This window comes from Microchirus variegatus (genome assembly GCF_963457635.1).
Source record: "Microchirus variegatus genome assembly, chromosome: 15".
NCBI lineage: Eukaryota > Metazoa > Chordata > Actinopteri > Pleuronectiformes > Soleidae > Microchirus > Microchirus variegatus.
In genome coordinates this window covers 13,015,035-13,159,213 of record NC_139816.1, presented here as the reverse complement: position 1 = coordinate 13,159,213, position 144,179 = coordinate 13,015,035, and the positions used below count along the sequence as shown (strand labels likewise).

Genomic DNA, 144,179 nt, shown 5'->3' with positions numbered 1-144,179 from the left:
AAAGGAGATTTGACATGCTGTCTCTTTTTCTCTCTTTTTTTTAACCAGGTAAAATGTAGTCAGTAAAAAATGACTAAGAGCAGAGTTTACTCAAACTCCATGAAGCATAAGAGTCAACTGTTTTAGCTTAAAGGTGCCATATGTAAGAATGTGGCCAAAAACAGTTACTACATTCAAATTCAAAATACCGAGGTCTTTTAAGTTTTCGTTTTCTGACATAACTGGCAACCCGTGGTTGCTCGGCAGCTGAGACTCTACTGAATGCAATAATTGGTAGACGGCGGTAGGTGGCGCCACATGCCAAAACATGATTTCAAAACATAAACATGATTTGCAATCTGCAAAATATATTTTTTTTAATGCAAATATTTTGTCTGTACTGTTGTTGTTGGTGAGTTCAGTTTGTTACATGAACATTATTCCTGAGTCTCTTTGACATATTAGGAGGATTTCATGGCCAGTTGCTTTAGATTTATTACATAATGCACCTTTAAGCCATCCACTAAAAAGGTTCATTGACTGACATGTTTTGCACCTAATAAAATGACTAAATAGCAGCAAAACCTGTTTAGGAAAAACATCAAATATGTTGTATCCGTTTTTCAAGAATCCTCTCACTTCATTAATTTAGGTGTGACACTGAATTAGGGCGATAGATCTTTCGTAGCATCATGCACACATTCTGTTGAATTTGAATGATCTGCAATACAGTTTTAACGCAAATAAACATAGACAATGTTTATATAGCTCAAACTTCGGATTTGCAAGCACTTGTGACCAACTGTTCACATTATATATTGCAAGTGATCAGATCAGATCTGCGTGTGTCCATATTGACACCGTCATGCCTCAAACAAATCCCCTGCTGTGTTTTTCATATGTGAACATCAAACTTCATTGAGCTAATAGAGCAATATATTTGGTGTTGTAAAGGCACCCTTGATGTATGCCATCATCAGCCTGAAAAAGAGCACTGATCCTGACTTTCTCCCAGGCCAAGGGGAAAACATGATCGCAAGAAGAGTGGAGAATCTCCGCTTACTAATTCCCAATAAACCACTCGAAACACACTAAACAAACAACTTTAAAGGCTTATTAAAAACAAGTACAACATGTCTGCTGGCTGTGAGTGACTCAAGAGAAACCCGCTGCAGCTGCGACGATCAGGCCTCTTATACCGGAACCTCCTGTGCAGCACCAATCAGCTCCCAGCATCCACCTCACACACGTCATTCAATCAAGCATGCACACCTGCAACCCAGCTCACACTCACATGCAGACACACACACACACACACACACGCAGGGAAACGGAAGACACGACCCTGGGGCCGTAAAACACATGTTTATTTTGTCTTTATATAGCCACGATTTGTAACCCTGTTAACTGCTAAACTCACAAACCAATAGTTGTAGTAGAATCAAACCTGGCAGCTCAGGTTTGCATCAACTGTGAAAACAGATGGAAACAAAGTAGCCTGACTTGATGTGAAAGCCAAATCAAAACTCTAAAAAAATCAATAATTAATGTTTGTTTCATTTGTTTCACAAGTGTAAAAACAAACAGGGAGTCACAGTGGAAGCCACCTGAGATTTAATTTGGGCAGACATTGCTCCACAGAACCAGAAATGTGTTACTTTGACGTTTGTTTTGTATAAAAATGCTAATTAGTGAGCTACGGGTAGACATACACAGATATATATATATATATACATATTTTGCCTTTAGGCAGAGCTGAATGCAAGCTGTTTTTTTCCTGATTTGCAGTATCAGCCCGCCTTACCACCTGCTGGCTCGAGCTTCACGTTTTGCATAATGGGATGAGAGAGGTATTGAATTTATGAGCTGATTTTCACAATTTTCCTCAACACGTTGAACTATTCCTTTAAACAAAAACAAAACTGTACATACATAAATGCACATATTCAGTCATGGAATATGGGACTTTTTATCGCTCAAAGTTTTGCCTTAACTTTACCGAGATTACTCATTTTTAGTTCAGGAGCCACAGACAGTGCAATTTGAACTCAAGTTGGCCCGGACCAGTCAAATAATACTATAATAACCTATAAACAACAATATTTTCAAATGTTTCCCTTTGTTTTACATTTAATGAATCATCTTTTTGCAAAACAAAGATGAAAAATAAGTGCAATTTCAACAATATTATGCCTGCGTTTGCCATTTACACACATGCTTTACGACTTACAGATCACAGTGGATCTACAAAGGCACACAACATTTAGTTACAGTCATCTGGAATTGAAAAGTATAGTATTTTAGATTAGATTCAAAAATTCATCCTGTGTGCCAAATCAGATGCTCCGGTGGGCCAGTTCTGGCCTGTGGGCCTTATGTTTGACACCCCTGCTTTAAATAATACATGTTTGTCTTATATATCTATATATTCTAATAAAAGGAACACAAACCATTTTTGACACAGTTTAATTTTTTTTTTTTAAACCGTCTCACTTTACTAGCGCAGTGCTGCTGTGTGTGCAGCACGGGAACATCGCCAAGGCTACAGGAGATTTTAACACCGCTCCACTGAGAAAAACAGTCAGCTTCGTCGGCAATGCCAGAACTAATCTGACAATGGTTTGAATGTAACAGACAGATTTGTTTTTATTTTATTTTATTTCAAAAAAAAAAAAAAACTATGCACGGCAGCTTTAACCACCTGCTCGCTCCATATGCTCAGAGTGACATCGGAGTTTGCATCATTCAACAAGAAAAAACATCCGTCAAAAAAAAAAAAAAAAAAGATTCCAAGTCGTCCTTGGAGCAGAATTCCTGTGGTGGCTTTTTCCTGTGAACTTTCTCTCTGTCTCTCACAGCTGTTGTTCTGAATTAAAACTGTGGAGAGGGTGTGATGTTACTGCCACTTACAAATGGCCCTGTGGGGCTCCCACCCTGTGAGGAGCATGCCACAGACAGCCTCTGGGTGCCCGGGTACTTGCATGAAATACATTAACTTTTACAATAGAGCCTAATAAGGGAGAGCAGCGGCAGCTTGCACCCTGCCGTTGTCTTTCATGTGGCCAATTACTGACAGATTCCCCGAAGATCATATTCACCTTTTACCATCTTTAATTACTTCTTTATCGTGACTCCTTTTTTTCTGGATGTCAACACCAACGCCTGGTTCTCTCGCCAGCATGCTGTGCGATGACTGCATTAAGGACCTGACGTACCACAAAGATTCATACGCAGTTATACGATCCGTCTGCAGACTTAAACTCCAGGGGGGGGGTTTGTGGGTTTGTTGGTTTTCCACATTCAGCGCTGTGATTGTGGCCAAAAGAGCAGCAGACAACTGCGGCGATGGAAATAACAAAGAAACAAACAAACAAAGTATGAGTGTGAACACGGGGGCAGAAGAAGCAAATGTCAAGTGAAGTGTGTTGAAGCTTGCTTTAATTGTTCGGTGTGTGTGGTTTTTTTTGTAAATTGATCTTGGAGCTAGTTATACTCTCTCTGTTATTCAGATGGCATTCTGACACACAGGGCCAACAAAATATTTACAAAAAGGATGATGTACGACGCTTCATTTCCCCTTAATTGTTTACAGCACATCTTCTGACACCTCAGCAGACTGTGTCTATTAGTAAGTATCCTGACAGCTGGTTTGGACTTCAGGAAACGGGGTGTTGGGGGGGAGGGCAAAAACATGCGATAGGTCTGACATGTTTTTAATTCTACATTAGCGTCTTCTTGGTGGAGCCAAACAGGCTTACCATTAGACATTCATTATATTGATTGCACGGTAGTGTCGGGTCTCGTAGGAAAATGAGGTTTCTCTGCTTTTTTTTTTCTCTCTCTCTCTCTCTCCTGTCAGCTAATTATTGAAAACAAGGTTTGCGCCTGATTAAGGGAGCGGATCGTTGTTGCCGCAAACACATTGACATGCACAAAACACCTGAGGTAAGTCGAGGTGGCGGTGGATATGTTTGGGACAAGGTCTTTTCCCCCTTAAGCCCATTAAAGAAACAGATGCTGGATTTTATAAGGCCTGCTATAACAAGATGGATTAAATAGCACCATATGTCCAGATTACCTTTCTTCCACTTTTAGGATTTCAGTGCAAATGTTTATCGAACATTAAGACTGCGTTTACATTTCCACTCCTCACCCACTGTCTGCGAAATAATCTCAGACGCTTTGTTGATAGGGATTCCTCTGACCTGTCCAAATGTAAATGTCATTCCTCTCCATCAACGCAGAGATAAACAACTGACCTTTTCCTATCTGTAATCAGCTGTGTTGAGTGTCAAAGGGAAAAAAAAAACAAAAACAAAAGAGAAGGAAAACATAATGAGGAGTCATTATTTAGAAGGGCGTCTTAAAAGTAAAGGAAATTAAACATTACTTGACATCAGGGTTCAATATTGTTTCAGGTTCATATCCAGCAAACAATAAGAGACTGTATAAACAAGAATACGAGCTCTCTACAGACTCGTCTGTGCAGGCTGATGATTGATGCCCTCGGTTGTTTGTAACAGCCTCACATTGTCCGTACAAAGGGATTTGATGTTAGTTCACCGCGGAACTCGTCTTCCCCTTTGACCCGACGCCATAAGCGGCCTCTCGTCCCACGAGGAAAGGAGTAATTGCTCATTTTGTAGGGTACAGCACCTTGTGACCAAGATGCCACTTAATTATTTACAAGGCCTCCTGGTGAGCATTTGCAATGAATTGCACGAGAATATTAAAATACGAGAGTCCCCCTCTCCCTCTCTCTCTCTCTCTCTGTCTTGCCCTCTGAGATGCAATGAAACGGATTTTATTTTTCCAGACAAAAAAAAAAAAAACTCAGTGAGGTGGATTTGATTAGAATGCATACTTTCATCGCAGGAGTGGCAGTGGGATTGTTGCTGTGATGTAGTGAAGCCACGCGCCCGTATCCACAGGTAGAATGCCAGAATGCACAACGCAGTAATTGATCTGCATTGCTGTCTATTCTCGGCTTCACTGCAATATTTCTGGATCATGCTCTGTTGTACAAACCCTTGATCAATATGCTGAATCATTACATGTAACTCTCCAGCTGAGTCATAAATCAAATTGGGATAAAAAAAAAAAGGGGGTGATTTTTTTTTTTTTAGTTTCCGTTTACTTTCCCTGCACCATATTTAAGCGTTTCACTCCTGGACTCACTTTCATAATTTCTTCCTGCTTGTAATTCAAAGAAAAACATTCTCTGACAATGTCAGGCTTTTCAATTGCTTCAATATTGTTGCAGACGTCCCCACCCTCACTCAAAAAAAAAAGAAGAGGAAATCAATAAAGCTGATAATAAATGGCAAAGGTGTGCTTTGTCTTTCTTTGCCTTTCTGTGCACGGGTGAGGCTTCCTGGCACAGCCGGCACACTCTTTAGATGGCTTTGTGGAGAATATGAATTATGCATTTTTTCATTTACATTCTCCCTCATCCTACAGTGTGTTAGGGGCATTAGGAGACGGTGGGATGTTCAAACACAGAGGTTAGAAAAGCGATGATTCAGGAACGATGCTGTAGTTTCTACCTGGGCTATTTTCTTCTCCTGGAACATACTGGCTTGTTGGAACTCTGTTCAGGCAACTAACAAGCACGTGATGAAGAGACAAAGGAGGTTTGGCGTATGAGAGACAATCCTCACAGCGTTTATCAAAGTGGTCTAATCAGGTCAGTAACTCATCTCTGACGTCACCTTATCTCACATTTATTGTCTCCGCCGCAGACTGATGACACCTCATGAGCCTTTGCTTCACAGATAATATTTACCCGGGTGCGTTGTTAAATGCATCATTTCATGTGATGGTATTAAACCGCAGACGGCTCCATCACAAACTAAGCTGCTCGCCCTAATATCTGGGGATATAGGATTCAAAAAAAAAAAAAAAAGTCTACAGTGTGAGGTGAATGTCTGTGTTGATGAATACAATGGAACAGATAAGGAAACATGAGGCTAAGCCAGATGTAGTATTCCTGGACGTGTTGACGGAGACTCTGCTCAGTTTTTCCTGGCTGCTGAGCTAAGCTGTCTGAGCAAAGCATTGTGGGAACTGTCATCTCCGCTGAGCAGCAGATGAAATCAGATGGTCATTGCACACAGAGAGTGGGGGGGACTCAGAGGTGGACCAGAGTTACACTAAAAAAAAAGTTTTTGTTTCCATGAGCTAATTCTTTCGGGTTTTTTTGTGCAGTCGTGGCAGAATGTTTCTGAACTAAATTATGTAGCGATTGGCTGCGTCTTTGATGTGATAAATTTGAAGCCCTACTGAAATGTACACAGCCTCAAGTGTCTGTGAGGAACCGTCAACGATGTTGTGCCATACGATTTTAGCTCTAGCCGCCCCCCCCCCCCACACACACACACACACACACACACACAACTATGAGACCATAGCTGTCAGGCGTTTCTGCATAAAAGTGCTTCATTGAGAGTCCAAGAGCTTCCTGAGCAGGGCCGATTATACCGCTGTGGCTCGAAAAATGATGACTATTTAGTAGTGGAGAAGGATGCTGACTGGATGTTACCTCAGGAAAAAGGACAGTGAAATGAAGGCTGTGAAACTGTGGGTGTGCGCACTCACTGAGAAGAGGGGATCTGATTTATTATCATGGAAGTCTAAATTAAGAACATTTATCTCGGATGATGTTTCCTCCATGAAACATGAAATGCAGGTTGCATGTGTGCCCATTCTTTTCTCAGGTGTAGCATTGTGCTCGTTCATTATTGAATTTCCCTCCACTGATTGCTCTCTCTCTCTCTCTTTTGAGTTTTGGGAAAGATGTCAAAAGATGGAGGTCTGTTGTTGTTGTTGTTTTTCAGTTTTTCTTTCATTCACTCTGGAAAAAAAAATGCATAAGGTTTTTTGTGGTGTTTGTGGATCAATAATGTTGCTCTATTGGTGAGTTCCTTGGTATGGGTGACACAGCTTCGCAGTTATTTGGAATTGAATTACAGGGGGGTGGGGGGGGGTAGGGAGGCAGAGGATGATGAAGAGTATCAATCATTCTGTCTCTTGTGTGAAGTTATTTGTGGGTCGACAGAATCGGCAATAATGAAAGTTCACTTGCTCACCACCGAGGGTTGGTGGGTAAATTTACTTTCCCCATGACACCAGGCCTGGAACAAAGGGAGTGCAGCCACAGCAGGAAAAAACAGTGTCAATACAACCTAAGTGTTTGACCTCACAGTCGTTGTTATGACATGAGCCCCGCGGGCTTCGCCGAATGCTATGTCCGTTCAGTTTTATCACCCCCATTAACAACATCATCGCTGCTGTTATAAGTTCTCCCTCATACTTAAGTGATGCCTGACGCCGCACCTTCTCCTTCTTTCACGACTTGTCCGTGATTGCTTTCATGATCCAAACACAAAAACAAAATGACTCTCCTCTCTTTTCGTCTTCGCCCCTTACATGAAATTCTTCTTTATTCTGCGGGAGAATGATCGCCTCCATCACACCGGAGGAGATTTGATAACATTACTGTGGAACTGCCCTCGCTCCTGTCTGAGTATTAGAGACTGTGGTTGCGATGGAAAATAGTTTAAGTGAGATTGATTGAACCCGGCTGGTGTGGATTTCTCGTGTGTCAGAGGCATTTATGCAGAGATTGGCTCATAACCTGTCAATCAGATGGATGGATAGGTGGACAAGGCCGTGTAGCACAGGGTGGAACTGAAATTGTGGGGGGACGTCAACTCGGATGACAGAGGATGATGGGATGTCACTGCAGAACTGGCCAACCAGAGTGTGTGGTGAAGGTGCAGGGTCCTCCTGTTTAACCAATTATGTGTCACTAAACACGAAAGGGCTGACTGAGCGACCTTGCAAAATCCGCAATTGAAATTAAAAAGCAGCCAACTCATGAAAACACATTCACACACATTAAGAACACTAAATGTTCTTGTACACAAGGCAGCTGTTCAGCGTGAAACAGATGTTACAACAAATGTTTTGGAGAGCAAGTCCAATGCAGAAGTGGCTAAAACCTGTATTCTCTTGAATTGATTTTGGGGGCGTTGCCTTCAAAAAGAAGTCAATTTGTGTGTAAGTCTGAGAAAATGACTCAGAGTGCCATGCTTGAACCAGGAATCCGCATCGGTCTAACATCCCACACATGCGTATACTCGATCGAACATTCAGTTTCAGTCGTGGTGATTTCTCACCAGGACTTCGTCCTCTCCCTTTTATGTCCTCCTATTTTTTGAGTTGTACATAGTTTGGGTACTGGCAGACCCCTTCATACAACCTCAAGCACGTTTCCATGGTTACCATCCTCTTCTCTCTTTTGACCAAAACAAGAAAGCGCCACCAACTGGACTGGAAAATGTGCTCCAGGGAGAATGTCAGGCACACCTCTATATGGCTAATATTGTTACATCTATTTTAAAAAAGCAACAACATAGCATTGGACAAAATGCTTAACACCCCTGTGTATCGCTGACGACACATTGGCTAAAGTGCACTTTGCATTACCGTAGTTATCGTAGTTAGGCGACGGTTTGGGCTATCTGAAAAATTCCAGCGGTTTCTGAAAGCTGTGAATGTGCATGTTAAAACATGTGGTTATGATATATATAAAGCCTGGAGAATCATCGCCAAAGAGAAGAGAGTTGGAAGTACACCTGTACGTAGTTGACATTTTTTGGCCCGTTTTTGCACATTAAGAGACAAAGACTCAGAAAATATTATTGTAAATATGTTTCTTACTGTTCCAGTTTCAAATTTAACATGCAAAATATGTTGTTCATTCACTTAAATAAACCTTTCAGTTTTTTTCCCATTTTAAATTGTTAATACAGTTTTATAAGATGCAATTAATTGTAAATAACTGCCACATATTGGAAGTTATTCTGAACATTCTTACAGGACATTTTCTGGTCCTTTTCTAAATTAAGCAAAAAACAAGTCCAGACAGACATTTTGAGGGTTAGATATTGAAATGTTTTTTGAGATCAACTTTTGTTTATCTTATTCATTATTTGTCTTTCAACTATAATACTTGAAAATGCCACATGCAAAGCCTTTCCGGCAAAAACAAGTGCAATCGATAGTGTAATAATGTATGCAGCAAGTTGCTTTCAAGTCTAGGATAAGAAGGGTGTTTTACCTGAGCTTTGCAGATCAGTGAAGATGTCTCTGGGCTCAGTGATGAGTTCAGTTGGAAGAATTTATTGAAGACAGGTCAGTTCTGCGGAGAATAGAGGCAAAATCAGACATGAGCAAAACCAGGTGCCTCAGATGGCTCAGACGAGCCGCTCGTCAGGACTGGTGCTTAAAATCAACCTTGTGCTATAATCTTTAAGATATTGCTGTGCTCTCTCTGAAATAATCTGGTATTTGTTCTGTCGTTATCCAAAGCCTGATGGTGGCGAGTTCTGATTGGAGCTTTACATTCCCTCTGCTTCTGTGGAGGCAAGCGTGAATAGATGATAGTTGCTGCATCCAATCAACCCTTTTGAATGTATCTAAACTAAGCGTTGACTAATGTGACTCAGTTTAAAAAATAAACATGGTAGCCAATTCGAAAGACACATTCAAGGATTCCGGGGCCAACACGGCACAAACTACCAGTACAGTTTTGCTTCCCTGGACAGCCGATATTAGCAAACTCCAAAATCAGATATTTTCTTCACAGTGGCTGGAGTTCCAACATTCCTTTGACTTATCTGTTAAGGCTTCTCAGTATCAAGAGGGTGCTGTTTCTGCCTCTCTCTCTCTCTCTGCCTCGGTCTGTGCTGCTCTGGCGTCATCTGTCAGCGACACCAACAGCTGGCCTCCCTGATCCTCTGCTCTCTCTCTCTGCTTCAATCGCACCCTTGTAGGTTCCTCTGATTGGTTGCTGCTGATTGCTTAAAGTTTTGCAGCTTGCAACGTGTGCAGATGGTGGCTTCCCTTCTTCGTGATGGAACTCAAGTTCCATGTCCACATCAGAGAACCCGTAGAAAACCCAAGGAGAGAATATGCAAACTCCATGCAGGAAGGCCCTTTTTCCAAACCGGGTCTCAAACCGTGTTCTTCTTGCTGCAAAGGCAAGAGAGCAGTTCGAACAGGTACTTATTTGCAACAAGGACTGTGTTTCCATCATGGTACGGTTCAGTTTGGAATGGTAAAATCCATATGTTTACACCGGTGATATTTCATATAATATATTCTTATACTAGTTGGGACTTCATGTTAAATTCCATTGCACTTACATGCATTACATTCATTTCCGTCCATATAATACAATTGATTTTCTGAACTATAGGCAGGCTGCGTTGAATCATCTTAAAAAATGCTTTGTCACAAAAGCCAGGTGTTTTTTCTTCTTCCTTGTTCCATTAAAAGTGGGCATCTTGGATGCATAGTTCTCACTGGACAGCTATATTAATACCCATAAGCCATTAAAATGGATTATTATATCAGAAAGACAATATATAATACTTCTTCACATTCAGTGTATTTACATACCAGACAAGAAAGGTGATGTGCAGGACAGCGTTTTGACAAAGAGCAGAGGAATCTAATTTCAAAGGTTGGGTTGACTCAAAATTTAAGTAGACAGACTTGGATTAAGTCACACAGATCTCTGCGGAGTTTAATATAAAGTTTTTTTTTATGTCTGAGAATATGATATTTCTGAAATTCCATCAATGAGAAATATTTTGGATGAGGATTGTGACAAAGGTACATACAGATCAATACATTACAGCAAAAATAAATATGTCAGTGTCAACATCAGATGTGCACACATGCCTTAAGTTATGTTCCATTAGTCTGTCTTTCAAGAAACAGTGTCCTCATAACTGTCTACAATCCGCAGGCGCTATTGTGAAACTACTGTACTTTCTACAAAAGAAAATGGTCCCTATGCAACCAAAATTCCATTCACCCCCTTGTAATTAGATGGCAACAGATGGTGAGACAGGAATATCTCAAGTGTGACACATAAAACCAAGAGTATCAGCATGAACAAACACCACGAGGGATAAGTGAGAGAATGTTTCTTTGCATTTTGGGTGCACTGACCATTTGATGTCTGCTGCACCGAAAAACAAAATTAATCCTGAAACTCAAAACACACTAATATTGCAGTAGGGGTTTCTGTGATCTGGGAAATACGGGGGGAAAAAACAACCTATGTAAATACAGCAATGGGTGATTTATCAGGTCTGACTAGTCTAGTAAACTCTTAATAGGGTTTTTCTTATGAAAGATAATGAGATACACACTTGACTTATCAAAAGAGACAAATGTAGCCAGGCTTCCATTCCCCCTAGATGGAAATAAAAGCATTTCAAAGACGGCAAGTGCAGCAAAAAAATTCCAGTAGCGACCGATGTTGTGTGAATTTGTACCTGCGCCAATTTATCCACATATTAGAGGTGTTGATTTGCACCGCACACACGCATTATCCCCACATATATTATTTCTGGTAATTGCACAGCCATACTTCATTATTCCCGCAGAACGAGGAACATCAGAAACAACTGGCAAGATAACACTCTTTACATAAGAGGTTACAGTAATGACACGATGGGTCCTCTGAACTAAATCATTTGCATATTGATAGAACACCTCTAGTGAAGACTCGACGGAAACGGCTCCTTTATAAGTGGCTTTATTTGAATATCAAGGCAATATTGGGAAGGAGGCAGCACAAATTAGAATGATTGATTCTCCAAAGCCCTTTGTTTTCCGTCCATGTTTTTCCCACCATTACTCCGGTATTGAAAACAGAATATCAGAAGTGAAATGATGCTTTTACACGCCTTTGCTGATGTGTCAGTTTGAATACCGATACGTCGTGTAAGGGACTTTGAAGAAGAGCATATTCCACTCACAGTAAGTATGTGACTATTTGTGTCTTTCCATTAAATTAAAAACTGATTTCTTTTGGGGTTTTTTTATCTTAATAAACTTACTTTTATCATTTCCAGGAGCCGATCCAAGTGGCCTGTTTTTGGAAACTCTGTTGCATGAAGGCTTATTGCTGCACTGGGAATAAGTGTGAGCTGATAAATGAGGCGTCTCACTGTCCAGGCCTTGGTGTTATCCTGCTGCTGCCATGTAGAGCTGACTGCTGTGTAGGTGGTGAAGGCAGGTGACAAAAAAGAGCATAAGGCAAAAAGGAAAAAAGGGAGTTTCACAGAGGAGAGAGAGAGAGCGACAGAGTGACAGATACAGAGACCTACAGAGGGCGAATAAGACGAGAAAAAAACGAGGGTTAGGGTGGAAGAGTATGTGTGCTTGGTCTGTCAGGCCTGTCATGTGTAATAGAGGCTCTCTCTCTTTTTTTCCCCATTCTTCTTCTTCTTCTTCATCGTCTTTTTTTAACACCACTGAATACAGTGAGGATGATATTGTGTCTGTGATGGAGCCACACCCCTGCCAGAGAGAGCACAGCTGGGTTTAAAGATAATTAGGTGAACTTTGCTCCTCACACAGTTGAGGGAAAATCTACATGAAGGCACGGGCGATGTGAAGAGGTGAATTCACGGCGCCTCATGTTGACATAAGCACGGAAGCTACAAACCCATAATAACAAATTAACACCTCAATTTATTCATCAATAGATAAAGAAATAAGCAGTCGCTCTGTGCTGCGGCGTGAAATACAGTATTTTTTTTTTTTTTGCCTTTTTCTTTCTTTGTTTTGTTTGTTTTTTTATGGCGCAGCTGTCAAATAGATTATAATTCATGGGCAGGAAGATGCCTACTCCTTATCAGAGCAGCATATTAAGAGGAATGAAATTTGCAGGATTCTTGCGACTGAGCCTCTGGGTTCCATTTTCAATTATATTTGTGTCTGACTGGGATTGCCTGTCATTTGAATGCATCTGCTGCGTGCAAATATTGTGTTGTTTTAAATATATTATCTCCCAGTAATTAAAGTGTATAATTTTATTTTGAAAATGATGTGTTTTCTTTGGGGAAAATGTGACTTTGAAGTCACACTTTCTACAATGTAGCAAACTTGCTACAATGTCACCTTGGAATCTGTGTTTTACTAAAACCCTAATAGTTGTACAAGTTGATGCATATGATATTCTGTTTTTGGCAAAAAATAAATAAATAAATCATCCCATTTGCATTAGAGATACTGGAAGCAGTTTTGTTGTTGGCATTCAAACTGTTGGAGATTTCAATATTTAAACACCATATTGGATATATTGATGAACCAGACATTGTGATAACATTGTGGCTCTAAGGAATCACAAGACAGTTTGTGGAGAGTTTGTGATTTATCACATCGAACAACTTCTTTGTCATATCAAATGTAAAAAGTGTTTTTTGGGGGAATAATACTGGACATTTTCAACCCCATGTTTTATTCCCTTTTTCACCATTTATGTTTCAAATGATTGTCAACCACTGCAACCCTGCTTAAATGCTTGTCAACAGCAAATTAGCAAATGCATCCTATTATATTAATAGTGCGCCACTGTTTTTGTCCCAGACTATGTGTGAGATATTAGATGTGTCAAGGGAAAATACAAAGAAGCAAAGAAAAAAAAACGTTGGAAGTCATGAGATAATTATGGGTAAAAAGTTGTAAAAGATCAGACAAAGAGAAAGTGGTGAATATGTAAACTGAGAGAAAAGAAATAATGAAGTTATACCGTGACACTGCTCATATTACAAACGAATCATCAGAGAATCCAATAATCAAATACAGGTAATTGAGTGCAGTGTAAACTAGTCAGATCTCCTCAAGAGCTTCTGTGTTTGAAGAGACCCACTGACCTCTTTTCTCTCTCTATGTGTGTGTGTGTGTGTGTGTGTTTGTGTGGGACATGTGTATTTGAAGTGTGATGCTGGGGGGGTTGTCAGAGCTTTGAGAGGAGAGAGTGAGTGGAGCGATTCAGGGGCACGCCTGACGCAAGTGTAGGGGGCTGATGTGGAGTGTGTGTGGTTGGGTGGGGGCTCAGCCTGCAGATGGGCGCAGCAGGGGAATGAGTAAGTGTGTGTGTGTGTGTGTGGGTGTGTGTGTGTGTGTGTGTGTGTGCGTGTGCGTGTGTGTAAGCCCCAATACGTATGGGGCTCAGTCACCGCTGATGCACTATCAGTGCTCAATGTGCAAAATGAGCTAGAGTGTGTGATATGTGCTATCAGGCTAATATCCTGTGAAACTGTGGGGATGTTTCCTTGGTGTCTATAGCGTCTTTAAATAAGGTACATGTGACATTTTTTTTAAGTCAGGGTAAAGTTAATGTCATTCATATTATGACCATACAATGACTTCATCCTTTATTCTATTAGGCCGCAGTCCAGGTGTGAGCCTGGATAAACCCTGACCCTCAGTCAGTCAGTGGCAATAAACATACTACAATAACCGTCTGTCCTCCAGCCACAGAACAACTCTTTTTCCTGCTGCAGCTGGAGATTTTGTTCATTTCATTCAAAGATTCTTATTCGGCCTAATCAATAATTCAGTAAACAACATATATAATGTCAACATAGATTTAAAAAAAATGCAGTGATTCAGCATTAATTTATTGTGTAATGTGTATTGTCTTTCTTTTCTTTTTGTCCATAAAGAAGTGTTTGAAAACTATACAACAATTGGTTTCACTCAGGAGAAAAGCTCTATGTTCACTTATCTGACATTTATCATATTTATTGCTGTCGACTGACATCGTGATAATGTGGCAAAGTAAAAAAAGCATTTGTTGTGGTTGTAAGTGCACAAAACTGGATTGTTAGTAAATCTAATAATACAGATGTTTTTATTCACTCTGTTGTTCAGACATCCTTGATCAGGCAAATATCCAGAGTGGATGTTGGGTAACGTAAATGACATCTGTCTGTATCCTTCATTTGGACACACAAATAAAGTGCTCAGGGCGAGGTACTCGTCATTTCTCTACGAGCAGATAGAAGGAGACAGCAAAGACAAGCCTGGCACGATGTCTCTGCGACGGACAACGGCAGCAGCCAGGGCAGGAGACGAGATCTTCAGGTCATGGAAGCATAAACGCGTTTACATCGACTCATCGTTATTGCTTTAGTTAAATGCTGTGAATGCCGTTTTTCACCAGAAGGAAGCGGACGCCCCCCGACCTTTTGCGTGGATCCAGTCGGCCCCACCTCCTTCACTTGATCAAACTCGATCTTGTATGTCATTAGTTTGAATATATCACGGGAGAAGTATATGTTTACGTGTCGATTTTTTTGCGTCCTCCACAGACGACAGACGCCACAGTCACACAGAGGCAAAACGGTGGAGCCAGAGAAGTGAGGGAGAAGATAATTGAAAGCCAAACACTCCAGGGGCCTTCTGGGAACGCCTTCTTAAAAAAAAAAAAAAAAAAAAAAGAAACATGGAACGTGCCAAGTGCTCTGTATTTATGGGGTAAAATCAGATTCACCAAATGACATGGAGCCCCCTCCAATGGTGTTGGAGCCTCCTTGTGCTGCATGGCGCGTGGTGATGAATGCATGAAGAACAGCTTGGCGGTTCCCACAGGAACAGACCTGCCGACGAGCTGCAGCTGTGCTGAGAATTGTCATTTTTAAATATTCACATATTTAATCAGCTAAAAGGGCTCTCACCACACACACACACACACAGAGAGAGAGAGCATGCGGAGGATGTGCTGTAGGGTTTGCTCGCGAGAAAAAAAATTTAGATGTGATTAGGTTTATGATCATGAGATTTATGAGATTATGTTAACGATTAGAGTTTTGTTGATGTTTGTCCGGTCGGTTTTTCGATTATTTCAGTCGCCTGGTGCAGTATATTTGGCTGTGAATGCTCACATTACTGTTTTTATTCCGCGTCAGGTGATTTGCTCTCCATTACTCTCTGATTCCTCGGCAGTTAACACCGAGTGACCCTGCTATTTTCATGAATCATAAAAAAGACTCTGAACTAACCAAAACGTTGTTGTTGTTTTTTTTTCCTGCCCCGAGTTATCCATCTGAGTGTGTGATGTTTTATTCTCCTGCTGCTTTGTACACGATGTTGCCCTTGAATTGATCTTTTGAAACCAATATTTGCAAATGTGGCTGACATAAATGAAGGGGGGAGAGTTTCTGCAGCACATTTTTTATTTTTTTTTGCCTTGAGCACAACAAAAAAAATCTAATCAGATGTGACAGTATGAACTGGCAATGGAGATATAATACTTGACCTCTTTCTTATTGTTTTAAAGGCGGGCACTAAATGGAAGTGATTGCTTGACTAAATGTATCATAACAGGAATAAATCCTGTGTGGCACCCATGAGAATAAATATGCATGCTAACAATGCGGAACTGCCAAATGTTTCTGATTCGGCGGTGAGATTTCGAGGCAGCGTCAATTAGCCGTGTGCGTTGCTTTGACCTGTCACTGGGATGTGTGTGCACCTCTCATCACCGAGCGCACCGTGGAGTGCGAGAGGCATCGCTTTTAATCATGTGTTGTCGTTGTTGTTCTTTTGTTGTGTGTGTGTTTTTTTTTTTCCCCCTCTCTCCTTTCTTATTTTACTGGAGTGAAGAAAATGTCCCGGCGCCATGCAGATTCCCCAGACAGCCATGTTGTTTACTGCCGATTAACAAAGGGAAGTCAAGACTGTGACATGAGTAATATGAATGAGACGCTATACCACAGTACCACCTCAGGAACACAGGGAGAATTTCAAAGCAGCGAGTCTGAACGGGAGAAGCGGGAGAACGCAGCAAAGAGCGGAAACAAAATGTTTAATATATGTCAGATCATTAATATTGATTGATAGGTCCCTGAAATGACAAACTGAGGTTTTTCAGGTCAAAGCTGTGGCGACTGCGTCAAATTTTATCTCACAACACTCAAACTAATACAGCATTGAAGGATTTCCAAAGCTCTTTTTTTTTTTTTTTAAACTTCAGCTCATTGTTTAGTTAGAACTGAGTCACCTCACCTGACAATAGTTAAAATCTTTCCACCATTTTATGTTCACACCATTTTCTCCTGACACAACCTTTCATTAGAATTTTTTTTTTTTTTAAAGGCTGATGATGTCAGGCAGAATCCGCCATCATGACTCTTCTCCTTGTAAGGATTGATTTTAGATTCACATGCTCCTGGAGAGACCTGTGTGCCAATGAAAGTGTGTCACGGTTTCACATCTCACATTGAAATACATTGAAATGCTTGGAAATTCTAAATTTCAACCCCAGCCTATTTTAACCCTTAGAACACAGAGCATTCGGGCTACTTTTTTCCATTACAATGGAACTATAATATAAACACACCTGAGCAAAAAGTACCCAAAATGTTGAATTTTTTTGCTACTTTATATCTCCACTAAATGTGATATGAAATGAATCATAACACAATCATACATTTAATAAAGCAATAATTACAACCAAATGTCTTATTACTATTATAAAAATATTGCTAGCAAATATATTTAGTCTAATATACTGTCTATATTCCATCACCTCTCTGGCAGCGGTACCTCAGCATAGTGGTGGGCGGGCCGCATGTAATCGTTTGGAGGGCCACATGTGGCCCCCCAGGCTGCCAGTTTGACACCCCTGCTGCAAGGGCCGAGGTTCTACCTGGAACCATTTGCTCCTTTCCCGAAGAAAGGATTTTTCAAGGGTTCTTGATAACACTAATGGTTCCAGTGAGAAGAATTTTGATGCAGAGAACCCTTTAAAACCCCTTTCCTGAATAAAGGGTTTTATAAGGGTTCTTAGTGGAACCCTCCAAAAGGGTTCCAGGTAGAACCTTTATTAAAAAAGGTTCTACCAGGAGCCAAAAAGGGTGCTCCTATGAGGACAAGCCGAAGAACCTTATATGGTTCTACTTAGCACTTTTATTTCTAAGAGTGTAACCATGTGACCCCTACCCCGCTGCTGATTGGTTGAGAGAAGTCAGGTTATTTTCAAACCTCACTGGGCCGCATAGCAATGCCATTTTGGATATCCGCATTATTTACCATTTACAGTCACTAAAGTGTTAATGCTATAATCTAATCTAATCGAAATTATTCTGTTAAAATAGTATACAAAAACAAAACCATGAAAGAAATTGCAGGAGAATCTTGTCCCAATGACATGGTGTCAAGTCAAGTGAAAGACAAACAACACACCTCTGCAGCTTATAGCTTCTTAATATTGGCTCCCCACTAAGGTGTAATCAGGAAAATGCCACACAAACAAACAACACAGCTTGCCTGGACAACTCCGTTCCTTGACCTAAAGCACACGACTGACTCTGCAAACTCTTAATCAGAAGTGACATGGCGACACGCAGGAGCAGGGTGACACATATGCAGCATTACTGTGGGGAAACATCACTTCTACATCTTTCTAATATCATAAACCACAGATTCTTTAAACAGGACAGGGGAGTCTGCCAACGGATCAAACAGGCACAAGTGGTGCACCAGCTGGTACCGTGGAGAATACCTTGGACGCCTGCAGCACAGCGGCTGACGTAGATCTGCACAGGTCATGGGATTAGCAGGTTCGTCACAAAGATGAGAAACAGGAAGGAAGTGTTTGAAATAATAAACAACAACAGCAAACTGAATATCCAGCTTCACTGTTTTCTTTTCATGGTATGAAAAGCACTGGCTATACTTACATGTGTGTGTATGTATCTTTAAAGTTCTTTTATTTTAAGAAAATACCCTGTCCTAATTGTACCTTCACATAAAACAATAAATATGAAGGCCCTCACGACACAATAAGCTTACATTTAACAACAATGTGACATGCTACATCTTCCACTATAATTAGGTTACTGTGTCCTGTCTCCAAGGAGCCCACTGTCAGTTGGATGGATCTTGCTTATTATTTCCCTCTTGTGCTCGGCTCTCACTAGATGTCGATCACTACACCTGAACAAATAATAGCACAGATCTGTGCAGGTCTGTCAGGGAACTTAACACTGGCACAAAAGGCACAGCCAATTTGCCAGGATTTTGTTTCAGCTGCAGTTTAAACATAATGTTCTGTGAGAAACAAGTTGAAATTATACATTCATACCATGTTGACTATACGACAGGTCTTATAATATATGACATACCAATACAAAACATACTGTTTTATTATTATTATTATTTTATGATCACTTAATATTTGAGTCAATTCTATTGTGAGTGTACAGCATGTATAATCATAGTGTTAAAAGGTTCTCTAAGCTGAGACATTGGCCATTCAGGGTCATCATATCCCACTTTTTTAAGCCTTATCGGGAAAAATTGCAACGGTTTCTGAAAGCTGAGAAGTTGCATGTCAAAGCCAACGTGTGTTATTACAGTGATTTCACTCACTTTCACGCCGTTTCAGGAAGCTGGAGAATCTTCGTCTTGGTCACCAGGTACATAGTTTCCATATTGTCGGCCTGTTTTTGCACATGGAGAGACAAAAAAGATCGAGGGACTCAAAAAATGATGTTTTATACTGTTCAAATTTCAAATGTAACATGCAAAACCTGTTGTTCGTGTACAACTGCAGTGTTTAAATTGGTAAAACAGTATTTTAACATGAAGTAAATTGTAAATAAGTGCCAGATATTGGAAGTTAAAAATAGCCCAAAAAAAAAATCCAGATGGACATTTTGAGGTTTACGTATTAAAGGGTTAACAATGGCCACCCTTGTACTCAACATGTGTTTTGTGGGGTCTTTCAGGTTCTCCCTCTCTGGGACTTACCACAGCAGATGATCACCAAATTTGATTTTCACACCGAAATGCCCTTCCTGAGGGTAAACCTGCACAAGGAAGATCACTTTAGAGCAAGGTTTCTCATAGATTTCCTGTTCCAACATACCTGATTCAAATGGTGAGCTCATCAGCTGGTAATGACCCATTCATTTGAATCAGGCTTGTTGGAGCAGGGACACATCTAAAACATGGAGGCCACTGGGTCACCAGGACCGGGATTGAGGAACCCTGCTTTAGAATGTCCAATTAACAATGAGCAATGGGGATATTGGCAGGGACATAAATTAGCAACCTTTCGGACCCACTTCACTAAAGGGTACATTATGTAATAAATCTAAAGCAACTGGCCATAAAATCCTCCTAATATGTCACAGAGACTCAGGAATAATGTTCATATAACAAACTGAACTCACCAACAACAACAGTACAGCCAAAGTATTTGCATTAAAAAAAATCTTTTGCAGACTGCAAATCATGTTTATGTTTTGAAATCATGTTTTGGCATGTGGCTACCAATCATTGCAGTCAGTAGATTCTCAGCTGTGGAGCAACCACGGGTTGCCAGTTACGTCTGAGCTACAATGGCAGAGAAAACAAAACCTAAAAGACCTTGGTATTTTGAATTTGAGTGTACTAACCGTTTTTGGCCACATTCTCACATATGGCGCTGTTCGGCTGAACCGTAACTGCATTACACCGTAATGTCTGATCATCTAATAGAACAAAGCATTAGTTGTTGGCTCATATGTATTTTTAATGTGTTGGATCATTGGCATTGCTTTACATTTAGCTGGGCATACAGACTGTGTGAGTACATTGCAATGTAAAGCCGCCACCGCCACGGATGTCTATGCAAACACTGTACTGTCTCATTGTCAAGCCATGACGTGAGTGCTCACAAGGTACAGTATGTGTTAAAACATCTGAGCATCCGGCAGCCATTCACTGTCCATTGAAATTGGGTAAAAAAAAATGGCTAAAATCATAAAGTATGTCCAGGTTTAGCTGCCAACGTAAGAGTAAACTTTTCACACACAACTGAAATCACTATCAACTTTTTTTGTCAGATTGTTATTCACAGTGATTCTGATAATATCGCACAATCTTCAAAAAGAGGCCACATAACTGTAACCTCATAACTGTAACCTCAGTGCAATCCCTGCAAATAACAAACATACATTAGTTATGTGCATTTCCTTTAAACCACTTCTAACTGTTTTTTTTTTTTTACAGCAGGTGCCATCCCAAACAGAGAGATTGTCCTTAGGGTGGAAAACCCAGTTCATGTACCTGTGTGGCCCAAGTCCTGCTGAAGTGTCCCTGAGCAAGACTTTGAATCTCTGCCTGCTCTGTGGACGCTGCCGTGTTTGCTGACCCTGCATTCCTGCAGCGAGGAAGTCGACAACCTAAAAGGCAAGTTCCCTCTGGGAGATACAGTGGAGACCGAGGATGGCTGTAACACTGTCAGTTGGACCACTCAGAGATGAACGGTGGTGATGTGATCAATATTTTACACACCACGCTTTCTTCTGTAGCTCAGAGGCAAAGTTCCACATGTCTGTGTACCACACAAAGAGAAGAAAAGTAGAGTAAGAGGAAAAGAGAATGCATTTTACAAAGGAAATCAAACATTTCCAGTGGTCTAATTTGTGTTAACCGGGTAAATGATTCATCTTATATCAATAAATAACCATGCTGATTTCACGCTCTCGTTGTATTAACAGTGTGCGGAATTTCATTAAAGTCAGAGTGTGGACATTCATTTAGCAGAATTTCCTAATGCTGCATCACTTCTTTTTTTCGAAGCAGAATTACCAATTTAGTGTGAACTGAAACAGTTGTGGGTTTGTCTTGTTTTCACACATCGTCGTGTAATCCATCTATCGCACAAATAAACTGATTAGAACTGCTTTAAAAGACACATTCTGCAGACACATACCAGAGCAGAATTTACTGAGATTGTAGAAATATGCGCTTAATTGTTCCACACCATAGCACAACTTTGTGTTTTGGTTTTTTCTTTTTCTTAATACCTATACTCTGTAACACCCACAACTCATCTAGTCGAGAAAAAGGAAGGAGGGTTGGAGAGAGTGGCGATGGATGAAGAGAGCTCTAAGGACTCGGGGGCTGGACAAGACTTTGGATGGATGCAGTGTCTGTGGAGCTGGCCTTCACTGCTCCTCACTGTCCATCATGGCTTATAAGACTCTGAAGGAGGGAGGAGGAGGAGGAGAGGCGGGGAGAAGAGAATAAAAATGTCTGATGGACAGAGAAACAAATCACTTCTCTGGCCATTTTTCTCCCCTCTATTTCCTGCCTGTTTTTGCCCACATCTGTCTCATTTTGGCCATTAACATTTTAACCCATTTAGGAATGATAGGAAGAAGTTTGTCCATCAAACGAGTGAACACTATAAGGTATGGTCGGTTTACGTTGATGAATGCACTTGCACAGGAATCTTATCCAATCACGAGTAGGCTTTTTGTAATGTGACATGTTTATTGTTTTGTCATTTAAATACACGGTATACAATTTCTAACACTAGCAGTCGTTCAATTAAAACAAGAAAATACCTAAAAGTCTTTGGGTAGGAGAACGTCTTGGACTCACAAGATGTTGAAACAAAGTCCAAACTAAAGACCGAGTTTGAGGACATTGGGAAGCAGCACTGGATTATGGGAATTGTTGTCTTCACTACCACTGCCAATGAAAATCCATCAATGTGTCTCAAGGGGCAAAAGGTAAACAAATGTATATTAAAGAAATGTTCTGGCTAATGTAACAAAATACCTAAATAGTCTTGTTGTTGTTATTAGGCATTTTGTATTAAAAATATTGCATTATATTATATCTTTTAATGCTTAATTTTTAGATTGTGGAGTTCTTCGTGTACTTCTTGGGAGAGAAATAAAATTTTTAATTTTAAATCTAATGTTTCTGTTTTCCACTTACTTCACCCTTTGCCACATAAGCCCAGTTGTGTCAATGGGAGGGTGCGAGTTTTGAAGTGCCCAGATAAATACCGTAATGGCTGCAAAGTGAACAAAGAGAAGGCTCTGTTCTTGCAGAAATGACAGACAATAGCGGCCTCCGCTGCTTTGAAAGCTCAGTTTGAATAACGAGGTGGGAAAACGGTCGACACTCCATGTGTGCGCGGCGCTAAAGTCACGAAGAAAAGGACACTTCAATGTCTGACAAGGTGGTACTATTTAAAACCACACATGAATGTGACACATTACATATAAATACAGTCCTGCATGAGTCACATGCTTTATTAAAAGCATGCAAATGCATGGGGAGCATCTACCGGTGCTGAATAGAATCATAAAAAACTCAAGGTTGAACCAAGAAAATTAGATAGCTCGGTGATGTCGGTAGGTATTTTTTTCTTCTTTTATCTTTTATTTATTTATATGTTGTTTTAAATACCACCCACGTCTGCTCCACATTCCTCTTGTCTTCTTACTTTTTGAGATCCTGACACTGCGGCACCCAAGCTGAAAGTCTTTTACCTTATGAGATTCATGGATGAAAAATCCTTTTTTTTCCCCCGCATATTTATTCCTCCTAATGTGGATTTATAGGCTTTTCAGCCCTGACAGACAAAATGAACTGTTCATATTTGGTTGTAAAATGATTTCTTGACTTCTGAAATAAACAAAACAACACCTGCAGTGGCAAGACTTTTGCTGCCACAGGCCGTGATCTGTTGTTTAAATCCATTCTGTCATATGGCTGATTCGTTATAAGACAGCTTTGCCAGTCTTGTCATTATGGGGGTAATGATCAAAACAACATCAGAGGATTGTAAAACAATCCATGAACATATTTTGATTTAAGATCGCGTGCAATCGCACAGTAATTAACATGCAAAGGTTGAAACTGTTGAGAGAGAGTTGTGACAAATGATCGGCGATCATGTCGGATCGTTAAATATATTACAGTCAGTCTGGGATGATTCATGTAAAAGACAGAAACCAGGGATTATGATTAAACCTGTGTGATTCAGTGTGAGGCGCACAGAGCGACCTGTGACTCAGATTGCAAAATCCACAGAAGCAGCTGCGGACAGACGCTTCCGAAAGTAAGAAACAATATGGTCAGAAATACAGTGCATGCATACAGAAAAAAAAAACACAGGAAATGACTGTGAATCCAATCAACGGAAATAGAAAACAGAAGAGATGAAGATGCTGAAAAGATAACCACGTTTTAATTCAAATATAATGTCTTACTGAATGACTTCATGAATCAGGGGTAACTTATTTTTAGATCAGGGCCAGAACAAAAAAATTGTTGCTGAACAAGGACATCTATGGGTCATATAAGTTAATGCAAGGGTTATGACAGACAGATGTTTTTGTTGTTTTTCTGCAATTTCTTCACAGTTACTTACTAATTGTACCTGTCACAATAAAAGCTCAATGGAAAATATCTGCATTTTCAATTACATGCATGTAATGCATGTGTCCTTGCATCCTTATAAGGTTGACAGCTTGTAATGATTCACATGCTCCAGTACAATCGTGTGCAGAGTAGAGGGAGAAAGGATATTGAATGTTCACCTTACTTAACCCTGTAACGCCAAACGTATCATATGTGATACATTCGTTTTTGAGCCCCCCCACATGAGCAGTGTGACAACTTTTTTCCTTGACAAACCCCGATGTATAAAATTATGGGAAACCCGACAGAGATGCAAGCACTGCGTAGGCCACTTTGCCCATGTGTACTGTGAGAAATGCAGTGTGAATCTTTGTCCGAACAACTGTTTTCAAGCCTATACCTAAAAATAACTGAAATGTTATGTCTTCCAGACTTCCAACCCTGCCAGTTCCATTGCTGCATTGTTTTTGTTGGATTTGTTGGATTGGTTTGTGTATTTTTTGTTCAAGAAAAAAAAGGATATTTGAGCATTGTGACCCAATGTATCATATATGATACAAATGAAAACCCCTATCTGGCAATTGATATTGTACAGAAGGACCAATAAAGGCTCTAGTTTCAAAGAATTTGAATTTTCTGTCAATGATTTAATGGTTTGGGCTTCACAGGGTTAAGCTTACTGTTTCTAAAAGAGATTTGGAAGGATTTTTTAATACTAAAATTGAATAAAAAGCTAAAGCCAATACAAACTGAGGGACTTACCCAAATGTTTTCACATCTTTCATGGAGTTGAGTTGAATAAACAGCAGCACAAATGTGATGACGCATCCAGGAATGCATGTCCAAAAAAATCTCTCATGACTGTAATTCTTCCTGGAAACAGCCAGGCCGATCTAACAGAAGACGCAGATCTCTATAGGCTCAGGTTGAGGGGAAGTCGTGTTCCACTCGGCACAGGTGCTGCAGCCACTGGGTGCAACACACCTGTAGCTCATCAGTTAAATCAGCAACTCAGTCAGTTTGGAGTTGGCAGCTGCGTGTTGGGACAGAAGAGACTCAGAGGAGGCAAAACTCAAACTGTTGAACAGGTACTGGAAGTCCATTATTCGCCCAAATGGGACTACCCTTTTTTTGGAAGTTTGACATTTTCCCCCAAAGCACCTTATTAAACACATTTTTAGAACTTGACCTGTCTCAGAGCCACTTATTTTATTTGTGAGTCTCACCCCTGTTACCCATTGGGGTTGCCACATGCAGCAGGCGTTTATGTGTTTCTCTTTTCTTTTTTCTTTTTTGCAGCTTAGAAATAACAACGCACAGGACAAAGACCACTTCACATCTCTCATGGGCTCTCACTCGAACAAAAAACACAGCTTGCCCCTTTCAACAATCATTTTCCTCATCATGCTCAATCAGTACACCCCCCTTTGTGGTTCTGAGTTAGATTCAAGAGGCTGTGTTGACCTTTGAGACCTGATTTATTTTATGAGCATGTGCAATTTCTTCAACTCTTTACTGCCGGTGAAACATGGAAGTATTTAGCTGAATTAAAGATGTTACACAAATGTTAATGTGTAAGCATTGTCAAATGATGTCACACAATGCTGATTAAGCAGTGCAGAAGTATGTGCTCTCATGTCACCTGCTACAACGTTGCACGAGTAAAGCAAGAAGACACAAACTGCGCCACGAAAAGTTGCACAAGTAATTCAGCAATTTCGATAGATAAATACTAGTGCTGTGCAGAAGGTTAACGTGGGTTAACGCATGACACGTTTCCATGACGACTGACCGGAAATAGACGCGAATGACGTCATGTATACGTGTTACTGTACTTACAGTTAGCTCTGTTAGCTGCATTAACGCCTTTTAGCGCCGTTAGCGTGCCTACAGTCGAGCTGTAGCGGTCTGTTTATTAAAGCGGAACTAGACCGGAAGTTCCTATTATCGCTGTTTTTTTTGGTGTGTATCTGCGTCATTACCTTGTTTATGAAGCCTGACGGTTCGAAACAAACAGTTCAGCCATTGCTGAGAACGTTGTGTTTTATTGTAATCTCGGGGCTCAACGAGATCACTGAAAATCCCGTACTAGTTACGTAAGCAGCGGTTCTCCTGAACAACAGATCGTCCTGCTCCGGGCGGTAGTGCGGGCACATCCGGTTGCGTACATTGAACCGCAGAAGAAGAATAACGTCCGTTGTGGAGGTGTTTCACGAGCAACAGTGTCTTCTGACTCTGGGTCTGACTCCGGTTTAAAGTCATAAAGGGACTGCGGCGGGGAGTCGTGAAGAAGCTATTTTTAAACACTGTTAAAACAATGTTTTGATAATGAGTAGCAATGCATCCACCGCTCCAGAGAGGGAGCTGCGCTTCTGAGAGCTGACGTGATAGATTACGTCACTTCCAGATACCTGGCCAATCACAACACAGGTGGGAAGGCTCTACGCTGGCTGGCCAATCACAACACACTCTGTCTTCTCGGGCGAGATTTATGGCTGAAATAGCGCGACTGACAAGCGCTTCGAAAAGGACAGATTTCAATCGGCTCGTTTACATCAACTAGGAGGATTTTGACCATAAAAACTACTTAATATATGTAAGTAGACCTCCATAACTCACATATATGTGCAACAGAACCACTCTATGTGACCTTTAAACGAAAAGAGTAGCGCTACAAATAACCAGCGTACCTGTGTACTGCGTATGTGTGCCTCTGTTTTTAAAGTTTAGCGTTACTTTACAGACTCATTTTAACAATCCGGAGTCACGTAAACATGACTTTTTCCGGTCGGCCTTCATGGAAACGCACCATGTGCCGTTAAACGCCGTTGACGCGTTAACGTTTGTGAGCACTAATAAATACTCCTGTCTGTCCCTGTGATGTCACCCTCCTTCAGTCAGGTCTGGTAGTTTTGCTTGACAGGGCCTGTTTTCAGATGAAGGACGCAGCATGTAAATAATATTATTTCTGAAAAAGAAAAGAGCAACGCCAACAAAAAAAATAACAAAACATTATGCACTGCAGCAATAAGCGCTGAATTACAACTGTCAAAAATTAAAAATTAAATTAACACCCGTTTCCCCCTTCTTGCACCATTACGTACATGAACTCCAATGAAAGTCTCTGTGAGTTTGTCAGAGGCCAATTATGTTTCCTATCAGACCTCACTCGACGCATTTTCTCTTCATTTGCACCCTGATGTTAAACAAACTACCAAGTCTTTAGAGCACTTGGCAGTTTGTGAGATGAATAAATAAAGGAACACGTTCTTTTACCCAAGCACATCCCTGCAGATCTGTCTAATGACAACTGTGGCTATTTAACTGTCCTCCTCAAACAGAATTATTTCAGTTCTGCTTGAGCCCGCTCCCAGTCGTCATTACTATTGCATGGCCTGTGGCCACTTTTATTCATCAAGACTGCGTTACATTATTTACAAACTGGAAACAATTAGGGAGCACTGTATTACAGGACTGGGAGTCACCCATTAAAAACCTTATCCTAAATTATGAATGAACATTTCATTTGTTATGTCATGTTCCAGTATGCACCTTCACATGGTGGAGGTGTATTCAAGCCGCTCGCCCTTTCCTTGGACTGCTTTTTTTTTTGAAAAAGGGGAAAAGGACAGATTCAGGACAGCGACTCTATATTTGACTTGCTCCGGGTAGACGTTGAGCAAAGAAGTGCTTACAAAACCTGATGGGATTGAAGGATTTCAAGCAGAGCCTTACATGGCTGCTGGGAGTTCTAAGAAGAGAGGATGAGCTGAGAGACAGACGGAGTCAATAAATGGCTGACTGAAGACATATGGGTGTACGATTAGTTGATACAACCAGCGAGGACGTCCTGTTAACCTAACTCCAATCACCAGATTGAACAATTCCTCCAACCTAAACGACCACATGTTGTTTTCCGTGTCTCAACCCTGTCTGATACAACCTGGAAATATCAAAGGAAAACCCCACTGATGCCTATGAAGGCTAATAAATGAACTGACATGAGATGGATTTAAAATGAAATCAGTCGGTTGCAGACTCTGAGCTCCACTGTGTCCATGCTGTGTATCTACAAGTGGTGCACACAGGCCAATATTACTCGCAAATCCTTCAGTTTGGATCTAATATTAAAAGACTTCCCTCCAGGCCCTCTTTCAAGACGGCTACGCATCTGTGCTGCCACAGATTTACATCATGTTAGAGACGAGTCCACTCCTCTGATCTTCTCCATCAGAGCCGAGAGGTTGTATATATATATACAAGATAAACACTAAGCTGTATTTTAAAGTGTTGGTACGCCTAAATATTGTGGTAAAACCGCCGTATTTCTGATGCGATTCCTGCAAAGGTCATGAGGACATAATATCACAAGTAATACCATTATTTAAAAAAGTAATATCAAGGTCATGTCTTGGATAACTTTAGGCGACCATTAGTGTTATAATTTCATATGAAAATGTGTGGAAATAAAAATGGATAATTACCATATGATAACGTTGAAACACTGTACACTCTTTTACTATTGTTATTTCCAATTTATTGCTTTGTAAGTGCATCAAAATGAGACGGTATTATCATAACATTACAAAACATAATAATAATAATAATACAATACTATGACTTAATTGTTATTTAACTGTAATGTATGGTGTTATCAACCTGTAAAAATAAGCTGTAGGAATTATTTACTTTCGTATAAAGTTTTGAGGATTGTTTTAGGAGACTTAGAATGAACACATGGTTTCCTTTAGTAACAAGGCAGCTGTGGGAACAGGAAGGTGGGTGTAAGCCAGCGAACAGAGGCAGTGGATACAGGCTCGTGACACACGAAGCAACCTGTGGCACACATAAGAGCAAGCGCGTTACTAATACAGAGGAGGAAATGTCACAATTAAGGTTGTTTTGATCTCCATTGTGCTGCTCGCCGTGAATGCGTGTCATAAAGGCATTTGATTCAGTCCATTGTTGCGGTGCATGCCAATGCAGGCAATGTAATCAAGGTTTTAAGTTGAACAGATGTCAAAGCCGAGGTGTGTGCATTTGTGTGTGTGTGTGTGTGTGTGTGTGTGTGTGTGCATGAATAGAAAAACAAGTGTTTACATATCCGCAGTTTAACTGCACTAATTAGTGCTCGTTTTTAAAGGGACAGTGCTATGAAAAACAGCAGACTGTGGTGTGAAACGTCTCATATGTGTGTTTGAGTTTCGCAGTTTTCATTTATTTATATATTTATATATACTTATGTTGCACTGGTAGGATGTTCTTCTCTTTTCTCGTAAAACAGCATAACATAAATGTTTGAATGATATAGGTGAGTTGTATCCGGCTCCAAAACCACACTGTTGATTTTAGTTCTTCCCAAATGCTGTTCAGCTTTTAAATTAGTAATACCCTTTCTCTTTTTTTTTTTTTTTTTTAATGTGTGTGTTTTGTGATGAATACCAGCCAATGATGTAAAGCAGCGCAATTAGCATAGTGATTAGCTCGAATGCAGCTGCCTCAGCGCCGTGACAAGGGAGATGAAACCTATGAGTCTCACTGTCACGTAGGGGGAAAATGATGGATCCCCATTTTAATGGAGAAAATATCATATTTGGGTTGATAAATTGTCTGGTAAATGTTATCAAATGAAGAACGGAGAGCAGCATGCGCCTTTGGAGACGTAGAATGTTCTTTTTTTTTTTTTTTACCACTGCAATGGCTTGAGACTCGGTTTTAAAAAAGCAGAAATAGATTTCTGTGTGACAGGCAGAGGCAATGTCCTGGAGGTGTGGCGTGAAGAGCGTGATTGAGCTCATAACTGCGTCACGGGTTGGAAAAGTCCTGAGCTTCTGTGGCCAACAAATTAGGGTTGGGAGAGGAAATATGTGCAGAGAATATTAGCAGGATGGAGCTGTGCAGAAAAGGGTGAGGTCATGCTGAGTAATGCACACTCAGAGGGGGGGGGGGCTATTAATTGCCATGCAAGAGCTCAGCTGAGGGAGCACTTGTGGGACAATGGCAGTTCAAAGAGTTTCAAGTGTGAGTGCATTTCAATCAAAGTACAAAATGACAGCAGCCTGTCCCCTGACCAAAAACAGATTGGAGTCAGGTATGTCATTCAGTGCAGATTGTTTATTTTCTGCTTATTTTTCTGGCAGTGCACTCGTTTCTTTGTCTTTTGCAAGACGCACTCAAACCGCAGTTGCACCGAATGATGTATTAAGCGTTTTCTTTTTGGATACAGTGAGGGGGGCCGCTGAGAAGTGTGGGCAGCAGAGTAGAGGCCCTGCTGTGACGGTGCGTCGTCCATACACTCTACCGACTGTGCTTTTGTCGTCCTATAGGGGAAACCCAGTTCCTCGTAAAAACGACAAACCGCCACCTGTTCTCATTTCGTCTCGCCCGTCCTCGCTGCGCCTCTTGGACCACCAGTGAAGGGCAGACACTGAGGTACTCCGTGAGGAACGCAGGCAAGCTCCCTGTTCAAGACATTCCCCATCCACTTCCTGATGGCTGCCACCTGTTCGCCTTTCCCTTCTCCCCAGCATCACGCCACATCCACAGCCACACCTCGCTCCCTCGTGAGGCACAGGCAGATTGTTGAGGGATGAGGGAGGACTGTCACTGTCACGGGGGGGGCAAAAGAGCAAAGGAGGTGCACAGTTCCTGTTACCCAATGGCACCTAAGCTCCAGATGTCACTCTTTTTAATGACATAATTATAACAGTCCTACGACTCCCCTTGGCCTTCAATCTTTGCTGGAAGCAGTGCACACAGCACACACTCACACATACATCCCTGCATATTGTAATCATATTCACAGCCTATGTTTGCCTCTACTATGTGTATATATTCTCAGTAGCTTGAGTGCCTCTTGCTGTCAAGTGCTATCTCAAACAACAACATGGTTTAAATAAAAATGCAGTATTAATCACGTAAAATGTGCAGCACAAAGGACACATTTCAAAAGGAACAATTTTCTTGACTTATTATCCATCAAAGATCAAACTGACCAGAATCTTCTTTGCTGACATCCTGGAGCGAGAGCCATCTGCCACTTTTCCGGTCATTAACCACGCTCGCATGTCAAGAATCTATGACGAGAATCACTTTGTTTGCTTCATTCCACTGTTGCTTTGGATTTAAAAGGCAAACTGATACAGAGACACACTTAACAACAACGTGGGTTCCGCAAAGTGACGCGTACCACCAAGCTCGACATCAACAAACGCGCTCTCCGCCACATGCACGGGGGAAACAGTGAAAAATGATCACAATGAAGTGCACTGAGCTGCTGTATCTGTGGAGACCTGGTAATGATGAAGGCAGTCTCTATTCTAAGTGAGCTAACTGAGGTTCAGAGGCATCTAAATGTATGATTGATGGAAAAGGAGAGGGTCTCTGCGGTGTGTGGCACTGCTGGCATGAGATCACAAGCATTAATAGAGCTGATCCTTTCACTCTGGACTACAAGACATCTGTTGTCAGCAGGTAACCCCGGCTTTATCATCACTAGCTAGACCCACTGATGTTTTCCAGGCGTGACGATTTAAAGCGATATATACGTTTGCTGCCTAATTCGAGCTGTCGACATCATCCCTGTTTGTAGGTGAAAAATGGGCGCGCCACGCGGCGCACCAGATGGCAGAAATAGATCATCTCTCTGTGACAGAGGACATGTGAGGGATGGATCCTCCAGAGTACAAACTTTCAGGAGAAATTTGCTCCAAAATTACTCTTTTTTTTTTGTCGACATGCATTGGACCATAAGACTTGGGGCATGTTTGTCATGTGTAACGGTTCATGAAATTCAATTTGCATGGTGCAATCTAAAATTAATTACAGTCCCACCATCAAAAATGTTTCCTTTTATCACGAGGACTGGGGAGCCAAATGCCATTTACAACAAAGCAGCTCAACTCTATCATTTTATGGCTTTGCAGAGCATGTTGAAGCTCATTGTTTAGCTCATGTTTTTTTTTTAGTTTTGCTGCCCTCTCATTTCTCTCATAGCTCTAACTCCAACTTGTTTGTTTTGGTTGAGACAAGTGGAGTTAAATTAGCCGGGGGGCAGCAATTATAACTGTTAGTTAACAAGCAAAAGGAACAGCTAGGCCAGATTAAATTAAACCTTACAAATGAATACAATATATCTTATTTCTTTAAGCAATACAAAACAGCAAAATGTCAATGTCGTGGATTTACAAGTGGCTCTGGACTGCTTCTCAAATTTGTACAGTACATTCCCAATATCCATAACTTTTTTTTTTGCTCCCGCATGTTCTATAGTTCAAAGAAATGAAACATGACCAGTTATGCCAAAATCGTGGTTTTGCCAAGCGACAGCTACCCTTTAAAACCACACTAAAAATAAATCATTAGGTTGGCAACATGCTGGCTCAAACTGCCAAGATGCAGTGTGTCAAGTCAAGTTGTCCTCTCCCAGCAAAGCAACACCTCTCCAGTTCAATTTCGAATATAGTTTGCGAACTTAAATAAAAAGTAAAACAAAAAAAAGGAAGAAATAACAGTGGAAGGCAGAGATGAGCCTTTTTATGATGGAGGCATCTCTGTACGACATGCGACCACCAATGTGTGCTATGAATAAATCATCCTGAATCGGGCAGAAAGAGTAAACAGTTGTGTATCTTCAGCTCAGATGCCTAGAGAGGCCTGTCAGACACAGCAGTTAACAAAGTCTACCTCCTCATCATCATGCACACCATGTTCCTGCAGATCCAAGTCCAAACCTGACACCATTACCCCCGCAACCCACATCATCCCCTCCTCCTCCTCCTCCTCGTCTATAACACAAGACCGCATTTGGTCTTCCCCCCACAGTCAACTTAAAGTGAAGTTAAAGCAAGGTTGGTAGCACCGATGCTTATCTTTCCCCAGAGTCTCTGCTTCACTCGGTGTTTAAAGACCTCACAGACTGTCTCTGTAAATTAGGCAACCAGCGCACTGGGATTAGCTGCCAATTTGTCCTCACTGTGAAAAGAATCTTTTTAAGACCTCCATCATTTGATCCATTCACACAACTGCATGCATGATCAGGCCATTGTTAAGTGTATAACTAAGCAGTGGAGTGAACTAAACTGTTGAGTCTCACGGTGAAGTGTACAAATGCTTGAAACAGGAAAAAAATGAATAGAATATAGTTTTTTTTTTATTTATAATTTATAATTGGCAGATACAAAAAACTCTTGAACTGTATCCAAAATGTGCAATAAATCACTGTTGATTTTTTTTTTTTCCAAAAGAAAAATACAAAAAGACCATCTACTTTGGAAGGTTGACAACCAATGTAAACTGGAGTGAACTGGTAATTCTACAGAGGGTTTTCTAATCACTACTAATGCTCTTTTAACTGACTACAGTTGTTATCAAAATCTGCTTTGCTCTCCCAAGACGTTAACCAGAGTCATTATGTGTACATACATCTACACCGGCGACATTCTGTTTTCCCCAATTGTTAAACACGAGAAAGGCAATCATATCCATCAGCAGCACAAATGTGTCTAACACATTAAAAAATGAAAGAACGTTTTTTAAATTGTACCAAGATGTTCATGTGTGTGAGAGAGAGTTAAAAACAAAAACGGAGAGAGAGGGAGGCATTTCCAAACAACGCTGTAAACAATCACCTTCATGCAAAAAGGGAAAAAAAAACATCACTGGAGCTTGTTAAGTGCTAAACAGCGGTTATTAACAAGCATCAACCTCTGGAATCAAACATTGAAGGCAATAATGCTTTATAATAAACTACACAAGTATTTTTTGAAAAAGAAAAACACGGCAGCAACGCCAAAACAAACTGGTTCCTGCTCGTCAAACTCGGATGTCAAATTGCAAAACAAAATGGAAAGACAATTCAAAACAACACTGAATTGAAAAAAAAACCAAACTTAACATTTTTACTTTCACATTTCAAATGAAAACACATACACGCTCACCCAAAAATAAGTTGTCAAATTAAATTTACATCCACATTCTTGCCATGATCCCATTTGTTGACAGCCTGTGAGAGTTAGAGGCTTAGATGTGATGCTGGTGCCTTACCCTTAATATCCCACATACACGACAAAAACAATCTTGATTTAATCTAAATATTTATATGGACACATAAGGACAAAATGTGTGACTGGTTTTTTTTTTCTTTTCATTTTTATGCCATCTGAAGGACAAGCAGGAGAGGATCCAAGCATGTCACGGGGGATTTTCAAGTGCAAAAGATGTGTCAATGTAGTTTTTCTGATTCTCATGCTTTCTGGAACTGGTTTGCAGGCAGATAAAATGGATACCTCAAACAAGCGCACACATTCCTTTTGTAAAGCCCCATCCCCCAGATGGCAAATGTCAATAATTAAAAAAAAAAACAAAAAAAAAAACACACACACAGGATTCAAAAAGAAAAATACATTTCTTGTACAAAGAACGTCCAGCCAATGTTTGTGACAGAAAAAACATCCTTTACACAGCCAAACACACATCCTAGATCCTTCATTCCTATACAATTCAAAGCTTTAAAATGCTAAGTCTTAATACATGCAACACCGTTCAGAGTTCCTATCGAATTTCTGCTGTGCTAGACTCATGGTAACTTCCTCAGACACCGACACTTCTAGCTAACTAAAACTAGAACTACACACTAACATCCTACCATAGTTGTCCGAGAGACCATTTTCCAAATACTATTAAGGACACTGATGTCAAAAAAAAAAAAGAAGATGCTCATTCATTTTGTGAAAAACAATTCCCTGTCATAGTATCCATATAAAGCACTTGCGTAGCATACTGTGCTCTTCCCTTTACTCTGGCACTAAACAGTCTGGTAGTGAGACAATCTGTGGGTTAATGCAGCTCAGTGGGGACGGCGGGGAGACGTGAATAAGCAATGGCATTAAAAAAAACTATGCTTTTTTTGGAAATGTCCTTGAAACCCATATGACACTAATGATGCCAAGCAGCTGTGACAGAACTTTCGTCATGTGCTGAAAGCCTGGCACTGCTCCAAGTCGGTGAGGAAGGACTTAACCCTGGCATTCCCAAATCCATGAACCTCAACTCACACCATTTTAATTTCCTTTGATCAGTTTTCAGCTCATGAAGGGAGCAAAGAAAACAGGCATTTCCTGCATACAGATTGATTTTCAGTTGTGGGGGTAACTGAAGGCAATTTCCTTTACATCATAACTGCCCTTGTTAAATTAAATAAATGCAATTGTGCATTTAACTTTTCCTCAAATGTTGCTTTGTTTACGTGACCAAAATCTTACACTGATTTAGTGTGACATCTTCACTCATTGAGAGTTACTCTACAGTGCCTTTAATCGACAGCCTTAAAGCCTTTACAACATGCAGATACAAGCATTACAGACAGTGACAAAGTTGTTGGGCCTGAGCTGCAGTGCACTTTTTGAAACATTCCTAATGCAGAAAACATTTTTTTTACTTTTAGTGTTAACATATTTTTGAAAAGATTTATACATCAACTTGATGCCGTTTTTTTTTTTACAAACAGCATTATATGAAAATCCAGCATCATTAGTACCTTTAGGCTTGCACATTATATAATGGCTACATGCAGCCATAGAGTTTAAAGCTACTTGTCTGACCAACTGTTAAAAGCCTCTGACACACCGACAAGTTTTTGGTCATCTTTTGCAGTCAAATGTTGAGGTGAAATGACTCTGAAATGGATTTTACACTTATATATTAACATAGGACTGTGGTTAGTTTTTCAACTTCTGTTATATCAACAGACAGCCATGTCTAATAATATCTATATACGTGTATACGCCAGAAGAACAACAAACTATATATGAAACTCTTCTTTAGTTTGTTCACTATCACTGATCAATAAAATGCAATATCCTGCTACTTGAACTTTTGACGCCACATTATGAATGCAGGTTGGTGCTCTAATTTGCAGTCTGGTCATATTGACAAATTAATATTATTGTAGAAGTAAAAGACACAAAAGATGAACAAAACTGATCAGTATGCAGAGACATTAACACTTGATTAAAATGTTTCATTGTAGTGATACAATTTAATCCTAAAGATCATCTGAAATGTATAATGTAGTGGATAAAATTCAATGAATTTTAACGCTGAGTGTAGAGTGTATTGTTTATGTTTTTTCCTTAGCAGCCAAACTTTAGTGCAGATGGCAAACTTGTGAAAATCTGTTCTACTTGAACAACTTGATGTTACACCTAACAGTTCATCACAATACATACCTAAAGTCTATGTTTAATGTATGTAAATGTGATAACTTGGCTGTAAACCTCCGTAATGTTTTTGCAATAGATTATGTGCTGGACTGTGTTTATGAAAGAAAAGCCTCCTAAAACCAGCAAAAAAAAAAAAAAAAAAAACAGAACGGTGGAATGGAGGACTAAACAGTGACAGAATCATGTGGACATGAATCAAGGACCACCAGAACCAAACATGTAAAAACTGTGGTTGTATGTAAACCGGCTTTAAATCTCCTAACTGAACACAAAAGTGCAAATTGCTACCACTGTCCTGTCCTGTCTGTGTCCTCAGTAGTGCTTCTCCTGCAGATAATCTTTCATTTTGTTAGGTAAGGGCAGTTTCTGGATCAGGTCTATTCTTGTGTATTGTCTAATGACAAAGCGACAAAGGTACTGCAGAGAGCGCACTTGCATAAACCGAGATACTGGGTTGGTTAGTCTAACAGGGTAGGTTGCAGACCCTGGTACGCGAGACCTGGAATAGCAAAAAGCTCCATTCTCTGAGTCTTTGATAGAGTGTTCAATTAAGTCAACAATGGACGTGTGTCCCTCAACATCGGGCTGCTCATAGAAGCTGAAGCGTCCATTAGAGTGTTCGATGCGGGTGTGGAGGGTTTTGCTCTGTGACCTGAAACTCAGGCTGAGCAGGTACCTGTCATCTGAGCTGTCTCGCACTAAGAATGAGCCATCAGCCAAGTTGACCAGCTTCTCCTCTGCCTCCCACCGTGTGATGGGGCCCCAGTACCAGCCCTGTCTTGCTAACTTCTTCAGCTCCTCTGTCAGGCTAGTAACAACCATTGGTCCACTGCTCTGGACTGAGTCGTACACCCGACTGACCCCAGGAGCTGAATGGGGGTCAAAGTTGAGGTGATGTCTTACCCTCTCAGCTACCTGGCTGTCTGTAGAGCTGAATCCTGAAAAAGTCCTGGGTATATGTCCATTATTCATCACGATGGGTGGCAGGAGTGGAGAGAGTGGAGGTGGGACCTCTACTCTCGAGCTTTGGAGCAACATACCACCAGAACCGATGAGAAGACTACTAACTGAGGTTTCCATAAAGAGATCCGGTGGCATCCCACTAAGGAGTTCATGTTCCTCTTGTCCCTGGTCTGTGTGGAGGGACTCAGTGTCTGCTTCTGTCACCACCTCCATAGGAGAGGAGCTGTCCAGGCAAAAAGAGTGGGACCCTTCCGGGTACATTCCCTCATCTAAAGGCATTGTGTACTGGATGTAGTCCTGGGGTGTCAACCCCAGCACCACAGGCACATCGTTTTCATCAATATTTAGATGCAGCTCACCATTTTGTGGCTGCTGGAGATTCTTTAGGGATTCTGCTTGATCCTGAAAGAGCCCTTCCATCTGGAAATCATGAAATTCTTTCCGGACACCGTTTAAGCTGGGACTGGGGCTGGGTGAGTGAACCATGGCTTTTACTTTTACCTCCATTTTAATGCATGAATCATCAGAGTTGACCGATCGCAGAGGCCACGGTGAGGGGCTATAATGGTGACTTCGTAGGGACGCAGATCTTAGGGGTCGCTGAGCTTTCACCTCATTGAAGCTGATGGGCACAGAGGAAGATGAGAAGGTGTCATCATCATCCACCGAGCCAATCGCAGAAGACCCGCCTTTCACTTTTGGCTTCTGCTTGGTAGAGAGCCTCCTCTTTAGTGATCCCATCAGGCTCTCACTCTTTGAGCGACCCTTGTTCTGACCTCCCTTGTCCTCTTCTCCACCAAGTTCACAGCCAGAGAGCTCTTTGGTGTAGCAGCCCCCAAAAAGTGACTCTTCCTTGGAAAATTCAGGAGTCACTGAGGGCTGCTGGAGCATGACAAAGTCACCGTCCTCCTTGCCCTTTATGCTGAGGGACTTTCGGATGGTCTTAAGGCTTATCTTCTTCATTCTGACGGGCCCTCCAATGTGGCGGCATGGGATGTCTCTGCTGGTATCCTGATGAAAGTACTATCCACAGTGACCTCCCATCAGGCCGCACAAAACAAGTCATGCATAGAGTGGAACCATGACACCCTTCAGACAAAAATAAAAAACAAACAACAGATGGGTTTAGTCATAAAAAGATAGGGTTATACACATTATAAACCGATAAACCTAACTCGTTCATTAGTCATTAGGTCTTTAGACTGAGCGAAAAAAAATAATTCTCTGACCAGAGGTCAAAAGCACACTGTTCATCAATAAACTATCAAATCAAACAAAAACAATGAAAAACCAGCAAATCCTCAAAAACATGAAGAGTGAATATGGAAATGTTTGATTAAAAAATCTCCACCTATTACTGGTTAAATCTTCATTATCCATGTCGAAAGTATAGCCCTTAAAACATCATCATTAAATTTGACTTTAAACAGGGAAGGACCCATAGAGCAAGCCTAGCCCTGCAAAATATCACAAAACAATGTGTTGCTTCAACTATGCATTTAAAGCTCAGTTACAGTTGTGTGTCCAATAACACTTCCCTATAACATTGTTTACAATTGACCATGTGGAAGAAATTACTAGATCCTCTATCTTATACTCTACTTCCCTTATACAGATGTATTCAATCTAAACAAACTCATCAGCACAAACGAAGCACCTCACATCATATAATTCACTGTTCCTAATTGAGTTAAAAGCAATGTTTAAGCTGCAGTGCCACACTGTATTGTCATGGTTTAATTAAATAAAAGACCAACATTGAATATTAATCTGTCAAAAGCATGAACAGTTCAAGCAATAAACATTGAACCAGAATCTGTACACTCAGAAGATCAGATCTCACTTGAACCTGAATAAATAAAGCTACATATTAATCAAGACAGCTGCAATCTGATTACTCACCATTGTGTGCAGGAAAATGGTGACTCAGTTGGATGGGTCAAGTTCCACTTCCACCACCTTTCATTTGATGCTGTGGGGAAAATTACAGCTAGTTAAAGTAGTGCTACACATATAATTCCAATGCAATGTTACACGACAACGCATACATGTTATTGTGTACCTTTATAAACTCTTCATAACAAACGTGGTGCCATTACTAATCCAACGTTGGCAAGATTTGATCCCACCTAGCAAGGCCTACTGACAACAGCATGCCTTTAGCTTGACTAAGACTGGTGGCATGCGTATTTAGAGACAATACAGTGACAATACACCGTACACATTTTAACAACGAGAACATAGGATACAAAATTACTGCGCAAGAAAATGAAGTGATCTAATTAAGGAAATCAAATTAATGGGCGATGGCTTGCTTGTATGCTAACATGAAACGGCTAACAACTAGATAATTATAACATCAGCTTCCATAGTACATGTAATGCATTTACTCATTTTAAAAACGTGCATATGTTATATTGTTTTTTTTACCTGGTTGTCCAGCTAAGCAAAATAACCCAGGGATGAGGACATCTGTGTTGTGCAGCACGTACATGGAATGTTAGCTCCTTCGGCTAATGTTAGCTTACTACCTAAGCCACTCGGCTAGCTTTGGTAGCGTTCGCTGCCGAAAACATTCTCGTTACCTTCCCTCCATCTGTCTCTGCGTCCACACGTAAGCACACGGCGTTTGTCAGGTCGTATTCAACACTTCTCTACACGTGCGGGTTTAAATTGGCGACTGGAATGACACTACTAGGTGTCATCTCTCTCTCCCTGGGTCGGCTAACACTCTGTAGCTCACGGCACGGCCTCTTCCTTTCTTCCTTTGTTGCCTGTTGAATTGTGGGAGCTGTTTCAGATGCAGCGAATCAGACTCAGAGCAGCTTGAGCAGGTTTCACATGCCAGAGACTGACAGACAAAACCTGATACTTACAAACCATGTGCTGAAAAAAATTAAATAATAAAAAAAATATTCTTCAGGATTAGTTGGCAGTTGTATAACAAAAGATATTAAATTGACCATTTAGTGTGGGATCTACAGCCTATTTTTATTTTTTTAAATTGGTTGATTTAAAATTTAAACAGGGACTAAATTAATCACCTCCTATTTTGATCATCAATGTAAGTGTTTTTGTGACACAAAAATAAGTTCTCTGTGACAGTAAACTGATATTTGATTTGATGCTAAAACAAGACATTTCAGGACATAACTTTGAGGTTTAGAAAACACTGATTAACAATTTATTGACCAATAAACAAATCAATTAATTAAGTCACCCATCCATCCATCCTATATCACTTTATCCTCCACATGAGCACCGCAGGGGGCGCTGGTGCCAATCCCAGCTGACAGGGTGAAAGGCAGGGTACACCCTGGAGAGGTCCATCACAGGGACACATAGAGATAACCAACCATCCGCTCTCACCACATGTGTGGTTAGAAATATCCACACATCAAGAAATACGAAGAAAACATGAAATTTTGACATTATTTTTGACATTGAAATTGATTAGATTTCATTGTATTGATCACACACTGGGGGAAATTCCTGTTACAACAGTGGGTTGGGAGCAGACAGTACACTATAATACAATGCAAAAAGAACAGGGGTGAATAGGTATGCAAAAGTGTTCATAAATATAAAAAAAAATACGAAAGGAGAAAAATATTAAACCTATTTTGCACATGTTAACATGTAAATCTAAATTATATGCATAGCCAGCTGTGGAAGTGAGCAGAACCGGAGAAAAGTGCAGTGACACACAATTATTGCACAGCAAAAGTATTGAATCTGTGTATTGAGAAGGGATGTGTACGAGAGACTGGGTGAGTAATGAAAAACTGAATAGTAGTTGTGCAAATTACTGAGACTATATTGACAGTGTTTAGTGTCCACAGTGTTATGACATAGTCTGATGGTAGTGGGGATGTAGTCAGATCACATGACGCATGATATTTTAGCTGTTAAATTCATAACTAATAAACACTCCTTCCTCAGTAATGATTTTTCACCTCAGTGCATTACCGTAAATGCTCTAATCGTTGTGTGGGGCAGCTCCTCGTCACTGAAATTAGTGCAAAATTGTGTACAGCTCCTGGTTAATGCAGAATTAGAGCCCCAGTTAATGACCCTGGGAGTTCCTGTACAAACTTACTGTTTATTTCACTAACGAATCCACTGACACCTTGAACTTATTGACTCACAAATTGCATGTATGTACACATATATTAGTTTTTTTTTATTTTGTTTTTCTACAAAGGCCACAACATTGGTAAGATTTATTGTGGCGCAGCTGGCATTTCTAATTAGTGAGTGGAATTCTTTTCTTAATTGTCCTAAACCACTAATTTGCAGACCGGTTTTTCATCCAAAGTGTCATGCCTTAATTGTTTCTGCCAGAGAAATGTGACATTGAAGCTTGTGCGCAACTCACAGAGATCAAATATTTTTGTTTTTGTTCAACAAAGTTATTTACGTAGTTTTGCATGAGGGGAATATAAGGACCGAGCTTTTAAAGATACGCTGCATGTTTGTTGCAGTTTTTAAATTGTTTTCCCACTGTGCACAGCATATAGTTGACAAAAATAGTATAACCTCAGAGCGATGATCACGGTTCCATTTTCCGCACCTGATAATGTGATAACTGTTGAATTCACACCCACTTCACCCCCCCCCCCCCCCCCTTTATGCGACTTGTGCTCAGCCTTTCCACTGGAAGGTCTTTCTCATTTGTATTCCGGGAACATCAAATTAGCCCTCCAAGTATTTTCAAGTATTTGATATAGCAATTAGAACTTGAACTCTGAAATGATACATTGCTTGCCTAATTAGTGTCAGTATTGTTTTAAAGTAGATTGTGTTTACCACTGCCAGGCTAATTTGGCCCATACACTGAACATTACATTGTTTTTTTTCCACACTGTCAAGTGTATGGCAGTCCTTTCCCAACCTGCTTAGAGTAGCTGCGTGCAGACAGTCTCTATGCAAAGACTTTAATTACCAAGCCCTATTAGGGTTGATCAGGCTGCCTTCACTTGATGTGTTGGCACTGGAGGGAAGGGCTGGTGAAAAGGAGGGGGTGTCAGCTCTTAGATATACCACCAAGGACATCGGCAAGCGTGGATACAAATTTTCCGACAAGCTAAATTGGACCTGACAAACAAACTTAAGTTTGGTTGATATTTGTTGCCAGACAGTAACAGCAAGTAAATATTTAGCTGTGGGCATAACCCAGTCTGTTTTGTTATGACAGGATAAACAGATCAAGCTGCTGATGATAGCAGGCTGCTAAGATTTTACATCAACCAAATCGTGCCCTAATAAGTTTGATCGGAATTGAGTGTCTGCATGATTTCCTCCAACACCACAGAGCACAGTTTGTGAGGGCTCTCTCATGAACAGTCATTACAAAGGAAACTGAATTTGTGTAAGCACGATTTAAAACACTGAGTCTGGAGCGAAGAGGGGAAAGAGCATGGAGCAAGCGACACCGTATAATGAGATACCTTAACACGTGCAACAAGGAAGCTTTTCGTGGGTTTCATCTTAATTTTAAATGAATGCTGCATCAGCCATAAATTATTTGCACAATATGTCTCTGCTTGTTTCAGCTTGACTCAGTCCTCTGACTTGTTGGTTGTCGTGGGGGCCCCCTCTGTGCACACACCCTCCACAACACTTGCAGCAGAGCGGAAGACTGGTACAGCAGGCATGTCAAACAGTGACAGGGCCAGTGGGACCACTTGGGTTCTGTTTCAGGAGTGACTGTGGACTGTAGCTTCAAAAGCAATATGAAGGGCAAGGATGAGACCAACCACCAGTGTAGAGAGGTGCTTCAGTGTTTTGGTGTCTCACAGTAATTTATTTTATTGACTAAATATGTAGGAATATATATGAAACTGTGTCCAGTTTCTGAATCAGCCCTTCATTTTAAAGAGATCTGCAAAGATGCATTAATTACTCTTACACCAGCTGCGTGCACATGCAACCGAATGACTCAGCGAGGGAGATTTGAATTTGGTCCAAATGGCTGCCTGGTTAAAATAATGAATAACTTGTCTGCGCCTGCTCCCGTTTGTTGAGTTTGTGATAACGTCACCCTTGATTTCACATTATTAAGGTTGGTTATATTGCATTTTGTTGCCATATGGGTTGCTGAATTTTGAACCATTGCATTAATAATATGATTAATTAACTGATTTGACCTTGTTTTATGCATGAATCCACAAGGATAGCAACCATTTTTTCCAGTCTCCAGCAGCTCCTGCAAAACATTTGATTGCACACTCACACACTTCTATTTGTATTTATATGCACTTTTAAAGTCACATTACAGCGTTAATCCGGGGACGAGAGTAAGTTCGATTAGGTAGAGACGAATATGTATTGTTTTCTTTGTTCTTTGTTAAAGTGTTATTTAATGATAACTGATCATTTTAGAGTACGCAAGTGGTTTCCTCTGCATATCAGTTACTTGATGTTCAGTAACTTTTTAAATTACTTATTGATTTACAATGAAATTAAATGAAAACAAGTCAGTTCGTACCTGAAAGTACAAAACACAAGTGCTCTTTTGTATTAACAAAAACATCTAAAAAGAAATATGTAGTAAAAGCAGATGTCTGATATGAATATACTGGGCTAAATTACACCCCTCCCTGAGTTTTCTTTTACTTAAGGTGAAGTTTAACTTTATATTTGCTGCTGATTCTAACAAATGAAGCCACACAGTGGCTGTCAAATAAAAATAATATGATATATGGTTTGGAGGAGACTCAATACTGAGAACTTCTAGAATGTGTTTTTCCACAACGTATAAAGGCTTCCTCAAATTGGTGTCCGCTCTCCCTCTCTCTGTATTCTTGTTGCACACGAATGTCAAAAACATTCATAAAACTCCATCCTATGTACTATATGAGAGTCTGGGGGAAGAGGAATAAATGTTTTAATCTCCACAGGTCAATGGAGCCTTTGGCAGGTTCATCAATATGACTTTTGTTGAGCACACAACCTTTGTTCCAACCCACAAAACATTGTTTTCAATTCTGGTCAAGATACAAAGGTTTTCAAACACTGCACATCATACAGATGTAACAGTATAGGTACATTAATACACAATTTTGGATTGAAATATTTGAATTACGATTGAATTTCCTACAAGGACAGATTAGTGACCATGTACTACATATGCTGTCACAGTCACAAATTATGAAAGTATGAATGATCTAGGTGATAGAAAATCAGTGAGTACAGCACGCAGCAAAATTAAATATGGGCTGTAATCCTTGCAGAATGCTCAAAAGCTACATGATCATATTAATGTCAAATTTACTCAGTTGGTTAATTATCACCTGTCACTGGTCATATCCACATCACATCTCGAGTGTGGGATCTCGCGCAATGAATTAATTTACACACACACACACACAGTATAAAAATAATTTATGGCTGCACTTGTGTCAAGAGGCCATACACATCAAATTAGATTTTTGAGAACATCAATGTCTGAGAAGATTATTTAAATGACAGGGATATATGGCTTGCTGTCAAATCTTCAGTTTGTCTGCAATTTACATGTCTTGAGTGATGTCTCAAAACACAAAACAGTCTTGGTCATTTATGTACAGTAAGGGTTGATGTTAAGTCGTTGCCTTGAAAAAGTTTGATGAGTGCTTGCGGTATTTCTGGTCAATATCTTATATCTTGCACTGCTATATATAGAATAATGCAGACTAGGCCACCATTCATACCATATTATATCATCATGATGTGACTACGTGGTGGTTTTGTATATTTATGTTTTATTACTTTTGTTTTCCCTGTTTATCATATAAATAATATGTATATGACTTTTCGAATATCTTATAGTTTGTGGTTTTGCTGCATTTCGGGTTTAAAACGCTTATAAGAGTGATTTTATTTAATTTCCTTACATCATAGGACATGTAAACACCCTTTTTGAAAACACTTTATAACACTTTATGTTACATTGCCTCTCTTGAACGCACCCTGGTGTAGTACAGGAAGTGGAGTGACGCTGGCGCGGTTGTTGAAAACAAACCCGGGCGAACGCTGTTGATATGACGTAGTACTGACAAGCGTGGATAAGAGTCGAAGCTTTTAAATTTACCACCTTTTCCCCCCAACAAAGGCAACATACACTGGTCATGGAGCTGTCCCCGCTTATAAAGAAAATAGGTATGCTAACTTTGAAGCTAAACGACCAGTGAGCTGACTTTACGTAAACTTATAAACAAAGATGAATGCTAGCTAACTGCAGCTCTCTCTTGATGTATCTTTGACGTAACTGTAAAATGTACAGGTGTAGGTAGTTAATGACGTTAATTTGGTTCGCTGTACTCCCCAACAACGCAAGCCAATCATCGAATAGAATACAAAACTTTGATTTATTCTCCACAGTGTCTTTTCTCAACTTAACATTGTTGTTTGCAAACCGTAGGTCACTCTTTGCTGGAGATAAGAGTTCGTGCGTTGAAGAGCATCATGTGTAAGTTGGACCATTCCCTGATTTCCGTCTCGGACATTGTTCAGGAAAAGATGTTGTTTGTGCATCTCCTGGAGTGGTTTAATTTCCCTGAGGTGCCAATGCAAGAGGAGGTCCTGGAGTTGCTCACGACTTTATCCAAGGTAAATATGTAAATATTTAACGAGAGGATAATCAGAATCAGAATCAACTTTATTGGCCAAGTTTGTGCACACAAACAATCAATTAGACTTGCTTCTGTTTTTCGCTCCCATACAAATAAACACAAATAAATACATTAACAGAAGAAGAGAGCGCAAATAAAGATAACATTAAATGTACGAGTTTACTGGATATCAGTTATTTTTTACAGTACAGTTCTTGAGAAATTTCAAGTTAAAGGTCTCATATTCACACTTTTTAATTGAGAAATGATCAACTTTAAGATGCAATAACAACTACATTTTCCATAAGTTCTGACCAGGACAGACTAGGTTGTGTTTAGGACATCTATGACTACTAACCTACTGTAAATCAAACATTTTTTACCGTGCTCTTTATCAAAAGTTAAATGTCCCATATTTGCAAATTAGAACTGTAAAAAATTTATTATACAAATGTCTTATTTACAGTATGGTAGAAGTCATAGATGCCCTGAATACAACCTAATCAGTCCTGGTCAGAACTTATGTAAATCTTTGTTTTTATTATATCTCAAAATTGTTAATTCTTCGAATAATGGAACTTTCAACTAGAATTCTCTCTAAAACTGTCCAGTACAGTAGTAGATATCAATGTGCTGAACACAACTTATTCATTCAGATTCAGAACTTTTAGATAACACTCTTTTATACAGTTGTTAAAAGCCCAGTTATTAGGTCTCTGAAACATAGCTGCAGAAATGTTCAGTATTTTTTCCATTCAAAAATGAGCTTTCAAACATGCACTTAGAGATACGGTGCTCACTGTGTTTTATTTTGAGCACACATTTCATGTTCTACCATAAGAGCTTAATACACAAATGAAGAAGAATGACATCCTTTCTAATATTTGGTTCCCTAATTTGCTTGGGAAAGGGAGGGGTGAGCAGAGGAGCTATGTGTTTATTAAAGTCTGCATTACACTGGGCGTTGTAACAAGGTAAATTGTTAATAACGGTTGTGCTGATGCATTCACCTCCCATCCATTAACAACTTTTTCCTCTATTTAAATGGGCCTTGGGCCTGGCAATAAAACTGAACTGAACTGAACCATAGAGGACAAAATAAATCACCTCTCTTCTGCATGCCTTTGTTTCTTATTGTTTCTTCTTCTAATAATAATTTCCGGCAGGCGGAACACTGAGAGGTGCAATGCTGCCCTCCACTGGATTTTTTTTCTGACCCTAGTTCAAAATTCTTCAACATAATTCAAAGTTCTTCATTGCATTTCCTCTCATTTTTTGAACACAAAACATTTCATTTGGCTCTTTTGCTTTTGTCGCCTTAAATTTTCAAATAGGTCCACACAATGGACATACTTACTACAAAATGTAGTGGTTGTTGCAGCACATCGTTAATTAATTATTAATTTTATATGTTTTGGATCTTACTAGCTGGACTTTACAAGCTTTTTCTAGTAATGATCTAGTAGTAGACAATATTGATCTGTTTCTTTCACAGTGCTCATTAGAATCAATAGGCGATCAGTATTTGCATTTTGTAAAATATAGCTTAAACATGTTTTGTGCTAGTTTTAATTGAGCTCCAATCATGCACAGAATATTAGTTGGCCCACCGAGCCTATTATCACTCACATGCTAATGCAATCCTAATTGCTGTTACAGTGCTACACTTTATATCACAATGAACTAATATTTTTCATTTGATATCTAATATTGTGTCTTTTTGTCTTCCAAGCATACCAGCGCAGCCCAGATGCTGAGAGACGTTGGGGCAGTGGACTTCCTCACCCAGCTATCCCCTAATGTGGAGCCCAGACTGCAAGCTGTCATCAGTGGAATCCTGGACCAGCTGTTCCACCTACCAGATATATTCCCCAGCAAAACAATAGTCTACTCACATGGACCACATGATACAGCTCCAATAGGTGTTGCAATATGAGCCAAATATGTGTTTGTGTCTTTCATTAGAGTCTGTCTCATGTAAATTACTAAATGTTCTGAGGAAGATTTCAGTATAACATTAAAATACAAAAACATCTGGTTTCGTCTCTGTAGCCTCTACAGTTGTTCCACCTGAAGATTTTTCTAAAACTGGATATTTCCAGAGTAGTTTGCCAGCCTGCACAGATGTACCACCTCACAAGATGGCAGGTACCAGTAATTTGATTAATTTAATTGTAACCCTTGTGCTTGTTTCAGTCTTCAGATTTGCTGCTTATTTCACCACAAATGCCAAATACCATATTTCCCTTTCAATTCTCATTCTTTTTTACAGTGCACGAGTCTGTGAGATGTCTGAAGTTTTCTGTGTTTCCATGGCTGACTTTGACAAACACAGACAGACACATCCTTTCATCCAATGAGAGGTGAGAGTAAATACGTGTCAACAGCTAGTATTATATTAAGTAGAATTGATATGATGATGTTTTTTTTGTTTATTCTTTTAACAGTTCCCTAAAGAGCAACAAACCACATTTGGTGCAGACCACGTGTGATCTTCTGCATGACGTTATTATGCAGGACTTTCCTCCTGAGAGCTTTCTGCAGAGACCAAGTATTGTGAAGGTAAAGTCACACTGCCATGTTCTTCGAGGAAAAATACACAGATGGTGTTCATCCTATTTATACTGGAATATTTATGAAATATGAATGACAAGAATGATTCCACTTGTTGTCACGAGTGAGGGGCTTAAATGGTCATTATGGTCTATGAATGAATGCATGGTTGAATTACTCTTTGCGAAGCACTTGGCTGGTACTGATATAAATATGTCGCAAAGACTTCCATTTTTGTATCACACTGAGGAACAATGGAAATTATTCAGGTACACCTTTTCATCTGTGGAGGTCAACATCTCACTTGGGTATTCAAAAAAGAGATCATGAAATTTATGACCCCTGGCCTTGTTCATTTTTCACCTGATTTTCAACAGTTTTGAGGGGCTAACATTACAACCTCATAATTGATTCAAGGGATGGTCATTTGCCCATTGGCAACATAATAACTTCCCCTGTAGCACCTGTGCACAAAATAGCAATATATAATTCAGTTCAGTGTTCCTGATTTTGTAGGAGGTTGCGGAGGCCTCTGTAGGTTTACTTTGCTTGAGCAGTTACTGGACTGTTCATTCATTCATTCATTCATTCATTCATTCATTCATTCATTCATTCAGTTATTCATTCAGTTATTCACTGCAGTGTCAATTATTCACTCTGCTCTTACTGGTCCTATTTTCTTCTTTCTAATTTTAAAATCTCCCATTTTTCAAATGGGCAGGTCAGCTTAGCTTGCTTGTTAAGTGTAAAGTTGGTATGTGGTATAATTTAACACAAAGGGACCACTTCAAACATTGGGTCATTCACCAGATCTTCTCTCCCTCACTCTTTGCAAAGCTTTGTGTTCTAAATTAACCGGTTTCATGTGAGCAAGAAAGTGCATCTTTTATCTGAGTCTTTTTGTCACTGACATGGACAGAAGGTTTGTTTTGCCCCTATGAGCCACAGTTATTACTTTGTTAATAGAAAATGCCTTTCCTCTTGTGGCTTTACTTTCCCCTCCTTTGAGTTGCTAGAGCCATTAGGCCAAATTAAAAGACGTGGATTTAGAGACATGACATCATTAGCTACAGAGGGCAGGAAATCCAATGTTGGAACAAATTGCTGTTTCAATAATTCAATTCCGTTTGCCCTTTTATTTAAGGAACTTTATTACGACTTTTCTGTCTGAGTTTAGTCCCCGTTTATTCACAGTTTTGTACATTGTGTGTCTCAGCTTGAGTTCTTTTTTTGGAAACAAACCATGCATATTTCCCTAGTTAAAACAATGTCCGAAGTGGATATTATTGGTTATTAATTATGCTTTTCAAACTGGTTCTATATTCAGGATTCACAGTAACATAATACCTGATTATTTCCTCTCCTCAGAACCTTCTCTCCCTGTTGAGGGTGGGTTCGAGTAAAGGTGAGCCAAGCTACCTCCACTTACAGGCTCTTTCCTGCCTGCGGCAGCTTTGTGTTGGGCTAAGGAGGCGGCTTCGCTTTCATCAAGATCCAAGCTTCTACTCTACAAAGCAAGGTAGCATGCTGTATGAGTTGTTAGTTGTGTAGATCTATATATATCTAAGTATTTTTTTATGCAAATATCAGGATTTCAGTTGTGGCTTTTGCATGATGATTCTATTTCTCTATGTACTATATATTCTCATTTCTCCACCACCTTGTTGCCACTATTAAGTATTCAGTGTGTTTTCTCTTGTAAATGAAATAGATGTAAAAAATTAAATTAATTTTCTTAGCTATTAGCATCTAATCCTACTCACTAAAGGGAAATATACTAACACGATTTTTAATTATCTCTCTGCTTTATCATTAAACAGCTTTTTTTGTCATTTTTGTGGCTATCAGATCCAGTGTCCCAGAACTCTTCCTTCTCCCAGGAGGTGAGGGGCACCCAGCGCTCTCAGGCCTCTTCCCCAGGGGGAGAGTGCACTCCACGGCCCTCTGTAGTCGGACGCACAGGCCAAAGAGCTAGGGGAGATGGCCAAGATGGAGATGCAGGTTCTAACAGGTGTGTGCATGTGGAAAATCTTTTAAAAATATATTCAATTCTGAAAAAAAAAAACCTGCACTTTTTGCATGCTTACAGGTTTGAAGTGATAACATGTCAGAACTCTATCTTTAATTCAGAAAGGCTTTTGGTGATCCAGTTCTTAGAAAATTATGCACTGTAGGATTTTCTGTGTGTGGCTTTGATGATGATTAAATTGTTCGTGACACCAGCAACCAGTACAGGAATATGAAACAATGTGAGAAATGGAGTAGAGGAATGAATTCTTCCTCATAAATATGAATAACACCTGGAGCCCTCTAGTGGTTAGTCTGCAAGTGTTGAAAATCACTTGTGATTCCTGTGGTGACATACTGAGTTTTCAAGATCCATCCCTATACAGCTCATACGTCATTTTGTGTATTCGAGTAGTCCAAGCACAGATCATGAATTTACAGTTATCTCTCTCTCTCATGCTCTCTCCCTCCCTCTCCCTCCCCCTCTCTCTCTGTCTTGTCTTGTAATTCACATAGTGGCAGCTCACACAGAGGTGGAGCTGCAGTCCAGGCCCCCAGACAAATGCCCCAGTCACCTACAGATGTGGCCCATTTGGAGCTTCCCGACCTGGGTGTAGATGATGTCCTGGAGCTGCAGTTACAGCAGCTCACTTTGGCCCAGTTCACTGTTGACGTCATGGAGCATGCTATACCACTTCTTAAAACAGGTAGGATAGGAATCCTTTTTGTGTTTTTAATAAAAGAGGAAGTGAGAGGACTACTGAAAAGAAAAAAAAATATATATGTATATATATATATATATATATATATCAATAATCACTGTCTTGTTTCTTTTCCATTTGCAATATTATAATTTTTTTTCTCTTTTTCTCAGATGGTTCGCATGTGTTCCATCGTGTGCTGGAGCTGCTGTGTGACACCATCCTCCTGCTTGGGGACAGCGTTTGTGAGCTGGTCTGGGACGATCACAGCCTGGTGGGGATGCAGCTGGCAAGTCAGAACACAACCCATGACAGCCTCTTATGTAGATGAATGAATACAGTTCACTGAAAGGGGGAACTGGGTTTGCCACCAGACAATTTGTTACAGACACACAGGCATACGGTACTCAACTGTCAAGGAGAACTGTAGGCATCTGATTGAGCTGAATGAATTATATGAGGTTACAGAGGCATTGTGCTGGTTACATAGAGCCTCTCAAACATCCATGCACACTTCTTATCTGTACCCATGGGTTTATCCCACCACTGAACTGTTGTGTTAGTAAATGTCTTCATTTATTGTGTGTACATAGTCCACCAATGAATTGTACTAAATTGATGTCTTTGGTTATTTTTCTTTTACCATGCAGTATCATGTGTTATGCTCCCTGACTGTTTTAAAAGAGTATGTTGCTCTGCAGGGGGACTTTTACACTTGTCAAGCTCAGGCCCCTCTTGGCCCTCTGCTGTTTAATACATGCCCAGAGCCTTGCAGCCTGAGAACGCTTTTGTCATCTTTATGTGGAGAGCAGCTTTTCTGTGCCAGACCTCGAGGTTTGTCCTATGGGAATGGGCCGAACTGTTCATGTGAGCCACAGTAAAGAACAGGGCATCTACTGCCCCCTGCTGGCATATGTCTTCTATTGTTCATTTTCTGCTCACAGAATAAAGTGCCTGAGAATAGATTGTCACAATTTATTCATACTGCGATAGAGTGGATCAGTATCTCGTCCCAGAATAACCCTGAAATCTGATTACATTCAATTCCTAACCCCTGGAACGAGCAATTTTTCTCTTGGCTACCAGCCACGAGCTGTGCACCAGTGTGTGTCCGTGAATATGAACATGCACGCGATGCAAGTGCATGTGTTGTGTTGTTGGGTGTCTTGATTTTTTTTGGCTGTTTGTATTTTAGAAAGAGAAGCTGCAAGCCTTCATGGAGCTACTGGGAGATATCCTAAACTACCATCAGAGCTATCCAGCAGACATTCCTCACAGTGCTCAGATTCACCACAGAATGGCCTACATGGGAACTTCCATATTTACTATTAAACTCCTACAGACCATCCTCCCATCTGAGAAGGTGTGTATTTGAGTCTTTTCAAGACGTTATTGCTTCATGTGACTTCCAAAACATTTGAAACTGCAATTATTCTCCTCACTCAGGCTGGTGACATTTTACCAGAAATCACCACAACAGCTCTTTTCCACTTATGCTTGGACACGTCATTTGGAAGTTTGTTACCTAGCATGCAAGAAACAGCAGTAGCTTACTTGGAGCAAGTGAATGCTGACAACCATGACCTGTACAGGAGGGTGACCCGTGCTGCCCTCTGGATGGAGTCCACTTGCAACTTTGTCAAGGAAGCACAAGCAAATGTATAGATATGCAAACTACATTTCTTCAAACCACTTTTGAAACTGTTCAGGACATTATATTGATTCCTTATTTTATTTGTCCATCAAGGGAGAAAAGAACTGGTTGGAGTTACTGGAGCTTGCAGACCAAGCTATAGAAGGCCTCCCGTTTCACCAGCACTTACCAGTTGTCAAGGAATGTGTTCATCTCTGCTCTTATCTGTAAGATACGGTATAAAATACATTTACTGCTGTTTAGTCTATGTCTTAATATTTTATCCTTTTAATTATTTTTCTTCCCCATCTTTAGCTGGAAGTTTGATCAGCCCAGTCCTCTCCTCCAAACAGAGAGTCAGAAACTTCTCCTTAAGCTGCTGTCTCATCCTTTGCTGCCTGTTAGGACGGAAACGTACACATGCACTCTAAACCTGGTCAAGGTCAGAGCAAGCATTTTAATTTCAATTGACTGTGTTTGAATAGGTGTACATGTTTAGCATACAAGTATGCTGGGGATGGATGAATCACAAATCTTCACAACTCATGAGTCTGCTGTAAAAAAGAAATCTGAACATGTTTGTAATCAATCTTACCTTTCGTCTTACCAAGCACTGTCGAGAGAGTGCATGACTACATCTAAAGTGAATTGTATGCAAGAGGATAGTGACATTTTATTGTGTGCTTTTGTGTGATTTCATACCCTCATAGGACTGCATTGGCATCCAGAATATGACACGACAGGAACCAGGTCCCTGTGGTGGAGTCAACTTCCTTCTCCATCATAGGGTGCTGTATGAAATGGGTGCTTTTGGACTCCAGGACTCTGCAGAAAAAGTAGGTGGTCCTATTATGAGTCTGCTCTTCATTCTGGCCCCTACAAGATTATGTCAGGCTGAAAATGAAAAAATCAGTGGAGATAATTAGGATAATTGTGTGTATGTGTGTTTTTAGATATACACGTTTTTTGTTGTTGTTGCTTTAAGGTGGATCTGATGTTTCAAGGCTTGGTAGTGTCATGTAATTCTAATGTTGGAGAGTCTGTCATTTACAGCAGGTGTTGGCAAATGTCTTATTTGCGGTGCCTTCTGCAAACTCAGCACCTTACCTGTGATCTATAGGTGAATGCTGCTGCCAAGGATATCCTGCTATTCCTGCTCAAGGGACGATTGATGATGACAGCATCAACCTGGGACAGATTCAATGAGGCACTTTACCCAGTCATGCCCATATTACAGGTGTTGTTCTCTTTGTGGTGAGGGGCTCCATTTTATTTGTTTTGGCAACTGCAGAGCTCATAAAGCAGCATAATGTTTGGAACTTATTACATTATATTTATGGAGTGTGGGGTATGTTCACCCACAATCAAAACAGCTATGATCAAAAATGCAATTTAAGCGCTCCTGGGCCACAAAGACGGCATATTGAGCTGCCAGTGAGAAAAATGTAGTTATTCTCTCATTTACATATTCTGTGTTATATTGTTTCCTTTTTAGTGGAAAAAACAAGCTTTTATTAATTGTTCAGTTTCAGGCAACAGAAAGCCTGGAAATGTTTCATGAATATACATGAGATTTTGACTAGCCTGTCAAGTGTGATTTAATTCAAGAAGGCCATTCAGAGATGGGCCCACCATGTCAACAAGAGATGAAATGAAACCACCCATAATCAAAGCAATGCATATTTTATTTACTGTTGTGCTGCTTAGCTGGAATTCCCCATTGTTTGCTCCATTGTCTGCTAATGCACTGTGCAAACTGTCTGCGTGTGTGTATGTGGCAGGGTTATGCCAGTACTGAAGAGTCCCTGGGAAAATGTGTCCTGCTGATAAGTGACATGTCAGATGTGTCAAGAGACGACGTGTTTCCAAGTACTGCCAAGTTAAAAGGAGCACTTCGACTCCTCTTCACTAAGCAACCTGCGTGAGTTTGGGCTTGTTTTGTCAATATTTGTATGTGTGTGTCTCTGTTTCTGGGATTTATTTGCCTGTCCAGATGTTTGTGCATAACAGTGGTGTTTGTGTATCCGTTATCTTTCATTTTTTACTCCTGAGAGGGCTGAGAGGGTGCATATTTTTGTTCAACAAAGCTTCTGATGAACGCATTACCATTGCCATTTGCTGTCATTTGATGAGCTCATCAAGTCATCTAAATGGTCTGTGAGGCCCGTGTGGGGCAGCCTTTTTGTCCCAGTCTATGAATATTGATAGGGACTGAAATTAATAGCACACATTGGCCATGAGACAAGCTCAACATTTTTGGCAATGGATAGATTTGTCTAAAAATAGATTTGTCTGCACTGACGGACACATTATGACTCATTGTCATTCAAAGGCTGGTGATGTTTTCAACTGTATCAGTGCTCCACCATAGCTGTTTTATTGTCTCTGGTTTCCACTGAAATGTTTCCCAATAAACAGTGTGAGAATAGCAGCAGTGCAACAAGTCATTCCTCACCTGACCAGTGCTGAGGAGGCAAGCACAGCCAGACCAGACCTGGATCAACCGGTGATCTCTGCAATCCCAAATCTCTACTGTGTCAGGAATCCTTTAGACATAACACTGGATACAAACAGAGTGTCTGTCCTTAAGGTATGAATGTACACCCAAAAGTAAGAAAAGCACAATTCCATCTGCTTTTACACAGACTTAATAAGGTTTTAAATGGTGGCTAGGTGGAGTCGGTGGAGAAGCTGTTTGGTATCCTGTCCTCAGAAACCGTTGAAATCTCTCTGAGAAGATCGGCTGCAGAGCAACTGTCTGTGGTGCTGCAAGGTGAGTGTTCTGTGAAAAAATTAAATAATAAAACAAACAAGGTGAAATACATTTTCTCCTGTTGCAAAACCCTACAAGTTGGATTTTACAAGTTGTATCTTGAAAAGTGAACACAGAGTGCAGCTGCTTACAAAATACCATCCTAATGGATAATTTGAGTATGATATTGAGCTTGATTTTTGATGAGAAAGTATAGTTTATAAATGGTTAACCCCTTGAAAATAAGTGTAAATGCCTTTTAAGAGTATACTAAGAATTTTTTCAAATTAAAGGGGACTTAAAATGTTTGAATACAAAAGTAAAACTTTTGTGTAAACCCATTGTGACAACAGTAATTTGCAGCAGAGAGAGAAATTCTGTGTGTGCATGTGTGTCTTCCCTTCACCATATGTTTTAGAGAAGCAAATATTTGAATATTATGCAAATGTTTACTGTCACTGAATTGTTCTCTCACTTTTCTGCAGACACAACAATCCACCTGGTGCTGAAGAATCTTGGAATAACAGACAAAGTCATTTCTTTCATTATGCAGAGTGTCAACGGCAGCAAGGTAAAAAACAAACTTACTCTGGCAAAGTGACAAATTGATGTGTACTGAGTGAATTGCTGGCAAAGCCAAATAAAACAAACCCTGTATCTCATAAATGCTGTCAAAACTGCTACCATTTTTGCACATTCGCTCTTGTCTTTGCTCATGTGAGTACATTTGCAGTCAGGAAATGTTGAGGGAAATCCACTGAGGCATGAATGATGGAAGGAAGAAATGGCCTGTATTAATGGTGTCAGACAGGCTCTGGTCAGCTGTGAGATTTACCCTGTAGTTACTGCAGCCTGCTGATCATTCCCTGGAATCAGGGGTTCCTAACGGGGGTAATCGTCCAGCATGTAAAGCTACATAAAAGTGGAAGAACATGGCCACAGTTAATGGCATGTCTCAGCAAACAAGTGTGTAAAAGAGGGTTCCCTGTGGGTTGTATTTGTCCCGCCGCACCCCAAACCCTGCACTGCTAGCAATCTGCGCAGTCACTAAATTTATTTTTAGCAATATATGAAGTGACAGTAAAGAGATGCTGAGCCTTTATATGTGCGAGACACAGAGCAGAAGGAGGCAGGAAGAGAATGTGTCTGTGTGTGTGTGTGTGTTTTCCCTGCAATTAAACACCAAGTGCGTATGTTGCCTTTTCTCCCCAGAGTATGGATTGCCTGCTGGAGCCTTGTGTATGTATCCTGAGGAAGCTGGTGTATGCTGATCCATCTCTGAGGCACAGCCTGGCGCAGCGCAACCTCCTGCTCCTCACACTGCTTAGGGGTACATTCACAAGACAGCTCATTAAGTAACAGCTATACATGTTGTGTTGTGTAGCTTCAGGGCACATCCTCTAAAAAAGATGACACGGCATCCATTGATGCATAGCTTTTAACCATGTTGTCACACTGTAGTAAGTGGCAAATTAGTATGATGCAACTGCTTGCTGTAGAGCTCGTCTCAGTACCATTACATTGTTTAAAGATTTATTTTCAAATTACGGTTTTGTTGGTTTAAATTTGTAACATTTTGATCAGATTACTAAGTCAGATAGTTAAACATTAAATGCAATTATAAGTGTCTTATTTGAGATTTCCACAACTGTCTGTCTCTGGTGAAAGGTTTATATAACTTCATTCATGAAGTAACTAGATCAAGTTTAGGATGTTTTTATGCCATATGTATATTGTTTATGATGTGTCTCCATTTCAGCATCCTTGATATTGAAGGAGAACAAAAGCAATGGAAATGAGATTGCTGTCTTGATGAGTTTACTGCTCTTTGATGAGATTGCCACCATTGAAATATGGTTAGTTTTTTTCTTTCTCTCCGCTCTTTGAGCTAAAGTATGCTTCTCATAAAAATGCATATGATCATGCAGAAAGTTGTTTCACTAGCTCTTTTTCTGCTTTGCTAGGTCAGACAAATCCAGCACAAATGTGACACTCACACCATTTTCACTACCCCTGAATGTAATACGCAGGTAATGTGGTCCATGACGTATCCTTGTCAGTCATGCCAGGGCTTCTTTCCCCTCATCAACTGCACATTATAAACAATGTTCTCAACGTTTTACATCTAATGTTTCTCCTAGATACAACATCCCATTCCAGGCAGCAAATCACCACGCTGTCAGCCCGTACTGTTCTGTCCTTCCTCCATACTCTGACCTCCTAAACTTGGTCCCTGCACGCCAAGCCCTGCAGGTGGCCTGGAACACTGCATGGCATTCTGGGATTGACAACCTCCTTGAGGAGCTATGTGACACCTCAACCAAAGTTTCTGAGTAAAAAGCTTCATATTTCTTCTCAATATTTTCCCGGAGACTTCAATGCTGTGTTGTCATGTAAAAAGGAACTAGGGCTTGGTATTGATTAAAACATTTTTTGGTGTTGATATTGAAAATGTAATATCCTGAATTATGTTTTTTGATACCAATTTATTTAATCTGTCACAACAAAGAGATTGCCTTCCACATTGTGATCAAATTGTTTTGCTTTACCTTCCTCAGTTGTCTGCTTGTTGTTGAACAAAGCAACTTTCTGCTCTCACATTAAGTCTGTGTACTTAAGACCTTCTCGATTTCCTTACACTCAAGTTAAAAAAGTACCAGCTTTGGAATTTGATATTGAATGACAACACATTTTTTATGAGATGATAGAGAGGAAGTTTGATACCAAGTTTATACCTCTAAAATGTTGATGTTCGATACCTAGCCCTAGATGGAACATAGGCTGGAAAAAGGCGAATGTGTCACACTTCACTATATTATTTTACACAGTAACTTTATGTAACAGTTTACAGGCACAACATTAACATTTTTATGTGACACTCACCAGAACAATAGTTTCCATCTGTAGGATTTTCTTTACCAAAGTAAGAGACGACATATTGCACTTGCTCTTCTGTCTTGTGGACTGTTGCAGGGAATAATTACTTTTGGTCTTTGGTTCGTCTGGTTCATCGATCACCTTTTACTTTCAATGTGACCTAATTCTAACAAATGAGAATATCTCGTACGCAGATTCATTATAGTATAGACGTTTCAAACACACTGTAGATGGATCAATCTGTCTGAAACTAAATAATCAGTGGGACAGAGTATGGATATAAGATGGATAAGACGTGGGAAGTGAGAAATATTTTACTCTATTTGACTTTTAAATATTTTATTATAGTGTCTAATTAATAAATATAGAACAAGCAAAAAAAGCGTCCTCTGCTTGTTTATGCTCATGCACATCAGTAGTCATGTCATCTACTTATTTGTTTTTACCCACTTGCAGATTTCATTCTGACTTAAAGCTGTCAGAATCACAGGTTCTGGAACTACAGGCCGCTCACCTTCCCACAGCGCTGCAGGACTGCATCCAGGCCATCGTCACGGCAGCAGGACACAGCTCTGTGACCTCTGCCCTTTCCAGGCTCAGTCTCTACTTGCTGATGGACAGACTGGCTCTCCCGCACACCCCCACCCTCAGCTGCAGAGACACTCTACACTCCCTCAGTTGGCAGGCAGCAATGACCAGGTACATTATGCACAAATTTAATTACTGCTATTTCACATGCAAATGACCAAGTCACTAAATATGTCTTGTTAATGTTTATGAATTAAGAAAATAATGGTAGGCTTTTATGACTGCCATTATTATCACTGCTGTTGCAGAACAAACCAGTACTTACTGTGAACAAAAGGTTTTTCAGTGGCTCAGTGAGGACAGTATGACATTGTCTTTTGCATTATTTAAAAATAAATTACTATGTATTAATAGCGTTAATACCCATATGAGTATTAAAGCCTGTTTTCAATCCTTATGTCGCTCAGCAAGATTGTCATCTGACAAAGTTTAGTAGTGCAACAATTAAAATATTTCAGCGAAATGAGATTCCTAAAAGATTAGGATATGTGGTACATTTAACAAAAATGTGTGGATTTAATTTTTGACCCTTGGGTAATCTGTAGGCAGTGTTTATTCTACTTGGCATTGTGCTAATGTGTGTATCTTTTAAGTTTTCTCTTTTGTTCACTGATTCGTTTGACTTCTTCCAAACACACATTAAAGGTTTTTTTTCTTCCTCAAACTGCTCTCAAATGTCCTTAAACACATATTATCTCCTTCCAAATCCTTGCTGCTTCCCCTTTAGAGGTCACTTAATAGGTTATCTATGCAACGATCTGTCACAAAATATGAACAAATAATATCGATAATAATAGTGGATAGAAGCCTAATTCTTTGTCAGTGTTCTTTAGAATATATTATTGAGCATCCTCCTTTCAGACACTTTCTCTCCCTCTCATTGACGGTCTTTGACTCGCTCACTCTGCAGGTTTCTCCAGGTGAGTCCAGCCTGTGTTGAGGATGAGAGGCTGCTGGTGGGCATTGTTGCATTTTTGAATGCCTACTTTAAACAGATGCACACAACGTCTGCATCTGAACCAGAGGACAATGACCTGCGCTGGATACTGGAACTGCTTCTCAACCAGGTACAAATCATTTTCTGGACAAGCCTAATTGTTAAGTCACTCAAAGTACAGGATTTCTTAATTAAACTTTTTGATAAATCAAATGTGAGATTCTTTCAGCTAACCTAAATAAGAGATCAATTAATTTAATTAATACAGTAGAAGATCAGACCTGTTTTCCCCTCCCGCTCAATACAATAAAATGAAGCTTGACCTCCAAACACAATACAGTTTGTTACTAACTGAAAAGACCGAAAGCCTCAGCCTGAAATCACATACAGTACATACTATAAGGAAGAGTTTTGGATCAGTTGCTCAACAAATCCTACAGAACAGAAACCAGATGATGGATCAAGTTTAAGCTTTTAGGGGAATTAGCTAAACCTTAGTCAAAATGCTCAACAAATCATTTCAATGAATCCCACTTTATACTTTTGTTTGTTTTCTATGGATCAAAAGCTGAAGCTTTAATTTCATCTATATGAACTGTAAGAGCCCTAGAATACATAAAATAATATTATTATGGAATCCCCATGAAAAATATATAGTGGCTTCAGACTCTCAATGCAGACTGATGTCACTTTGAAGCCACATCTTGCATTTCTAACTCCTCTCACAGCTCTGGTTCTTGCCACTCTTCCTTTTTCTATTTCACACTTTATTAACAACCCAATGTCCTAGAGATTCTTCAGATTTAAGCGTAACATTAAAGCTTCAGTGTGCTACTTGTGTTGCCAAAACATTGCTCGTGTCACCACCCCCCCATAGCTTTCTGAAAGGATTACTCGAGGTCCATAGTCTGACTGTTCTCTTTCAACACTTTGTTTTGGTATCTCACTACATCAATAATGATTCAGAGAACCAAGGTTAATTCCTATGTTTCAGAGAATCTGGGATACTTCCTTAACCAAAAGTTTGCTGCTGTCTCACTTTAGGCCATTGTTATTATTTTAATGTGTTTTGAATGTAATGAACACATCTTTGAGCATTTTGTCAACCCAAATATTGTATGGACTGAAGCATCTCTAAAAAAAAAACTTAAATATTGTCAAGAACCGGACAGGGTTTGCTGGTGAACTGTGGAAGGACATGGAATAGAACATTTTAAATGGTTCTTTGAAGAGAATAAAAGACAATATTTGCGCAAAAGTAAACACAACATGATTTAGAGTTCTACATGACAACAATTTTCCAAAAGTAGACTAGCTCATACAGTATATATTCTTATAAACCCATAATGTCCTGGTCTGGCTGTGATTTTAATAACACTACTTATCTTATCTTGTAACCCATTGCAACAGGGGTTGTATTTGGTGTCACAAAAACAACCTCCATAGGGAAAAGACATTGCTTTCATGACAATTCTTGAAGGCAGATGGATATTATGAGAATTTAAATCAATATATATTTGCAAAGTGGCTGAGTTACCTGATGCAGAGAGAATACTCTATTCAGGGGACTAAGGATAGTAAATTATTTTCCATCTGTCATCTTATTTTTAACATATTTAGATAAACTTAAAACTTAACCTGATTGATGCCCTGTAGCAGTATTTTTCAATTTAGGATATGTACTCATGCAAAGCACAAAATAATATAGCAGTGTTGTTTTTAATAGAACCACTTGATTGATTTAATTATCGGTCTCTGTTCTAAACCAGTGATTTATTATTTCTATTTTTGTCACTATAATGTATGACTATGCAAGTGCATTGCTTTTGATTCAGGTGTGCATAAAAACACAGATCTTTACAGATAACAAGTGTGACCTCATTCATGCTTTTATTTTTTCTTCTCTGCTCCTCCAGGGGAATATATCCTATCTTGAGAGTAGAGTGGGTGGCTTGGTTGTTTATTGTATGTATAAAAAACAAATGGAAATACTAGTTTGAATATATGCTCAGTGTTGTTATTTGTAGTTAACACAATATATAAAAATAGACTCCTCCAACACACAGGGTTATATACCTGTAATCAAAGCTTAAATAAATCACATGCTGTCAGACAAGCCAAACGCATTACTCGCTCATAAAAACAGAAAAACAGTATCACAGCATAATACCCTCAGACCGGTAACAGAGATTTTTCCTGAGCTCTCTTGAAACAAAGTTGAATTCATATTCTTACTGGGGGAAAAGAATCACTACAATGTTTTAGTTGGTAGAGTTGCTTTTAGGATTTAATCAGTCTCACCTTGGCTTTCTCATTAATGTGTGTGTAAACAATAAGCCTTCCCCTGGCAGCTAAAGCGAACTCAGATTGAATGCCTGGTAGGGGTGAACAGCTTTGCTCTGCTCCAACTTTTCTGTAATTACTGAGCTGTTTCAGGAACATCTGTCGCTCCCTTCACTTGCATTAACTGTCTGCTCAGTGTGCACTGCACCATAAGAAATTCTACATTTGAGTTGTAGGGAGAGGAGGAGGTGCTTGCACAGTTGCACCTCATCTGCATCTTCTCTCCATGGGTCAGTTTGTTTGAATTGAAAGGTTGGCAGAACGAGATGAAGATGAAAACGAACGCATCCTTTAGTTAAAAGCAAATATTTTTGACATGAAAGTGAAGCAAATCCACTTATTACATAGTATCCAAAGACAAACTAATAACTCCTGGTGTCTATTCATTTTTCAATCATTCAGGAGAAAGTGTCCCTTCTTAACTTGCTTGTTGTGGAGACCCAGACCGCAAACCAAAGCACAGCAGAAGCACAGGAACTGAAGAATCGTGTCGGCCAGAGACTGCAGAGAGAGCTCACCAGCTTCTTTAATACCTTACTTCTCCATCTATCACACACCACTGACAGGTATTATGATAATACACAAAGACTAGCGACTCTGCAATTAAATGTCAGACCAAGGGTAGTTGGAAAGGTAATTTGTTTTTACATTTTCATACTACAATGGGATAGATAAGGTCTCTGAAGGTATCTTCATCTTGTGTAGAAAATACTAAATCCTGCACTGACTGATGGTCACAGCCAGAAGCACAATCTTTTCGTGTTAAAATGCCAGAATATTGCTATTGCCATTACCACTATAATGTATTATATTTCATTTTTAATTCAAATTCAAACAAATAATGAAATTATTAATATTTGAGTACAGGGAAAGTTCACAGCTGCAAGCTCAGTCATTAAGAACATGAATGTGACCCCCCTGTCTATTTTGTCCGTATTTCACTCTTTTCTGTCTATCCAGGCTGTGTTTGGCATTAGCAGGACGCTTCAAGAGCCAGCTGGCAGTCTGTTTGCTTCGGAGCCTGCGGGTGTCTGATGCTCCGCGTTTCTATGGCCTTCCCAGCCTGGAGAGGACACTGCAGGGCATGGTCTGCCTCACTGCCCACCCTGGCTGGAGCTCCCACTGCCTCGATCTGGAGCCCTCCTCCCTGTGCTCAAAGTATCTCAGCGGGCTGTTGGAGGTGGGTGTCTGTGTTTATGTGTGCCACGTATGTTCATCTCTGTGTCTGCACAGTATCATGCATGCCATGCCTTGCATGGGCATATGCCACATTCCTGCCCTTTGATCTCTTGATAATTAATAAAACGGAAAAGCACAGAACTTTCTAAGGAATTAATTAAAATTAAGCAAAATATGGTTATGGGACATGCAATACTTGCAATACATAAACATGTCATTGATTAGATGTGCCACACTGAAGCTGATGAGATTAATCAGCCCTGCTTATTCCATCTGTTCAGTTATTCAACAGTCCATAAAACAATAGTGTAACACAGTGTAGACCAGCTGGTATGTGTAGCAGTCCTCAGCATTGAGGTGTCCATAGTTGTATTTGTGCTTGGGAATTAAGCCCCCTGTGTAATAGGCAATTATGTTGACACAATGGGCAGCTTTCATGGACATGAATTAGGATCGGATTTAGAATGGAGGTTAATTTCTATTTGTGAACATCTCCAGTTGCACCCAGCATCTCTATGACAACAACTGGATGTTTCACTTTTTCACCTGAGCCTTCTCAGCCCTCTGACTCTCCTCTTACCCAGTACTCCTGGAACTGTAGGGCCCTAAAGCGCAGCAGGCCTTGAGCTCCTCCGTCTTCATTTGTTCCTTAGTGCAGTCCCACATCCTGGTGGTGCATCAAAGAACAGTAATTAGTCTCTGCTGTATGTAGCTTTGTGATGCAGTGAGTTGCATGACAAGGATACTGTAATGACAGTCAGGAACAAGTAGTTCAGTCAGCTGACTCTGCCTTTGGTGTTCAGATGTAAACACAAACTGGGCGCAACATGTGATCACAACTACTCACCAAATCCAATTATTTTGCATTTTGCCAGCTATGTTTTTTCAGGATGAGATAGTCTGGAATTAAAATAAAATACATGATTTCACTGCAGTGTTCATTGAAAAATGCATATTCCCAATGTAATCTGTGTGCTTTGCTCAGGTGATTTCCTCATTTTATGTTGAGTGGGGAGGCAACTCTATGTCTTTCATGGGGAAAGGTGTGACAAAGAATGCTGTCATCTGCTTGCTTCACTTGTCCCATGAGATGTTGGCAGCTGAAAACAAGGACAAGGCAAGTGTTACCAGTGTGTGTAGTGCTGTGATGACACTGATACAAAAGTGACCATAACCACATTTGCTGTAAATAGTCACACGTTTTGACTGAGAATGATCATATCACATCAAAATAATATTTCTCTTTTCTTTATTTTCTGCATTAAGAACTTCATATCCCAGTGGTCTTTGGGAAATGATGGAGCTGCTGAGGAGACGAGTGCCTCTCAGCTGGGTTTGGCCTGGCTCATCCCACTATGGGTAGACCGAGACCAAGAGGTATAGCAGATTTCTTTAACTTAATGCTTATGCTTTAAATTTATAGGACTTGTCCAACAAGTCACAGACTAAAAAGCACATGACAGCTTATCATACCATACTCATAAATCATATGAGCTTCCTTGAGAAGACAGACTTTTCTTTCACTTTGTTCTACCACTTTTTATGTAGCAGATGTGAACCCATCACTGAGGTTGTTACTTTGTCTCATTATCCGCCTGTATATTTCTATCTATATCTTCAAACATTGAAATTTCTCTCTTTTCACACCAGGTGAGGTTTGCCAGTTTGGCTTTGGGTGCAGCTTTGTCCTCGGTGCCCAGCGGATGCCAAGCTCTTTGCACGAGTTGTCAGAACATCAGTGGAGGACTGTGGGGCACATTACTCAATATCGTTCTTGATCAGCAGGAGAGCAGCATGGTCCGGAGAGAGGTACAATGTTAGAACTGAATTGTACTCTTGTTTTTGTCTTGTTTTTATTTTATTTGTTATTCATACTGCTTCATCGGAAAAAAATAACTTCTTCCAAGGATGGGCCAAAAGTGAGAACACATCATTGTTTATTTTTCTATTTTCAGAGGCGATTGACAAATGATAAATTAATTCATTGTCAAAACACATCACCCTCTGTTGCGTTGCCCCTAAATCACTTTTCAGTTTTAAATTAAGTTTACACAACACCGTGACAGGAAGGCATATTTCACTTTCATCAGTGGTCAAAAAGAATGGCTGGCTTTTTTATGTATTACCGGTCAAATACAGGCAGATGGCACTGTTCTGATGCAGTCTAACTTGATTCTGTGTGTGTGTGTGTGTGTGTGTGTGTGTGTGTGTGCGTGTGTGTGTGCGCGTGTGCGTGTGTGCGTGCGTGCGTGCGTGTGTGCGTGTGTGCGTGTGTGCATGTGCGCATCCTCTTTTATGGAATGTGTGTGTCCAGGCTACATTTATCCTGCAGAACTTGCTTGTGATGCCCATGCCTGCCAACGCAGAGGAGGCCAAGGACTCCAACTGGCAGGTCAGCAGCTTTGCCAGCGTAATAAAAAGCTTTTATAGACCATGAACTGTTTCTTTCTCTCTGTCTCTTTTTCTGTTTATATCTCCTCCTGCTTCTAACTCTCCTCTCTTGTTGACCTGGAGGGTCAAATGAGGGGTGCTTCTAGAATTGAAGCTCCTCTGGGGTGCAGGACTGCAATACTGGCATTCAGAGTAATTAACTCAAAACATCAATCGCATCCTAATTTTTTATGCAGGGAATGACAAAATGTTATCTTGGTGTTTAAAAATCTGTCTATATAAAATTGGGCTGCACAGAAAAATAAAGTATTACATTGACTGCAATGCAGGGTTTAATAACAATGAGAAACTAGTATGCATTCAGTAAATGTGAAATGTCAATGTTATATCACTGCCACAGCTAAGCAAAGTACATTTCAGCTCACTGTTTAGTGTAGAAAATATCTAGTGACAAAGGTAAAACTAATTGGATTTTACTTTTATCCTATCTGTGTTTAACCCGTACTCTGACTACTATGGAACTGGGACTCTGCATCTTTCCCCACTTTCAATATCCAGCACCCATGTGTCCATGATGAGGTGTCCGGTGTCTCTTTGGTGGGTCTGCCAGCACTCCAGGCTCTGCTCTACCACTGTCAGTACTTCCAGCATGTGGCTCTCTCTGCCTCGGTTTGTTACAGAGGGAGGTACACTTTCCACCTACAACCAGTTAGCAGTGGCAGCACTCAGGAGAGTGACTCACTGGGTAAGCTATGCTTCTTCTGTCTATATCTAATTACATCCTCATTACACTACAAAGAAAGAAAAATATTCATGGATTTGATAACATGGACCTGAAATGTTGTTACCACTCATTTCATATTTTTTTCTACCCACATATTAACCCATGTTTGTGCATATGCTTGTCTAGATTCTGAGAACTCTCTGTGGTTGTGGAGATGTGACCCACCAGCATCCACTGTCAATTCCAGGAGACCCTCCAGCTCCCTATCTACATCCAGTACCTCAGTCAGCAAATCTCCTGTATCTTCTCATTCACAAATCAACAAAAAAGAGAAAACCCCAGCTCATTTAAATGAAAGTGATGCTCACATCTTCTTGTTTTCCATGACAGATAAGAGGTTCAGAGCCACTCACCAGTAAAGCTCTCTCTTCACTGAGCATCTCAGAAGATACACCAGCCAGCAGGCTCATGGCTCAAGGTACCACAGACAGGCTGTGTGTAGTAGTTCCTCATAGTATTTTTTAGTTCCTTACACTGTATAACCCTTCATCTTATGTTCCTTTAGAAGCAGTAAGCCTCATTGTCATTTATGATAATTGATAACTTAATATATTTCCCACTTGCATTTTTACAGTTCTCTGATATTTGAAAGTGATTTTTTTTTCAACATGTGGTGTCATAAATGCTGGGCAGATGGGATTCACACACAGAGGAGGCTTCTCTATTAGCTTTCTATTGATGTGTCTTGTAGGCCAGAGTGACACAGACACCAGCGACTCTATTACCTCCCAAGATTCTCGACAGGCTGAGCCCTCAGCCGCCGAACCAGTTGTCATGGTAACTCCCGACCTCCTGATGGCCCACTGTGGCCTGCTGACTAATCTGCTGTCCATCCTGTCAGATTTCACTCTCACTGCCATCAGACACAACCAGCTCCTCCAAGCCCTGGCCAGGTAAGAGGTCACATGCTCATTCAACTTTGCCTCTCTAATGTTTTTGTCAGGAGTGACAAAATACCTGTTATATCTAGCTACAGCATATCACACTGTCATTGCTTATAGCTGATACATGGATTTTGCCAGTGTAAAAATACACCCTGTAAAATCAGTTGAAATGTTTGTTTTATTTTCTATCATCATGAGAAATATTATAAATATGTACACTGTGTGTATATTTTATTGAGAAGATAATTAATGTTAATTGTAGCCTTAATCCCCTCTAGCTAATCTCTTAAAAACACAACTCCCACCATGTTACTTCTCTCTTTCAGTCTGGTGGATATCAGGCCCATTGAGAAATGTCTAAATGAGCTAAATTCACCCAACGTGCTACCCGGCGAGCGAGAAGTTATCAAGAGCCAGGTAAGAAACACCTTGAGAGACAGTTCCAAAGAGTTTTTTCCCCAACTTAATAAGAAAAATGTTTTCATTAGTACTGCTTAAAAACATGGGCTGTTATGTTTCAGTTCAGCGATGTCTGAGGGTAACTCCAGATTTTAGTGTGGGTGGAATAAACATTGCTTTTGCAGCATGGGAATTATTTTGTCATTGTTTATTTTTTGTCTTCAGAATGAATTTATTGTTTTTTAAACTTTGCACATATTTTCACCGTTTCCTGTACCTTACCTGTATGATAAAGTTGTACATGTGTGCTTACATGCTTGTTTGGTGAATCTTTGTCAATTTATCTGTGCATATGTTTTTAGTTTGTCACCCTAATGCAGTTCCTGTCCAGCTTCTCAAAGCTGCTGCAGTCATGCGTCACAGTGAGCCAAGACATTATTCCAGAACTGGATTTTCTGAAACATCTGTTGACTCCTCTGGTTTCAGTGCTCACGCTGGACATTAAAGGACTAGGTCAGATTCTCAATGTTGAATTTAAACTGAACATGATTAAGTTGGAAAGTTCCTTCTCCTCCTTTGCCACAGTGCTTCAGATGAGAGTACTATGTAGACATTTATACCACACTGTCTGCATCGTTCCACTGTGAGATCTGTGTGTGGCTTTGTGGCTGTTTCGTGTCATAAAATGTGTGACTCACTCTTTCCCCTCTTCAGATGCAGGTACCCAGGACACGGTTTGTCTGTGCTGGGCAGACGTGTTTATGCTTCTGGCTACTCTGGTGAGTAGGGACAGCTCAGCAGCTTACCCATCTGTCTCTGCTGTGCTGGGGAAATGCTGGCGGACATTTGCAGGTACACCGAAGCTCTGCTCTGTTTGCATGTGGGTGTGCGCTTACATGTTAAAGTGAGTTAATAAAAGTGGTGGAATTGATTATTCCAGTACAGGCTTCAGCATTAGTTGTTAAATTGTATATATATTATACATACCCTTTTAAAATGTGCAATAGCAAATTCATGTATGGTGATGGAGCTTGATGGAACATACAACTTAAGATAACAAAGACTAAACACAAAAGGTGCTTCAAGTACACACAACACGACCAAATACATACAAACGACAAGAGTAGAACAAAATCATCAGAATTTGAATTTTAGGTTTTGAGCAGTCTTGATTATATTGGAAATATTGTTGCACAGTTGTTGCACCATTACTGTGTTTATTAACTTCCTAGAACAGATGCCAGGAGAAGATAATTGCATCCTCTCCTTACACAACCTCTACTCCTCCCACTCATCGTTCTCTGTGATTAATGGCACAGCAGGGAAATCTGATGAGTCCTGTAAAAGATGAATGCTGATTCTGTGTGTGTACATGTTTATGTTATCTGGTTGTCTGCTGATGCATTTGAATTGTGTGTGAAGTGTGTTCTCTACCAATGCGACAAATACTGTTTCTCACTGGCAAAGGATTAACGGGATTCGCCTGTTTGTCTTGCCATGATTCAGTCAGTGCTGCAATGAAGTTACATTGTTTGACTACAACTTTTTTTTTTTTTTTTTTTTTCTCTTGTATTTGCAGGAACTTTGTCAGTGTGTGTGACTGAGAGGTTTGCAGACCCTCTTCTCTACACGGTGGCTCTGCAGTTTCTCTGCACGTTATTCACAGAGGAGACAAAGAGTCGCGGTGTCGAAGCCGCAGCCTCTGACTCCACGTATGCAACTTCTTTGTCTGATATTGTCAATGGTTCCTCAGCCACCCAGTTGTGTGAGCTACTACTGCAGGTATGTGAAAGTGATTTACATCAACACAAGAGCTGGTATTGATGAAGTTTGTGGTTATGTGGATTGGTCACTGTCTTTCTTTGCCTAGAGTTTTGATAAAAGGACCTCTCAGGACCCTTTAAAGAAGTTGACAGGTGGAGCTTTGATGACACTGCTCGCCTGCAGTCCCACGGCTCAGAACCATGCAGCCAAAGGTAAAGACCCAATTTTTAGTGAAGCAATATTTGTAATTGATTTATTTTCTTTAATTGAATTCAGTGGTTCTCCTTAAGAGATGTTTAGCCTCATCTTCATTAAACACATTTTGACCCTATCCCGGATTGTAAAAGCATCTTAAAATCATTAAATGCATCTTTCTGACAATCATGCTGCATACCCTATTGTCAATTTCACGATAACTTGAGTTAAACTAAATTGATTCTGTATCATTTTGTCCTCTTTTGGACCTCCAACCTCCCTGTGTTCCAGCTGGTTTAATTGACAGCTGTGTGGAGCAAATGAAGCAGGCTATTTCCCAGCTCCACCTGGAGTCAGTCCGACCCAGCAAGGCTTCTCACCGCAAAAAGGTGAGCAGAGACTGGCTGGAAATTTCCAGTCTCAGCATTTCTGTACTCCATGTTTTTTATTCCAATGGGTTGGTACAAAACAATCTGAATTCAGCATGAACAAGATTTAGGATAAATATTATGAACACTAAATTGCTGCTTTGAGCATTGAATGTTTAGAAAAATGTGATTTTAACTTGGGACAATCAGAAATATTGATCTTTGTTTTGTCAATTTATATCATCAGGAAGAGGGCCATTTCAAGGAACTGAAACTGACTGTGGAGATCCTGCGGAGTGCTCTTTACCGCAACGATGAATGCAAAGTGAGCCTCTGTGTCTGCCTTTTAATTCCCCTCTGCTAATTGTTTTTTAATGGAACCTCGGCGCATAAATGCCTGTAAATGAGAATCGCCTAAATGTGTGTGGCCCTGCTCACATCTCAGCAAGTTTAGCTTCTTAAACACTGTAATGGCATTACTTACAAAGTGTATTAGCTGGTCTTCATTTTCTAAGTGGCTTTCCTGTCACTGGTGGTTACCTTAGACTAAATAGCCAGGGAGCTTCGACGGCAGTGCTCACTCTGCAATTATTCTGCACCCCATGTTTTCTCCCTGCACACTTACTCATGTAATATTGAGGCATTTTATGTTGATTGCTTCCATCTGTGTTTGTGCAAATCAGGGTTTTTAGAATATGCATTATTATTTTAACCAGTTGTGCATCTGCAATCACATACATGACTTTATGTGAGCATTATTCTGTGTGCTGTTTGTAGGGGCTGTGTATTGGTAAGAATCTGGCAAAACGATATATCTTGATAAAAGGATGATGGATACATTATATCACAAATCGAGATATATGTTGGAATCCCATAATAATGTCTCATGCATGAAGAATATTCAGTTTTGTTTGTGTAGTGAGAGGAGTGGAAGGGGGGGAAGGAGGAAGGGTAGAAGACTCACTGCCATCTTTCTGTTGGAGGCTTAAATCCAACATAAAACTACAATCAAGTATTTCCTATGTATTGATACAGTGCTTCAAAAAGTCAACACAATATCACTCCATGACACATCAGTCTTTTCTTACACTTCTAGTAGAGTGTGTATGTTGGTTTAATGTGTGTGTATACATTTGTATTTATGTTTAGGTGGTGGCCTCAGATGCTCGCCTCACACAAACCCTCTATGCTCTTTGGCCTTGGTTCCTGCTGGACGACCCCACCATGGAGGCAGTACTGGAGCTCCTTTGCGTCTATACGGCCGACTGCACCACAGGTCTTTATGTGTGTGTCTGTCTGGTCTGTCTGTATGTCCATGTGTTTGCGCAGGCACTGTGCCTGGCCCGTGCCTGCCCATTGCCTCTGTCTGCGGTTAGCAATCTGACTGAGTCACACACACTTTGCACTAAGAGCCTCGTTGTCTTCTCCAGTGACCACTGTCAACATTGTGTTCCACTGTATAAGACCAGCGCCTGCCAGTCACAATGGACACAGTGTCGGGATGTTGGGATCAAGTTGTATGGCTTTATGTATGGTAACTGGCTTCAGACCAGTGAGAGATGATGTGGGGAATGATAGTGTCTCTGTGTAGTCTGAGATGGTGTCCCATCATGCAAGAGCTGTGGAGGTGGAAATCAAAAAAAAAAAGAAGCTTTTTGATTGTGGACTTTGATAAACGTCACATAGCCTCTTTGATGTATTGTTGTGTGGCTGCATGCATGTGTAGCTGGTGTAGTTGTGCAATGGAAATCAATTTCATCGGTGGAAGGAAGGAAGTTACATGTACACCAAACTCTCATGAACATTTCTGTGTCTGTGTGTGTCTCTGTTTGATTGACACTGGTGCCTCTGTGAGTGCCTGTCTGATCTAAACTCACCCACTTTAGACCTCCTGTAAGTTCAAGCTGTGGAGCACCAGAATTCAGTGAAGTCAGGCACAGTATTTCCCTAAAGGTTAACAGAACAGCAGGTTGCATTCAGGCTGCATGCAGCCAGATTTGCTATTACACCATCCACCCTCAGGCTACTGTTTCCTCTCTGGAGACTCCTACAGTTCTACTGAATGTTTCATCTGCAGTCTACATCCTTCATCCAGGCCTTTTGTTTCCACTGCTAGTTCAAGTTTGATTGTTTTTATCTTATCTTATTTCCATATATATTTTTGTGGCAGCCTGAAAAGTCACTGCCACAAACACACAGAGAATTTACCATTTTTTTTTTACACTTATATACAATGTTCAGCACTGTATGATGCAGTGTTTTGAAAATGAATCACATATGAGCAGCAGATATATGTCTCTGTCTCACATCACTAAAGCAGACCTCCCTTGTCGGTTTCACTGTACATCTTTCTTGACAGATATTGAGATCACCTCAGGCTACATCAGCCTACGCCCGTTGCCGTGTGTTACCATTTCAGGATTTGCATAACCAACTAGCTGTCATGTTCTCCAATACGCAACATCAATCAATGTCAGACTATGTCTTCTCTGTATTTTTCATGTAATCTACTACTGCAGCAATTAGTCATGTCGGTGATACTGGTTTAAATGTGTTGCCAAGTAAGAGATTGTTTTTTGTTTTTTTTGCACCTCTTAATTTGTGTTAACAGCACCGATTGGCCAATTTGTTGTAGAATAAAATGTAGGGCTAAATGATTTCTATCCCTCCCTGAGTCAGGAGGATATAATGTTGTGAAATAGATGTTGTGGTAAAATATTATTCTAGGATATTTGAAAATAGGAGAATAGATTTAAAAGTTAATGTAACACATTTCATTTAGCACCTTTTAAAACCAGAAGTAGTTTTTCTTGAGTAGTAAGAAGCCATACAGTGTAAATTTGGTGATGCACACAATATCAGTGTCAAACATTTGATACTCCTCAACCCCAGTTGTAGCTATTTGAGCGCTTTTATGATGAGTGCAAATGAAAAACCAGTGAAGTAATGAGAAACATTCAATGCGTTTAATCTGCTCAAAGCTGCAAAACCCATTACCTGTAAACTCGCGCTGTGGTGAAATGACCACAAAGTTCCCCTCCTCTTTATCATTTTTGTCATTTGGCTAGACATCTTTATCAAGAAAAACAAACTGTACCTGCAGCTGTGCGGATATGTTTTGATGTAGTGAGCAGACAGCCATGCAGCAGGTCAGTCTTTATTGTTGTAGCTATGAGTGCTGGCTGCTCAGTGAGCTCTCATAAGAAGCAACCAGTTCCAACAAAAAGAGGAAAAGTGTTTCTGTGTTTATATCTGACTTTTCTTGATGCTAAAAGTGGTGAGTGCAGCTACTCGGAACAGGTAGGAGTACAACATAAAAGGATTTATAAAGTTTTAGTGATGTTTTGCCATTTGGCTAACTTAAGCTGCTGTTTGTTAATTCTTGTACATGCAATAATGCAGATAAGCTGTGCTCCAGATGTGCTTACCGTTGGTCATTGAATGTGTTTGTAGACTAGCATGTGTGTCCATTGGTGTGTTATGGATTTAGATGTTTAAATAACGTTTACATGAAATAATGTGTTGTGTTTCTCCTTTCTCCTAGCATGCAGTTCGGTCTGCGGAACTGTTCTCTCCGTATCAAAAGGCACCTCCAGCAGCTCCTTGATGCTCGCTGTCATGAAGCTGGCCTCAGGGGTCGCCCCAGACAACAGCGCAATCCAGAAGCTCGCCTTCGCTCTCTTGACCAACCTTGCAATGTCCCGCGACTGTAGGGGCGTCCTGCTAAAGGTCTTCAAATTTTCCATATTGAAGAGCGATTAAAGCAGTAGAACATAATTTTATAAATGCATTACTTAAAAGATACTTTTGAAACATAGTTGTTATATGCGTGAGAGCTCTTACATTTGTCTAGCTTTGCCTCAAATATGTTACACACCAGGGACCAGTTCGTCATTCCCTGTTTTTCTGATCCTGAAATGCTTTATTCTCAGAATAACTTCCTGCAAGCCTTCACCTCGGTGCCGACACCTAGAGCAGGTGGTGTTAAGGCCATGTCTGTAGCTGGTGGTGGGAGTTTATTGACTCTGTGGTTGAAGCTGCTGCTCAGTCTCTCGTTTGCTGAAGACATCCAACAGAGTATCCTGAGGGTAAACGGTGTCCTGGAACTGCTGGCAGGCTTGGCTCCACACCGGCGCCACGCACTGCTCATCCTTCACAACCTCTGCTTCTGTCCTGCCAACAAGCCCCACGTGATCGCCAATGGTATGAACGTTTTATCCTTACTGATTACTGGTTCTATGAATCCTGGATCACCACTAGAGCATCTGATCACTTAGAATCCTCGTTGTCTTGCAAGAAGGTTCTGTAGGAACTGATCCTCAAATGATCTGAGAAGATAAGACTTCTCTGTGGGCCATCTGGGTTCACAGGTGACTTTGTTAGTATAAGATACTCGACCCAAGCATGCGTGAGCGGGAAGGTGTTCTGTAGTAAATGTATACAATATTTTCTTGTTTTGATTTAGTTGTGTAGATCATCAGCCTCCTCATACGTGTTGTAATTTAGGAGATATGTTTTCCCTAGCTATCACTATTTATGCTAAGCTAACCTTTCCCCAGCTCCCTGCTTATAGCAAAAGAATTTGCAATTTGTCAATCTGCTCATCAAGAGAAAATCTCAGCAAGATGGACAAATAAGTCTATCAATCAAAACTATTGACTATTCTCTAAGTTTCTGTCACACTCCATTCTCTCAGTGGAAATAAATTGACAGAAAGTTCTATTTTTTTGTCTAGTCTCTCGTTCAAGACTAAAGTGTATTCAGAACCGGGAAGTATTAATCAATAAGAGTAATTGGCTGTTACAAATAGTAAAAAATAACCAAAACCAAGTAAATGTATTGCCACAAATATGTCAGAAAGAAAGAAAACAGCAGGTGCACAGTGTATGTATGAAGATGATTCACGTCAATGGAAAAAAAAAGAGACAAAGAGGAAGTTGCAGAGAAGATGAAAACACATTGTATGTTCCCCACTCGTACACTGTTCAATGCGAGCAGCACGTGGGAGTTGTGGGCCCAGGTGGTTGGAATGTGTTGCAACATTGTTTTTGTTTCCTGAGAACTTCCTTTGTCTGCGAAATCAAACATCATCTCATTACTCCATGCATCTGATAAGGCCTCATTGCCACTTCTTAATGTTTACACGAACAAACTAAAAGCAAATTGAAACCACTGTGGTTTTGAGGTTTGGCAGTTGCGAACTACGTGTTATAAAATATTTATTAAAATTTTTCTTTATGATGTGTTTTTTGGGTCAATGCTTTTCTACAGTTTATGCTAATATATATATATATATAATATATATAATGTGTGTATATGTGTGTATATATGTGTATATATATATATATATATATATATATACATATATAATATATATAATGTGTGTATATATGTGTATATATATATATATACATATATAATATATATAATGTGTGTATATATGTATATATATATATAAAGTACAGTACATATACAAGTATATATATATATATATTATATTTTTAAAATCTGGATTTTTTACTGTCACACTCTGATTCCAAATTGAATAATATTGATTTTCTTCTGCAAAGTTAGGGTTATCTCACAATTGATGAATGCCTCTGATTATCATCAGATAAAGCCATGAAAGCCTTGCTGTGCTGTCTGGAAAGTAAAGACTTGGAGATTCGCTGCATGGGCTCTTCTGCAATTTGGGCGTTGCTGCATAACAATCAACGGGTACACACACACACATTTACATGCATGCCCCCGAGCACTTAAAGTTTATTTTACTATGTTTATTGCCTCATATTTGAGTTTATTGGTGATATATGTCAAGTCAAATCTTGGCGTGGCTTCATGCTCTTTGGTTCTATGACATTGATCTCCTGTACTTTATCTTATTGAACAGATTTAGCACCTGGTACTTATTTCAAGGTCTCCGAGCTTCAGTGTTATAGGTCGCTATGGATGAAAATAAATAAATCTGCTTCAAATCTTCATACATACAGCCCAATTTTCCCCTCAGTATTCTAAAACTCTCATAGCTGCAGTCAACTCTTCCTAATTTCTCTTTGCTAATTTCCCCTCAAAAAAGGCCAAGACAACTTTAAAGTGTTCCTCTATACGTGTGAGGATTGAGGAGGCACATGCCATCTCTAAAAAAGGTATGCATTTATTACCTGTTAATAAACCTCATTATATTTCGATTTTAAATAGTTGACATTCAAGTTTCCTTTTCCTCCAAACTGCAGATGCAGAGAGACCGAAGGAACCGATGAGTGCCTATCTGTTAAAGTGCCTTGAAAACCTTTCCCAGCTGCTAAATAGCTGATTGTATATATAGTTTTGTTTTTGTATCATGTTTTGTACTTATCAAATAATAAATTGTTTCATTTTTTAGAAAGATAAGTTGTGTGTTTAAAAAAACAGAACAAAAAGAAAAGAAAACTGCTACTGTGGTTAAAAAATGATTTGAACTGCCATGAACCATTTAAACCAATGTTGCTTTTCACTGCTAATGTGACTTTGCCAAATTGTGCTGAACCACAGCACAGCTTCAAAGTAATTGCTACCATCAGCGTGTCAACATGCTTAATGGAAATGCCAGTGTTGATGTTAAGCCGGTGAACATTCACTGATGTGCTTTTTTTCAGGTGGATAAAATGTCTGATTAAAGTCATGGCAATTCATCGTGTAGGAACCTGTGTAAAAGCCATTCTTAATATTTTAGTATTCGTATATAAATTACCTGAAATATACAATTTCCTTATCAAAACATATGGATGGTTTTAATGATTTGGTAAAACACAAATGTGTGTGCTATCTTTTCAAACTAAATGAATCTTATTTTTCACCCTGTTTTGAACTTTCAGTTCTTCTCTGTGAGCTGCAACATCAAAAACAGCAGCCTATGTTATGTCTTCAGTCATGAAATTATGTTTTAAAATGAGCAAATATGTTCAGTCTTACAAGAAAGCAGTCATTGTATACAAGATAAAAACCTTTTACAGACATTCATGCAGCTGAAGGCAACACTAGCCCAACTTGGGAAAACTTCAGTTGGAATTCCACCATTTAACATTATGCCATAACCCCGCATCCCATTACCAGACTCAGTGATAAAGTGCCCCTCTGTGGAGTGGGCTAACAGTAGGAGGCCATGAAGCGTGCATGAGCAGCTCAAGTGTTTATCTGTGGCTACAGAGTGAGCAGGAAGTGCAGCTTGGTGCCTCCACTCGTCTTATCAATGCAGCTTTCATTCTCCCGTGGTGTGGCGACATGGAAGCTGTACAAAAGGACCACTGGTACTTTGTGGTACTCATCTTTCTCCCTTTTCTTAAAGGTATGAATTTTATCTACATACTTATCTTGTGAATTTCAGTCTTTTGTAGATTATTCTCTTGATAGGCTCATTTCATTGTTGAAACTAATGTTTTCTGTTGTTTTTCATAACTGAGTCAAATCAAAGTTCAAGTATTCCTTATTGTATTTATAAGCAATTCATTATTAATGATTAAAAGGATCATTTATTTCACAGCTCCTGGGTTGAAACATAGTAGAAATGCATGTTTTCAGAAGTTTTGCAGTAGTGTAAAACGTTTTTATTCCCAACCTGCCAGAATTTTCCCAGGAGCCTCTCATGATTAGGAATCAGCTGTCATCCAGCTCTGAAAAGAGTCTTTGAAAACTTGAAAGCTCAATCACCAACGATTGTTAGTTGTGTTGGTGTGTACTGACTCATATTAGCCTAATTAACATTACTCAAGGGATGGCCTCAAAGCTGTGAGGCTTCTCTTCAACTAGAGGACTTAAGGGAGGAAATCATAGCTTTTACACCACAGTTGTGTAGGTGTAATGGATATTGCTCCTAAGCTGAGGATTTAATAAGTACAATTTTATATTATTATTATATATTATTAAATATAGGTTGTATAGTGTACCTATTAAATTATTTGAAACTATACTGATGGGATTTATGTCCTGTGCTCAGTTGTTGTCCAGCAGGAAGAGGCTGTTGTTCGACTAGAGGAAGGCATGGTCCTTGACTGTTTGTGTCCATGGGACGGCAACCTCAGCTTGGTGTCCTGGACCAAAGTGCCAGACAAGAACCCAGTAGCTATTTTCCATCCAGAGTACGGAGTGGCCTTCTCGCGCCAGCACAAAGGGAGGATAGATTTCCTGAGGACCACGACTATGGACGGAAGCATTTCCATGAGGAACGTCACTCATCAGGATATTGGGTTTTACCGCTGCTCTGTTCAGACCTTCCCTCGAGGACCCTGGACCAAGAGCGTTCAAGTGGAGGATTTAGGTAAAGCTGTCAACAAACAGTCACTGTGTCCATTTTTGATAAATTAAAACCCATTTTGGGTGAAGCGACTGTGGGGATCCAGAGAGGAACCATATGCAGCAGAAGCAAGTTGGTGACCACTTAGAGGGTTTCAAACTGGGGCTGAACGATTTTGCAGAAAAATCTGATATATTCCAACCTGATTTGCAATATACACTGCCCAGCCCCCCAAAAATGTCTCAATCAATGTTTTAGCTCGATTACGGCACATGTTTGTTGTGGCATTGTTTGGATAAGATCATGCATGTCGTTCACAGTCTGTCCCCCATTGAATCCTGGCATTCCTCTTGGAATATGCCCCGATAAAACCTGGTCATTTGACCTCGGTTTTTTGACTCTGAGCTAGACCTCACCAAGTAAAGCAACCCCAGATCACAACACTGTCCCCACAGACTTGTATGGCAGGAACTAAATGAGTATGTGTACTTTATTGCATTTGAAACTGGAATAGAGCATGGAACAATAAAACTAATTGCATAGTTTCAAATTGTGATTTTAATTTGAAAACAATTAATGATTTCCAACTCTGGTGTAATTGCAGCGTCTTGTACTAATGCTACGACAAAGATGTGAGCTTTTTCTAATGATTCATCAGAGTGCAGACATCACAGGATTATGTGCCGAGTAACATGACCCCTACCCCTCTGGGTGACGAGCTGTCACTTCTGCATTCAAGTCATATCCTGTTATTGAGAAGATTTTATGGAAGTAAAAGTGAAAAAATCAAGAAGTTTGGCTATCTTATCAACTCGTGATGCTCATACAGTAGTCTGGATGTCATAGCAACAGACTCGTGATACATAGGTCAAGGGGATGTGTGTGTACCCTTTTTGCCAGACATGACAGCAAAGCCAGGGGATTTCCATTACATTTCCCTCCTTATGATCCAATGGATCAACTAAAGCATGGAAATTCATCACAAAAGAATACAAATACAAAAATAAACAACATTTCAAAAAAAAAAATCAAAACACATACACACTCAGACATCGGGGTGAACCAGACACTAAGTCTGAAGGAACAACCGTCACACATTTTTACAGCGGTAATTGCTGTACTATGATATTTTTTGCTAAAGAATATCATACCATCCCATGCTTACTATCACATGCTTACTATCACACAGCCAATCATAGTATCAGAGGGGGTTCTCACAGATGTTTTGCTGTGGATTAACTTAATCAGCTCTTCTTGGGGGGGCCCAGGCTGAATTACTCACCCTGTTGCATCACCCCTGAGACTTAATCAAGTGGTTGATTTGGTATGAGCTTTTGTTTTGAGAAAACAACCTCTACTGCAGACAATACAACCCATTTCACACATTTAAATGTCTGTCCTCCACCTCCATTTTTTTTTTTTTTACAGATGAACCCCCAGAATATGATGAGGATGAGGACAAAGAAGATGTCACAGACCCCCTCACCCCAGAGGTGACTTTGGCAGATGTAGAGTTGGTGGCAGAGCAGAACAACAACGTGACCATCAGCTGTAACCACAAGCACAACAGCACCGTCTACCAGGCCCTTTTGGAGAGGATGCCACAGGACCAACGCTGGGGCATCATCGGCGTTTGTAAGAAGGTGGAGGGAGGCCTGGTGGGTGAGGACTACAGCGACAGGGGACATGTAAACTGTGCCGACAGCCTTGATGTCAACCTGCACCTGACAGCTGTTACAATGGATGATGGCGGTTTCTACCGCTGTACTTTTAACACAGATGCGGGGGTGCAGACCACCACGGTTCTGCTCACGGTTGTCACTCCAGGTACAAAGACACACATCAAGCTGTGGTTATCTTAGTGTTTTATTCATGCAACCATATGACGGGATGATGAATTGTTTCTCACACTGATGAAGATGTACGAGCGCTAATGTTCCACATAGATAACAGTGATGGATGGAATATAATGGAAACAATGAAGCAGTGTTTGTGATGCTGATCTCACACACTCGGCAGCGTTACCTCTGCAAACGCACAGACCTGCTCAAACCACAACATCCTGCGACCCCATCTCTGAATAGTGAAGTATGAGTCTGTCAGGGTTTCCACCTGTGTGGGGTCAGTGGGACGTAGTCAAACAGAAACAGAAACACAAATTTGGAAATGTTTGGGTTTTGGTTCACATTAAATTAATTTTTTGCCAAATATTGGTACCCGAAGATGCTTATAAGTGAGTTAGAGTAATGTGATTTGTGTTTATTCTGGTCGGTATAATCAAATGTTCCAGCATCAAATGTCCGAACTACATTGTTGTCATGACAAAGAGAGTAAAACAACAAAGTAGGGACTGATAGGTAATGATTTCTGCTTCTAATATACCAGAAATAATGATTTCCTTTGCTAAAATGTTGTTTTCAGAATCAAAATGGCTTTGTTTGTCATTGCACATTCACTCTGTACAAAATTGAAATTGGATGCAAACCCATCAGTGCAAATATTTACATATAATTATTATTTGTGTCTTGTTTTTTTTTTTTTTTTTTCTGTAGGTGGATTCAGCCTCTCCTTGTACATGATGAGCATTTACATCGGGGCTGGAACTGCCGGTCTTGTTTTATTCATAGTCATCCTCACACTGGCATTAAAGCGCTGGTAAGAGCTCACTGTGTTTTCACGTCGGGTAAAAAACATCTCTACTTAGCATTATGGAACAAACTGATCTGTCTGTTGACTGACATCAAGTGCGTGGCTCCACTAAGGAGGTTGTTTTGTTTTATTTATGAGCATGATTATAAAAAATATTGAACTGATTTGCATCCAACTTTATCAGCTGATGGAAAAAAAAATGGTGCAATTTCTTTGTACCACTGTCCTTAACATTTTGAGATGAGGTAGTCTTATGTATTCATTGTGCTCATGGTTTAACTCTCACAGGAATGAACACAACAGGAAATAAATAGGGGGATATTTATCAGTCTGAAAGGAGTGACTTGTGAAATATTTGTGCAGTTCAGTTATTTTGGTGAAGCCCACAGAAAAATCCATAAAAACAAGCCTCGTGGAAATTAGAATTTTTGACATGAAAATGTGAAAACTGTTAATGCATGAGGTGGATTCTCATTGCCACGCGTCGTTCCTTTCAAAATGTGCGAAGACATTTGACTCCAAAGCACAAATATGGACAACACTGCATATGTTTTAATGACGCCATCGCAGGATCTGGGTCCTTTCAGAATTTTGAATAAACATTAATAGGAATATAGTGGGAAATATGTTGTGTTATGTACTTTTTTATTTTTGTGGGAAAACCTTGAATACTTGAAGACCATATCAGATATGGTTCAATTTAAATGAAATTCACTTAAATCAAATAAGTCGGTTTGTGTTTGTTTATTTCTTTATTTGAACTTTTATTTAATGATCATCACAGGAAGAAGAACAGGAGAGAGGAGTACAGAGTCAAACTCCACCCGTCTCAGAGACAGGCAAGTGTTGCATTATTCATTTTATCTACTCTTGTCTTCACACTTGACACCTTTAAGACTCTTCCCAACCTCCTCATCAGACATGCACTTAATTACAAAGCCATCACACCTCGCTCTTAGTCATATCATCGGATATAGCACATCCCATCGTCATGTGACCTGGTGCATAGTTGTCTTTATGAGTAATACTTCACAGTCGTTAATCAAATAACACGGAACTAACTACTTTTTATACACGTATATTATTATCATGTCCAAATGTAGCAAAGGTTATGGGAAGAATCATTTGAAAATATTGGATCATTTCATGAATTCTTTGGTGATGTGATATAAAATGCAATTATATGTATAAGTATTATGAATACATACATACAGAAGAGTATTAAGGCCACAAGAAAAAAAATCAAGTATGAATGCTGACTTTTTTCTCAGAAAGAATTCTGGCTTTTTTCTCTGACTTGAATCCAAGAACTCTGACTTGTTTTCCTCAGAATTCTGACTTTAATCTCAGAATTCTGACTTTTTTCTCTGACTTAAATCTCAGAATTCCAAAAATATTTTTACATGTGGCCTTAATACTCTTCCATACATATAGCGTGAGTTATTTTAATATTTAAAAAAACAACAAAAAAAACCACTTTATTCAACAAAGAAAACACATTCATCATACTTTTTTAAAAGCCATCCTAAAAACTTTATAATATAACATACAGTATCTTATATAAATTGCATATTTTCTCACACTTTCCTATGCTGTTAACATTATCACCTGCCACCTGTCCTCATCTAACACCTCCATGACTAACAACCTTCACCACATACTCGCAGCCAAACATCTATGAAAACATCAGTGTGTGTCCCAGGATGACTAAGAAGTCCCGGAAGATCAGACTTGTCCCTGTGTACGCCAACCTGCAGAGTGTACGAACGCACAAAACCAGAAGTCAGCAGCAGCAGCAGCAGCCTCGTGGTAAATGAGTGGACGCAAATAAAAGGATGCACTGCTTTAATGTGAACGCGTAGTTGTTGTAATTTTCTTTTCATCTGTCACAGATGTCAGTGCTTTTTTTTTTTTTTTTTTTTTTTAAACAAAGAACTATGTTCATGTATATGAACACAAAGAGGTGCATTGACAAACTGGGACTAGCTTTTTGATAAGATGCAGGAATCACTCTGACGGTGATTAATATTCATATTGGAGCTTGAAACGCATTAACAAGCTGGTGCTTGTGTAAGTCACAGACAGCTGACACATTTGGTTGGGTCCAGCCCTTAATTAAATGTAGTATGTACTGCATAATTACTGTTGAGAAAATATCTGTTTTGGGCAAAACAATATTTGACGGCATCCGTCATGCAGAGAGAGCCGACAAAAGCCTGTGTAATCGTTCTTTTCTCTCCCGTAACCCCCGAGTAAAACGACTGACAAAAGCCTGTGTAATTGCTCTGCGTTTACTTTCATCCCCTCATGCTTTTCCATTCAAAGCCTGACAATGGCGTCTAATCATCTAACGGAGAAGAGACGCAGTCACTCAGCACTGTACCATCACTTGAGACTGTTGCTGCTTCTCCCAAAGGGCTCTCTTTCTAGGATGGCTGCATTCTAGTTACAGCACGCTCTTATTATGAAAGCTAAACTCTAATTAGCTAATCCTGTGCTTCAGTATATAGCTCCCCGACACTTGCTTTTTTTATACTTATGAAATGTAATTAAACAAACTATTTTTTTATGATAGGCTGTCACAAGTTTACCAAGTTGTATTTTTTTATGGTTTTTAATCTCGCCTAGATGTTATTGTAAAGCAGTATTTAAGGTTTATGGTAGTGCCATTAAACTGTGTGTTGTTTATTTGTAACGTGGCTCGTTTATCTCCATAGAAATGGAGGCAGTGGCAGAGGCAGTAATGGATATGTGGGCTATTCCACTAGGAAGCAAGACAAATGTGGACACGTTAAGAAATGTCAACACAAAGGGACAATATAGTTTTGGAAGTTTTTTTGTTGTCTTTATTCTCTGCACTTTCTTTTGAAAGCTTCCAGTGAAAATTTGACTGTGATACTTGTGAAACTGCGAGGTGTGTGACCAGCAGTACTGAAACCAATGTGTGTGCATAATTACTCCCTGTGGTATAAATAAAATGTGTCATCACCACTTCTTTGCTTATACTTCCTGCGATGTGAGTGTGATATATGGAAAGCAAACCTAAAGAGCTTTAAGCTTCAAGTAATTTCCAACAAAATGTCATTGCAAAACCCACCAAGGAGAATCTGATTTTTTTGACTCTACCAATAAACAAAAGTGATTTGAAGTTAAACATGCTGTCAACTGCTTTATGCAAAAAATGTATAATGTTAGGACATAAAAGGATCATGATGTGTCCTCAGAGATTAAGAAAACATGTTCAACTGACACTGGCTACGCTGATATCAATGCTGGAGTTGAAAGTTTTCACTCGGATGGAAGCAAAACACAAAACTATTACTGTTAAAAGTCCAATTTAATGTCTTCTAAACACATCAGTCTGACTAAAATCTAGTCGGACAAACCTACCTGGATGATGCGATTCATAGTCCGATTACGCCTGCATGTATACGCTTAGTCGGACTTGAGTCGGACTTGAGTCGGACTTTGGCGTTCTGCACATGCACCAAAATTCCCTCCCCGGTCTTTGACCCGGAAGTAGAACGAGACGACGTATAAACTGCAGTACCGTTGCCGGGAAAAGAGCAAATAACGCGTCGGCGTTGGCGAGAGCGAAAGCTACAGAGAAGACCCACTTTTGGACTGATGTACAGCAGAGACTTAGCTTGATTGGACTGCATGTAAAGGTAGTCATGCAGTCCAGTCACTGCCTTTGTTGGTGAGTATTTCACATTTCTAAACTTTTTTTTTACTGACCACTATTGTTGAATTGACATCTTATTTCTGTATTTTGTAAGATCTGCAGTTGTACATATTTTACATAATCCCTATGTTTAAAAGTGTTCCCTACAGGTTGCATAGTGCTGCTTTAATGATACTCGCCTTGCATTTGACAAGAAAACTGATGATACTTGATAGAACATTCAATTTATTACATTTTTTTTTATCATCAAAAACATGACATACTGTATGTACATTTAGTGAAAACCGTAGTCCTACAGTCAACGTATCCAAAGTGCATTTAACAAACAATCTGACAGGAACAGAACAAGAGAAACACAATTGTATTTTAGTAAAATAAAAATATGACAACACAACAGACTGACAAACAAGTTAATGGCTACAGTTAACAACAGAATAACTTTCTCCATTCTGTTCAGCCAGCCACAGTTCCAATGCTCCGGATGTAGTGGAACAAATACACACACGTTTACGAACCACACTTTGAGCGACTGATGGACTGATGTGGCCTGATGTGTCAACTGCCTTTCTACAAACTCGTAAGTTACGTTACGCTGACACCTCTTTTAATTCATCTCAAGTTCACACAACTATCTTAAATAAAACATTTATAAAACAAAGTGACGACAAAATCCAACTTGAACGCAAAGAAAGTGCATGTAGGCCTCTAGAAAACCAAACAACAAAAATATATTTTGACAGTGACGGACTGCTTTGCTGCCTCAAAGTGAAACCCTTTTCTTTTTCTTTTTTTTATCATATTCTTGCTGTAATTCGAAAGACCTACACTTGTTTTGTGATGCCACAGAAAGCATAAACATATTTACCGCAGATATTTGAAGAGATGAATCGGTGTCTGCTGACAGCCGGAGTGTTATACTCCACTTTTAGAAAAAGATGTCTGGCTTGATCTCTTTGATTTCGTAGCTGCGCCCCCGTTGGATTTAAGGGAATCTTAAGACGCTGTGTTGTGAAGTGGCAAAGATAAATGTTGTACACTGTGGTCGGAAGGCACTTCTTTATGGAGGAGAACGTGATAACCACGATGTATAAAACTGTTTTTAATCCACGTGAGCCTGTTAACTGTTAACAGATTTCTCTTTTGTTTTAGTTGTTTTTTTTTACAGTCATGTATATGAGGTGATCAATACCGCTCTGAGTGCTTACACAGTTTGCTTATCCACAGAACAGAGCATTGTAAAACTCTCTAAAGACACGTTATATCTAATTTATTATGCAGAATGATAACTTGTGGTTTTACAAGTGCTTTGTTTGAAGCCAGATCCTGTTGTTTCCAGTCTTTATCCTCGTCTTTTCGTCATGTATAGATACGATCCTCCACAAACGCCAACATTTACTTTGACGTTTTATTACCTTGCATAACTCCTCAAGTCCTCACCTCTTTTCCTTTTGCTAATGAACCATTCATCCGACAAGAAGAGTTAGAAGCTATTAAAACAATATTGTACCATTAGTGTGTCGTGAAGAATGGCAGTTTAAAGTAAAGATGGCCGCGAGAAGGTCACATTCTATCATTGGTGACATGGCCGTCCACTCCTGTATCCTTGAAGCACTTTGGTGAACGACCTTTTCTTTTCGCTGGTTGTAACCGATTAAGGACTTTCGGCTGATTCATCACCGCTATCAAAGTCGAGCGGTTTTTAGTGTCGGGCATTTATCAATTTCACGTTGTTGAGAACAAGCACAGTACAGTTAGACTGCAACGGATTATGTGTCAGAAATCATGTGGCGTTTTGTCTTTCTTTCTTTCTTTCTTTCTGAACAAACCCCTGCTGAGGCTGCACATTGTTGGAATGGGAATTTTGTCAAAATTCAGCCTTCAAAAGAAAATAGTTTTACAGCAGATCTTGGTGTCTTAGGTCTAAGAGCATAATGACAACATAAAGGACTTAAAAAGCTACACTTAAGGGATTTTGGTGCTAACTTTGAAGCTACTGCTGCAGTCAGACATAAAATAAAAATAAAACGACAACAAAAAACAACATCACGCCGTCCCACTCGCTCTACAGTTGACACTATTGTTACAGTTTCACCAGGAAATGATATATTACACATGTCACTATACATATTTCTACATCCTCTCTACAGTAGTGGTTAAAGTGTCCAGTTTTGGTCGAGCAGTTCTCTGTCATTGAAGGGCTCTCAGGCTGCAACTGGATCCACAGCCACTAGAGGGCGATGGTGCCTCTTTCTGGTGCTGGCTCTTCTCCTCCTGCTGCTGCTGCTGTTGCTGCTGCTCTGGCTCATCAGACAGAAAGCTGGGAAACGTCTGTGCTCGAGGGATGAAAGTCATTGTCAGGCCACTTCCTGTGACGAGGAGAAAGAAAAAAAAAAGTGGACAAAGAGTCGATGAAGTGCTCGTTTTCACTTTGTCCCGTCTGATTTACCTCGGCTCTTAAATCGAAGCAATAAGTCCGGTGTACTTCTCCAGCAAACTGTTGCTTAGCTACCGTCGGTGCCCATGGCTTCATAAAGAAATTAAGATTATAAAAACCATTCTGACATTTTACATTTAGATTGAAAAATGATCTCTTCACATCATTAAGTGAAGGTGCCTCTCAGGTGCTACAATAATTAAAATAAAAAGGTTTTTTACTGGGATAAAAGATTTGACGCGAAATCGACCTTTCACCTCAAATTCAGAGCCTCATTCCACGCCTCATCATCCCGGAGTGTCTGCTGCCTCGTCTCGTTCCCCTGCGCGCTGCCTCTCCACCTTAATTTAAATTAATTGGACCAATTTGTTCTTCAGTGCATATTGGTTAACTGCACTGAGAGGGAGTAATGGATACTTGTGGGTGGAGAGCTGCTCTGTGCAACTGTGAGACGATTAATAATATATTAGAGCGCTGTTTGGAGACGTGCGCGCCGAGGTGGGTTGAGGATAAAGTGGCTGGCAGGCTGCTGATCATGCACCGAACTGGGGAGGAAGTGGCCGCCGATCAATATTTCAGGAGGTGCAAAACTTAACACAACGTTGTGATCAATTCGAACCGATAGCATATGTGGTTGCCGGGAAAAGTTGTTGCGTGTCAATATTTTTCCACTGAGGTTAATTGAAATTTGATGAACAAATTAAAAGTCCACTTGGTTTTCTTCTGGGGGCCACACACTGGATAATAATAAATAAGTAAAACAAAAGACTAATGGATAGTTTCCGTCTCCGCTGTTGGTGCCATCAGTAAAAACGCTTTTGGAGACTCTTTAAGCAAAGTCAGGGTAAACCTGAAGACCTGAAACGAATTAAATAATGAGGTTAAGAGAGCATAGCACAAGAAAGTGGACTCATTTATACTCTATATAAATAAGGAAGCTGCAGCACTAAATGTAAGAGAGAAAGGGAAGCGGCAGGAAGCACAAAAAAAACTACATTTTGCGTACTTGTACATCAATTAAACATTTAACATAATGATTGGCTCTGTTACTTTTCTCTCCAGTGTGTATGTGCGTACACCAAAGATGTTGACCGAAATCCAGTCTTATATAAATGTATCTTAAAGGCATACTTGAGTAAAAGTAGAGTAGAAATCAAGTAAAAGTCTTAAAGTATATGACATTTACTGTACTTAAGTATCGAAAGTCATTTTCTGATATGAAATGTGCTTAAGTTTTAGAAGTAAAATTATTAAGAATGTGAGGAGTTAAGGATTGTGCCGTGGTAGCTCAGTGGTAGGGCGAGTTGTCTTTCAACAGGAAGGTTGTGTGTTTAATTCCTGGCCCTGTTAGTCTATAGTGTATGTGTCCTTGAGCAAGACACACAAGATGAAGACTAGAAGCGCAATAAATACAGATCATTACGAGCTCTTCTTCATAGTAATGAGTAACAAAGAGTTAGAAGAAATGGACACTACCTTTCAAAAGTTTGGGGTCATTTAGAAATGTCTAAAAATAACTTTTTTCAATGAAATGAATCAGAAATCCACTTTATAGTATTGATAATATGGTAAACGACTATTCTAGCTGCAAACGTCTGGTTTTTAATGGTACACTGTGTTTGCTAATCGCGTTAGAAGGCTATTGGATGATTCGAAAACCCTTGTGCAATGATGAGCTGAAAACAGTTTTGCTGGTTCTTTGACGAAAGCAAAGTTATTGTTTTGAATAAAAATCTAAAAATCTCTTTCTAATCTTGTCAATGTCGACTATATTGTTTATTTGTTTTGCTACTCTTGATGGATAAAAGTGTGAGTTTTTATAGAAAACACAAAAAAAAGTTATAGGTGACTCCAAACTTTTGAACGATAGTGTAGTGGAGTAAAAGTAAAAGTTACCAGGAATATAAACAACAAAGTTGAGTACAGATATGTGTTTATGAGTACAGATATTTTGTACTTAAGTAGAGTAACAAAGTATTTTTACGATTACAACACAACTGAAATCAGTCTTAATGAGAACATTTTGGCTGGTCCTCAACATTTCAAAGAGCCTTTTGAAGGTTAAGACTTTGTGTTAGAGTTAAGGTTAGAACTAGTTTTAGTCATTTAGTTGTGATGGTTAAGGTTGGAGTTTGGTGGAGGATCGGAAATGCATTGTATCCATGATTGTCCACACTAAGAATGCTACACGTGTGTGTGTGTGTGTGTGTGTGTGTGTGTGTGTGTGTGTGTGTGTGTGTGTGTGTGTGTGTGTGTGTGTGTGTGTGTGTGTGTGTGTGTGTGTGTGTGTGTGTGTGTGTGTGTGTGTGTGTGTGTGTGTGTGTGTGTGTGTGTGTGTGTGTGTGTGTGTGTGTGTGTGTGTGTGTGTCCACAGTGCCAGTCATGATGCCACCAAAGGAACCGAGGCTCAAACCACAGGACGCAGCGCCGGCTCACCGTGACGTGGAATAAATAAAACAAGATCCAGTCAGGTCAGCAATCACTGTCACTGTGACACTTGTGTGAACGTGTGTTTGTGTGTCAGAGCAAGAGAGAAAAAAAAGTGAAATGAAAGACACAGAAAGAACTTTGTTGTGTGTGTGTGTGTGTGCGTCCGTGTGTGTGTGTGAACAGCTTGCAGCAGGAAGAAGAGAGAGGCCAGTGTGGGTGTCAGGATGAGACCAGAACAGGACCAGCCATAACAGATGAGTCATATACACACTCACACACACACATATTGGATATCTGAAAAAGCTTAATGTAAAAGCCAATCGGTAAGCTCTAAATATGATATAAATGCTTCATTAAGAACAGAAGACGTGTCGAGCTGTAGGAGAAATAACAGCGCTTTTACTAATGTCTGATTGTAACTCGGTGGTAAATACATCAACAGCTACAGTAAGTTGGTGAAAGCCATAGACTGTACATAAAAAAATGGACGTAGTCACCCAGTTACAAAACAAACTTCTCTTTTGAAGCCCTTGAGATTGGACGGCGCCATGTGGAAATTTTTTGTTAAAAATGGTCGTTCGGACGTCACCTGCATCCAGGCATACTGATGTCCACTCGTGTGTGCTGCGATTTATCATCTATTTCCCTCTTAACAATAACCGAATTAACAAAATTGGCATCATTTTCAAGGGTTTTCTAATCATCCAATAGCCTTCTAATGCGATTAGCAAACACAAGGTACCATTAGAACACTGGAGAGATGGTTGTTGGAAATGGGCCTCTATACACCTATGTACATATTCCATTAAAAACCAGACGTTTGCAGCTAGAATAGTCATTTACCACATTAACCATGTATAGAGCAGATTCATTTCATTGAAAAAAGTTAGTTTCCTTCAAAAATAAGGACATTTCTAAGTAACCCCAAACTTAAGTGGTAACTGGGCATGACATCATCCACAATCTGAACTATTTTGAAGCCTCGACAGTTGCGTTTTTGTGATGTCAATAATACAAGTGTTAACTCATATCATTTCCTCTACTTTATAAACGGGAACATCGTTTACAAACGTGACATCATGTTCTGTTGAAACTAGCACCTGAGGCGTTAACTCTAACATGAACTTTTGTAACCAGTACAGTCTCCCCCTGGTGACTAACTGCTACTTTACCGGGAGACTACATCCATTTTTAAAACACAGTTCATTGACAAAACGGGTAAAAAAAATAAAAAAAAGTGTATTGGACTCATTTTGTATATATACACAAAGTTGTGATATTAGTATTGGAAAGGTAGTCGCGACATTCCTACTGTTTCCTTTCTTGTTCTTATTCTATTAAGAAAGAAGGAGAACAGTCTCCAGCTTAAGGTTTCAACTGGATCAACTGGAGTGTGTTTTCCCAAAAAAGCAGTGCAGGTTTAAAAAAAGGAGGGATGAGGGGGGGAGGGGACATTTCTCTCCCCTACCTACAGTACTTAATAGACTGCTGAAATGACAGGTGGGCAACCAGGCATATCCTTTTCACATCTTTGCCAAGACGATCCCTCTCTCGGCAAACCAAGGCCAATTTGGGCTGAGAAAAAAAATAAAAAATAGCTCAGTGTAGACGGAGAGGACGAAGCAGATCTCATCATCACTTCAGTCACAGGCAGCAGTGTTTGCTGTGCAGAGTCAGAGCCAGAGCCAGAGCCAGGCGTTTTTTGGACAGGACACACAAATATAGACACACACACACACACACACAGAATAAGACTCCAAACAAAAAGAGAAGAGATGGTGTCAGCATCCCTCCTCCTCTCCTTCTCCTCCCTATGAGGAGTGGACAGTGATTTATCAGTGCCTTTTCATTATCCAGGGAAGGTCATGTCATCCTATCTGGCCCAGGGTGGCAGCTGCTCGTCCAGGGCACACGGCAAAAAAAAACACACACTGCCAGTTATAATGGCAGACCCCAACACACGGCAGCTCCTTATGCAAGTTGACAGTCACACACACACACGCACACACACACACACACACACACACACACACAAACACACACACACAAACACACACACACACACACCTGTCGGCACCTTCCTCTCTCATAGTGCATCCTAGTAACAGCTGTAACCAGAGAAACAGAGACTGAGTGTGCACACACACGGGCTTATGCAAGACTGCTGACATGCACCTTTCATTGTGTGTGTGTGTGTGTGTGTGGGTCTGTGTACTCTCTATCTTCTATCTTTGTGGGGACATTCTGTCTGTGCCCCACAATTTTAAAGGGCTTTTTTTCCCAGGGTTACGGCCTGGTTGGTGTTGGGTTAAGGTTAGGGTAAAGGGTTAGGGCAGGGGTGTCGAACTCAAATGACCTGCGGGCCAATGAGCATCTAGTCTGGTCAACAAGGGGCTGGTCTAGTGGAAAAAAAGTGGGGAAAAAACAACAGTTCAGTAGCAGGTGGGCAATATAAGATATTCATGATGATATTATGACAGAATTGCAAAGTAATAAGTGCTTGTTTTGATCAAATCAAATGACGTACACTTACAATAAAAACGTATTTAACATTAAAGGGAGAAATAAATGCAAAATTTAGCAAATAATGACGAGGATATATGTAACTCAAACAGCTTAAATATATGTAATTCAGTTCATGTCTGTGTGTACTTCTTCATGTACACATTACTTCATTAAAGACATTGGATGTGATGCACACAATATCAAAAACACTTTTATTTACACCTTTATCGCGACAAAAAAGTGGATTTGTTTTTGTATTTGTAACCTACTTAGGACTTTTTCAGTGTGTGTGTGTGTGTGTTTAGAGCGAGCGCCAGCTGCAGGAGTAACAATAAACTGGATCGAATAAAAAGATCAATCGTATGGATCTTGCAGAGTGGCTGAGTTCATTTCAATTTAGATCCAAATAATGCAGCTGATAACTAGTGTAGAAAAAAAAAGGAAAGGAAAAAACAGCTCAAAAAACACTTGAACTCCCGTTTTACCTGGTCGTAATGAATTTTGAATGAACATCTACGTCTGCTATATTCCACATGGCCTGTTGAAGATAAGAGAGTATTATCCTAGTGTTCTGCCTGCTTTGCTCTTACTCCTCCTCTGTAAAAATCTACTTGTATCACTCCCAGCCGATCAAACGAACAACAGAGAGCTCTCCGTGACATCAGAAGTGCTAATCCTACGCTACTTAACTGTTCGGCACAACTAAAATGCAGAGAAAGAGGGGCGTATGTATGAAGAAAGAAGAGTGTGTGAAATGGCACGGAAAATCAATCAATAAGATTGGGCCTAGGAAAAAATATGTTTCTTTGTTTTTTTTCTGTTCCAATATTAGAGCTGGTAAGATGGTGTCTTGCTTTTTCAACTTTTTTTTTTTTTTTTTTACTTTAAAGCACAATTATTTCCATGCATCACAAAACCCAGTGAAAACAGAAAGAAAAGAAAAGCATAGAAAAAAGCAGCAAAAGTAAAAAATAAACTTAAAACACCTCATCCCTCTGTTTTCTTTAACCCTTTTAGTGCCACAGGTGCGCCCTTACAAAATAGCCGTGAGAATACACAACTCCTTATATGGACATCCTGGGGGTGTGTGTTTATAGGTCATATATTCAGGCTTTTAAAAAAGTGTTATTTTTCTGTCTTCTTATGTGTTGAGTTAAAGTTGTTGTTGTATGTTATATCGCATTGTTAGTAGTGATATAAAGTAGCAATAATTGTGCAGAATTGACAAAAATAGAGCGTTTTTGTACATAAAAACAAGCCAAGTGAACTTTGAACTGTGACAACTTTCCAAATTTGACACATTCAATCTAATTTTGAGTACTTTTTGTTTATATAGTTGGTGAAAAATATTTATTTTTGCATAAGATAGGTTAGCCTAGGTTGTGCTGAAAAAAAAAATAGGATATAAGACTCTATATTCCACATTCGTATAGCCTCTGTATACACAGTTCTGTGTTCTAAGGGGTTAAAAAAAACACCTTTGCCAACTTCCAGCTCAGTAAAAACGCAGATGTCAGAATCGAAGGAGTTAACAATTCTCCGTTCGCCCACGTGCTCATTATCTGAAATAAACAAATAGGTGAATAAACCTCAATGGGACAGGAAACTGTGCTCCTTAATTATTCCCTTGCACCCGCAGGGTATTTGAAAGCAACCCAAGCATGACTCAGCAAATTGACTGTGCTGATTGGATATTCATCATGCATGCAGCGATACAGCCCGGTGAACTCAGCCAGCCACCGTCGTCCACCATCGTTTCTTTTTTTCTTTTACCTCTATTTGAACCAAGTCATTATTTCAGTGTTTAACAGCATCATTATTATTTTAATATTTCACACTCTAATCTATGGAAGACGGCGATTCCCGAACAAGTTTTCTTAAACCCCTCCGGGGGGGGGGGGGTTATTCCGGAAGTCATCAGGCAACTCGACAACATAGAAATTAAAATAAAATGTAATTTAATAATCAAATTAAAATAAAGCTCCACACTGAGTGTGGTGAACCATCTACAAAAACACTTAATCATCATAAGTGTTCTAAGTAGTTTGCTAATGAACAAATGGCTGAACAAGGCAATTAATACATGAAAGTTTCAAATGTTATGGAGGAGCGTAAAAACAAGTGGCAGCTAGTGAGTTAAAATCATATAATACATAAGTATATAAGTAAAATAAGAGGGAATTCCTCAAAGCACATACTCCAAGGTAATGGTATGGTAATAATTTCATTTTTTGGAGGTAATATTGCAGTAATACCATGTTAATTCCAAGAAAATACTCAGCTAATAACTGTAATAGCTTTACATGAAATTGTTTGTGAAACCAATGTTGTCTCACACACAATCTGTTGTTATTCTCAAGCTCTTACATGGTTATAAATAAAGAAATAAGACAGTGTATTACTTCTTTAGCACTAAATTATTACCGTAATATAACGTGTCACTGTAGGGTAATATATAATAGAAAAAGCCAAATGTACGCAGTTAAAACTGAGAAAATTTAATGAGTATGTAGATTAACCACATTACAGAAAGTAATTATAGAAAAGATGAATAAATACTGCACCAAATACGTTATTAAAATCAATTAAAGGGACACTTCACCCGTAGAGTATACTGGTTTTTTTTTACTGATTTAATCTAAGGTTAGACGGGTTAGGATTATTTCACAATCCCACAACAACAGAGAAAGTTGGGATTTCAAAAAATTGACAAAATCATTGACGGCAAAGTCACTTCCTTCAAAGAAAATAAAAGCCACATGCTTCTCTTCACTGTGTTTCTGTCAATTATAACAAATTAAAACCAGTTCAAATTGCAATCCAACTCTGTAAATGTAATGCAAATCAAACAAATCCTAATTATTTTAAGTGTATTTGTCACTAGACGAGAAATGGGTGAAACGGCCCTTTAAGTGAACGTGTGGATGAGGATGGGAGGGATTACTGAAGGGTTACCTGAGTTCATCCACTGTGGAGCTGTGTTATGGTAAATTCTCCGGATTTATAGAGCAGTTTTTTTTTTTTTTTAGTCTTGACATTTTATTTTAGCTAGTCACCTATTCACACATACATTAATGGGGTTTAGTGTCAGCACGTACACCAGTGGAGCCACAGTTGTGCTCTGCTCAGCAGATAAGATGTAAAAATTGTGGAGACCTTACGTCAATTAACAATCAACGCAGACGCCGTACGGGACGCACGAGAATCCAGTGTTTGCGACGAGCCGTTCGGAGGTCAAACATCCCGTGGTCACGACAGGAGCGGGACTCCCCGTCGCTCCGTTACAATCGCCCTGTCGACGAGACCTTTCCCCGTGTCCTCAAACACACTGATGCATTCAATTTATTCATGGCAAAGAGGAGGAGGGTCGGAGATAATGGCGGCGCTGCATGTGCATGCGAGAGCAGGAAGAAGGCGTTGACGTGGGTGTTGCAAAAAAAACGCAGGGTGAGTGGGACGAGCAGTGGAGGTGCCAGGGTGATGGATGAGAGAGGAGCTCCTCTGCTCAGCAGAGTTTGGAGAGCGAGACTTTTAAAAAAGGAGACGCTACAGAGGCTGGTCTTATAACTAATGACCCCCGAGGACCTGAGGGTGGAGGGTGGAGAAGTGCCCTGTTTAGTGTGTATGAGTGAAAACATGTTGATGTTTAGCTTTTCAGCTCACGGGGCCATAATTAAATGATAATAAAAGTCTACATATATACACTCTTAGAAATAAGGGTTCCAAATGTGTTCTGCAAGGGCTGAGGTTCTACCTGGAACCATTTGTTCTTCAAGGGTTCTTGGTAACACTAATGGTTCCAGTAAGAACCATTTTGATCCAGAGAACCCTTTAAAACCCCTTTCCTGAATAAAGGGTTTTAAAGGGGTTCTTGGTAACACTAAGGTTTCCAGGTGGAACCTTTATAAAAAGCTCTACCTGGAACCAAAAAGGATTCTCCTATGATGACCTACTACTACTTCTACTTAGCACTTTTATTTCTAAGAGTGTACATATACATATAAACCGTATATATATTCAGCCTTCGCTTTTCAAAAGTGAATGACGACGTCAAAGCGACTTTCATCTTTGCCAAGCTTTCGGTTTTCAGTCACATTCAAAAGGCCTTTAATTCTCTGATAAATCCACTAATCAACTAATACCATTGACGGAGCTTAATCTCATCGGCTCTTCAAGCACCTTTCTGCCTTTGGTCTATAGCTCGACGTCAGCACACACACGTATGCACAGTGTGTGTGTGTGTGTGTGTGTGTGTGTGCTGTGATGAGTGCATTAATGCACCTGCTGTGATATAACTGTTTATTTCTCCCTTTCTTGCACATAGCATCTGCACTTTTACCTCCACGAACCTCCATTCTTGTCTGATCTCATTTCATTTCAATCAGATCATGAAATCCATATAATTAGATGTTTTTTGTAGCTGCAGCCACCAAGAAGGTATTAAAAGCAAATAGTGAATTATGCAAAAAAGATGACACACAACAAACAAAAAAAGTACAGTATAATCTTCCAATACAGCATTATTTTTTCCATTTTGTTGTATTTCCTTGTGTTGATATTGTATATTTACCTATTTATTACCATCCCTCTCTCTCTCTCTCTGCCGTAACACAGCTTAGTGGCACTAATAAAGGATTATCTTATCTTATCATAGCTATCTTAGCATAGTTGATCTTATCTCACCTTTCCTTGCATGTATTTTTATGTTTTTGACTGAATAATCTGATCTAATCTGCGAAAATGGGAAAGGAAATAAAAAAAAATCCCCTTTAATTCCTTTTACCTACTACAAACAAACATACTGCACAGAATGTAAATGTAATGTGATAATTCTGAATCATACAGTGATTTCTCTCTCTTTCTCTTTAGCTCTGCGCCTCTTCCTGTTGTTCCCACTGACGCAAGCAGGTAAGGAAAATAGCAACGCCGTGTGTATGATAATTAGCAACTTCATGCCCGTACCTTGGTAACTGTAGAGATCTCCCACGCTGTTCTGACGCGTGATATGCTGCCAGTAGGCGCTGCGTGGCAAGGAGATGGACTTGGTTAGTGTCTCTCTGGAGTGGATCTGAAATAGACAGAGGGGGAAATTCGCAGTGTCTCTCACTTTCAGTCGCTCGCTGACAACACGGGGAATTATATTCAATTGTATTTGTACGGTCGCATGTGTTGTCTCATAGCACCTCGCAAGGAAACAACAGTTTCCACAATGAGCAAGCAGGGGAAACATACCTTCACATGATCCTAAATATGTACCAAACTGGATGTTACTATTCAGACTACTCTGATTGGCTGTTTGTCAGGTCAAATGAGGACTTGTAAAGGTAAATATATATGTATATATATATAAAAATCTGCAATTACTCATACGTTTTCCACTCGTTCTCTGCAAACCCGAGCGATGACTTTTGTTTAGCTCCCCGTGTGATTTACAGAGACGAGGGTAAATACTGCATTTGGAAACATTCCCAAATGGTGGGGTCCAAGAGCAAGGCCATACGGTCAAGGCTCATCAAACACCAGGCAGGACCACATAAATAAAGAATAAAGATGATAGCAGGGGGGAAGGAAGGAAGGAAGAAAAGGAGGACAGGGGAAGAGAGGGATGGGCTTTGTGATGGAAGGAGGGAGCAGGTGCCAAGCTCACAGGGTGTCAGGTGTTATCTCTGACCATTCCAATACTTTTGGTGTAAGAAAACCCTCAGAAGACAGTCTATGTATGTACGTTTAACCTTTATTAAACTCGAAAAACATCCCAGTGAGAGTGAGAACCTCTTCAGATCTAAATCTGTTTAAAATGTTCTATTATGGAGACGTGACTTGACATAAAACATAAGACAGCATAACATAAATGAATAACTTTCACTCAAGTGAATACATGTTTTCATGTTCGAGGGAAGATTATGTATAATTTAAGCTTAAAAAGTGAAGTTTTTTTTTCCTGCTGTGAATGCTGATATTTTCAGGATCGGTAGTCGTCATGGAGACAAAATAGTCCTAATGGCAAGATTACTAGGGCTAAAATGTGGAATGTTGAGTTAAGGTTAAGATTAGGATTTATTGGTTAAGGACAATGTTAGGATTAAAAGTGCATTATGTAATAAATCTAAATCCTCCTAATATGTCACAGAGACTCAGGAATAATGTTCATATAACAAACTGAACTCACCAACAACAACAGTACAGCCAAAATATTTGCATTAAAAATATTTTGCAGACTGCAAATCATGTTGATGTTTTGAAATCATGTTTTGGCATGTGGCGCCACCTACCGCCGTCTACCGATCATTGCAGTCAGTAGAGTCTCAGCTGCCGAGCAACCACGGGTTGCCAGTTACGTCAGAAAACGAGCCCTAAAAGAGCTCAGTATTTTGAATTTTAATGTAGTAACCGTTTTTGGCCACATTCTTACATATGGCACTTTTAAGGATGTGGTGCAGATTATCTGATGTCAATGTGGTGTCCTATAAAAAATTCCTTTACAAACTGCTGTGTGTGGTAGGGCCGAACGATTTCGACTGCCTTCGCGATATGATTCACGATATCATTTTCATTCGAAAAGCATGATTTAAAATGATTACTGTGCAATATGTTTATATTTCGACACACATTTTGGCTTTAACAAATATTGCGTCTCCTGCTTTTTCGGTAACATTACCATGAAATGTTCAGCTCTAACGTGCGGTGATGAATAAGTGCCTCTAGTTTAGCTCAATGTTTCTTCCAGCATATGTTGCAAAAAAATATTTTAGCACCTGTATGAAAGCGACACACACAATATCAACACATTTAATGATTATTCCTCGAGTATTGGCGCGGTGACACGTGCGCTCATTCTAAGTTGTTAATGACAATTTGGCAATGCAAAAAAAAAAAAAGAAAGAAGAAGGAAAAAAATGCTGTCGTGGAAAATCTGATAAAGAACCAAAAATGGAACACTGTACCTGGGAGCTTTTCTCCATCTCCTCCATCATCCTCTCATGCTGCTGGGCAATGGCCAGCGTGGCTGAGTGGACCCGCTGATAGATCATCTCCCCCTCCCGCGTCTGGAACGTGAACAAACCCTCTCCTGTATCGCACATCCTGCGCCAGGAACACACACACAGAGACGGAGAGGAGGTACAAACACTTTAGATTGCTGATTTAAAAAAAAAAATATGCAGTTACAGAGACACATGGATATAATGGCCCGATGGAGTCAAACACCCTCTCATACCAATGAGCAGATAGAGTCTAGCAACTGTCACGGAGTCTGCCTGAGGTGCTCTGCAACAAACGTCGCTATCATGGGATGGGCAGGTTCCCAAAAGTTTCTTTGACAGAGTTATTGTGACATTTCAGTCACAGACACCACGTAACACCCACCTCCCGGACTCAAAGGTGAACCAGGTGGAGTCTCGACCGTATCTGCGCAGGGAGCTGAGCGGCCACATGACGAGTTTGAGGCGAGCATTGTGAATGTCCCACAGGTAGATGTTTTCGTGGGTTATCTGCATGGTGCACTCCCCGTAGATGTCCAGGTTCGGCGTGGGCATGAGGTACACGTTGAAACGTTCTGGAAAGATTCATATTCAGCAATTAAAACGGTTACAGTTCAACTGATCGTAGACCTTTTGATATGATTACATTATTGTATTTTATAATGTATTTACATGCCAGCATTTCAATACCTTATCCAAATATAATGGGAGTAAATGGGGGTATTGTTTGAGTTTGGTGTTCACAGTACACTCTTAGAAATAAGGGTTCCAAAATGGTCATTCTACAAGGGCTGAGGCTCTATCTAGAACCATTTGCTTCTGAAAAACCCTTTCCTAAAGAAAGGATTTTTCAAGGGTTCTTGGTGGAACCCTCCAAAAGGGTTCTCCTATGAGGACTAGCTGAAGAACCTTATATGGTTCTACTTAGCACTTTTATTTATAAGTGTATTTATTGAGTGTAGAGGGGATTACACTCAATTTTTTAAACAGCCTAAAAGTGCATCAGCCTCTCTGAAGTAATAATGTGGTCCAGCAGAGGACAAACTTGCATTCAAAACACTTTTAATTAGGCATGTGCAATATTATGAGCACAATATTGGCAGATATTGTCTTTAAAATGTATTTTCGGATATCGCCAAGCACACCAAGATCGGCCAATATCGCTAACGACTAAAATAGTAGGCTGAAAAACGGCTACCTCCTTGCCTCCTATGCTAGCGCCCCCTACAGCTGTTGCCTAATTATTTCGCACATTTATAACTCTATAGAGATATCGCATCTACCTTCAGTACATAGACTATGCACTTTGTTCTCTATGTTGAGAATAAATAGAGAAATCCTGCCCTGTATTAATCCTCTTGTCTAACTCTCAACAAGAAAATGGAACGTTGGATCATATTTTAACCTTAACCAGAATTTTGTATGTATTTTTTTTTTCCATTTTTAAAATATAAAATGCTGCATGTGAGTCAAAATTGAACTATAAAGTGCCAGTTCCTTAAAAGTCAATCAGTAGATTAGGATTCACTTTGCTTGGTGGATTGTAAGCAGTCATCCAGTGAGCTGGACTGGGATCATTGACTTTAATCTAACGCTTTATGGCAGACAAAGAGGGAGGGGGGGTAAAAAAAAAAAAAAAAAAAAAAGATAGAGAGGGAGAGACTTCTCCGTAATCTGAAATGAGTTCTCACTAATTACACTTAATGATTCACAATAAGCCATGTGTCTGCAGTGGACAGAAAATAGCTATGTCATAGTGTGGCGTATTTTTAGGGACGGTGTAAATGAACTCTGATCTAATTATCGGCCGCAGCCTTTTGTGGGTCGGGGCCGCTAATTGAAACGTGGTCGTGGGCCCAAATCCGTCGTTTCTTTCACTGATTCACTGCCGTCTCCATCTGTCTTTATGACACTCTTTTCTTTTTGCTTTTTGCACCAAACAGCCGAGTTTCAGCCGGAAGAAGAAGAAGAAGAGGCAGAGGGATTGTGCTGTCACAATTGAGTTGTTTACTGCAAGCTGTCAAAACTTGTGTATTAATATCCTCAAATAAAATGGCGACCAAGTTATTTTGAAGAATACAATTTGACTTTACCGCTGCAGTGTAAAGTCAAATTGCTTGTAATGACAGCAGATTACTTTCAATTACTCGTCCTTTTTACAATTTTTAAGCTCTTCTTTGCCTGTTGCCCTTTCGATTTCCTCTGCGAGTGAACACTGTGAGAGCTGCACCCCCTTGTCTCCTTTCCATTTCCATTTCCTGTGAGTGGAATATGTGGGGAAGCACATTTATTTCACATGGCCTTAGGAGCCATAATCTCATCCATCTCTGTGACAAGCTTCATTATGAGGGAAGCCAGTGATGCACAGCATTTCTCATTAGGCCTGGAACAGAGCCCCGACCACAGCCTGTGACCTGTGCTCTAACTCACACACACACACACACACAGGTTCCCTTTAACACACACACACATTCAAATCTACTTCTGAAGCTAAACAAACATGTGCTACTGTTTCCAAAGACCGTTACCAGGGACTGTGGATCAGATATTGACAAAAAAAAGGCCCCTATTAACTAGACCTAATTGGACAGTGACTGTTCTGCTCCCCTAACCCTCTGAGGGCTCAGCTGCATTAACACATATGGGCCTGGACCACAACCACTAACTACTAGATGGCAGGCAGAGTGTGAGAGATTGACCCTGAATAGCTGTCTGTGTTAGCAGGGACTAATTGGGCACTCACCGTTCTGCTCCCGCTGCACTCCTGCTGCTAACAGGTCTGGCTCTCCCAGGCTGATGTCGTTGAGACGGCTGCCCAGGCACTCGATGCACAGCAACTTGCACCATTCCTCTGCATCCAGCTCTGCACACACAGCAGCAGCAGCACAGCGTTAAGGCACACACACACACACACACATGCACACACAAACACCTCCCTCCTTCATACCCAGCGCTGCACACTTAATAAAACATGCTGTTTAAATTACACTAACACCACTGTGCCGCCTGTGGCATGTTTGCACGTATGCATACACATACATCACGATGTATTTCAAAATAAAATGCTACACGTACAGAACACGAGTACAGCCGACAGCAACCGCGGGCGGGAGGAAAAATCCATCTTATTGATTTGCTTCAGATTAAAAGAGGCAGCAGGTTCAGCAACAGCCAATGACGGATGAATGTTCTCCTCCCTCCTTTGCAAAACTCAGTCCCTCCTACATGTAAGTAGCTCTGCGAGGACAATAAGGGCCACGGCCACAATTGAAAGTAATGATCATTTCTGTGATCGATAAGCTATTTACCAAATTGAAGGAGGGCTTTAGCTTTAGCTTGTTAATTTAAAAGGAAAGATAAACGAAGTCCGCGTATGTGCTTACGACTCAAATATTAGATAAGTGAATGAACACTGACGTTGCAGATGATGTTAACACTAGTTAGATTAGGTTAGCACAAAGACGGCAAAATACTGAGACAGATAGTTTGGCTCTTATCTGTCTGCTGTTAATGAAGTTGTTTAAGAGATTCATGCAGAAAAAAAATATGAATCTGTAATATTTTATAACCGTGTTTGGAAGTGGACATTTTTGTCCTCTACTGACTTAAGAGGGCAGTAAATTAAACAGACGCCTGAGGGTTAACATTAGATTATCTGATTAAAATCATTCTTTATTTAAATGAGCTGTTATGGATTCATCAATTCATGAGATCTAACTTTAAAAATATGCATTTTCCTGTAGGTAACGCCGTTTCTCTTGCAATGCGAGAGAAGAACGAACATAAAAAATGGCTCCACCAGGCCTAAAGGAAAATGTCCACTTTTATTTCAAATTTAAAAACTATAAAGAAAGTTTCAGAGTCAAAGAATATTTCAGGTCTTTGAGAATCAACACTCTAAAACACACACACTGATGAAAAGACTGCAGATATTTCTAATGCAGATTATTGGCAGATTATTAATATTCGTGGCACCTTCTTGTGCATTTGTGTATAAGAGAGAATAAAAAAGAGAAAAAGAGTTGGGGACAGCCAGAGTACTGCATGCAATAACCTACTGTCTGCATGCAAAGCCTTCTCCACACGATGACTCTGTAAGTTATTTATAAGACAGTATGAATGCTGCTTTATCACTTTTTGAACCATCCTGCCTGCATTCCATAATACTTACTAGAAAGCTGACCCGAAAATGGCCTGCAGGTTATGGGCTAATCAGCACATCACGGCCCGACAGCAAATAAGTCTTTTTTTTGTAAAAACCTTAAACTACTCCTTTTAGGCTTCATGGGAATATTAAATTAATGAAATGTTGGAATATATCACGGTTATGAATGCTGCCACTGAAAGTTGTATCCAGAACTCGCGGCAGCTGGCGCGACGGGAAGGGAGGGCATCCACCGAAAGACTGAATCAAATACAAATGTGCAAGTCTGTGTGGCAGTCTGTTGTTTGTGAATACAATTTTCCTTCCTGTTAAGAAAAAATATTGTGTTTACAATGGAGACGATTTCATTTGGTGAGAGTTACTGGGGTATGAAATGAGGCAAATGCAAGAGTTGTTTATCTTCGTGGAGCCGAGTGACTCCGAGCCTTGTGAAATTCTGGGATATATCCACAGCCAGTGTTGTGAACAAAGACGTGGGAAGACTGTGGCGCCCTATTGTGGGAACGTTTCGGTGTTTATTAGTCCGAAATCGTCAACCAAACTTGCGGAATCGCTGGAATCGTGAGACAGCCTGCTTGTCAGATCAACTCCAGTGTCCAATAGGGACAGATATACACAACTTTGCAGGGTGAAGGAAAGGTCTGCTGTTGCCTGAAGCACTTCATTCACACACACACACAACAGAAACACACACAGGCGTAAGTACAGAGCAACAACGGCTCTGTATTTAAGCTCCCTGCTCATGCCTTACCACATTCAGCTCTTTTCATTCAGTTACTATGGCCTTTAAGTGCCTCTAAACTCCCACACTTTTAAGGCCACTGGGTGGAAAATCGGCTAAACAAACACTTCATCAGCACTGAGGCAGCCTCGGCTGTGTCTGTGTGCCATGCATGAAGAAATTGGGTACGGAGACGTCTCAGTCTGTTTTGGAGCCGTAGGTGTGTGATGGAGAAGGATAAAGAGGGATTTGAGAAAGGTGAAAGTGACATAAAATGTGAGTATTCACGTTATGAATTTTCGTTTCTGATTCAAAAGGTCCCGATTCAGAGATAGAGCTATTCCAGTTTACCTGGTGATGAAAGAGACCTTAGACCTCTCACCTGATACTTCATGAAAAATATGAATGATTACATTAGAAATTGACCCCAAAGTAGTTAAATTAATGCACTTGTTACTTAATATGAACACAGTGCAACTCTACAGTACAGTCAAAGGCGATAATTCAAACATAAACCATACAAAAACCCATTCTAGTTCAAAATATACAGCCTAAAAGTGCATCAGACTGTTTGAAGTAGAGCACAGATGCAATAGAGGACATCAGTCTCACCAGACCACAATAGTGTCGTGAGTGCAGAGGATACAGGAAATTCATGAAAAGATTGCGATAAGGATTTTATGAATCAATATTTGATCTTTTTTTTAATATTATTATTATTATTTTTGCCCCCAGCAAAATAAATAATAGCTTCTCACACCTTATTTTATTTATAAACTATTCATATCTCACCTCCATCAGAACTGCACCTTTACAACTAGCATTAAAATGATAGTTATCTGATCTGCCAAACCACTTCAGGAGGCTGTCGGGAACACTCTGTGACCATATTGAACAGAAGAGTAAACGCAAATACGTGAGCGGGAAATACGTTGGTGGCTCTGACGCTGATGTAGTCGTGTTAGAGTGAAGGAAATGAATGAGTGATCATGGGTGACGGAGTAGACTTGTACGTTATCCACGTGAATATGTACGTTTTAGTTTCGTAACTCATTACTTTTGCTGTATTAGATCCAGAGAGCGACTGGCTGAAAATGAGGATGAAAAACCTTCACTTCCTGACTTCCACAACTTCACAGCTTTTCCTTCCCTGACTCGTCACACTCGGAACTCATGGAACGAAACAAACACAATCAGCTTTGACCAACAAAACCGTGGTGAGTGCAACATCGATTACAAATTACAAATACTGCTGATCGTGTTGTCTTTGCTCGCAACTGCTATGCAATCAAATCCTGTATTGTATAACCCTGCACATCCTAAATGATTGTATTTTGAGGCGTGTTCATACATAGTAGTTTTTATCCGATCTCTCTATCAGAGATCATGTTTATTTTCTTTGTATAAAATTTATTTTTAATATTTTCATCCATCAGCTTTTTCACATCCTTCACAAAGGAATGGACTGAGCTCAGCCTATCATTTGCTCATATTAAAAGCAATCTCTATTGTTACAGTCCATGACTGGGTTGAAAGTTATTGCAAATGATGCCAGTATAATTTTTCATAAGCGCAGTAAAAGAACAAATCAATATTTCAGCACAGATTTCCTCCCTTTTTATACAGTGCAAATGAGCCATAATTGGCCCGAAACTCTAAATCTCTGGTTTCACCTTTTTTTCTTTCTCTGTTCTTGCTTTCACTTCTACTTATTTATCAACTTCTTGCCAAACTTTTTTCACAAACCATCACTCAAATCCTGACCCAACACAAACTCGTCTCATTATGTTATAAACAAAGAAAAATAAATCCTCCCTTGTGAGTGCTTGTGGGGAAAAAAAGGACTGAGTTGAATTTCTGAATGGAACCAAAAAAAAAAGGAACTTACCTGAGTCACAGGCAAATGTCTTGGACATGTCACCGCAGAAGATAATCGCCACGGCATGCTTTTTTGTCTCCCGTGGCATCCGGGTAATGTTCTTGACGTTATGGAGCTCAGTGATCTAAGGAGGAAGAGGGAAGAAGAAGCAGCAGCAGCAGCACATTACACAAATGAACACAGTCAGCAGCAGCAGCAGCAGTGAGGCTGAATTGCCATCCTGCACTGCTTTACTGAAAGAGTGAGAGAAGTTCAGGGGCTTAGCATATAAAACGAACGCAGAGTATAATAGAAATCTCATGGGATAAATAAAAGATAGTAGTAATTTGCTGATTATGAAGAGAAAAGACAGGAATCGTGTATGTTATGTCGCTGCAGTGTGATTTCCCCTTCAGTGTGGGGCTGTAGTATGTAATGTTATTTATTTACTTTTGAGTTTGAGCGTCTCTCCTTTAAACTGCTTTAAATTTGCGATCGAAATAACCCGAATCACTTTACGAGGAGATTGATCGTGAATAAAAAAAAAAAAAAAAGATTACATTGAGCTGAATATCGCCTGCATTTACAGGCTGTTTTGTTCAACAATCTCCTCCGTGTTCACTCTGCCTGCGAGATAAGGCCCCCATTACATTATTGTAGTCCATTGTGTGCTGACTGTGGGCCCTTCGCCAAACTGTTGGGAATGAATTAGCTGGGCTCGCTGCCCGTACAGTAAAGCTTGACCGTTAAAGGTTAACAGACTCGAGCTAATAACACACACGCAACATATGTGGACAACAGATCTCTTTTGCCTGATAACACCGCGCGTAATCAATTCCCCTCGTCTTTTGTCAGATATCCTCGGCTCAGCGTTAAGACTGTGCCCGAGAAAATTCAGCGTCTTCAGTGTCTTCCGGAGAAGGAGGCTGTGGATATTGTAAGTATGTGTTTTTTTTTCATTTGTTGTTTCTCATTCTTCTCAAAGATAATACTTAAATATTGATATGATATGAGGTATTTCTTTTCGTTTCCCCCTGCCCCTGTGAAGATAAAGTATTTATTTGTCCTCAGGCAGGCTATTCATATATACTGTATATAACTGACACAGAGTAAGCATCAAGGGTGGAAATTTCTGAGCTGTGAATTTCTCATCTCTTTCTCCGTTTGTGTTAAGTGTGCAACTGTGTGTGGTTCAGCCTTCCTGTGTGTGTGTGAGTGTGTGTGTGTGTGTGTGTGTGTGTGTGTGTGAGAGAGAGAGAGGGAGAGAGAGGGAGAGACTTGGGAGCATTTCCAGCCTACAGCACTGTAGTCTGAGCAAAGTGAGTTTCCTCTTCTTCTTCTTCTTCTTCTTCTCACATATAAGAAAGAGCCTCACTTTGACAGACAGGCGAGTGACTTCAAGCCGTGTCATTTAAAGCACAATTAACTGTGCAGCAAAAGCCATTTATGTCGACACAACAATATCTCTCACACACTCTGCGGACAGAAAGCGTTTGTCATTAAAATAAATAAAAATGGGATGCTACACCACGGCTGGTAACAACAATTTTTACAATAACACACTCAAACAGAAGGGGAGATGGGGGAAAGAAAGCATCACAAATTTGCATCTGGTTTCAATTCGTGACACACAAATAAATATAAATAACACAACTCATGTACAGAAAGTGCCTAATATATGCACAGCAGGAAAAAAAGGAACTACATTTCTTCTTATTCTTCCTGCTGAAAAATTTCCTGAATGCAACCTCATGCACACCAGCACTAAAGCCTAATTTATACTTATGTCTTAGATCAGCACAGAGCTTAGAGTGCAGCCTGCACAACCCTATAGTCTATGCTAAACATGTCAGCATCTTGTGCACTGGTATGGTTAATCTAAATAAAATTAGACATTTAAAATGCATGCAATCTTGTTAATTTGACTAAAATTGGACAGCTTGGATGTCCTTGAACTTTCAAAGTGGTGTCCCCAATGTCCCGGTGGCTCTGAATTCTCTTGCTCAGTGTACAAAACCTGCTGTAACCGATCAAGATTTTAAAATGGATCTACAGGTACATTTTACGACAGGTTTTCTAGCCAGGATTTTATTTTATCGTAATGGTAATTACACGAGGGAGCACAGCGACCAAGCAGGGGATTGGTGCAGACTGAAATCAAGTGATTTTTTTAGGCAAAAATAAAAAGCTTACGTTACAACCTAGGAGCTGCAATCGCTTCCTGACAAGTGCAAATGAGCATTTGATGGGTTGTACTGATAGGTTTAAAGTGATTCAAAGAAATGGAAAGGAATAGGTCAGGTATAATCTGCCAAATATTAGCCTCGTGATTGAAATCAAGTGATTTTAGGGCAGAAAAAATGTTTACAAGGTAGGAGGTATGGGTCTTACACTGCGTAAAAACACTGGATTGGATATCGGACAGATATTTCTTTTCATCAAAGAGGAATATTTGATTGAAGCTTCATAGAAGGTCTAAAATGACTGTATCGTACTATAATGGAAAAGTGGTATTGTGCCATCCCTGGGTTAGGATTAGCACTGAAAAAATGACAGATTAGGTTCAGGCTAATGTCATGGCAGAAGCTTTGTAGGTTTTATGGTCATAAACTAAGCTGCACATGCAATTTTTCCTGCGGCGAATGAATGTTTATACTGTTCCGATTATCATGGAAACCCATAATGAAACCATGCTAACAGCTAATAACATTCATAAACATGTGGTAGAAAAAACTGATTCCTTCAGTACTGGTCGCTGCTGGTTGCTTCCCCCCCAAAGCACTGCAGCGTCAAAGGAAGCCCTCGAACAGGACCTTTCTTGATCTTTGCGGCGATGCATTACCAGGTGCACTGACGCATGTGCGCTCGCATCCATCGCTCACTTCAGCGCCGGGTGTACGCGGCGCTCCTGGGAGGTTGCGGCCTCACAGGATGCCCCGTGTGACAGCATGATGTAGTAGGCAGGAAGATACTTCATTCACACAATACATGGCTGATACAGTGGTGGCGAGGGATGTTAACAAAAGTGGATTAAAACATCAACCCGGTCTCATCTTTTATGCATAACCTCGCGTTCGCTTGCAATGTGGCAAAATGAGGGATTTATGAGAAAGTTAATTTCAAAAGAAAGTCTATTACACGCCACTAAATCGGCTATCAGACCACATCCACTAAAGAAACCTGGGGTCCACGCTCCTTATCGGTTACGTGCTCTGTGTTCGAGGTGCTTCTCCAACGGCATCACCTCTCACCACGATAATGAGCCATAATTGGAGAATGCCAGCGAGTTTAAGAGGTGGAGACAGGTATATTAGTCTGGATTATTACAGTCTGAAGGGAAGTAGAGTCTCGGAAGACTTAATTTGATAAAGTTGTCAAAAGTACCTGAATGGTAGGACTAATATTTATTTTTTGATAACTAAATTGCAGCTTGAAACTTTGCAATTTACAAAATGCAAAAATAGAGAAAAATGAGAGAATGCTGAAAAAACCAGGCTTAACTTCTTAATGGACAGAAATGGACAGAACCATCGAGTTGTTTCTCATTGATATACAGTATATTGAACCTTTGTGATATTCATATTGAAGAAAATTATACCAGAATATGTAAGTAATTGTTTTTGAGACACATTATCAAAGATTGGTATTTTGAAGACGAAATGTTCACTAAAAAAGATCTTAGTGAAAAGGTCAACGTGTTACCGAGTATTGATTTCTAATTTCATGGCAATTTGAACAATTCACATAGCATCATCTCGATCGAAACAAAGCATCTTTAGGCTTTGCCCGCGAACATCATCAAAGTGGATTTAATTTAAACCCTTCGCTTCATGAAATATGGATTGGAACGGAATCTTATAAAGGCGCACAAAGCTCTACATACATTATAACATCATCTTCCTCCTTTTGTTTGTGATCATAGCAGGCAGGAGAGGCATGGTTTTCATTATGAATTAAGTACGTTTAAGTCACACGTGTTTACCTTATGGAAGCTCCTGAAGTAGGCTGCCTTCTCGTCCGGGTACTTCTCTAACCGGCGCGGTCCTTTACTGGAGGCTTTCTTGAACACAAGCCAACACCTCCGGAAGATCTGACAACAGAGAATAATGGCAGCCCTGTTACACAAACACAACTCCCCTAAAGCAAAAAATAAGAAAAATAAATAATACACAATGGCAACTGGAGAAGCAGACTACAGCAAAAACACAAACTCATCATCCAGAGAGCTCCAACCTGAGCAGTAACAGTGACAGTAAAAGTCTTCTCCTGCAAACACCAAAACAAAGAACCACCTGGAATTAGCTACCATCTCAAAATACGAAAAAAAAAAAACGATTTCAGCTCCTTCTCAGTTTTAGTTTAATTTATCAACAGGCACTTAAATGCTTTCATTCGTTTAAAAAGCTTACTTTAAGTTGCTCAAAATTCAAGATAAACTTTATTGTCCCATGAGGGAAATTTGTCCTGTACAGCAGTGCCATGGAAGGCGACCTTCAATTAAAAAAACCACGTCGGACACATAATCATCCAGAATCTAACAAATGGTTTCATTGTGCAAGAGCAGCAGCAGTTGAAGTGTTGCCACAGTACATTAGGTTTCCTTCGTGCAATAGTGTATTTAAAATTAATTAAAGCGTTCTCAATTTCTCAAACATAAAACCAGCGATCATAACCAATAAATAAATACAATAAGAAAACTTGCAGAATCTCCCGAAAAAATAAATAAGACCACGGATCATAACCAATATACAAGTGTGATAAAAAAGAATCGATGTTTGCCACACAGTGTGCAGACACACAGACATGTACACACATGCATCCTCTCATCCAATTTTATGTTGGTAATACTGTAGCTGCACGTTGAATTGATTCCTGAGGCACAGTCTGGCCCATCCGCCAGATGAAGATGACACAAATACAGGGGATTGTATATCAGACTACTTCAAGGTCAAATTTGAAAAGGAGCACACACATTTGTATAAAAGTACCTGGTAATATTTCTTTAATTTGATTGCACAGTCTATTATTAGTATTAGTATTAGTATTTTTATTCTGTGTCAATTATTCAATGGTGATGAGTTTATTGGGACCTGGTGTTGCTTACTTGCTCCACTTTGCCAATCATTTATAATAAATGGGGGACATTTGGAAAAGTCAGACCTTCCCAAACACATTCTCCCTCTTCAAATAGTCTGTGCTGAGGTGCAAAATAAAACCCCAGGACAGACAGAATGGAGCAGTTTAGAGGCAGAATAAGTGCGGCGACCAATCGCTTATGAGTCCTACGTGGTTGCCTATCTTTAATAGAGGGACCCTTCTATTTCCTGGTGGAGACAAGCGCTATCACTCTGCCTGATGTACGATTGCCTTGGGCCTCATGGTTGTGTTGGGGAACCATGGATGTACGATTAATTTGTTTACTTAGGTGTGTACTTCATAAAAAAAGCCCACTGAGTTGAACTTGGCACTTGGCGGTAATTGACTAGAGTGGATCCCTAGGTCCTTATCGGTCTGTCTTGATAGGCCTCCAGTCTAGTTAAATGTTGCCCAGGCACATTATAAACAGCAAACCCAAAGAGAATAGAGACACTACGCGCTCTCTAATGCACTGTGCGCCGTCCTCTACACTGTCCATAAAACCCTTTTAGACAAGTAAAACAACAGAGGGGCAGAGGTGATGCTGTCTAACTCCAGATAGAGCATGGTTATTTGTTCCTACAATATTATCTGAACAAAAAAAACACTGACTATTACCACATTACTTTCTCTAAAAGTAAAATTAAATCAAGGCTTGATTCCCCTTTGGGAGACCGCGTCAGTGCAATGCTGCTTGCTTGCTGCACACAAAGTAATTCACCCTAGGAGTGCTCAGATTAAGTAATTATACCAGCACAAAAGCAAGCTCAGTGAGATAGCTTGTGCATTGGGAGTATGAATGGGGACGACTTAATTTAGCCTGCTCCAGAGTTGTCAATGTTTTTGTCAAGGCAGTTCCTATTCTTGGACTGGTGGTGGGTCTTATTCAGACATGCACTTTCATGAAATGTAATTACGCAGATATGAATGAGAAGCCTGTGCCGGTTTGGTGTGAATGATTTCATGGTAGGACTGTGCCAAAGACACTGTTTGGCACAGGAAACTCATTTGCCAGTTCCAGAAGAAGAAGAAGAAGAAGAAGAAGAAGAAGAAGGAACTCTGAAAATGTTTACTTTGAACTTTTTATTTGTTACTATTATTATTTATTGTATTACTTGTCTGTGAAGGCATTGACACCATCAGCTACCCACATGTTGTTATAATAGTATATTATATTATTAACAGTTTACTAGAAACTGCAACTAAAGATTATTTTCCCAATCGATAAAAGGAGTAATGATGAAAAATGTTGATTAGTGTTTCCCAAAACTCAAAATCCTCGAAATTTTAGTTTAATGATTTAATGATTGTCAAATGGAGCAATGAAACAAGAAAAAAAAAATCACATTTAAGAAACAAAAATCAGGATCAAATCAAAATCTCCATCTGGACTTCTTCTTTTGCTTATTTTAATCATAAAAGGACCAGAGAATGTCCTGTATCTAGGTGCTTTTGCCCATTTTTCCAGAGTAACTTCCAACATCTGCCATTTATTGATTTATTGATATAACACCATTGAAACAATTTAAATTGAAGAAAAACAAAAAGGTTTACAGGAACAACATATTTTGCATATAAAACCTATTTACAATAACATTAACTTTGTCTCTCAATGTGCAAAAACAGGCCAAAAACATCTAACTATGTAGGTGTTCTTCCCACAAGCTCATCTCTGGCGACAAAGAAGCTGATTCTGAGGTTTCCTGAAACGGCATGAGTGAAATTACCGTAATAACCACATGGCTTTGATGTGCAACTACTTTTTTTCTGATAGGTACATAACACTGTGTGTCGTCGGCGTATGTTAAGAGATAACAGGGTTGTAGTACAAAAAAGATCCCTGATTAACACCAATAACTAAAATGTTATGTTTTGTTAATAAAAAGTAATTATCTATTGGAAAACACCTTTAGCAGTGTCATAATATAGGTGACATTTTAAGTATTTTAAAGTTTATAATCAGTTATTTTTGAAAGCAGTGCTAAGATGGGACTGAGTTTGTTGTCAGATGCTCCTCCAAAACACATCTGTACCTCACCATTTTTTTAAATATTTCCTGACAAAAGATCAAAGAAGGCACTATCTGAATGGATCTGTTCCAAACAGATTACAATAATGCGCAGCAGCTTGCTTGATCTAGATATGCCTTTTCTGCCTGATTTAAGTCGGTTCTCTGCAGGAGTCCTCAAAGCGGCAAAGCAAAACTTAAACTCAAAACATTTCCCTGGAGCCCGACTGGAATTCAGTGACAGTAACGTCATAAACGTATCTCAGAGATCGTTTCTCCAACGGCGACGGGTCAAATATAGCCTCGATATTTGAGTCTCTTGTAGAGAAAATGACTGTGAAAATATCGGGAGGCTGCAATCGTCTCATCATCTTTATACAAAACGATGTAGAGCAGCCATTTTGTTGTGCGTTCATTCAAATGAAGTGACTGGAATTCAGATGAGACGAGCCATTAAAATTTAACACTTCATTAACGCAATCTCACAATGATTTATTAATGAAAATTATTTTTTCAACACAATTGTGCCTAACACGTGTGTCTGTCCTCTTAAATTAGTAAACAATTAAACAGAATTAAAACGGGAATATTTTATAAGTAAAAAGGGAAAGAAATGACTCCATTATCTGTATTTTTGGGTCAATGTGTTTTTCACTTTTCTTAATCCCCCTTAACTAGTACACTACTGCCTGCATGTTAACTGACAACACTTATTTAAACCAAAAACTAATCAATTACTGGTCGACTAAAACAATACAAAAGGATATAAAGGATATTACATTCGTATACAATACATAACCTTGCTGTAGTACAATAACATTAAGAATTTGTAATACTTTTCTTATAGCTATTGTCCAAAACAACTGATCTACTTGATTTTATTGTTTAATTGTTTAAAAATAAACATTTGAGTGTTTTAACTCAGTTCACTCTGGGTGTAGTGAGATTTTGGCCCCCGTCCCAATACCTCCCCTAACCCTAAATGTTTTCCCTAACCCTAAATTGTGCACGTTCTCGTGTAAGGGGGAGCAAGCGGGGAGTGCGATTTTGCCCTTGTAATCAACCCTCAAAATGTAGAGAGCTCTGGGCTTAAAACGAAGTGGAAGATGACATTACCCATGATGCTTTGCAAATTCAGCGATCCGGCTGATTTATTTCAACAAAGATGGCGGCCAGAATGTCAGAAAATAACTGACGATTTATGAAAGCAGCTAGCTAACTAGCTAACTAGCTTGCTCCACCGGTAGAATTGTCAACATGTGACGTAGGTTAGCACGTTCACTACGTTCGCCACTTCCCTCAAGGAGGGGAATTTTACGGTTGTGGGCACTCAAATACTCAACGAGTCCGCAAAAACTGGTACATGATAAGCCAAAGTTTGAATTCCAGAGAAAATGTGCATCATACACTCTTAGAAATAAAAGTGCTAAGTAGAACCTTATAAAGTTATTTGGCTTGTCCTCATAGGAGAACCCTTAGTGTTACCAAGAACCCTCTTAAAACCCCTTACTCAGGAAAGAGGATCCAAAGGGTTATCTGGATCAAAATGGTTCTTACTAGAACCGCCAGTGTTACCAAGAACCCTTGAAAAACAAATGGTTCCGATTCGAACCTCAGCCCTTGTAGAAGAACACTTTTGGAACCCTTATTTCTAAGAGTGTAGTAGTTTTAACTTGGTTTTCACTGGCGATTGTCATTCAGTTTATCTGGCCTTGAACAAATACCGTATGCCTTTGAGAAAACACCAGAATGTTCAGATGCACATTTGCATTTTGTCTTCATATTGTACTTTGTGTAGGCAGTTACCAAAAAGTGTTAGAAATCCGCTTTTTATTCCACCTACACTAGAGAATCTAAGAACAGTCAAGAGGTTGAATTCATTCTAAAAACATTGTATTAGATATGAATAGGATCCTATTCTTTCAGTTCTGAAGCACATTTCCCCCCCAAAAAAAAGAGAAACCACAAATAGCAAGGCGGCGTGAAAAATAGGCAGCGGCAAGAGCAACGGAGTGGAGAGAACATTTCAAGGGCAATCCTTTCACTTTTAGGGAGGTCTGTCTGTGATGAGGAAAACACTTCAGGCAGCACTTGGCAAGGTGAAGCGAGTTCATCAATACCTGCTCCACAAGAACAACCACACTGAGACAGTTGTACAAGGGGACAGGAAGAGAGATGAGAGCCAAAGTATGATCACAGACAAACAGATGGAAGCAGACTGTTCCAGTGTCTGTTTTAAAACTATCCTGCTCTGTAACGTAGCGACATTTAACGTCACTACTTGGCGTAGTGTGTCACATAAAAGAGGACTCTCTGAAGTCAGACAGCACGCTGACCTTAGTAATGACCTTTTTTTTTATTATCAAATTGCGGGCATTATTGAGGAACTGTCTCACCTCTCAATAAAATATGGAGGCCTGCACCCCCCCCCCCCCCCCCCCCCCCCCCACACACACACACACACACAGGGAGAAATCACTTGTCATTTGAATGAACTGCATTAGGGAAGGGGCTAAAGATATGAAAATGATTTCCAATGACAGCCCGCTTCAGGTAAATGACTAATCACACAGCAGAATAAAAATAGCCGTCTGGTAAGACACCCAGGATTACAGGTGAATATTAAAAGAGAATTGCAGTACCTCAGCGGTGCAAATGTGTTCATAATATCTCTGGTTTTTGACTAAAATAAAAGGGGAAAATGAAGGGAAAAATTGTGTCCGACAAACTCTGATTGAAAGATCATTACAGAGCAATTGAAGACAAGAGCACTTCAATCACGGTCCTTCAACACTCGGCCGTGATGGCACCAGAACTGATTTAACTGCCGTGTAGAATATTTAGCCTTTGCTCCCTGAGTCCACTGAATGGACGAGCACAAAATATTATTCATTTTTACTTTCCTGCAGCTACGCCACGACACTTGACAGTTGTGGCTCAGCGAAATAATAAAGTTGTCTCCACATCATCGCTGGAGTACGACTGGAACAAATTGTGGGTGAGGGATGTGGGATATTTTTAACCTGGTGTTTTGAAAACTTTCTCCAAGAGGCACAAACAAAAAGGACAAACCAAAACAAGCAAACCATTCATTTAAGCTAAAAAAAATAAAAAAATTGCCTGCCCTCGTCTGACTCAGCGGATCCTGTAAACAGAAAATTAGAAATGATTTCTTTTCAAGAAAAATATCTCATAAGTGAAGCCATTGTTGCCTTATAATATACGCTATGTTTACCAAAAATGTTTTCCTCTCAGGCCTGTTTTAATAATGCAAATCAATGTGTTGTGTTTATTGCTAATTAGCTAATGTGAGCATGCAAAACTAAACTTCAACGTGCCTTTTTTTTTTTTGCATTGTGAGCATATTTACAGCCCAACGCACACTGACACAGCATCCATATGTGCTTTTTTTTTTTTCTTTTTTTTTTAAAGTCTATGTCCAAGCAGCAGTGCTCATCAAATCTTCTTCCCACATTCAGCTCCGCATAAGGTTTAGTGTTCCCCCGGCGATAATGACGCCTGATGGACTATGACAGACCAGGCACCGCCATTATCAGCTCCCGGTGCTGGCAATCAATTTCAGACAGTGTCGAAAGTCTGTGCTGCAGTGTCCATCTTTATAATTTGATTTGTTATCCCGTCGGACGGTTGTTACAGCAATCATTGCACGCGGATCGCTCCACCAACAAACGAAAACCCCGCCAACCCCGCCACCCCAGCCCCAGCCTCAGCCCCAGGCTCTCCTTCCCCAATCCTCCCAGGACTGTTCCACCATTTTCACAATTCTCTGTCAAATGTGACGGGCTACAAAAGTTTGTCTTAATTGCACCCCTGCTTCCTCTTGTCACTCTCCTCCCCAAGCTGCTGGCGTTGGGTTAGGGTCACCTTTGACTCCACACATCACATAACTCTCATCCAACCCCCCCTCCCCTATTTTGTAATGCATTTCCTGGCGAATTTAAAATGTTTGGACATCCCATAATTTTGTAATTTGCCCCCGACTACAGCTGTTGGCAGGGTGGTGAGCTAGCCGCGCCCCAGTTAATCATAGATTACTTTATCTGGGCCATTCCAAATCCTCGTGTGTAATGCAGTGCTACCTCAGCAGCAATCACAAACCCACCAACACACATACACACACACACACACACACACACACACCCCTTCCTCACTTACTCTCTAAGCCTGATTTGTCTCTGCACCCCCTCCACCTCCTCCATTCTCTCTCGCTCTCTTCTAAATTTCTCTTCTCCTATTCCTCATCCCTTTCTTGTGTCTATGCATGATTGGACATTCTCATCAAACATTCATGAGCCAAACTGGTCCCGAAATGTAATATCAGAGTATTAGTTACCCTTATTTCATTTTTTAAAAGCCTTGGCTGTGACTGGGTGGCATTACACACAAGGTATTCAAAGCTGGAGACTATATCCTGGCCACAGCATGGCATATAAAATATAATGGACAACAGGTTCCAGCTGATTCCTCGCCAAAAAGCAAAAAAAAAGGTCCGTCTCTACAGTATACGACAGAGCTGCAAGAGCAAGTGAATGTGCGGGAGGAATAAAAGAGGGCGATAACAAGGCTCGGAGAACGCAGAGGGAGCAGGGAGAAAATTAAGAAAGGGTGGATGTAACAGCAGAGGGGAGGGAAAGATTACTTAAGAGAAAGTTTCCACACATTGGCATTGATCAGGAGGCAGTGAGCGCAACTGTTGAATAAGTCGAGTTTCTGATGAGGCCAGAGCCACAGAGGCAACTGGCTGCAGGCCTCCATTAAGATTCATGACATTATTACACTTTTAAATAAGACTTTGAGGTCAGGGTATTGAGGATAGATAAGGGAACCCATGTTTGCATGAGAAATCCTTCTCATGACTCAAAATTTCAGTCATAGCTGTTGTGACACACACACACACACGCAGAGATTTCGCAAGAAAGAAAAAAAAAATTCGCTTCTCATGCAAACAGCGCCAGTGAGCACAGGGGGAAAGTATTTTCGACGTTTGTTTCTTATTACTGTGGTAGAGACAAGGGAGTTGTTTGACCCACGCTGGGCAGTGCAGCCTTGAGCAGGGAAACATTAGTTAAAATGTCACACACTGCGCGGGTCCAGCCATCAGAGCTGCGGCCGAGCATTTTTCAAAGTGCGGCACGGAAATAGCAGCCGTGCTATTCTGAAGGAGATGTAGGTCAATATTTAAGTTTCTCTCTGAGGTGTGAGGGAGTGAAGAGGTGGTAGCGTGAGGTGGGAGGGGGTTATTATCCATGTCTGCTTATATATGTTTTAAAAACATGTCCACTCTTTCCAGACTGATGGACAAGAGCAGAGTCAAACTGACAAACACTATGAGAGGAGACGCTGCTTTTACACTACAGGAGAGGACGGAGAGTTACAACGCAATCATAGCGCCCATAATCCAGCAATACCACTATATAATGCTGTTATTCTGCTGTATATTTGAGCCGTTATTTGCTATAATGACAGCGTTGTTGGCAGGCAACTGTTTGCTACAGTATACAAGGCTGTGATGCGTGTGTGTGTGTGGAGCATTTTCTACGGTGGGACAATTTTGCTTTTAGTCATGATTATGACAATTGCCTTCTCTTTAAGCCATCCCTCATCCAAACCTCTTTTGGTATTACAGCTTCAGTCAGCAATCCTCACACACACACACACACACACACACACATACACATACACACGCAAAGCAATTTCCATTTAATCCATGCACAAGGCTGGAACATCCACAGACAATAACGTGCAGACAAAGAGGGATTTGACTATGGCAGAAGACAAGCACATACCATAAAGAGCGAGCCGCATTACAGAGCAGTCGTATATTTTTTTTTCCAATGAGCCGTCCACCACTGTGTGCCCTCAGGTCGGGCCGAATGTTAAACTGAGCTAAATCCATTAATAAAGGATACATAATAATGTAATGGACATATGCTTGGCTAATCTTTATTTTTCACTTCAGTGTGTTGCTTCTCAGATGAGAATAATGTGAATTTCTGCGGAAAAAGAAAAGGGGGCTGCTACATGAAAAGCAGACACACGTCTCAGAAGTGACCGACCAGCCCCCGCGTGGGCCGTGAATAGAGAGCATGAGATGAAAGAAGGCGCTATCGTGATGTAACGGCAACATATTGTCTCTGTTAATTACGATTAGCTGACCACTTATCATATCAATAAAGGTGATACCAAGTCCACTGCGTGCTGAATGTTAAGCAGGATATTATAAGACAAACATCTGGACACTTTGTGCAAGCGCGTGTTATTTGGATTTCGACAGAAGCCCTAAAAGCAGTAATCCTATGGTGCAGTGTCGTTTCCCAACCCCCCCCACCACCCCCCTAGGATTAATTCTAAAGAGGTACTCGCTCACTGATGTTTGGGCTGCTTCTCTGATACAGTTAGCTGTGAAAGCAGCAGGCTCTGTGTCTGCTATTCCCTCACAACCAGGAGGAAAAAAAAACGATTTGTGCTCACTGGAACTAACTTGACTCAGCCACATTGGGTCTGCAAAATCGAGGAGGACACTGCGGGGGGAATGAGCACGCATGTGTGCGGCGCGTGGGAGAGAAGAAATGTGGACTTTAATGTCAAAGCACAGAATCAGGTGGAGTGTGTCATATTGTTTTCGGTTAATTTTCCTTACAAAGAACACACTCCCTTGGATTAAGTGGGCTATGATTCAATATCACTGTGTCTCAGCATGCAATCGTTGAGGAATGCAATTATCGCTTTGTCTAGCAAATGTTTCTCTTAAATTTGAGGGAATGACTGAGAGGGAGGGAGGGAGAGAGGGAGGTGTGAGTGGGGTAACACCAGTTAACACTACATATGTTTAGGTTCTGCTGACTGCCTGGTTTGGCTTCTGATCCACGTAAACATGACGTGTTTGTTACTCTCGTATTTCCATTCCAAAAAAAGAATAATGAACAGACGCGGAAGAGAAATCAAAATAGTCCATTCACTTGACGGATGTTCACACACACACACACCACAATCGGATCATTTAGTTTAACGATGCAATCGTGAATTTGATTCGGAATTAATCTTTTTTGGAATGAAAAATGTTTGCTCATAGCCACTGACCCACAGTGTCTGCTCTCACAACCAACTTCTTTCAAAGTTAAAGCTAAAATAAACACCATTTTTTGGATGAAACTTATCATGATGATTTTTAAAACTCATTGCACATTGTAGTGTTGACAGAAGAATGATATCACCCCTCATTTATATTCATCACTGATGAGCCTTGTTTTCACTGTCGTTCTCTTTGCCGCTGAGACGGGGGGGGTTTTCGCAGAAAAAAAATGCAACCCAGTGTATGTCTGTGTAGATTCTTATTCAGCCAATCCATCGGTATACCAAACACAAGGAGGTGGTAGCAAATGGACTTGACATGTTTTACCTCTCATCCAAAAAGCTTCTATCGTTCTAAAGAGGTGATATTTCTTCAATAATTTCCTATCGTCTCAGTGCGTTTTGGATAAGTTTATGCCACAAAGGAACTATGTATCTAAAACAATCAAGAGAACAGCATTTTATAGATGACCATCATGATAATCAGCTGTGCCATTCTTAGCTGACATCGGGCAAAAGGCTGGGTGCTAAAAGGGGTCACACCCTTGACAGATCGCCAGTCCGTAGTATTTGAATTTTTGAAGTTTCTTGATATCACAAACGGTCTAGGAGTTAAGGTAATGAGAAGTACCCGTGCCAAATCCTTTCCATGATGACAGGATTGGTAACAGAGGGGTTAACCTAAGTATCTATCATGTTTTTACATGCATACAACATAACACCAGCTCTTGCATCCTGCATCCAGTACAACAGCTTGATTTTTTTCACGTCTGATACAATAATATTTCAACCTACCACGATCCATATCAGTCAGATACACGATTATACCTCTTTATTTAACTTAGCTGTTAATAAGACATGCAAATAAATAATGCTCCAAATGTGTGGAAGACATTCACATCCATGGTCACATGATGTTGCCTGGGCTTAGTCTTAGAGAAGCATTTTTAGCATAGTTAGGGTTTTTCCAGATATCTGATCTGGTGATTTTGGCCAGAACCACACTTATAACTACAATAAGTATTATATCAGCTCACCCCTAGTCCTTACCAGTCTTAAGCAAAGGGGAACCAAAACAGACGATGAAATTTGCTGTGCCTTTGAGTCCTGATATGCTGACATAGCCCCCAATAAAACCCATGAAAGGCTCCAAGTTTGCCTTATTACCTCTTTATATATCATATATTTCACTCTGAATCTTTGTCCAGTAACCTCATGTTTTCAATAGTTTTATGACTTAAGAGCCATTATTCTCCCCATTATGACCTTTAATGATCCGCTCAAAGTGCCACTGCCAAGGCTACTTTTGTGAGCTCCATTTCCCCTGACGGTCCTTATCCAAAATTCATTCCTCGCACAATAATTGTTGGGGAAATATTAAAAAGCCGTTTCTAAGAAAGTGGATCAGACAGCCTCGACCTATACGTGAGGTCAATTTCGGGGCGAAGTACGACTTTGAAAAGAAGGCAGCGATGAGTCAGCTGTAGTGCCTTCATGCCACACTGGGCAGGTACCAAACTGTCACCTCAGTGCTCAGTGAGAGGTAAACTGTCACCTCCTTACTATTAAAAGAACTCCCCCGAGAGAGACAGAGAAGGGAAAGGAGAGAAGAAAGTACACACTCGACTCCAAAAAGAAAAATCTGAAACAAACAATTCTCCCACACAGGCTGTTGGCATGAACTGCCTGCTAATCTGCTGAAGTTTTTTAACAACACATTAATAAGACTGCGCTTACAAATTGGTGACACGTTAAAAATAGGCCTGACCAGTCAACAGCTTGTGCAAATTTACACTATTCAACAAGGCTGTTTGCTTGCATTCCAAGTGGATTAGGTGTAATATTTTAATTAATCTTTTTAAGCAAGAGTGTAATAATGTTTACCTGTGTACTGCCCTGACAAAATTAGGAACAAAGGCACAAAGACAAGCCCCTTAACACACACAGACACACAGCTGATGCTATCTTTGGCTGAACGCTGTCCTGAAATTGCTTGGCAAGCAGGCTGATGAAAGGTAACAGCAGGAGAAGAGCTCATTATAGATCATAAGTCAAATATAAAAAGGGAAGTGGAACTTTTTTTTATTATTATTATTCTAAGAATAACTTCATCTGGTCCACTTTTGATACATTGCATGTAACCGCTTCATTGCTTGTCAGCTTTGACAAGTCGTCTCTGAAATACAGCTCATAGGATTTGATGTAATATCTCCAGGTCGCGGAACAAATAAATGACTGTTCTACTGCACTGTGCACGCGTAAATCAGATGTCAGCTTCTTAATTTAATGATGCAACGATCCATACAGAAGTAATATCCCTCTGGAAACTGAAGATCCTCAAATATCTGCACACAAACACGTGGCACACATCAACACAAAGTGATAGTCGTTGTGGAAGAAAGTCTGTGGTCTGTGCATTAATGAATGGACCAAGGTGTGGATAGGAGGATGAAGCAGAGGTGTTAATGGAGCTATGATAGATTCCTCTAGGCCTGCAGTTTTAGCAGTGAGTCTCCAGCGTATGTGCACAATGTTGCAACACAGTTCCACAGAGACCGGTAAAAATGAGCACAGCGTGGGAGGTGAAAATATGTGGATCAGATAGACTTATGGAGCAAAAAATGTGTTCACCTTTCAAAATCATGAATTACTGAGGGAATATTTTTTTTTTTACTGTGAACAGACATTGTATTACTACACGTTCCGCGACGGACACGGATCAACTCCAGAATCTAATTTATTCAAAAGCTTTATTGAAACGAGGAGAAAAAAAGAGAGAGCAAATATCCTCTCGTGAAACACCGCTAAGAGACACATACTTGGCTTGCCAACTTTCTGACAACAGTGACAGCATTCTGAGTGATTTAGCAGGAGCAGCAAATGACTGTTTGCACATCAATGAAATTTGACTTCTTTGTGGGCTATTAAACAGCCAGAGTAAATCATCCGAGTCAACATTTTGTCCTCAGCTCACTGTCAGCAGCAAATGGGGGAAAATGTCTCACCGACACCTCATCAGAAATAGTAATAAAATGGTATTAAAGCTCCAAATACCTCACTGACCTGAAGGAAAATGAGAATACAAAGCTAGAATTCTTCAATATGAGCCACAACAGAACAACCTGAGGCTTAAATATTTGATCATGATGGGGCTCAGTGCTCATTTACAGTAACAACCAGATTAGTTATACAAACACTGACCCATAAAGTGGGACAGCTGCTGATTGCAGCTTTCAGTATTGTGTTTGTCTGCTTAAATGATTTCCTGTAGACTTAACATGCGACAAGAGGCTACAGTCACGCGAAGGCAGTGCTTTGTGTGAAAATGCTACATTAGCATATTAACGTGGTTGTAACATGCTCGTGATACGCAGATAACGTGTTTACTGTAGGGCTGCAACTATGAATCTGTTGGTTATGGGGTGAAGGTGCAAGGCAGTAGCAAATGTGAATGGGATTAAATACCTGGGGTCAACCATCAAAAGCAATGGACAGTGCACCAAGAGGTGAATTGTGTAAGATTGTCAGAGGTGTTGTGTGACAGAGCAGCAAGAGTGAAAGAGAAGGACGACAAGACTGTTGTGAGACCTGATCATGCATGGCAAGAAAACAATGGCACTGTCTAAAAGGCAAGAGGCAGAGCTGAAGACGCTGAGATTTTCATTGGGAGTGACCTGGCCGGACAGGATTAGACATGAGCATATTCAAGGGTCAGCTCAGGTTGAACAGTTTGGAAATAAAGTAAGAGAGGAGGCAAGGTTGAGATGGTTTGGTCACGTGCAGAGGAGGGATAGTGATTATATTGGACAAAGGATGTTAAAATAAAAATGGAGCTGTCGAACAGGAGGAAAAGAGGAAGAACTCAGAGAAGGTTCAGGGATGTTGTGAAGGAGGACATGAGGACAGCTGGTGTAACAGAGGAAGACACAAGGAATAGGGCGAAGGGAAGCGTAGAAAGAAGAAGTGTTTAGTCTATAAAATGTCAGAGAGTGATAATGAATACTGATCAAAGATATACACTTTTAAGAAGCTGAAATAAGAGGTGATAGTTTTATTTTTCAGCTCACATTTCAGCACATTAGCTAATTCACACTGTTGGAAATGTCAGTTTCATCAGCATGTCACTGGTCTGCATAGGGATGGGATGATGCCGCTTTTTTGTGTCCGATACAATACCGATGCCAAAAACTCGAGTATCTACCGGTAACCGATTTTATTACAATTCAGAAATTTTAGACCATTTATGAACGTATGAACCTGTTCACGACACATTTGTGAAAAACTGTGAAAACTGTGGAACAAATATTGTTCTCCCAAAAAGACAAAATAAACGGCCCAAATACAATGCAGCTAAAATGGTTTTTATTTAAATTTTTACAGTCCGTGCATGAAGCATGCGATATGATTTTTGGATGGCATCGGATTCTACATTTGTATCTGCCTGATATCCGATCCAGCGATACCGATACCGATACTGACCGAATCCGATTCCCATCCTCAGTCTGAAGACCATGAATGTCTACTTAGAATTCCATAACCATCCGTTACATAGTTGTTGAGTTATTTCAAAATGGACAGACGTGTATTGACCAAGAACAGACCGACGCTGCCATTCATCACAGAGAAAGACACAATCTAAACGAATCTGGATATGATTGTTCTTTCTATTTTTGGTTTTACTGTGTGGAGTTAAATCAGACGTTTTTCTGTGTTGTCAGGATGAATGGTCTGCAGGGATTGGTGAGATTAAACAGCCATGAAGAGAAAGAGAGACCTCGACTGAGCTGTGACTTTCTGCCTGTGGGATTGGGAAACTTTGCACAAAGCTGTAATGGACAGCGCTGGTGTGTTTGTGAATAGATTTCAGATGGAGGGACAGGAGGCAAAATGAAAAGGAAAAGGTGCTTTGAGGCTAAAACTAAAGTTCAGTCCCTTTTTTTCAAAGCAGGATGTTACGTGAGGACAAGAATACAGAGAGTTGATACAGTAGAACGGTGCATTAATAGCCACTAGTCTTTTTATGGTGCGTTATTAATCAACAAGGTTTTAGACATTACTAACCACTGATAACATTTATCCCTGCTCGTGACAAAAAGCTTTTTTGATAATTAGGAACAACGGAAATCAATGATGTGAAATGTTGATGTGAGGTCAGAGATTTATTCATGAAAGCGACTATATAATAGCGGCACATTTTTCACATTGAATAACGACCGTTGGGCTGTTGTTCCCATATCCTGCTGGAGATGTGATTCATCAGGACCAATAAAAGCAGGGTAATTTGTCTCCAAGTCTTTGTCTGATGGGGAAAAAGCAGATGGAAACCAAAAGGAAATGACCACACAACGTATATAGCCTTGCATATTTGTGTATTTATGCACTCAGTCCAAAAAGAAGCCCCACGATTATCACAATAATTTGTTTTAGTTTCTGTGCTGAACAAAGCTTACTGTGGTGACTGGATGTAAGAATTTAATAATCTGCTGATTTCTTTGCACAAACCAAGTCATACTGTACATTGTTACTCCAATGTTTGGAGATCTCAATTGTTACAGCTGACTATGTTTTATTCTAAACTCCACTGCAATGAAGTACAGTTCCTGGGGTGAACAAAATCTCCTGACCATTCTAGACAGCCTGTCATTGTTAATAGTGAGTGCATAAGAGTGGCAAGATGCTATCTTAAATGGCTGTGCCATCTAGGACAATAGACTCATTGTTCTCCACTTCTTTGCCTCCACTTTGGTGTGTGCGTGTGCGGCAACAAGGGGGAACATACCCACACACCAGTACAATACGTACTGTCTACATAAAGGCCGCTCTTCTTTTTCTTTTTTTTGCTCATACAAATACCCACTTGCAAGTCAAAAAGAGCTGAGAGGAACAAAGGAGAAATAACTGATAATGGAGGGAGTGACTGCAGAGTGAGATGAGTGGAAAGCAACAGTGTTTTCCAGAAAAGGACTCAGAGTCTTCACAGATAATGACCAAACTGACAAAAAAAGCAAGATGCTTGATTTGCGCTGCTGACAACTTTATGGTCATCAAGTTTCATTGCTCTCATAATGTATGTGAGAAAAATGTTTATTCTTGAATGGATTGACTCCTTATTATAACTGCACATTAACTGCATGTGACCGAGGCTTAAGACTGAAACAGAATTGATCAATAATAGTGTTGTGTACCCTCGTCAGCATGTCCACGTGGGCCCATCATGGTTATATTTGGGCTGACAATATGGGTCCCAAAAGGGTTTGCCTGTGGTTTCCACCCATGTTTGAAACCATATGGTACCACAAGTCCATGCACCTTTAGTATCCCGTCCAGGCTACCTGGGTACTACCAACGTATTACCCTAGGTAGCCTGGACAGGGTTCTAAGTGTGGGCAAACACAGATGGGGCCACCATGGAAACCACAGACAAACCCACTTGGCACCCATTATTGTCAGCTCAAATACAACCATTATGGGGCCCACAGTTAACAAGAACAATCAAACAACAATGAAGTGAGGACTGCAACTACAATGTTATATATTCACTTTTCTTTATCTATCTGCCAGTCATTTTCTCATTTCAATAAACTGGTTAGACATGTGTAGAAATGTGAAAATTAATTTAAAAAACGTTTTCTTTATCCTCAGTGTACCATTTTCAACGTGTTTGTTTCGTCAATGGGCCACAACTCAAAAATCTTAACAAAACAAAAATATCTGCATTTAAAAAAAAATCAGATAAAGTACTGCGCAAAGCTCTCACAGCACCACCAGCTTTGTGGATTCCATATTCTGTGATCTTTGACATCTGGCTCGGAACGAAGTGAGAGAAAGTTGGTCTTATATATTTGTTTAGCTTATACAACATGTGTATGTAATGCTTGAATAAGCCCCATGTAATTGACCTTTTTTCACAGCAGATATTTTTGTTGACATGAAATTGTAGGACCAACCAGCAATATTAATTAGGGTCCCACAGCAGGCTTTCAGAAAGCCGGGTTCATGCTATTATATAAGTAGGTCACACTAAATACTTGACACTCTGACCTGTAGAAGGTGTCGTTTTTTTTCTGCATACATTTCCTGGATGTGTTCCAATAAGGCGATAGAGATAAATATACTGTATGGTGATCATTGCATTGCTAAAGCGGAACAAATCTAATCACGTATCCTGTCAAATAATCATATTAAACTCACCATTTACAATGTGGTAGTTTACTAGCACTGCTAAAGTCATAACTAAACTGTTGTTTCTTTGTCTACAAACATGGCTTCTTGCATCTGGACAGCACTCGTTCATCCTCTTACATCTGACCGACAGCAGACTGGACAATACAGCGCCTCAAGGTACAAAGTATTATGAGAGGTCTTCATGGAGGTATGCACTACACTGGGTGCAATTCTTGTTTGTTATAAACTAGTTTATATATAGAATAGCACCCAATTAAAACTTTCAGTAGATTTACCCTCAACCGCACTATTAACATACTTCAATTTCCCAAGAGCAAAGAGTTGGTAACTTATCTCACCAGTAAACATTTGTATTCAGTTTCACACATCTATACGGGTGGATTATTACACTACGTAATTCAGTTAAACAAGCGAAACAAATTAAAAGTGTTCCTTGTCGTCAACTCCTGTTGTGTTGCGGCTCACAAACACCCACACATTAAATCCTCTATCACACATTAAACTTTCTTAAGACCTTTATTCAAGGAACAAAGGTGAAATGATTTTAAGTCTTGTGCTGTTGCAGCAGCAGTCGTTGTCGTCGCACAGTCCTTAAATTATAGCCCCCAAACAAAATGTATGTTTACCCAAGATTGGGAAATGGCGCACTCATAAAAAACAAATTTTAAGACCCAAAAATCCCTTGAATAAATCGATAAACGGGACTGTAAACCATGTTTTTGCAAATGATATCCCTGTGTTAGGATGATGAATAACCTAAATTCTCAGTCAGCATTATATGTTTACATCCATACATTTGCCTGATTGTATTTTCCCTCCTCCTCATTCTGGGCCAGACATAATGCATTTTTAATTTGTTTTCTGCATTGACATTTAATGCTGTGGTTTGACCGAGGCAGCCTCATAACTGCATTACAACTTTATCCCTTCCAATTTTATTCTTATCCTTACAAATTGCATTGGCGGGGTTGCGTAAATTATGAGTATTTTAAGATCTGTGTTGATTTTTACTTTATTTGGGCTTAGATTTAAGGATTTAACGGCAACCCAGTAAGATAAATAATATATTTATATTACATACAGTCAAGTAGTTCATCATTAATCTACAAATCTTAGTCACAATTTTAGATATAAGATTAAGTCAAATAAAGATACTCTGTAGTTTTAGTGCACATTCGATGTGTGAAATCAAACGTAAACAAGAGCCTATCTGAGGTCTACATACATGTGAAGTACTCCCCTTGCTCTTCAAACATTATACGCTCTGCCTCAGAGGCAACATCGGATTTACAGCTCCTTTGAAGTGTCAAAACATGTTTGTGAAAGGAGACACTGAATGGCAGACAGACTCCCCTGCAGCCAACGTAAACTGAACATTTTTGTTAAGGCTTGAGCGGAGTCGGACCGACGGGGCCAAAATATTATTCGACTGACCTTTTTCACGATTTACCGCAGTGACTCGAAAACCTGAGAAACGTGCACCTGGACAGAGACTGACACACACACAAAATTACAAACGTCACCGTATTCAGCGTTTCATGAGACGAGAACTGATAGCATTGGCACTCGGTCTGTCACTGTTTATTTGGATTTTATTTCAACGTGGGAGTTAAGTTCACGTTCGAAGAGTTATTACATGTTGAAGACACACGCCTTAGAATCAAGCCGAGGGTGGACATACGTTTTCCTGCACTCTTAGAAATAAAAGTGCTAGGTAGAACCATGTAAGGTTCTTCGGCTTGTCCTCATAGGAGAACCCTTTTAGAGGGTTTTACCAATAAACATTTTAAAATCCTTTATTCAGGAAAGGGGTTTTAAAGGGTTCTCTGGATCAAAATGGTTTTATAATGTATTATTTAAGACCAGGGACAAAAAAAATCGGCCCCAGTCACATCAGTCATTCACCTCCTATTATGTTATTATGTTATCTGACTCCAGATGTGAAAAGAATGGCATAATTTTTCACTCCCGCGTGGCCTGGATTTTGTTACTTTGCCATTTAAAAATTCTTACTGTGATAATGAAAATAACATGATTATAAAACAGTGCAAAACTTTATGTTTATACATATATGTGCTTGCCAGGGACATATGTGTGTTCTAAATGTATTCTTGTCTGCGGGTAATACTCGATCGCGATCAGGTTGACTGTCTTGTGTTTCTGGCTAATGTTATTAGAAATTGTAGTTGGGCCATTTGCCTTAAAGCTCCCATAGAGTGGTCCTATTGGACATATGTTAGTTATGGAGGTCTACTTACATACATTAACTTGTATTTATGGTCAAAAACCTCCAAGTTGCTGTAAATGAGCCAATAGAAATCTCTCCTCACAGAAGCTCTTGTCAGTCGCACTGTTTCTGACTGAAATCTCACTCCAGACTGTGTTGTGATTGGCCAATACCTGGAAGTGACGTAATCAGCACATCAGCTCTCAGAAGCGCAGCGCCCCCTCTGGAACAGTGGATGCACTGCTACTCATTATCAAAACATTGTTTTAACAATGTTTAAAAAGGGCTTCGTCACGACTCCCCGCTGCAGTCCCTTTTACGACTTTGACCCGGAGTCAGACCCAGAGTCAGAAGAAACTGTCGATTGTGAAACACCTCCACAACGGACAAACTTCTTCTTTTGCGGTTCAATGTACACAACCGGATGTGCCCGGACTAGTGCCCGGAGCAGGAGGATCCGCTGTTCGGGAGAACTGCTGTTTACGTAACCGGACCAGGTTTTTTCAGATATCTCACTGAGCCCGAGATTACAATACATCAAATCGTTCTCAGCAGTGTCTGAACCGTTTTTTTTTTCCAACCTTCGGGGCTTCATAAACGAGATAATGGCGCAGATACACACCAAAAAACAGCGTTAATTGGTACTTCCGTTCTATGGGAGCTTTAAATTATTATTACACTTAAGTTATAAGCTGTCTGTTTCCTCTTGTTGTCAGTGATTTCCTGTTCATGAAGTCTTAATTCCATTCTACTCTACTAAGTAGAGTACTTTAAGTTAAGAATATTGTAACACTAGCAGCACTGTTAATTAAGTAACGATTAATTAAATTGCTATCAAAGTATGAAAACTGGAAAGTGGCAACGGCGGCGTACGCGGAGGGGTGTTTGAATTTCTAGGAATTAATTAAACATCATTATGAACTCTTTGTTTGGCACTTGATTTTTTGGAAAAAGTGACAGGAATTTGCTTGAACCACACAAATTATGTAAACGTCACCACTTCTGTTTCTCTGACTCTGTCCGACTTTTTGTTTTGTTTCTGTTTGCAGAGACACTTAATTTGTTTTGGCTCTTGTGAGCATTTACTTTGTCTTCATGTGGTAAAAACACTACTGTATGGTACAAAATCCACATGATTAAAATTAATTGAGGATCCAAACACAGTTCTCTGGCAGCCGATTGTTTACTTGTTGGGGGTGCATGTGTGCGCCAATTCATCAGTGCTGAACCAAGCCAGTTTGTGTGTGTGTGTGTGTGGTGTGTGTCTGTGTGTGTGTGTGTGTGTTGGGGCCTTTGCCTTTGCATGGTGTCAGGGGGAATAGTCTTTTGGGGTTACGGATGGTGCAGTGTCAGGTGATGAATCGGGTGCTTTTGTGCTCAGTCTTTCAACTGTCTGCAAACCAGTGAAGGAGAGAAAGGTGAGAGAGAAAGGGGAATGAGGTGAGGCAGATCACCAGATAAACAGGAAGAAAAGAAGAGGAGAGATGGAGAGAGGGAAGATGAGAGAGACACTGTGAAGAGTGGGGAGTACAGGTGAGACACTCTGGGACGGGGAGGTGAGAGAATGGGTGGTAAGGAAGTGAGGGGAAGAAACAAGAGAGAGACACTACTTGTGTATTCAAGAACACTGCATCCTTGTCTCCTTGCCTAACAAAGAGACAAAGAAGTTGGCTAATGTAGGAAAATCATTGCTTCTCATGTCAATGAAACAGGAAAACAAAAATCCCAGGGGAAAAGAAAGAAGACATAAAAAGAGTGAAAGTGCCCCGGCTGGCAATTTTGATCACTCTGCAGAACACAGGCATGACCTCGTGGCCTCAACCTTCACACACGACGGGGTTTGAAAATGAGCCAATCACATTGACGGCGGCTGATGAATTTCAGCCAAAGCTGCCCCGCGTTGCCACATATCGCATAAGGAGAACCATTGGACTGTACCGCTTTCTAATAAAAAGGAATGTACAATACATTTTAAATGGCAAAGCATTATGACAGAAATGGAGGTGGCAGTGGTAGAAGGTCAAACGTGACGCCAAGTCTTCTATATATTTGTGAGAACTTGGAACAGAGCACATCCGGTGACTACGGTATAAAAGCTTGATATTTTATTGGTTTATTGGTTTTGACTTATCTAATTTTCATTTTTGGGGTATTTCCAGCCAACTGTTTGGATAAACCAAACAATCTGAAGATCTGCTAGTGTTTGTACCAATCAATTCCTCAAATAATTGAGAGCTGCAGCCATCTTTGTACTGCTATGTCAAATAGTAAAAAAATCATCAAAAATCCATATGATGAGGACAATGTTGACCAGTGGATGAGTGTCTATGTTGCACTTCTGGTTGTATTTTACATGAAAGACACAGCACTCTCTTCAAACCCATAAATATTAACAAGCTGCTCATGAATGAATACAGAAAAAAATTTATGTTTCAGCTCCAAAACAATTTCTGAATTTCAGCCAACTCGGAGCATAATTCGCTTCTACCCAGATGTGTTTTTCTCCGCTCATCCCACGCCTGTGTGCGTCTGTCACCCACTCGGATTTTGATCCCACAAACACAAATACTTGAAGATTTGCCATTGAGCACCAGCAAGACACCCAGCACAGCTATTAAAACAAGATAATCACAGGGATGTATCGATGCCTATTGACTGAGACATCCATTTTTACAGTTTATGTCTACCTTTTTTTGTTAGAAGAAGAAAGAAATGGCCTGGAATAGCCAAACCTAACATGGACAGATGCCCTTTTTTTCCATCAATCCCCCAGTGGGGTCCTCTGAGGCCATCACAGCATGGTTTTTTGTGTGATGAAACAGCCAGTGAGCGAGTGTGGGCTGAGGGAGTGGGCTATCAGGAAACAAACATTTTTTTTTCACCACTAACAGCAGGATGAGACATGGAGCCGGGAAAGCTCTCGCATCCATACCTCACGCGCAGCCGGCACAGCATGCATTCTCACTGGCTCTGCAAAGTCACAGGCTCTCCTCTCGCCGCCCCCTTTCTCTGGATGCATCTGCCTAACAGCGTTGTGCTAAGAAGTAAACAAAGCGAGTCAACTGTGACAAAGAAACGAATGTCTCGTGTTTTCCCCTCGTTTTTTATATCGGGATCTCGTTGTGCAAAATTGTGTTTCAAGATTTCTCCAACTTGATAATTATCGCTCCGTGAAAGATTAGTCAAAGATGAACAGCGGTAAACAATGGGAAAGTAGTGTTGATGAAGCCAGGTGATGATGTGAGGAGGCAAACATCATTAGCCTCCGCCATCACACTTCATCAGGGGCGAGGGAGTGTGCCTGTTCTGCTCGCGTAATGAGCTGGAAGTACGAACAAAAGCAGATGGCTTCATGAGTCACACAATAAGGCACTCATAACTGAATATACATATCAATCATTCCAACGTGCGCCATTTTTTTTTTTTCTTTACTACTCGCCGTATCCCAATGGAAATCCATTATCATGGCAGTGAGGAGCTGCAATCACTGCTGAATCAGCTGGAGTTCAATGAGACTTTTCATTACCAGGAGGAATAATTCATCAGGGGCTGAGAAAGAGACTTAAAGAACAAGTGAGGCTGTGCTCGCTGATAATGGCGCCGTGATAAACGACGTTCCCAGTATTATGTTGTCCATCCCAGGATCCACGTGACATGGTGTTAATTCGCTCCTGACACTATAATAGAGAGATGAATGGCCTGCAAATGACCTTATTAGACTTTAATATGGTATTTTGTGGCTACTGCCTGTCATATTACATTATTAGAACATCTCAGTCAACAATAGAATTATTCACCGAACTGGTAATGTGGCACTTTATCTCTCCATGGGTTGTTTAATCTTTTATAATTATAGTCCTGGTTGGAAAAGTGAGTAATTATGTGTTTAAAAAATAAAAAGTTGAATGGTGCTGATGCAATTACATATTGAGCCATTCTGTTCAGCATGAGCTAATGATTGAAAATGTCTGTTTTTCGGGGAAAATCACATCATCGGGCAGAATGGTAAATGCATTGTTGTTGACAGTTGAAAAGCAGATCATCACACATAGACAATTTGTCAGTTCTTACAACAGAGGACACTGGATAGGCTTAAATCTAGGGATCGTAAAAAAAAAATGGCAAAATGGATTTCTTTTTTTTGATAAACATAAAATGCACACAAGAAAACATTATTCAGCACTGCAGGGATTTATCAGCCCCAATATCACAATTGCAAAATCTGTCACCAAATAAAGAACAGCAGCATTATTATTATTTTGTGGTGCATATATATATATACATATATATATATATATATATATATATATATATATCCTGCAGCTCCACTACAGTCTGCATTTCATAAAAGAAAATAAAGTAAAGCACAAATATGATTTGAGAGCATGACACAGAGCTGTCAATCATCCCTGGAGCTGAAGTATTTTTATACGAAGCACTGGCTGAAACTTGGCCGCATGCTCTCGCTGCTCTAGTCTGTTTTCTCCTCTTGAGGAGCTTCCAACAGGACTCCTGCCTGCATTTAGAGCAATTAGAACCTCTATTTTTTTTTTATCCAAAAACACCAAAAACAACTAGAACTCCTCTTTCTCCTCATCCCTTCACCACCACAACAACCTCCTCCCGCTGCCGTACCTCCTCCACCGTTCGCGGCAGCAAGTGCAACAGTACTCACCCCCAGTTTCTTACTCCGTATCCTCACGTATCCCTGTTTGACTATGTCGTTGAAGTTGGAAGCCATGGCGAGGAGGAGGAGGAGGAGGGAGGGGAAAGCGGGTCGCTTCCTGTCCGAGGCAAGACCGCGGGGGAGGGAATGAAATCAAATAAAACCGCTATATTCAAGGCGGCTTTTTTAGTAGACGCGCGGTCGTTGCGGCATCCGGCGCGGAGAGAGCACAGCGAGCAGCGGGCAACCTGCTCCTGTGTCAGCGCTCAGGCTGCCCGGTCTCGGCGGCACGATCCATCCACAAGAGGAGGAGGAGGAGGAGGAGGGAGATACCATTCGTCAGCTGATCCACTTCTGCCGGAGGAGAGGAGAAAAGAGAAGAGAAGAGCTCTTCCTGTACCACACCATCACCCTCGCAGCGAAGGGGGAGGGGGGTATCTTTAAATCAGTGGAGGTGGCACCATTTTTATTTGATTTTTTGGGGGGACTTTTTTTGTTCTGTTTTATAACATTGTTCTGCGTCCTAAATGTCAAAGGCTTGAGGCCCATAAAGTTCTAATAATCCAGCCAGACTCTAATTAATTAACATTTAAAATACGAGTCCAGTGTGTAAGAATCAGTGACATCTAATGGTGGGACAGCAGATTGCAACCTTTCCCTAAACACTTCAGGGAACTACGGTGGCTTTCGCATCCCAAAATTAATGAAACACAAGACTTTGGCAGATTTGTCCCTCAGGGCTGCCGTAGAAACACAAGATTACTGCCTCCTAAAAGGAAGTACGTAACCTTGGTTACGGTATATACATCGTTTTGTGTTTATATTCATTTATGTTGCTCTTTTTCAGTTGCACATAATTGCAAATTGAATTTATTGTACGCAGGCTATTAAATATTATAGTTCTGTGCATTTGCATATTATATAGAACATTTTAAGTATCTGTCTCGACTAGTAAAACGAGCCTGCAACAAGATGTAATAAACTTAATTTGTAATTATGTGCAACTGAAAAAGGGCAACATAAATACAAAACTATATATACCATAACCAAAGGTACGGTATAGTTTTGTGTGATGATCACGCTGCACCATTCACGTCAAACGTGCTTGGGGATCACTTTAGTCACCATCAACCATCGGACCCATCGTTGCACTCCATCTCTTGTGGAAACGTCTGTGGAGAAGAAACCGCCGTCGGGGGTGGACACAACTTGGCACGTTCCACCGTTCACTCCATATGGATGAGAGCATTATACTTTCACATGACGAGCAGATGCTCCACAGCTGGGACAAAATGCCTGGAGTTGGTATCACAATTTTCTGCGCCTGCAAGTATACGTGCCATCATCTGGAGAATCTCACCACTGATTGGTTATTGCGTCAATGCGATTATTTGCCAAAGTTGAAAATGTTCAAGTGTTTGAGCTATTGACGCGTTGCATCACGCCACAAAGTTTGCGCCGACTTGCATCTGTGCATTGACTTTTATGTAAACCCCAAAGGCAGTTACACACTTATACAATCATACGTATGGGTTAATTTCCCCTAATGAACCTTCCTTATAAAATATAACATATACAGTATAATAATGTTATATGGTGAAAGTGGCATTAAGTGTAGGAAGGTATATAAAACAGGTATGAAACACATAAACCATTAAACTGTAAATCGCAAAGTACTATTTATACACAAAGGTATGTTCAAGGTGCATGATAATTATCAAAAAAGTGCAAAAAAACGTGCAAACGAAATAGAAGTTAGCAAATGAATCAGTAAAACTAAACATTTCAAAAGATACAATGAGGTTAAAAGGTAAAATAATACAAATTCAATTTGCAAATGATAAAATAAAAAACATATTGAAAGGTTAAAAAAATAAAAAACAAATCTAATTTACTGTTTGAACTGTGCCTCCTAATAACAATGACCTCAGATTTTAACCTCAGATTAAATTGCTGTTGTAGCGGTTTTGAAATGGCCAAAGACTTGTTTCCTCCAAAGATCAATTGAGAATTAATTAATCGGTGATGTTGCCTTGTAGAGTAGTTGACTGATGTTTGTCCTTGGTCAGTCATTTGTGTGAAAAATGAGCTCAGTCATTACGTTAGAGTCACATCTCTGGAATGAAATAATAGCCCATTAAATTATGCTTTCATCATAAAAGTGACACTGTAACCTTTAAATAGAAAAATAACACTTTCTTCTTCTTGCAAACTAAAAGGGGACTGAATTTCAAGCCAACTTGAAATTCTGGGATGACCATTTTAATAGTTTTAACATATACAATATGAGGGTTTGCTGCTTCATGTGGATTCGTTTGAATATGTTTGGTGAGCAAGTTGGAGATCATCATCATCATGTGATGTCGAAGACCCAAAATTCTCCTCAGAAAAATGTTTACTGAGAAGTGAGAAGTACCTCCTTCTCCCATAGGCTATGGGCCAATTCCAATTCCTATCTTAACCCTCAAGCTCAACCCTTAATCTTAACTGGGCCTCAAAAACAAGTGTTGAGGGTTATTTTGTCACTTAGAAATGGGACACCCCTTAAATGCAGATACGTCTTCAGACTGTGGGGGGCAGAATAACGCGAAAGCTACGTCCAGTCTGTCAACTCCAAAAAAACCGATTTGTTTGTCAGTCAAGTTATGAGGTTGTCAGTTATAAGATGATACTCATACAAATACCACAACCACGGACATATTCAGCTGACAGTTACCACACACCACGGCTTATTGAAAAGTAAACGACAGCAAACGATCGCTTGTCCGCACCGGCCAGCTATTGACAAAAGATCGTAAAATAAATATTGCGCAACAATGACGTCAGTAATCCATAAAATGGGCCTAAACTAAGATAATACAATGGTTTTCATAATTTTAACAAAGAAAATACTTAATTTGTAGCGTGATTTTACTGCTTTCGGCGCCATCTTTGTTATGTCAAAACACGCAATGCATTCTGGGTAGCCCTTGCTCCCAAGGGTGGTCTTGGAAAATCTCAATATTGAGGGCGATACAGCCCTTTAAACTCGCCCCTCAACTTAATTTTTCTGAGAATTGGGACAGCACTTGCACTAGCGGGATCGCGCATTTTCGAGATTGAGGGTTAAGCAAAGAATTGGATTTCACCCTTAAACTCAAATGGAGGTCTCTTAGCAACCAGTGGAGTCGTCCCCCATTGGCTATTTCATATTTCGTCTTACTTCCTGTTAAGCTTCATCCCGTGACTGTGAATCTCACAATATAATTCACAATATTCCTATGTGGAATCAATCAGCTGGTAAAACAGTGTATTTTGGATGTTTATGAATGTGCTTGCCTTGATCATTTACATCGTACACTTTAATAACACTACTTGTTGAGTGCATTCTAATGTGGAAAGGAATGAAAAATGCAAATATACAACAGAGGCTAATTTGCAGAACCATGTTTTGTCATGATGAGGTGGCCTTGAATTGATAATATTGATTTGTTGAATAATAAAACCAGACAGTCTGGTGCCCCATTAAAGGATTAAATAAACTGTAAGTGAAACAGACTGTACGAAGAAGAAAAAAAGTGCATAACTACTGCGGCTCGCTTGCATAATATATAGATAACACGCTGCAAATTGGCAGTCACAGAACACGAGAAATCAAAAACTTGAAACAGATGTTGATCCCTGCCAAACCGTTAATCCTGAGTGAGGTGTAGTGCGAGACATAGCTCAGGTTTGTGCAATCAAACTGAGTGAAATCCTTGGTATTAGACAGCAGATGGCTCAGGTATATTGAGATGAGAGGCCACCATTACTTATGTTGATTAAAATGTGGAGAAGAGAGATGGCTTATCTAATGGAGTTACATAAACAACCCTGTGATTAAGTGGCTATCAGTCTCTTACCTGCAGGTTTCGTCCACGATTTAACACTTTTTTTTTTTCAGTGTAACAATAGCAAAACAACATCGATCTATGCTGGAGCAACAGTACTGTCATTTATTAAGGGTTACCTGAATGTCCTAGGAAAGTCTGCCTTTTGTAACCCTGCACAATTAAACCTTGCTTGTACTAATTTATTTATTTGTTGTGTTGCACTGAAAGAAAATATCCTCTGCAGGGAAAAGAGGCTGGGCTTTTGTTCAGAGTGGCACAGATAGCTGCTACTTTGAGGAGAGCTATTCTGTCAAGTGTCAGCTTTTGAGTCCAGAGGTAAAACTCAATGTGTGTCTTTTTTTTTTTTCCTGTCGTGTTCGTCACAGTCAGCAGGGCACACAAGCTGCACAGCAAGCTGCCGCCCCTTCAAACACACAGCTTGACATTTATAGTCCTCATATCTCCCTGGAAGTGTCCTCAAATTTCAGACTTGTCAAAATTGTTTTGTCTCCATAATCCTCTTTGTACAACATGGGCCTGTTCCATTTCCACCGCCTTGTCATCCCCCTCTCTAAACAGCGCTGACAGCAACGTCGTCTTTTCATTGCACAAAATATTGTGTTCTGGTGACTGTCATTTCCAAGAAATGTCCCAGTTTTCAGGCAAGTAATTGCCTGCTGTGATTCAACACTAACATCCAGTCTGGCCTTGGTTGGGTCTCAGGTAAACAGGCTGTATGTATGGTCAGCGTGCCGGATGCCACACAATACAGCATATGGCCCTGACATACATGAATGGCTGCCAACAGGGTCAGATGTGTTGAGAGTAACTCAAGAGCAGAAAGACCTTCACCAAGGTCACAAGCAGCGCGAGCCTGTATCTGCTGAACTGTGGAAAACAACTCGTGTCCAATATAGCAATTTATCAGCTATTGACCTCATAATCATTAGCGTTTTTCATAGTCGTTCCGCACCACATTTCTAAGTCCCTTCATGATGATTTATAATGGGAGGATTGAGCTGCTTGCAGAGAAACCGTGCCATCCATTAAAGCACTAAGCATCCCCTAAAACTAACCCTCAATTGTTTATTTAGTCACAGACGAGGCAAAAGCAAACTTTAAATGCTCTTGATGGTCTGGTGAAATATTAAAATTGCCTTTGCTTTAGATGCTTAGCTGGTCTCGATGCTATTTGGCACATATTCACAGGCGCAAACAGCTAAATAATTAACACATTCTAAGAAAGATAAGTGGGGTGAATGAGTGGAAGTGGGAGAGAAATGCCACTCTGTGCTCAGTTGTTTGCAAGGTAAGCATTTTTACACGTTGGCAGAAACGGGAGAATCACATAGGCAGGAGTTATGGTAATGTTCCGCTACGGGTTCCTGTACTCGAGCACTTTAACAGCCTGATATGTTAATAGGCAGAATGGGATTTGGGTTTGATTAAATGTCAATGCCTGGAGGAAATAAGTGAGCAAGGACAGATTAAAAAAAAAGAAAGTAAAAAAAAAAAGCCTTTTTCTTGGAATAAGAGATGTGGGTTGCTTTGGGCTCAGTGGGTCCTCGGGTGTTCAATGGAGGACATTGGTTAGTTGCACGGTACAGGACAGCTAAGGTTGTATGTAGTCCCAGAGGATGGGGACATGACATGTTTGTGATTTACTCCATAAAAGCAGAAGTGGTTGGAGGGTCTTTCTGTCCTTCTGTGGAAGGTGAGTCATGAGAGCAAGTGATTTTGGAGAGTCCTTCTACTTAAATCCCAGATGAGTGCAAGAGTGGTGTGTGCCGCTGCCTAAGCCTATTAAGAGTTCCTTGCATTAATTCACGGAATAATTCATCAGAAGACCCAGAGTTGAGATTTAATTAATAGCAACACGACAAATTAATTTGTGACATACACCTTTCATTCCCACGCACATGCACATTTTCGAGAGGTTTAATGAGTGTAAATAAGTCTGGAAATTTAATTTAGAGGTAAACTATGTAGGTGTGCAAAAGATAATTGTGCTAATGCAGAAGAATGAATGGAAAATAATGTGAGTGGGGGGGGGGGGGGTGAAGCAAAGTGGAAAACACATAAATGGAGGGAGAAGAGAGAGAATCAAAAGTGTTGACACAGGGAAGAGAAAAGGAAAAGAACCCTCTCAGGGAAAGGCTTTTACCTGTGGCTGGTTTGACCGACTCTTTGTGTCCTAAATTGAGGTCCATCGCGTGTCAACGGTGAGGCTGAACCCGCGGCTGGATCTCGGGAGACTTAGCTGTTGTGCTGCTGCAGCATTTCTTATTGAAGTTGACCGTAGTTCATTACACTCAGCTCCTCGTGGAAGATACCTGCCTCTCTCCTCCACAAGAGTGATGAGATGCCCTCTATAGCTTCTTTTCTTTCGTTTTTTTTTTGTTCTTTTCTTTTGTCTAATTCGGAAACCAGAGACTAAATTCATCAACCATCTACAGTGACAGGTCCTTCATGCGACAATGTCATTCATTACGACTTGCGTATAAGGCTAATTCGGAACAAGAGCCTTCGTGCATTGGCGTTCTCCTTGTGGATTAGATCAACTCATGTCCATGTTCCTGGGATAAATTCATATAAGGACATGTAATTTCCATGTTATCCAAATTAAAATTTTTGTTGTCAACACATTCATTTGTCGATGTGCATAACTGTAGATATCTTTTTTTCTTATTCTGTCTTTCTACAGGACAACCCAACACACACAACACCTGAGCCTCCATTTGAATTTTACATTCAGCAACACATGTAGGACTCTGTCCCTTTAATTTATCACAGCCTTGCCTGAAAAAAAAAAAAAAAGAGTTGTGACAAACAGACAAGCGTGACTAATGTGAGTGCCCTGTAGAGGGCAATATTGTCTGCAGCGTAAGGGAGGACGACTTAGAGTGAGGCAGTTTGGATGTCTTTATGTGTCCACTGTATGATTCATATATAAGTTGAGCGATGAGTTACATATAAGCTGTTTATGTTGCTGCATTTAAGCAAAAGTCAATCTTGTGCTTTGTCGTGTTCAATTTAAATCTATACAGAACAAAAATGAAGCAAATAGAGGGCTCATAGTGTTTTGTTAAAATGCTGAGGGAGCCATATTTGTTACATCAAATCTAATTTAATGTGATATTATATGTCAGTTCTGACTTTCTCCTCGGGTTGAAAACAGTTTGAACAAGTGCAATCAGAGCAGCCGAGGGTCACATTTAGCTAAAATTGTACCTTGTGAGCTGCAGGTTATTGGCTTCCTTATTTCATCTGACTGATTTAATATAAAACAGGTGATGCTTGTGCTTCCCTCAATGGTCACGGCTTGTGGGCCCTTCATCGGGGGATTGGCAGGAGCACATGACTCCAGTGCTCACCGTCCAGGTCGGGACAAAGCGACTCTTTTACCTGCAGAGCCGTCTTCACAACGGCCCGTGTGTGAGGCAGGAAAAAAAAGAGTGGAAATCAAACCTCCTCTGTAAACACGCGAAAGGTCACTTATGACGTCAGAGTGCAGAGACGGCCTCCTCCGTGATTGTGCGGCCCATCGTCAGCACCTGATTTGTTGTGCCTCTTTAATATTTTGCACTCTGTGCACCCTGACCATGATCCCAAATATAAACGTACTCAAACCTCTGTCATTGGTTTGGCTTTGGTGCATCACCCACCTCTCACAAGTGTGTGTACTGTACCATGCGCTGCAGGCAGCCACCAAAGGAATAATTTTTTGCTGACTTGCGCGAAAAATACTTGAAAACAAACACATTTTGTGATTCCATTTGAGGTTGTGTACTATGAACTGTGAGGTTTTTCATTTCTCATGCTCTGCTCTTCTTCCACTACCCGTGGGCCCTCCAGGCCTTGGCCCAAGACTCTCCCACTTCCTCTTTCTTGTATTATGACTGATTGCAAGGGAGTGTGTGCGCCTGTCTGCTATGCATGGCCTTATTGTTAGACCATGACCCTCCTCTTTAAAGCTTTTTCAGACGGTTCCCTGTAGTCTTGCCAGGCAACTCATGCACTGTTCCACTCCTTTTTTTCCTTTTCTTTACAAATAAGTATTTGTTTTACATGCAGGTTGTCTGATCCTGCCTTGTATAGACAAACTCAGAACCCTGTTTTCTTGATTATGGGTGGCTTAGTGTGTGGAGACTGATGCCACATTCCTCAGCTACAATTTTGTTATTATTGTTATCATAAATGTAATCTATGCCGACCCACATCTGGAGGATAAACAGGAAGCCTTTGTTCAGTTAGACAGCTCACCAAACTCACAAAAATGTCCCTCTGCAAATGGGAGATAGCTATAAAACAATGATCCTCTGAAGTATGAGGGGACAACTGAGGCTTAAAAGAACTTTCCCGAAGGATAGCTCTGAATATGTGTCTTCATATGCCCAGATTTGATTCAGACTTGTCGTTATTCATTCTGAGGAATAAATCCAACAGCAGAGCACTGGGCGAGTTAACTGAAGAGGTATAATAAGCACATATTTCCCTGTAAATGCTTGTTAGGAAAAGGCTTTTACATGTGGTCCACATCTGCATCTACAGCATAAAACAAATGCCAGTGTTAGAGTCATTTTTCTGCATATTATACAGGGATTACTGCATGAAACATATGTAAAAGGACAATGCAGTATTTATTTAGCATAATCTGTTAGGAGTGCCTTTTCCACATGTTCTTAATTTTGATCTATGTCTTAATTTTCTGTCAAACAAATGCACCTTTACTTTTGGAAAGCATTTTTTTTTTTATTTGTGTTGGGAGTCGACCTCTCGCAACACATCGGCCAAGTCTGAGATGCTGACACTGAGTAAGCTGCTGCATCTTAAATATGCTAAAATGGTGCCATTTCTTCTACGATTTAGCTTGCACCATTAATTCTCATGCTTCAGATTATACCTGCACACTGCAGCCGTTTCACGTGAAGGTTTCACATTGCTTTGACAGTAGTAGGTCATACTCTTCACACCTCAGCAAAATTGCCCCAATAAGGGAACCATGTCACATATTTCTTTGCCTTTGAGAGATCGTGATAGCAATACTGAGCAAGGATAATGAGTACAAGCAAGGAAAGAAATATATGAAACATTCCTGATTGACACATTGGAGGAATCTCTCTGAATAGTTTGCTAGAATTGGAGTGCAAAAACAAGTGGACTGACACAGCAATTTGAGATTTTCAGTTACCCTCCAGTAGATGCATGGGCTCATTACAGGAGAGAGCCAGTTGTAAATGAATGGTTATTATAAATCAAATGTCCAACATTTGTCAGAGGTTTGTTTTAAAAGTACGGAGGCCTAAAATAACTCAATAATTATATGAGTCACCTTGCCACTCAGGAAAAACTCCTTTTTTTCCCTCTCTCCCCACCAAAGTGCCCACTCCATCTTTGGGAAAACACATTCACAGTGTGGCTACATGTAATATTTTTGGATCGTGTGGGGGGGGGGGGGGGGGAGCCTCCCTGTCAAGTTTTATGTTTTGTTCATCTGCCAAAATAAAGGTTTGATGAGAAGGAACACAGTCATTACCTCTGGCAACCATAACTTTTCACCTCAGCGCTCAGAGACACAGCATCAGTGGCGGAGGGCGGGGGCAGTCGCACCCTCCTGATGCCCTAATGGACAAAAACGATGCGTGCTAAAGTGCCCTCTTGAGTCACAAGACGCACACTAAAGTACGCTGTAGAGTGGCTTTCTAGTGGAGAAGAGTGATACAGTGCCCTATAAGATGCCCTTGCAACTTCTTTTCCTGTGGGTGCCCTTCCAATCAAAAAAGGTGCTGTTACGAAGACACCACAATGTCCCAGAGGGTGTCCTTAGAGGAAATGATATTCAGGGCTGTATAGAAAATTCCTGTCTTGGTGATAGTAAGTGATGCTCTGCTGTAAAAGATGTCCCTTTATAGGTATGCACAGGTGTGTGAGAATGTGGGAAATGATATGTGTCCACCCATGGAAAAAAACAGGAATGGAAGGAAATCTCCCGAGGGGCATTTTGAGTTATTTATAGATTCTGAAAGAGTAGTTTCTAAGCTTTCCAACGATGTCTAACACATGAACGGATTTGAAGAAGATGTGGCCATTAGAACGTTGGCACATCTCAAACTCGTTTTTTGTGAGAAATCAAGCCTGAAAGTTTCTGCAAGATTTTCGGTGCCTGGCCCACTGAT

At 40.2% G+C, this 144,179-nt stretch overlaps 4 protein-coding genes across 5 annotated transcripts; 2 read left to right on the top strand and 2 right to left on the bottom strand.

Annotated features, from left to right (window-relative positions):
• Window positions 1-36,542: 36,542 nt before the first annotated feature.
• Window positions 36,543-38,171, bottom strand: socs6a (suppressor of cytokine signaling 6a; the record flags this gene model as incomplete). Its single annotated transcript, XM_083901899.1, has 1 exon — window positions 36,543-38,171. The coding sequence occupies exon 1, from the start codon at window positions 38,154-38,156 to the stop codon at window positions 36,543-36,545; it is 1,614 nt and encodes a 537-aa protein (XP_083758025.1). The 5' UTR covers window positions 38,157-38,171.
• A 7,130-nt stretch (window positions 38,172-45,301) lies between these two features.
• On the top strand, window positions 45,302-76,455 carry rttn (rotatin; the record flags this gene model as incomplete). The annotated part of the gene is made up of 49 exons (XM_083901543.1): window positions 45,302-45,335; window positions 45,598-45,785; window positions 47,520-47,709; window positions 47,840-47,935; window positions 48,060-48,150; window positions 48,235-48,349; window positions 49,709-49,859; window positions 50,189-50,351; window positions 50,864-51,054; window positions 51,222-51,337; window positions 52,244-52,411; window positions 52,495-52,707; window positions 52,796-52,908; window positions 52,997-53,123; window positions 53,392-53,517; window positions 53,802-53,918; window positions 54,463-54,602; window positions 55,100-55,271; window positions 55,355-55,454; window positions 55,919-56,004; window positions 56,646-56,763; window positions 57,193-57,289; window positions 57,398-57,463; window positions 57,575-57,766; window positions 58,767-59,009; window positions 59,809-59,965; window positions 62,581-62,744; window positions 63,139-63,358; window positions 64,343-64,474; window positions 64,624-64,734; window positions 65,008-65,166; window positions 65,672-65,749; window positions 66,307-66,493; window positions 66,659-66,756; window positions 66,863-66,950; window positions 67,224-67,425; window positions 67,743-67,833; window positions 68,178-68,376; window positions 68,530-68,667; window positions 69,395-69,597; window positions 69,686-69,791; window positions 70,066-70,163; window positions 70,390-70,467; window positions 71,292-71,418; window positions 73,687-73,871; window positions 74,075-74,345; window positions 75,757-75,860; window positions 76,219-76,288; window positions 76,376-76,455. Exons 1-49 carry the CDS (start codon window positions 45,305-45,307, stop codon window positions 76,453-76,455), a joined length of 6,756 nt encoding a protein of 2,251 aa, XP_083757669.1. The 5' UTR covers window positions 45,302-45,304.
• Window positions 76,456-77,383: 928 nt separating this feature from the next.
• cd226 (CD226 molecule) lies at window positions 77,384-82,877 on the top strand (the record flags this gene model as incomplete). Its single annotated transcript, XM_083901542.1, has 6 exons — window positions 77,384-77,466; window positions 78,115-78,435; window positions 79,840-80,238; window positions 80,964-81,066; window positions 81,845-81,899; window positions 82,728-82,877. Exons 1-6 carry the CDS (start codon window positions 77,403-77,405, stop codon window positions 82,875-82,877), a joined length of 1,092 nt encoding a protein of 363 aa, XP_083757668.1. The 5' UTR covers window positions 77,384-77,402.
• A 4,055-nt stretch (window positions 82,878-86,932) lies between these two features.
• On the bottom strand, window positions 86,933-134,227 carry dok6 (docking protein 6; the record flags this gene model as incomplete). 2 transcript variants are annotated; one of them, XM_083901919.1, is made up of 8 exons in its annotated part: window positions 86,933-87,107; window positions 97,040-97,182; window positions 99,059-99,197; window positions 99,480-99,669; window positions 101,838-101,957; window positions 105,869-105,983; window positions 109,821-109,928; window positions 134,162-134,227. In XM_083901919.1, the coding sequence occupies 8 exons, from the start codon at window positions 134,225-134,227 to the stop codon at window positions 86,933-86,935; spliced, it is 1,056 nt and encodes a 351-aa protein (XP_083758045.1). The 2 variants fall into 2 exon arrangements, with proteins under 2 accessions (XP_083758045.1, XP_083758046.1); XM_083901920.1 differs by having other exon boundaries at window positions 86,933-87,111; window positions 97,077-97,182.
• Window positions 134,228-144,179: the final 9,952 nt, after the last annotated feature.